The sequence below is a fragment of the Bacillus rossius genome, chromosome 2 (assembly GCF_032445375.1).
Source record: "Bacillus rossius redtenbacheri isolate Brsri chromosome 2, Brsri_v3, whole genome shotgun sequence".
Classification (NCBI taxonomy): domain Eukaryota; kingdom Metazoa; phylum Arthropoda; class Insecta; order Phasmatodea; family Bacillidae; genus Bacillus; species Bacillus rossius.
In genome coordinates this window covers 107,472,051-107,612,887 of record NC_086331.1, presented here as the reverse complement: position 1 = coordinate 107,612,887, position 140,837 = coordinate 107,472,051, and the positions used below count along the sequence as shown (strand labels likewise).

Below are 140,837 nucleotides of genomic sequence, written 5' to 3'. Positions count from 1 at the left end.
GTGGGGAGCCATCATCTTTGCCTCGCTGATTCGTAACTATGGGAACTATAATTCATCAACCTAAACCTTTTCTCTAATTAACTCCCCATGCATCCCCAGGTCATTTTGCGGTGCTGGGCCTATCCCGCCCACCTTAAGCTTAACCTCACCACGTGACTGTGCCACAGGGTCAACCTTGTGGGGACTAGCTGACTCCAGGGAATAGTTTTCGTTAAATAAGCTGTGCATGTGTCTGCTGGCTTCACAGATTTTTTTTAAAATGAAACTTCTTTGCTGAGGGGGCTACAATTTTCACGAGGGGAACAGTTAGATACATGGTGGCGGAACCGGTAAAGGAGGAGACGGCAGGGGAGAGGTAGAAATGATGCAGCATACTTGCACAATATCATACTCACACAGTAACATACTCATATACTTTACACTTGCCTACTTGCATACTTTACACTTGCACACGTGCATATATTTTTTGATTTGTGACCACAGCCAAAGAGAATTGTGTTTACCTAATATAATAAGCAAGATTATTATGACTCAGGTAGCAACATTTTGAGTCTCAGTTACACAAGGAAACTTTGGGACTGGACGCATCCAATCACAACAACTCACTTTCTTAGAAAGACTGCCACTAGGATCAACAATGTTACATTTTATCTAGCGTAAAGTGCCAAGAGTTTGAGTGAAATAGTATTTTGCCAGCACAAGTCATATAACTGTAGCTAACATCACGTGTGATTAAAACCACATCTTTTCTAAATGTTAAATTTTTTTAATAGTTTGCAATATAACATAAAAACCGGTAATCACTATGCTGTGTATGTAATGTACACCTAGTTTTGTAGCTAGCTTCTTTCACTCAGCCACATTCAACAGCCTAAAGGCCTAGTAAAGTACGCTGGGCCGATGGCCCACGCAACAGCATTCGGTTAGTTCCAAGCTAGCCTGGCGCCCTCCTGGATAGAATCAACAATCCAGCATCAGGAATACCTCTAGGCCCACTCCGAGTTTCAGCCACGAAACCATGGGTGATGGTAATGTACATTTATTTTTAATAGACTACCCCTATTCTGGGATTGAAATGCACTTAAAACAACTCCAGATAGGTACGGGTAAATTTCGCTCGATTACAATTAAATTTGAAAATAAAGGTAATCCTTTTTCCCCCCTCTCTATCTTACAAACCTATAGTACTATCTTCCTGCAATGAAAGTAACGTGTGTGGATATCAATATTTAAATGAAAATGGCACACTAATAGGGACCAGTTTTATGATCTGTTAAACCTAGGGACAATTTAACTTCCAGATAGCTGTTATTTTTGTTTACAAACTTCGGTTAACGCTTGACTCCGAGGTATTCTTCTGGTTAAAGTTTATCGCGGATGAGCTGGTGGCTAGATGCTTAACCAGAAGCTAATGAACACCCGAAAAGAAAATGGTGAGTTTAGTTTTGACAGTGATAGTGAGAGTAGTATAGGATAGCCGGTCCTGAAACTGGTGCCGAACCGCCATCTTTGATTCTGACATCATGGTGGCCATCTTGAATGGGTGTGACCTTGACCACAGCGGCCAATTTGGATCCGCCATTTTGGATGATGTCATTTTGTTTTCTCGAACATTTTGGCATTTTGTGTTCCGCCATTTTGAATTATAACGTCACCGTTGCAATTTCCGTTATGGACGCTCTTTAAAATCTTTATTTATTATCAGATTTAATGAAAAAAAATTGAAACTTATAAAAACATTTAATTAATAAAATTTAAAAAAAACATACTTTTACGACATGGAGCTCTGAGTCCTCGGTTCGAACCCAGCGAGGGTAAAAAAATTAAAATGGCGACCGATACTGCCCTCACACTGCTCGCAGAATGATCCCCACCACTTTTTTCATAGCATATTACATCAGATAGTATGACATCATGTCCGCCATCTTGAAAATCCGTAATTTTAATGCGAGAAAATCGGGAATTATTTTAAAAATCGTTAAAAAAATTAATCAATCGAATTGAATAATAAAAACTTAATAAAATATTACTTAAAAACCACTGTTGAACTCATAATTATGGCCGCCATCTTGGTTGAGTACGATGTCATCGTTACACTTTACGTTACGACCACCAAATTGGATCCTATTAATGTTACATGTTTCGTTATGGCCACCATCTTGAAAATCCGTAATTTCAATGCTAGAAATTCAGGAAAAATTCCAAAAAAATATTTTAAAAATTGCCTACTTCAAATGTTTAGTTATTTAAACGATTTCGGTCCTCGGTTCGATTCCCGGCGAGATTAAACCAGTAATTTATTAATATATTTAAGAAATTCTCAATAAAAGTAATAATAATGTCTTACGCCACATCCGACATTTTGAATTATGTCACCAATGTATAAATTATTGTTACGGATGCCATCTTGAAAATCTTTATTAATTAACAAATTTTAATGAAAAAGTTCAAAATTCACCAAAAAATTAACTTAATAGAATACTGATTGATTAGATCGATTCCCATCCTTGGTTCGAAACCGTTAAGAGCAAAAAATAAAAAAAGACAGATCCTTCCTCCACAGAAGCTACATACCTTTGATCTTGAACTTTGACCTTGAACTTTGACCTTGACGTCCATCATGGATCCGACATTTTGTGTTCAGTACATGCTACCAGGAGCTACCACCTGCTACAGGACATTGCCACCATCTTGTTTTCGTCTGCTGGAGAACACCATCTTGTGTGTGTACTCGTCTTATAGAGTACATTACCATCATGCTATTTTTATTCTAACCCGCTAGTGTGCAGTAATAATTTGTTATTACTGAGGTGCCCGGCATCTTGAAATTAGGACACCATATTGAAATCTTGTAATTATTTAGCTAGAGATTCGGGAAAAATTCCAATAGTCACCGAAAAAATCACTTATTAATTTACATATTGAATCAATGGATTCCTCTCCTTGGTTCGATTCGTGACAGGTGTAACTAAATATTAAACATATTTAATATTTTGTTTTCCATTACCTTTCGTGGAATTTATATATCATTCCCACTACGAAAAACAACTCAAGTCAATATACATGATCAACTAAATAAATACAGTGCAGCTATGCCTTACACGAAAGTCTAGTTTTTGATAGGTACTTAGAAAAACCTTTAAAATGTTCATGTACAAAACCATCTATATATATACACCAAGCATCTTCAGCCCGCGATACCGGGTCATGAACAATGTCAGACATATACACCATGAACACAGTACACACAGGAAACGGAATTTACACAGGAAAACGGAACGTACACACAGTACACACAGGAAATGGAACAAACACACAGGAAACAGAACGTACACACAGGAAACGGAAAGTACACACAGGAAAACGGAATGTACACACAGTACAAACAGGAAAACGGAATGTACACACAGTACAAACAGGAAAACGGAATGTACACACAGGAAACGAAATGAAGACAGTACACACAGTAAACAGAACGAACACACAGGAAACGGAATGAACACACATACAGTAGCGGAAACACAGGCTTAGTTGGAAATCAGAATACAATAAATAAAACATTAAATTTTTAAAATTTAAATTATTTATTTTATTTCTCCACATTATACAAATGCAGGTAAAACAAGTCATTATTGTATGTAGCCAGCCTCCTTCAGTTCTTTAAGTATGAAGGATATTTATTTGATGCTCGAATAGTTTCCTGCACAAAGCGAACCATGTAGAAGTCTTAGATGGTCAACCAATATGTTTGGATCTTTCCATGATGTGTAATCAATCTCTTCTGCCACCATCTACCTTGCACGTTTATAATAAATATTATGATCTCTGGTGTCTTCCGTTTTAACACCAACCACAAGGTCACTTTCATCATCGAGCCAGGGATCATCACAAGCTTGATCATATTTATTTAATATAACACGATGTTTCCATCGTTTTGATCTCAGGACACCATCACAGTCTTCGATCTGGCCTGCTTTAGGTGCTTCAGCACAGTCTTCGATCACGTCGCCAGCTGCAGAGTCACTGTAGCAATCACCATAGAATGCATCGTGTTCGCCCAGATTACCGTAAGAATTCGATATAGTTGATGTCGAAGTGTCTTCACCGTCTTCATGGTACCTTTTTAGGAATCCATCATTTTTACAAAGTATGGAGGATATACTGAATATGGGCTTGAATGTATTCTCACTTTTCACTGTGTTGATACTTCCATTAGTTTCAGTCTTCCCGAAGCCATCAGCATCCTTCAATTTATGTTCTTCGTCACGATCGGGTGAGCTAATACCATCACGCTCAGGACAAGGAAAATTATTGTCATAATGCAGATCACTCTTCTTTAGTCTAGTAGAGTCATCGATGTCCTCTATGCCGTAAGTAGGCTTGGCTTTACATGTTCTACCATGTCTTTTTAAGCTGTCAATTCGTGTTAATAACCTGCTGCACCAATTACAGCTTAACATTTTGCGTAGTGCGTTTATAATACAATCATTCTTCTCATGACGTCCAGCATTCCTTCTCATGACAAAAGACTTGCTACAGTATCTACAGCGGCTGCCTTCCGATTTAGCCGTAGATAACAAACCATGATCCATGATAGCTTCTGTGACTAATGTTAGATGCAATACTTGACTTGTCCCGGGCTTCTACGGGGGGACCCTGGAGTGGTTCAGGTGGGGGTAAAAAACCCCGATGAGTGACGCGATCAGGCGTCTGGGCCGAAGAGCTCTTGCAGCCGTGCAGCAAGTCTGGCCGAGATGGGCTGCGGCCGCGGGTCCCGAGGGCTGTCACCGGCCGTATAGGGCTTCGGGGGGCGGCGGTCGGGGAGAGGAGGAACTTCAATGGGGATGAGGGGAGGAACGGGAGAGCCGGTGGGTGAGACTGGGGTAGGGGAACGAGGGAACAGAAATTGAGTAGAGGGCGAGTGCCCTGGGGAGTAGGGAACAGGGGAGTAGGGCTGGGTTCCGCCGGCCCAGTGAAGTAGCCCAGCTGGTACGGCTTCAGCAGCTCCTCCGATGTCTCCTTCCAGGGTCGTCCCTGCTGGCGAGAGTGCTTGCAGCCGGTCCTTTTTGGCATGGAGGGGCAGAGGGGAGGAGCGGAGCAGTCCCCGAGCAGGGGTCGCTGCCCAAGAGCAGGGAGAGGTCGCTGCCTACCGGAGGAGGTAGGGGTAGGAACAGTCCCCCAGAGAGGTCGTTGCCTACCAGAGGAGGTAGGAGTAGGAGCGGTCCTCCAGGGAGGTCGCTACCTAAATAATACTGTTCAAGTTTTTTTTTTTTTGTTTTTTTTTTTCCTCAAAGGGGACTCCCACTGAAGGGAGTCACCCACCAAAAAATCCATCATTTAATAAAAAAGGGCACAAGGTACAATAAAAGATTGGTACATGGGCACAAGGCCTGCAAGGTGACAATAGTCTTTATTCAACAAAGCAGAGCTTCCCCGACGAGGTCGTCCTTGATGCTCAGCTACTTATTGATGGGCGAGTTCTTCACGGCTGCTGGGGGGTCCTCAGGGCTCGGATGGTGCCGCGCCGTTGATGGGCCGGCGCGGAACAGCAGAGAGAAGATCATCATGGCGGCGCCGAGGAGGATGGGGTTCCCACAGTGCTACCAGTCGGCGTGGAGGCCCCAGGGTCATCTGTCTGGTCCACCGGCCGCGCCTACGTCGTCCGGCTGTCCTTCGTCAAGTAAGTGATCGTAACTGAAAAGCGGACTGCGTGGGTGCGGTGCGTCGGGCGGCGGCTCCGCCAGCTGCCGAATGTACGGATTGTCGCTACGTCGGCAACGACGGAGGAAAGTGTCGGTCGTCTGACAGAGCAGGTGGTGGAGGTGCGGAAGTCCCGTCCTGTCCAACAGTGTCTGGCGGAGCGTGGCGCGAGGGAGGCCAAGGAGAAGGCGGGCACCAAGAAAATATGAGCACATGACAGGGCGAAGGTTGGAACGAGATGAGTGAACCCAGACCGGGCAGGCGTAGATGAAATGTGAGATGACATATGAGCGATATGCGGTGAGGCGAACTGGGAGCGGAACGGCAGAGGACGGCCTGAGTACGGTGGCCAGCTGGGCCAAGATGGCGCGGGACTTGGTGCGGACGGATTCCAGGTGCGGAAGAAAAGTGAACGAACGATCGAGGGTGACCCCGAGATAGCGGAGGGTGGGCGACCAGGGGACGACTACGGTGGAGATGCGGGGGGGGGGGGCGGTCCTGGTGAGGATGAAGACGGGAGAAAATGATAGAGCGTGATTTGGAGTGATTCAAGCTGATGCCGTGCGCAAGGAACTGGGCATTGAGTGAGGTGAGTCCGCGGGCAAGGCGGTCGCCGAGCAGCCGCTCGGAGACGGAGGAGGCGAGGAGACAGGTATCGTCGGCGTACTGCACCAGGTAGGTCCCAGGCGGGGGCTGCAAGTCGGAATTGTGGAGGGCGAACAGGAGAGGCGAGAGAATGGCGCCCTGGGGGACGCCGGCGAGAATGGGCGGGGGTGCGGAAAGCGTCCCCTCTACTCGAACCCGGAAGGAGCGACCCCCCAGGAACGAGCAGAGGAGACGGACCAGGTGCGGCGGAAGACCGATGGCGGAGAGGTGAGAGATGAGTTGGGAATGCGGAACGGAGTCGAATGCACGGGCCAGGTCCAAGAGCACCATGCCCGTGTGTTGCCGCCTGGCGAACCCCTGCACCACCAGGAGTTCCACATGAGCAATGGCATGGGTGGTGGAATGACGGGGGCGGAAACCGAACTGGTGATGGGGGAGCAGGTGAAGGGTGTTGACTTGAAGAAGGCGCCGGTGGATGACTCTCTCTGCGATCTTGGAGAGGATGGGGAGAAGAGAGATAGGACGGTAGGAGGAAGGTAAGGATGAAGGCTTGCCGGGCTTGGGGATGGGCGAGACGATGGCGAGTTTCCAAGGAGACGGAAAATGGCAGAGGATGAACATGGTGTTAATGATGCGAGTGAGAAAAACAGTGGCTTTACGGGGAAGATGGCGTAGAACTGGGGTGGGAATGGAGTCGGAGCCGGGGGCCGAACGAAACTTGAGACGGGAGAGCAGAGAGGTGACTTCAGAAGGCGTGGCAAGCGGGAAGGGCAGGGCATCAGGGAGGAGGGGGAGAGTGACGTGACGGGACAAGGGGGAAGGAGCATCATCATCGTCCGAGGACTCCGACGACAAGGTGGGGTGGAGGGCGGAGGCGAAGGTGGTGGCGAGGTAGGCGGCGACCGCCTCGGTCCGCTCCGAAGCCGTCTCCGCCACCCCGACAGGAAGAGTGAGGGGAAGGATGGAGGTAGGGACGGAACGAAGGCGACGGACGTAAGACCACAGAGAGCCAGAGGTAGCGGTGAGGGAGCCGAGGCGCCGCGCTTCCAGTCGGGCCCTCCACCCCGCGATCAACCGGCGGCACCACCCCCGGAGCACCAGGTAAACTCGGCGATGCAGCGGGGAGCGGCTCGCCTGCCAGCGACCACGGAAGCGGTTGCGCAAGGACACGGCATCACGGAGATACAGCGGGAAGGGGACGATGAGAGGGCGCGGAGGCGCGAGCGGAATGTGAGAAGAAGCGGCCGTAGAGATGGCGTCGGAAAAGTAGAGGACTCGGTCGTCGAGTTGAGAAGGAGTGGCGAAGGGAAGCGTGAGGTCCAGAGCATCGGAGAGTGAATCCTGGAAGCCATACCAGTCGGCGTGGATGAAGTCGTACCGGGGGAGGTGAGGGTTGGTGTGAGGAAAGAAGTGGAGCGAGCCGAGGACAGGCAAGTGGTCGGAAGTACCGGCGGTGATGGTGCGAAGGTGAGAAATGACGGGAAGGGGTGATGAGAGAGCGAGGTCGATGACACTGGGGCGGCGATGGCGCTGGGCCGGATAGAAGGTCGGTGTGGGTGGTGCGTGAAGAGAAAGGTGAGTACGCCGGAGGAATTGACGGAGGGAGCTGCCCCGCCGGTTTGCGGCAGCGCAGCCCCAAAAAGGATGGGTCGCATTGTAGTCCCCGGCCAGCACGACGTGGGCGTCGAGCCGCCTGAGGGCCACAATGTCGTCGGTAGGGAAGGGGAATTGGGGCGGGAGATAGAGGGAGACCAAAGTCAGGGAGTACGGAAAACCGTGCAAACGCACGGCGACAGCCTCGGCCGCGGGGGAAGACGGAACGAGACGACGATAATGGGACAAGGTAGCGCGGACGAGTAACGCCACCCCTCCGACCCGACCATCACGATCGGCGCGGTGAACGGCGTACCCCGGAATATGGAGGGGTGTGGGGGGGTCGAGCCAGGTTTCTGCGAGGAACACGACATCGGGAGAATGCACCCGGAGAAGGTGGAGAAGATCGTGGAGTTTGGGAGGAAGGAAGAAGGTGTTCCAGATAAGGATACTAAGGGGTGGAAGGTGATTCATCAAAGAAACTGAGGAGGGCTTGGAGGAGCACCTCAAATTTCTCCGATGGGGTCTGGGCACGGGAAAGCGCCGTCAGGACCTGGCGGATGAGTGGCAGGTAGTGGCGGATGAGCGTGATGAGTTCCCTCAACATGGATGTCAGCGAAGTGTGGTCTGAGTCGGCATCGGCAGGGCAATTGGAAGTGGATGACGTGGCGGGTGGCCTCTGTGAAGAGGATGAGGGGAGGTGAGCATGAGGTGGTGCCCGGGAAGAGGAGGAAGGCGGGTCGTGGCCCTGCCAAGCAGGAGTCCGCAGGGCCGGGAAAGTCCGAACGTCAGAAGGGAGCGGAGCAGACGGGCGCGGAGCGTCGGTCGTCATCGTCGGGTCAGCAGGTCGCGGCGGGTGTCGTCGGATGTATGCCTGTATAACACGGCAGTCCGTCAAGGTAGCAAAGTGCGGCCTGTCGCAATTGACACACTTTTTAGTCGTAGAGGTGCAGTCTCGCGACCAGTGGTGCCCAGCGCATTTGAAACACCTGGGGTACCGCTCGCAGCGTGTCGATGGATGTCCGGTGGACTGGCACCGATAGCACTGGGGTACCCTCCCAGAGCCCCGGTAGCGCTCTACGGTCACCACCCAGCAGCCTAGCGTCTTCAGTTTGAGGAACTGCGTCGCCTCCCCTAGTCCGTTGGTGCAGACGAGGAAGGGCCGGGTTGTTGAGTCGGCGGAGGTGCGGAGCGGCAAGACGGTGCCCACCGGGAGGCCGAGGTCCAGGAGAGCCTCCTTGACCTCGTCCGCGGTGGTGGAGGAGGGCAGGCGCTTGACCACAACACGGTCGGTGCGCTCGTCGGGACGCAGGTGGGTACTTAGAAAAACCTTTAAAATGTTCATGTACAAAACCATCTATATATATACACCAAGCATCTTCAGCCCGCGATACCGGGTCATGAACAATGTCAGACATATACACCATGAACACAGTACACACAGGAAACGGAATTTACACAGGAAAACGGAACGTACACACAGTACACACAGGAAATGGAACAAACACACAGGAAACAGAACGTACACACAGGAAACGGAAAGTACACACAGGAAAACGGAATGTACACACAGTACAAACAGGAAAACGGAATGTACACACAGTACAAACAGGAAAACGGAATGTACACACAGGAAACGAAATGAAGACAGTACACACAGTAAACAGAACGAACACACAGGAAACGGAATGAACACACATACAGTAGCGGAAACACAGGCTTAGTTGGAAATCAGAATACAATAAATAAAACATTAAATTTTTAAAATTTAAATTATTTATTTTATTTCTCCACATTATACAAATGCAGGTAAAACAAGTCATTATTGTATGTAGCCAGCCTCCTTCAGTTCTTTAAGTATGAAGGATATTTATTTGATGCTCGAATAGTTTCCTGCACAAAGCGAACCATGTAGAAGTCTTAGATGGTCAACCAATATGTTTGGATCTTTCCATGATGTGTAATCAATCTCTTCTGCCACCATCTACCTTGCACGTTTATAATAAATATTATGATCTCTGGTGTCTTCCGTTTTAACACCAACCACAAGGTCACTTTCATCATCGAGCCAGGGATCATCACAAGCTTGATCATATTTATTTAATATAACACGATGTTTCCATCGTTTTGATCTCAGGACACCATCACAGTCTTCGATCTGGCCTGCTTTAGGTGCTTCAGCACAGTCTTCGATCACGTCGCCAGCTGCAGAGTCACTGTAGCAATCACCATAGAATGCATCGTGTTCGCCCAGATTACCGTAAGAATTCGATATAGTTGATGTCGAAGTGTCTTCACCGTCTTCATGGTACCTTTTTAGGAATCCATCATTTTTACAAAGTATGGAGGATATACTGAATATGGGCTTGAATGTATTCTCACTTTTCACTGTGTTGATACTTCCATTAGTTTCAGTCTTCCCGAAGCCATCAGCATCCTTCAATTTATGTTCTTCGTCACGATCGGGTGAGCTAATACCATCACGCTCAGGACAAGGAAAATTATTGTCATAATGCAGATCACTCTTCTTTAGTCTAGTAGAGTCATCGATGTCCTCTATGCCGTAAGTAGGCTTGGCTTTACATGTTCTACCATGTCTTTTTAAGCTGTCAATTCGTGTTAATAACCTGCTGCACCAATTACAGCTTAACATTTTGCGTAGTGCGTTTATAATACAATCATTCTTCTCATGACGTCCAGCATTCCTTCTCATGACAAAAGACTTGCTACAGTATCTACAGCGGCTGCCTTCCGATTTAGCCGTAGATAACAAACCATGATCCATGATAGCTTCTGTGACTAATGTTAGATGCAATACTTGACTTGTCCCGGGCTTCTACGGGGGGACCCTGGAGTGGTTCAGGTGGGGGTAAAAAACCCCGATGAGTGACGCGATCAGGCGTCTGGGCCGAAGAGCTCTTGCAGCCGTGCAGCAAGTCTGGCCGAGATGGGCTGCGGCCGCGGGTCCCGAGGGCTGTCACCGGCCGTATAGGGCTTCGGGGGGCGGCGGTCGGGGAGAGGAGGAACTTCAATGGGGATGAGGGGAGGAACGGGAGAGCCGGTGGGTGAGACTGGGGTAGGGGAACGAGGGAACAGAAATTGAGTAGAGGGCGAGTGCCCTGGGGAGTAGGGAACAGGGGAGTAGGGCTGGGTTCCGCCGGCCCAGTGAAGTAGCCCAGCTGGTACGGCTTCAGCAGCTCCTCCGATGTATCCTTCCAGGGTCGTCCCTGCTGGCGAGAGTGCTTGCAGCCGGTCCTTTTTGGCATGGAGGGGCAGAGGGGAGGAGCGGAGCAGTCCCCGAGCAGGGGTCGCTGCCCAAGAGCAGGGAGAGGTCGCTGCCTACCGGAGGAGGTAGGGGTAGGAACAGTCCCCCAGAGAGGTCGTTGCCTACCAGAGGAGGTAGGAGTAGGAGCGGTCCTCCAGGGAGGTCGCTACCTAAATAATACTGTTCAAGTTTTTTTTTTTTTTGTTTTTTTTTTCCTCAAAGGGGACTCCCACTGAAGGGAGTCACCCACCAAAAAATCCATCATTTAATAAAAAAGGGCACAAGGTACAATAAAAGATTGGTACATGGGCACAAGGCCTGCAAGGTGACAATAGTCTTTATTCAACAAAGCAGAGCTTCCCCGACGAGGTCGTCCTTGATGCTCAGCTACTTATTGATGGGCGAGTTCTTCACGGCTGCTGGGGGGTCCTCAGGGCTCGGATGGTGCCGCGCCGTTGATGGGCCGGCGCGGAACAGCAGAGAGAAGATCATCATGGCGGCGCCGAGGAGGATGGGGTTCCCACAGTGCTACCAGTCGGCGTGGAGGCCCCAGGGTCATCTGTCTGGTCCACCGGCCGCGCCTACGTCGTCCGGCTGTCCTTCGTCAAGTAAGTGATCGTAACTGAAAAGCGGACTGCGTGGGTGCGGTGCGTCGGGCGGCGGCTCCGCCAGCTGCCGAATGTACGGATTGTCGCTACGTCGGCAACGACGGAGGAAAGTGTCGGTCGTCTGACAGAGCAGGTGGTGGAGGTGCGGAAGTCCCGTCCTGTCCAACAGTGTCTGGCGGAGCGTGGCGCGAGGGAGGCCAAGGAGAAGGCGGGCACCAAGAAAATATGAGCACATGACAGGGCGAAGGTTGGAACGAGATGAGTGAACCCAGACCGGGCAGGCGTAGATGAAATGTGAGATGACATATGAGCGATATGCGGTGAGGCGAACTGGGAGCGGAACGGCAGAGGACGGCCTGAGTACGGTGGCCAGCTGGGCCAAGATGGCGCGGGACTTGGTGCGGACGGATTCCAGGTGCGGAAGAAAAGTGAACGAACGATCGAGGGTGACCCCGAGATAGCGGAGGGTGGGCGACCAGGGGACGACTACGGTGGAGATGCGGGGGGGGGGGGGGCGGTCCTGGTGAGGATGAAGACGGGAGAAAATGATAGAGCGTGATTTGGAGTGATTCAAGCTGATGCCGTGCGCAAGGAACTGGGCGTTGAGTGAGGTGAGTCCGCGGGCAAGGCGGTCGCCGAGCAGCCGCTCGGAGACGGAGGAGGCGAGGAGACAGGTATCGTCGGCGTACTGCACCAGGTAGGTCCCAGGCGGGGGCTGCAAGTCGGAATTGTGGAGGGCGAACAGGAGAGGCGAGAGAATGGCGCCCTGGGGGACGCCGGCGAGAATGGGCGGGGGTGCGGAAAGCGTCCCCTCTACTCGAACCCGGAAGGAGCGACCCCCCAGGAACGAGCAGAGGAGACGGACCAGGTGCGGCGGAAGACCGATGGCGGAGAGGTGAGAGATGAGTTGGGAATGCGGAACGGAGTCGAATGCACGGGCCAGGTCCAAGAGCACCATGCCCGTGTGTTGCCGCCTGGCGAACCCCTGCACCACCAGGAGTTCCACATGAGCAATGGCATGGGTGGTGGAATGACGGGGGCGGAAACCGAACTGGTGATGGGGGAGCAGGTGAAGGGTGTTGACTTGAAGAAGGCGCCGGTGGATGACTCTCTCTGCGATCTTGGAGAGGATGGGGAGAAGAGAGATAGGACGGTAGGAGGAAGGTAAGGATGAAGGCTTGCCGGGCTTGGGGATGGGCGAGACGATGGCGAGTTTCCAAGGAGACGGAAAATGGCAGAGGATGAACATGGTGTTAGTGATGCGAGTGAGAAAAACAGTGGCTTTACGGGGAAGATGGCGTAGAACTGGGGTGGGAATGGAGTCGGAGCCGGGGGCCGAACGAAACTTGAGACGGGAGAGCAGAGAGGTGACTTCAGAAGGCGTGGCAAGCGGGAAGGGCAGGGCATCAGGGAGGAGGGGGAGAGTGACGTGACGGGACAAGGGGGAAGGAGCATCATCATCGTCCGAGGACTCCGACGACAAGGTGGGGTGGAGGGCGGAGGCGAAGGTGGTGGCGAGGTAGGCGGCGACCGCCTCGGTCCGCTCCGAAGCCGTCTCCGCCACCCCGACAGGAAGAGTGAGGGGAAGGATGGAGGTAGGGACGGAACGAAGGCGACGGACGTAAGACCACAGAGAGCCAGAGGTAGCGGTGAGGGAGCCGAGGCGCCGCGCTACCAGTCGGGCCCTCCACCCCGCGATCAACCGGCGGCACCACCCCCGGAGCACCAGGTAAACTCGGCGATGCAGCGGGGAGCGGCTCGCCTGCCAGCGACCACGGAAGCGGTTGCGCAAGGACACGGCATCACGGAGATACAGCGGGAAGGGGACGATGAGAGGGCGCGGAGGCGCGAGCGGAATGTGAGAAGAAGCGGCCGTAGAGATGGCGTCGGAAAAGTAGAGGACTCGGTCGTCGAGTTGAGCAGGAGTGGCGAAGGGAAGCGTGAGGTCCAGAGCATCGGAGAGTGAATCCTGGAAGCCATACCAGTCGGCGTGGATGAAGTCGTACCGGGGGAGGTGAGGGTTGGTGTGAGGAAAGAAGTGGAGCGAGCCGAGGACAGGCAAGTGGTCGGAAGTACCGGCGGTGATGGTGCGAAGGTGAGAAATGACGGGAAGGGGTGATGAGAGAGCGAGGTCGATGACACTGGGGCGGCGATGGCGCTGGGCCGGATAGAAGGTCGGTGTGGGTGGTGCGTGAAGAGAAAGGTGAGTACGCCGGAGGAATTGACGGAGGGAGCTGCCCCGCCGGTTTGCGGCAGCGCAGCCCCAAAAAGGATGGGTCGCATTGTAGTCCCCGGCCAGCACGACGTGGGCGTCGAGCCGCCTGAGGGCCACAATGTCGTCGGTAGGGAAGGGGAATTGGGGCGGGAGATAGAGGGAGACCAAAGTCAGGGAGTACGGAAAACCGTGCAAACGCACGGCGACAGCCTCGGCCGCGGGGGAAGACGGAACGAGACGACGATAATGGGACAAGGTAGCGCGGACGAGTAACGCCACCCCTCCGCCCCGACCATCACGATCGGCGCGGTGAACGGCGTACCCCGGAATATGGAGGGGTGTGGGGGGGTCGAGCCAGGTTTCTGCGAGGAACACGACATCGGGAGAATGCACCCGGAGAAGGTGGAGAAGATCGTGGAGTTTGGGAGGAAGGAAGAAGGTGTTCCAGATAAGGATACTAAGGGGTGGGGGGTGATTCATCAAAGAAACTGAGGAGGGCTTGGAGGAGCACCTCAAATTTCTCCGATGGGGTCTGGGCACGGGAAAGCGCCGTCAGAACCTGGCGGATGAGTGGCAGGTAGTGGCGGATGAGCGTGATGAGTTCCCTCAACATGGATGTCAGCGAAGTGTGGTCTGAGTCGGCATCGGCAGGGCAATTGGAAGTGGATGACGTGGCGGGTGGCCTCTGTGAAGAGGATGAGGGGAGGTGAGCATGAGGTGGTGCCCGGGAAGAGGAGGAAGGCGGGTCGTGGCCCTGCCAAGCAGGAGTCCGCAGGGCCGGGAAAGTCCGAACGTCAGAAGGGAGCGGAGCAGACGGGCGCGGAGCGTCGGTCGTCATCGTCGGGTCAGCAGGTCGCGGCGGGTGTCGTCGGATGTATGCCTGTATAACACGGCAGTCCGTCAAGGTAGCAAAGTGCGGCCTGTCGCAATTGACACACTTTTTAGTCGTAGAGGTGCAGTCTCGCGACCAGTGGTGCCCAGCGCATTTGAAACACCTGGGGTACCGCTCGCAGCGTGTCGATGGATGTCCGGTGGACTGGCACCGATAGCACTGGGGTACCCTCCCAGAGCCCCGGTAGCGCTCTACGGTCACCACCCAGCAGCCTAGCGTCTTCAGTTTGAGGAACTGCGTCGCCTCCCCTAGTCCGTTGGTGCAGACGAGGAAGGGCCGGGTTGTTGAGTCGGCGGAGGTGCGGAGCGGCAAGACGGTGCCCACCGGGAGGCCGAGGTCCAGGAGAGCCTCCTTGACCTCGTCCGCGGTGGTGGAGGAGGGCAGGCGCTTGACCACAACACGGTCGGTGCGCTCGTCGGGACGCAGGTGGGTGTAGGGCTGGTAGCCATGTCTCTTGAGGTGGTCGAAGAGGAACTGATGGTCGTGAGGATTAGCAGTGTAGAAAGACGTACGGTCGTTAATGGAGGTGGCGGTGAGTGGACCGGTGAGCAAGGACTGCAGGTGTTTGATGTGGAGGAAGGGTTGAGCGGTCGGCGAGGAGCGAATGCCAATGGGTGGCATGCGAGGCGGCTTAGGTGCAGACGGAGCAGAGGTGGCCGGCCGCTGAGACGTGGATGGCTGAGGTTGCGGAGGGGAGACAGATGTAGAAGGTTGAGGCTGGGGCGGCGCGGCAACAGTCTTATGTCTCTTCGGGTGCTGGGTACGACGAGGCTTGGCGGTGAGAGGAGGAGCAGATGAGGCGGCGTCGTCGATGTCAGATTCAGGCAAGGAGGATAAGGATCCGTAGCGGTTGTCCACTGGGACGGTGTCATCCAAAGAGAGCACGTCGCGGAGAGGCCGCTTGGTGGTCTTCCGAGGCTTCACGAACCCAAAGTCGTCGTCTGAAGTAGCTGGAGCGGCGGTGTCCATGGGGTCCACAGGCACGTCAACGACGAGAACGGGTAAGGAGGGAGCGGCAGTCACGATGGGCGAGGTGATAGAGGCAGTGGTGGTGGTAGTGGTGTAGACGGACAGAGTAGGAGACGAGGTAGCAGTCGGAATAGTGGACAGGTCGATGCCGGCGAGGTGTTTCGAGTCGCTGACCTTGATGTTGGCGCTCTGGGGGCGGACCCCCGCCGGTGCGGAGGGCGAAGGCAGAGCCCCCCCCCCCCCCCCCCCGACGCGGAAGAGGCCGCCACACCAGACGCGGTCAGCTTCGTCGTCGATGGTTGCGAAGATGCAGTTGCTTTCGCCGGTCGTCCATAAGGTTTCGTCGGCGTTGGTCGGTCGGTCAACATGGTGGCTTCGGCCGAAGGCCTCGGACCGAGATCGCCTCCGCCCAGGTTCGGCGTCGTCGGGTGGGGATCCCCCCCCCCTCGTCCACCCCGATAGGCTACGATTCGGTAGCGCACAGCACTCACAAGAAGAGGATCTAGGTGCTAAGAGCTAGATATACAACAAGAGCACTCCTGGTGGTCGACTCAGGAACTTGCAGCAGCAGGTCTCGGCGGCTCGCTAAAATCGCTGAAAGGAAATCAGTTAGTATAAGGCCGAAAGTGCACTGATTTGCTTCAAATAGCTTGCAAAAATTCCCCTGAACAATTCTATGCCTTTGAAGGGAAACCAGAGCACTCCATCTACCCAGAAATTACTGGGAAGAGCTTTCTCTCTGGCTTAGCTCAGCCAGAGTAAATATACAATGCATATACATATTCATCAGGGTGGGCACACCTGTACCATTCCTGTGCATACATAGTAGAATTACAATAATATTTACATTCGCTTGTATAATTTAAAGGCTTCTTGTTACAACACTAGGTATTTACATATTTGTCCTGAATTATGCTGGGCAGGTTGACAAAGTTTCCTTAATTTACATTATCCTTTGTCTGCCATCTAGGGGCGGGTGGCGAACTAACTTTCTTCCCCATAGATTATGTAGGATGGGTGGCGCACTTGGGGCTTGCACTATCATAACAGCCGAGGCCAAACTGGTGGACATGACAATTCGCCCCCCTCCCTCTGTGGCCTTGGCTGGGATCATTGCACATGCCAGGAGTCAGCACACTGGGCTTCAGTCCCAGGGCTGGCTCCTCTACACTGGCAACTACACTTCGCTTTATGACAACCTGTACCGTGCCGGTTTGGTGAGGCGGTCCCGTGGTCGTAACCTCTGGCATGGACTGGAGTGTCTTCTGGGAGTGGTGTTTTCTTTTTTCTGAGTGTCCTGGGGTCCTGATGACGCTGTCCATAATGATGGGGATTTGGGGAGGTTATCTGGGCCCGGGTTAGGTTTTACGGTGGGATCCCTTAGTGGGGATTTTCGTAGGTCCTTTTGGTGGACCTTGATGGTCTTCTCAGGATTCATTTCTAGGTCGAGAACTTGCCCGCGTCTCCCTACGATTGGGTAGGGTCCCTGCCACCTAGGGGAGAGGCTGGCGCAGAAGTTATCCTCCTGTGAGGACATTGGGTGTGTCCGCCAGTAGGCCCAGTCCCCTACTTGGAGTGTTGATTCTTGTACTCCTTCAGGAGGAGCAGGTTGAACCCTTTGGTGGTATTGAGACTGATGTTCTCCGGCGGCTTGTTGTTGGGCTTCGGCTTCGGCTCCGGTGTGCGGAATTTGCTCCTGTGCTTCTTCGGCTTGTTGGGGTTGGGTAGTGGGTAACTCCCATTCTCCAGGTCGGGGAAGTTCGTTTCCCAGCAGCAACTGGCTGGGGCTGCAGCCGAGCGCTTCATTGTATCTGTTCCGAAGGGAGAATAATATCGATGGGATATGCGAGTCCCATTGGCGGTGGTCTTCCCCAAGCTGAATCCGTATTCCCTTTTTAATTTCTTGATTCCTTCGCTCTGTGGGGTTCCCCCTGGGATGGTACAGTGCGGTGGTCTATCGGTACACTCGCCATCGCTTGCAGGCTTTGTCCCATTGTTCTCCAGTGAATTGCTTCCCATTGTCTGTAAGGATCTGTTTGGGATATCCCCAGTGTGAGAAGACTTCATTCTCCAAGGTTTGTATTAACTTTGGTGCTTTAGAGGTTCTCAAGTGAAATGCCTCCACCCATCGGGAGAAAAGGTCGGTAACTACTAATAGGAATCGATTTCCCCGGGCACTCTTGGGGTATGGCCCCATGAGGTCGGCTGCTACTGTTTCCCAGAGTTTCTCTGGGCGGCGAGGATGAAGGTGGTCGGGCCCCGCAGGTCGGTGTGCTTTGGCCGTGTTGCACCGATAGCATTGCCCTACATACTCTTCCACATCCCTCTTTATCCCGTCCCAGGTATATCCCTTTTGGATTGCCCTCCGGGTTTCCGCCATGCCGGGGTGGCCAGCGAGATCCGCATCATGGTATTCCCTTACTACCTTTTTCCTTAAGACTCGGGGAACTAATAGTTGTGGGTTGGCCCCCTTGTCAGGCCATCTCACTAGGCCAGCGGGGTGGAGGCGGTGGGTGCGAGCAAACTGTTGATCAGCGGGCGATTGCTCAGAAGGTGGAGTATTATGTATGCGCTGCAAGCGCTGCACCATCATACAAATGCCTGGATCTGCTTTTTGGCCCTGTGTTACGGCTTGGCAGAGACTTTCCCCTGGGATTTCTGTTTGCTGTAGGCTCATCCCTTCCTTTGCTGTTGGAGGGAGTGGGTTTGGGTCTGCGACCATCCTGTCGTAATCTTGGAAGTCATCTTCCAGTGGTGGCCCTGTGGGTGCTCGGGACAAGGCATCTGCGAACTCATTGTCCTTCCCGGCACAATGTTCAATGGTGAAATCGAACTCCTGTAGCATCAATGCCCAGCGGGCAAGTTTCGCCTTACTGTCCTTCATGGATCCCAGCCACGTAAGTGCCCTGTTGTCAGTGCGCAACGTGAAATGCTGGTCTTCCAGGTATGGCCGAAATCGCTTGATGGCCCACATGATGGCCAAGCACTCCAGCTCATTGCTGTGGTATTTTTGTTCTGCCGGTGATAGCTTGGTGCTGGCATAGGAGATGATCCTTCAGTTTCCTGGAGTCGGTTCCTGGTATAGTACCGCTCCTAGTCTATTTTGGCTGGCATCTGTTTGAGAGTGAATGGCTGGGTTGGGTCAGGTCGGCCTAGCCTCTTGATCTGGGAGAATGTCTTGCGGAGGTCTGCCAGGGCTTGTGCTTGTTCGGCCCCCCAGCGAAAGCGCACTTGGGGGCTCAGCAGATCGGTAATGGGTTGGCAGATGCTAGAGAAATGTGGTACAAATTCCCTGACCCAATTGCAGAGACCCAATAGCTTCCGGACTTGACGTACCGATCTGGGCGCTTCAGCTTCCATGATGGCCTGTATTTTCTCTGGATTAGCTTTGTTTCCATCTGCTGATACGATGTGTCCCAGGTACTCCAATCGGCTCTTTCCAAAGTGGCATTTTTTTAGATGACAAGTTAGATGGTGTAACTGACACCGTTCCAGTACTTATGCTAGATGGGTTAGGTGCTCCTCCCAAGAGTTGGAAAAAATAATAATGTCATCAAGGTAGGCAAAGCAGCATTGCCCAATGAGGTCCGGTAATACATCCTGTGACATCATTTGCTGGAATGTACTAGGAGCGTTCTTCAAGCCAAAGGGCATGACTTTGAACTGATAATGCTCCCCTGTCGGAGTGGTGAAGGCAGTCAAATGCTTGTAGTCTGGGTGCATGGGGATCTGCCAGTACCCTGATTTAAGATCCAGGGTGGAAAATACCCGTGCTGTCCCAATGGCTTTAAGCGTTTCGTGGATATTTACTGCCAGGGGTGCTGCACTGACTGTCGCCTCATTCTGTGGCTGGAAGTTAATGCAAAAGTGTGGTGTCTTGTACTTTTTTGTCACTATGACAATTTTCGAGTTGTATGGAGACCGGCTGGGCTCTATGATATCCGCCTCCCGCATTTCAGCCACCTGTTCTGCAATCAACTTCCGCTTGTGGTGTGGGGGATCCCCTGGCCTACAGTAGATGGGATGGTTGTCTTTCAGCGTGATTTGGTGACATGCACTTGAAGTCCGTGGCAGGTTTCCATTGGGCATGAAGACAACTCTATAGGGCTGGAGCATATCAACCAATTCTTGTTGAAGAGACTCAGGGAAGGCTTGTTGCAGGTCTGCCAATGATAGTTCCGGTAGTGATGTCTCAGTTACTCGCCGGGCTACCCAGTAAGGGTTTGGCGTGGAGCTCTTCCAAAACATATCCTCTCTGCTTCGAAATCCATAACAGCCTTTTGTTCAATAAGCCAGTCTTGCCCCAGTATCATGTCTTCATGGAGGTCCTCGGCTACCCAGCAGGAAACTGGCACTTCCCTGTCTCCAATGTGGCATTTCAAGGAGGTCCTGCCTTGGAGCATAATATGGGTGTTTCGTTGTGCCATTTGGGCATACTGTACTTGTGGGGTCATGGCGGCTCCAGTCTGCTGAACCAACTCGGCTTTTACGTAACTGGTAGTGGCTGCAGAATCCAGTAATGCATAGGTTTGGTGATGGCCCAGCTGTACGGAAAGGCGGGGTAGGACCCGAGGGTGGTCCTGCTGGATGCTCATCACTTGCCCAGCTCCCTCTGGTTCTCTTGATATGGCAAGTGGGTTCTTGTATTCCTCCATTCCCTTGGGGAAGGTTCCGGAGGTAGGTTTCCTTCCCCTTAGGCGTTTCCTTGCAAGGGCTTCTTGTCCTGGGTGTCCCGCTGTTGGTGTCAGACCGGGCATTCTGCCTTTAAGTGCCTCTCAGGGCAGTACCAGCATTTTGGTACCTCCTGGCGGCTGACAGGTTTCTCCTCCCGAGTGGGGAAAGCGTTCACTTTTCCCGTGGGAGTGCTCCGGGTCTCTTGACAGTCCCGTTGTACTGCGGTTGCTCGGAGATGTAGTTCTGCCCAATCCTTGGGAGGTGGGTGTCTGAGGAATGGCCGTAGGTTGGGTCTGACCAATTCCAGTGCCGCAGGAAGAAATTCCTTCACATTTATATCAGGGTAGAGGCGTTCATATAGTTTCTTCTTGCGGGCGAGGAAACTCTCTATTTCCTCGCTGTCCTTCTGCTTGCAGCTGAACAACTGGGCAGTAAGTTCCGCGATTCGTGGCAGGCTGCTGAACTGGTTGGCGAAACTTGAGGCGAAATCTTCCCAGGTGTCGTAAAGTCCTTCATGACTCTTCCACCATCCAGTAGCTTCTCCCATTAGTAGTCCTCCGATATGGTCAATCCATTCGCCCTGGGGAATCCCCTGGGTCTGTAGGGCCTGCTCCCAGTGCTAGAGCTGTTTGACAGGATCCTCATGGTCTTGTCCTTGGAAGGGCCTCTGTGTCATATTCTTTTCGGCGCCACTAGGAATTTCTGGGGTGTTCCTACATATCCCGCACTTGAAAGAGAGTTCCGCGAGGTTCAGTGGGGTGTCATCCCAGCCTAGCCAGGATAGATGGTACTCCCGATTGCAGCTCTTGCAGGTGGTAAGCACTAGGGCAGTCCATGGGCAGTCTCGGGCGAAGCATCGGCGTGGTACAACTGCGTTGGCTTCTGGTCCCGCAATTTTTATCGGCAGGTTTGGCATATGTGGATGAAGTCTTGGGGATCTATGTCTCGATTATTGCGTCCCAGACACTGCAAGTGGAATAATGTCCTGCATCACACGCAGGGGGTTTGGGGTCCATCCTGGGTACGGCAATCTGGGGCGGCACACGGTGAAGACTCCATTGCGGTATTTCTGTTGGGCGCCACCAGGTGTTGTCTTCACTCCTGGAAGTGGATCTTTGCTGCGGCTGTGCTGATAGCTCTCGTAGAGGCAGGGCGTGGTCCTCATCTTATCCAAGCTGACTGGCCCCACGTTGGGCGCCAAATTGACTTGTCCCGGGATTCTGCGGGGGGACCCTGGAGTGGTTCAGGTGGGGGTAAAAAACCCCGATGAGTGACGCGATCAGGCATCTGGGCCGAAGAGCTCTTGCAGCCGTGCAGCAAGTCTGGCCGAGATGGGCTGCGGCCGCGGGTCCCGAGGGCTGTCACCGGCCGTATAGGGCTTCGGGGGGCGGCGGTCGGGGAGAGGAGGAACTTCGATGGGGATGAGGGGAGGAGCGGGAGAGCCGGTGGGTGAGACTGGGGTAGGGGAATGAGGGAACAGGAATTGAGCAGAGGGCGAGTGCCCTGGGGAGTAGGGAACAGGGGAGTATTGTCCAAGGGATTCGGGATGGTAGGTAGGGCTGGGTTCCGCCGGCCCAGTGAAGTAGCCCAGCTGGTACGGCTTCAGCAGCTCCTCCGATGTCTCCTTCCGGGGTCGTCCCTGATGGCGAGAACGCTTGCGGCCGGCCCTTTTAGGCATGGAGGGGCAGAGGGGAGGAGCGGGAACGATCTCCGAGCAGGGGTCGCTGCCCAAGAGCAGGGAGAGGTAGGTGCGGTCCTCCAGCGAGGTCGCTGCCTACCAGAGGAGGTAGGGGTAGGAGCAGTCCCCCAGAGAGGTCGTTGCCAATATTTGTATCAGGTGGAATTTAAAAAATATATAATTACTCAAGTAGTGTGTAATAGTTCTTCCTGCGCCTGGCGCTGGCGTGTGGTGCTTGGTGCCGACCGCCATTTTGGATTGTGACATCACGGCGGCTATATTGGGTGGGTGTGACATTGACCTTTGACCTTGACCTTCGAAATTTGTCAAAATTAGCCTAAATTTTCAAAATTGTGCCCAAAATTACTCAAAATTAGCCAAAATTTCCATTTTTTATTTTGGAAAAAAATTTCGCCAAAAAATCTCAAAAAATTCCACAATTCAAAAAATTAGGATTTCGAAAAACCTCAAAAGTCGTTTTGCCTTAGAAAGAACTCAAAATCCTAAGAGCTAGCCGCTATAAGCTGCCGAGGTCATGACCTTGAAAATTAGGATGCCATGGCAGCCATTTTGAATCATGATGTCACCGTTGCAACTTCTGTTATGACTGCCATCTTGAAAATCTTTATTTATTATCCTATTTAAATGAAAAAATTTAAAATTTATAAAAAATTTAATGAATAAAATTTAAATAAAAAATATTTAAAAAAACATTTTTTTTTTCGAAATTGAGCTCGGAGTCCTCGGTTTGAACCCGTTGAGGGCAAAAAAATAAAAATGGCGTTCAATCCCTCCCTCATGGAGGCTGCAGACAGACAGACTGACCCCCACCACTTATGTCAAAGTATATATATCGTCACCTAGTATGACGTCATATCTGCCATATTGAAAATCCGTAAATTTCATGTTAGAAAATCGGGAAAAAATTTAAAAATCATTCAAAAAATTAATTAATAAAATTAAACAATAAAAATCTTTAAAACCACCCTTGCACTTTTCGTTACGACCACCATCTTGAAAATCTGTAATTTCAATGCTAGAAATTCGGAAAAAATCCCAAAATTCAAAAAAAAATTATTTTATTAGAATACTGATTAATTATATCGATTCCCGTCCTTGGTTCGAAACCATAAAGAGCAAAAAAATAAAAAAAATGTCGATCGATCCTTCCTCCGTGGAAGCTACCTAGACTGACCTCACACCATCAATAACAATCAGCTGGTATGACGCCATGTCCGCCATCTTGTCTTCGTCCGCTGGAGACCGCCATCTTGTTTTAGGCTCCTAGAGTATGCTGACATTATGTTAGTGTAATTTTTACCCGCCAGAGTGCAGTAATAATTTATTATTACTGTGACACCCGCCATCTTATCATTTGGGTGTCCTCTTGGTATTTTATAATTATTTAGCTAGAAATTCGGGAAAAATTACAAAATTTATCAAAATAAAACATTAATGTACATATTGAATCGATACTTGGTTTGATCTATGGACGAAGCTAAAAATAAATTTTAATGCCAGAAAAGTGTCAGGTTCAAGGAATAAAACACCGCAAGTTCTTTTACAAACATAATATTTATTACATAATTTCAGATTCTACTACAGAATCACTTGTGAAAGCCAGCAATCTTATAAACATTTAGCCCTGCATAGGGGTAAAACGACTAATTCTTAGCTCCAACTGCTCCAACAGCTCAAACAGCTCCAAAGGCTCCAAATGCTTCAAATGCTCCAACAGCTCCAAATGCTCCAAATGCTCCAACAGCTCCTACAGCTCCAAATGCTCCAAAGGCTAAATATGCTCCAACAGCTCCAACAGCTTCAACTGCTACAAATGCTCCAAATGCTCCAACAGTTCAACAGCTCCAAATGCTCCAAAAGCTTCAATGCTCCAACAGCTGCAAATGCTCTAAATGCTCCAAAGCTCCAACAGCTCCAACTGCTCAACAGCTCCATCTGCTCCATATTCTCCAACAGCTCCAACTGCTCCAAATGCTCCAAAAGCTTCAAATGCTCCAACTGAGTTCAATTACATTTTTTATCAAACTTGTCATGATTACTTGCATAACATTATTAGTATACATTTTGGCTGTCAGTGGTGACTTTATTACACCTGTACCTAAGTTATAAGTTTTATTTAGAAATAAGATTCCGAGAAATAATAAAATCCATTTATAAAAATAATATTAATTTTTCTTCAAGTTTATACACATGCCATGGTATGATGCCATTATTGTCTGTAGCCAGCTTTCCTCAGTTATTTGAGTCTGAAGGATATTTCTTTGATGCCTGAATAGTTTCCTGCACAAAGCGAACCATGTAGAAGTCTTAGCCTGTCAACCAATATGTTAGGATCTTCCCATGAGGTATAATCAATCTCTTCTGCTACTTTGATCTTCTTTGTATGTTTATAATAAATATTATCCCTGGTGTCTTCCGTTTTAACACCAACCACAAGGTCACTTTCGTCATCGAGCCAGTGATTATCACAAGCTTTATCAGGATAATTTATTTTATTACGACGTGTCCACCGATTTGGTCTCAGGCCGCCATCACAGTCTTCGATCTTGACTGCTTTAGGTGCTTCAGCACTGTACTCAATCATCTCAGCCTTAGATGTGTCAGCACAGTCACCGATCATGTCAGCCTCAGATGTTTATCACAATCTTCAATCATGTCAGCTTCAGATGATTCATCACAGTTTAAGGTCTTGTCAGCTTCAGCGGGTTCTCCATCTTTCACATTTTCATGGAGACGACTAGATATTGGTGTAAATATCTTTTCATTTCTAATGAGGTTGCTACTTTCTCCGTTTGTTTTAAATTTTAAATTATTGTCTTGGTCTATATCAGAATTTTAAGCATTAGCTTTTTTACATTCTTCGTAATCATTATTGTCGTCTAATATTCCGCCTTCGTTATCTTTATTCATCTTAGTTGTACAGTTCTTGCAATGTCTATCCAAGTAATATCTTCTACCAAAGGATTTCTGACACTGACTGCAATTAAATGGCTTTTGACAAGGACCCAAATTACACTCGCTTCTCTCATGTCGTTTAGCATTCTTTCTCTAGGTAAACACCTTGCTGCAAAATTTACAGTGATGTCGTTTTGATACAGCTACAGGCAACTAACCAGGGTACATGTTAGATTCTCCGACTAATGCCAGATGCAAACTCAGAGTTTTAAATTAAAACCATTAATTAAATAGAATTTTTTAAAGATTTCGCCAGCGAGAGTTAAGTTATCTCATACAAAGGTACTTGTTTTAAATAGTTCTGCTTTTCAGCAACAGATGACGCCACGTGTTGCTTGCAGGTAAATATTTATTTATTTTATGCGGGATGCGGGATGCTCACTAACGATCGCATTAGAAGGATTGCTTCGCTAGACTCCAAGGAGAAGGAAGTTTGTTCTTCCAGTTAGTGTTTCTCAGATTTCCCAGAGTATTTTATTATTTGACTGAGTAATTATATTTTTTAAATTCCACCTGATAAAAATATTGCAATTGTTGATTTAGTAGCAGAAATTCACTAATTAAATGTAAACTTGAATAAAATGACATGTCTCATTAAGAGTAAAACTCTTTCATGGACAGATCGGTTTCTCAGAAATAACCAGAAGCACTTGGAGAAACCACAGGAATGATCGTAAGCACACGGAAAAAACCATCAAAATATTGACAAGAATAATCAGGAGCACACGGAAAAAATCGTCATTATATTGACAAGAATAATCAGGAGCACAGGGAGAAAATCATAATAATTTTGACAAGAATAATCAGGAGCACACGGAGAAAATCATTATAATATTGACATTTAAGCAGTTGCTCCGTTTTTCGGCACTGTACAGCATCCCTTCCCCTCCTTTCCCCTCCCCCCACCACCTTTCACCACCCTCTCCAACTTCCCCTTCCTACCCCCCTCTTGCTCTCTTCCCCGCCGCCTCACAAGCGCTCTCTGTCGGAGTGTTTACACGGCCTATATATTGCCCGGCCCCTAGCGTACTCTTTGCAGTCGTTCGGTCTCTGGACTCGAAGGCTGTCACTGCGGCGGTGGCTCTGCGTTCCGGTATGTACTCGGCTGTGAAACTTAATGTCTGTATTTAGGTATTGTTCTTGCTTGCGCATTGTGGCCGCGCCTTCATTTTTTTATTGCTGCCCCGTTAAATGTAATCGCCACCAATGTTTGGACCCTTCAGGTCATTTGTTTTGGGTTTGCCTTGCTCACGCCGAGTACTGCCCATAGCATTTTGTCACATTTCTGTGGTTGTATATGGGCATGCCACGATGGCATTGGACACTTTTGTCAAGCCGCGTTATAAGTTCTCTCTTGATTTTGCCTTCAGTTTTTCGCCTAGCGGCCCATATTACTTGTTCTGCTTCAGCGCTTTGCCACCATGTCCGCTTTACTCTTGCTTACTTTGTTTTATTTGTGCGAATGATTGTATGCATTTCGCGTTCCGCGGGAGCGCTTTCGATTTTGCCCCAATGAGAATCATAAGCTGTTTTATAAACTGTAACCTTTATTAACTGTTACAATTTATAATCTTGCATGAATAAATTTCTATTTTTGGTATTTTTATATCTTTGCTTTACACTAGCTTCCCACTGTCGTTGGAATTTAATGTAAAAAAAAAACCCTGCCTTTTGTCTATGTTAGTGGTAGTCGATTTGACTTGTCTCCAATCGGCTTCAACTTCTGCGCTACTCTGCTTCGGCAGTGGTTTTGCTGTGGCTTTTGTTTGTATTTTTCATGACCATGAGTGGCTCGGGAGTCAGTTGGATTTACCGGCCTCACCGCGATGACTTGATTTGTTATCTTGAGGAGAACCAGCTTCCTGCCGCGGCGAGCGACACCGTGGCCGACATGCGCGCCCGGCTCGTTCAGTTCATACGCGAGGTCAGTGACGTCTCGTCTGGTGTTACGTCGACGCAGGCCACACTGGAAGTAAGTACGGCTCCTGATAATTCATTTTCCCAAAAATTGTTTTTCTCTGTTCTTAAATCCCTTCCTGTGTTAAGTGGTGGTGAGCCCAGGCCTATTTTAGATTTTTTTATGGGCTGAGCGCCTCGCTAAATTGAATCTGGTGTGAGCTGGCGCCTTTATGAAGGCTCTGCTTAGTAAGTGTACTGGCGTGTATGTGTATAGGTTAAAAGAGGCTATTGTACAGAAGGCAGATTTCCATACCTTTAAGATGTCGGTACTTCGTTCTGTGTGTCCGCCGCGTGTCATGGACGCGTGTAAGCGTCTTTTGATTTTCAGGTTTCAGCATCCTAATGAGTCAGTTACTCATTATATTGATGAGGTTGTCACCTATGCCGATGTTTTGGAGATTGACATCGCTGAGCCTGAGTTAGTACAGCTTATTTTAGGCAACTTTGCGCCTCATGTGCTTACCCACTGTGGTATGTTAGCTCCACCTACCACCTTTGATGCCTTGCGTGCTTGGGGTAGTGAGGTAGAGGCCCGGTTATTAGCGGTGTCTAAATACGAGGCTGAGTTCTCGCCTCCCCCCAGGTCTGCATCCGTGTCGCGTGTTTGTGACAGGGGATTTCACAGCTTAGAGGTTACCTCAGACTTTCGTGGTGGTGATGCACACGATGCTGACTCTAGTGTTTTACGCACGTATGGAGATAATAGTCTTCAGCATTTTTCTTTTTCGCCACGCTTTCATGACAGCTCACGCGCGCGGCGTTCGCCACCATGTAGGTTCGACAACGGCTCGCGTCCGCGCTTCCCCGCGGGCGGCGCGGCTAGTGTAATTCCTCCCGGTGGCCGTCAGTCCGCCCCGCCTCCTAAGACTACGCAGCAGCGTGGGCGTTTGACTGGGGGCGCTGTTGTCAGTTCCGCGCAGCAATTACAGGGTGTTCCAACATACACTCGCGCTCGTTGCGCAAATTGTTGTGTGTTTGGACATGTGACTGAGGATTGTGATCAGGCACGCATTGATGTTAATGCTCGTAGATGTTTTTCTTGTAAGGGATTGGGTCATTACCGAAGTAATTGTCCGGAAAACGGCCATTAACAGGATGGAAAAGAGGTATTTTCTGTCGGTTCTATAGAAAAGCCTCTAGCTGTTTTTCTGAATTTTTTGCCCGTGTGTATTCACGAGCGTTCCTTTTCGGTCTTAGTTGATACCGGTGCTACGTGCTCGGCTATTAGTGAGACATTTCTTCAGAATTTAATTGAAACTTTTCCTAAGTTTTCTTTTCGTCTATTTTCTGAAAACCAGATTAATATTTGTGTGGCGAATGGCGAGTTCTTCGCGCAAATAAGTTCTTGGTCATTCATTTCAAGATTAAGCATTTTTCCTGGAATTGGAAGTTTATTGTCATTCCTGGTCTTTCACCTAATTTTATTTTGGGTTTAGATTTTTTGAGCAAGACATGCTGTGTTCTGGATGTGGGTCAGCATGAGCTCCGGTTTGACTTTGCTCCTTCTGTGAAAATTCCCTTAAGATCGCAGCCTAGTAATTCCATTATTTTTGAGTGTCGGGATGGCGATAGCATTGCTCAAAGGCACACTATTGCCGACCTAGTTCACGCTTTTTCTGATGTCATCACTTCTAAATTAGGAAATTTGTGACATTTTACCCTATAAGTTCTACTTAAAGGATGAAGTTCCCGTCCGCACTAAATATCTCAAGGTTTCTCCCCCTAAACTTCAGGCCATGCGTGACATCGTGGATAAGCTTTTAGCCGCTGGTGTAATTTCTCCTTCTACATCTGATTTTTGCACTCCTACCTTTTTAGTGCATAAAAAAGATGGTGCGAGCTGGCGTATGGTACATAACTACATTCCTTTGAACCATAAAATTGCTAAGGACGATGTTTTTCCGCTCCCCACTGTTGAGTGTGCCCTTCAACGTCTAGGTAAGGCCAGATATTTTTTGGTTATTGACTTAAATCAAAGTTTTCACCAGTGCCTTTTAGATCCTAGTTGCCACAAATATACCGCATTTTCAACTCCTTTTGGCCATTTTGAATTTAATCGTGTGCCTATGGGTGTTAGTTTTGGCAGTCAGGCTATGAGCCGAATCCTCGATCATGTCTTATCCGATCTCAAGTATGATTATGTGTTTAATTATATCGATGATATCACTGTTTATAGCAACACCTTTGAGGATCACATTATTCACCTGACTGAAGTTATTTCTCGTTTACGAGGGGCTAATCTCACTGTTAACCCCAAGAAGGTTACATTAGGAAAAACATCTGTTAAATTCATGGGTTATGTTATTTCACAGGGTACCATCCTTATGGATCCTGACAAGATTGCCCCTATCATCCAGTTTCCTAGACCTGTAAATTTAAAGGGAGTACAGCGTTTTTTAGGTGTGTTAGGTTATTTCTCCAGGTTCATTAATAATTTTGCCTCTATCTGCGCCCTTAAATGTTTTACGTAAGAAGGATTCAGTTTTTGAGTGGGGTCCCGAACAAGAGAAATCTTTTCAGGCGCTGAAGTTTTGTATGGCTTCACCCCCAGTTTTCATTCTACCCGATTTTAGTAAACGGTTTGCCGTTCAGGTTGATGCCTCGCACATTGCGCTTGGAGCCATCCTAGGACACTTAGAGGAAGGCCAGATTAGGCCCATTGCCTATGCTAGTCGCTCGCTATCAGAGTCTGAGCAGCGATTAGGTGTCTACGAGAAGGAGGCCTTGGCTTGCCTATTCGGCCTAGAAAAATTCGAAAGTTATCTCGATGCTCGGGAGTTTGACTTATTTACCGATAACCGAGCCCTTAGTTGGCTCTTTAATCATCCTCATCAGCTGTGTAAGCTGGGTCATTGGATTTTGAGGTTATCACGATTTCAGTTTGTCATTCATCATATTCCAGGTAAAGAAAATGTTATTGCTGACTCTCTTTCGCGCATGTTTTGCAACGATGAATTTGAGCCCTTGGAACCCCGCTCATCTGATGCTACTAAATTTATTACTGCTTTTAAATTTTTTCCTGAATCATACTTTAATATCAAGGAATGTCAGACTCAGGATCCCCTCTGCCAGCAGGTACTTAGAGATCTTCATGATAAGAAGGCTGTTCCCTATGTTGAAGAGAGTGGTATGTTGTATTTTACAGGAACTTCTGGCAGAGCCCGAAAGGCTGTTGTTCCAGCTGTCTTGAGGCCTATGGTGTTAACCTATTTTCATGCATCTCTCTTAGGTGGTCATCTAGGAATAGATAAAACTTTTCGCAGAATTTCAGCGCACCTGTTTTGGCCCGAGCTTTGTGCTGATGTTCGGAGGTTTGTTCGATCTTGTCTCGATTGCCAGATTTCTAAGCCGCCTCATAATTCTAAGGTGGGTCTGTATGCTGCTGATCCTCCTGTAGCCCCCTGGCATGTCTTACATATTGATATTTTTGGTCCTCTTACACGTTCTAAGAAGGGTAATGTATGTTTGCTTGTTTTGGATATTTTTACAAAATTTGTCAATTTATTACCTCTTAGAAACATGAAGGCTGCTACTATCGTTAAGGTGCTTAAGGAACAGGTTTTCAAGTTGTTTGGTCCTCCATGTATGATTGTCTCTGACAATGCTCCGTATTTTCAGTCTACTATCTATAAGAATTTTCTCTTTGAATGGGCCGCTAAGCCTATCTATAGTTCAGCTTAGTTTCCGCAGGGCAACATGGTAGAGCGGCAAAATAAGGTTCTCAAAAGCATTTTGATTTCTTTCTATCGGTCTGATCAGACTCTTTGGGATTCCGACATTGAGTATATCAATGTCGGACTTAATTCTGCTTTTCATTCTGCTACCGGTTTTCCACCCTCGATCCCGTTCCTAGGCCGTGAGCTTCCTGTTCCTTTACTGAACCAGTGGGGATTGCCGTCCCTCGACACCAGCCTGGACGCCCAGGCATTGGAACGTGTACTCGACACGGTTTCCTGTAATATTCATAAGGCCCGTAAGGCCGTTTCTGACAATTATAATAAAGCTAGAGCTCCTCATGGTTTTAAGATTGGGGATTTAGTCCTATGCAGGGGCGTTTAAATTGCCTAAGTTGGCTGATCAGTTAAATGTGAAATTACTTCCTCCTTACTTGGGACCTTATTGTGTCGACAAGTTATTGGGTGTCAACACCCTTTTGTTAAGGTGCTGTAGGCGCAAGTTTAAATTCCGAAAGGCTCACGTAACCCAGGTGAAACCTTTCGTTAAATAGATTTTTATGGGTTATTGTAAGGTTTTTTTGCAGTATATCTTTGTTATTTTACCTTTCATATGAGATTAGCCTATTGGCCTGTTGTTAAGAGTTTGTGTTCCTAGGAACTTGTGTTTGAAACTTGTGTTTGAAGCTTGTGTTTTGTTGGGTTTGTGCGCGGTGTTGTGGCTCCTTTTCTTTTTTTTAGCTTGGCGCGCCATCCTTTTTCCCTGTTACCCTTGCTGGCTGTACCCGACTTCCGCCAGCGATCTTCAGCTTCAACTCGCCGAGAGACGTCTCTGTGGGGCTTTCCTTTCGTCGCCTCCTCCCTACTGGTGGTACCTGCCTATGAGAGCCCATCGTGCTACCATGAGCTTGCCTGGCGGCTTTCTGCTTGCGTGGAGGCTCGATGCTGTTTCGCCGCATCTGGGCCTTGAAGAGCGGCCGTGTTGACTCTGGCTGAGTGCCTCTCGCACCGCCGTGAGTCCATGGCTGCCCCTAGCCCTTGCATGGCGGGTCTTGGACATCGTAGCTGACCCCTTCGTCAGCCTGCTAAGGCACTGCGACTTGGTGCTCCTTGCTGGAGTCCCCTCCCATGCCTGGGTGGTTGCGACTCGCGGGGCCGCCTTGCTCAGAGCCCTTGTTCTGGGCTGATCACCGACTTCATCTCTGGACCTCTTCCTCCGCATCAGCCGCTGGCTGTCGTCTGCCGCTGTTCTGAAGACTTGTTCTTCAGCGTCGTTCGACCTGCGTAGCGTCTGACTACGTTCGAAGCCATCTTTTTGATCGCCGCGGCGATCCTGAAGCTTGCTTTTCGATGTTGTCACCAGTCTCCGATTTCAACGTTATGAACTTTATACATTGTGTGGATCTTCTGGCTCTCAGGGCAGGGACACTTTAGGGAGGGGGGTTGAAGCAGTTGCTCCGTTTTTCGGCACTTTACAGCATTCCTTCCCCTCCTTTCCCCTCCCCCTTCACCTTTCCCCTCCCTCTCCAACTACCCCTTCCTACCCCCCTCTTGCTCTCTTCCCCGCCGCCTCACAAGCGCTCTCTGTCGGAGTGTTTACACAGCCTATATATTGCCCGTTGCAGTCGTTCGGTCTCTGGACTCGAAGGCTGTCACTGCGGTGGTGGCTCTGCGTTCCGGTATGTACTCGGCTGTGAAACTTAATGTCTGTATTTAGGTATTGTTCTTGCTTGCGCGTTGTGGCCGCGCCTTCATTTTTTATTGCTGCCCTGTTAAATGTAATCGCCACCAATGTTTGGACCCTTCAGGTCATTTGTTTTGGGTTTGCCTTGCTCACGCCGAGTACTGCCCGTAGCATTTTGTCACATTTCTGTGGTTGTATATGGGCATGCCACGATGGCATTGGACACTTCTTGTCAAGCCGCGTTATAAGTTCTCTCTTGATTTTGCCTTCAGTTTTTCGCCTAGCGGCCCATATTACTTGTTCTGCTTCAGCGCTTTGCCACCATGTCCGCTTTACTCTTGCTTACTTTGTTTTATTTGTGCGAATGATTGTATGCATTTCGCGTTCCGCGGGAGCGCTTTCGATTTTGCCCCAATGAGAATCATAAGCTGTTTTATAAACTGTAACCTTTATTAACTGTTATAATTTATAATCTTGCATGAATAAATTTATATTTTTGGTATTTTTATATCTTTGCTTTGCACCAGCTTCCCACTGTCGTTGGGTTATAATGTAACCCCCCCCCCCCTGTCTTTTGTCTATGTCAGTTGTAGTCGATTGGACTTGTTTCCAATATTGACATGGATAATCGGGAGCACACGGAGAAAACCACCACACATTTTCTTTGATAACATAAAATTACAAAAAAATTTAAAATTAAAAAAATTACAACACAAATATACAAAAACTGATTCTGCTAGCTTGTGAACTTCTCATTGTTGAGCAAAAATAGAGTTCTAGTCCAAGCCAGAATTTTTTGTATTTTTTGTAATTTTTTATTTTTAATTTTTTTTGTAGTTTTATGTTATCAAAAAAAATGTGTGGTGGTATTTCCGTGTGCTCCCGATTACCCATTTCAATATTATGATGGTTTTATCATTGTGCTCCTGATTATTCTTGTCAATATTATGATGGTTTTCTCCGTGTGCGCCTGATCAGGTATTCTTGTCAATATTTTGATGGTTTTTTTCTGTGTGCTTGCGATCATTCCTATGGTTTCTCCAAGTGCTTCTGGTCATTTCTGAGAAACCGTTCTGTCCATGAAGGAGTTTACTCTTAATGAGACATGCCATTTTATTCAAATTTACATTTAATTAGTGAATTTCTGCTACTAAATCAACACTTGCAATATTTTTATAAGGTGGTATTTAAAAAATTCATTACTCAGTCAAATAACAATATGCTCTGAGAAATCTGAGAAACACTAACTGGAAGAACAAACTTCCTTCTCCTTGGAGTCTAGCGAAGCGATCCTTCTAATGCGATCGTTAGTGAGCATCCCGCATCCTGCATAAAAGAAATAAATAATATTTAGCTACAAGCAACACGTGGCGTCATCTGTTGTTGATAAGCAGAACTACTTACAACAAGTTCTTTTGTATGATATATCTTAACTCTCGCTGGCGAAATCTTTAAAAAATTCTATTTAATTAATGGTTTTAATCTAAAACTCTGAGTTTGCATCTGGCATTAGTCGCAGAAGCTAACATATACCCTCGTTCGTTGCCTGTAGCTGTATCAAAACGACATCACTGTATATACTGCAGCAAGGTGTTTACCTTGAGAAAAAATGCTAAACGACATGAGAGAAGCGAGTGTAATTTGGGTCCTTGTCAAAAACCATTTGGTAGAAGATATTACTTGGATAGACATTGCAAGAACTGAACAGCTAAGATGAATAAAGATAACGAAGGCGGAATATTAGACGACAATGATGATTACGAAGAATGTAAAAAAGCTAATGCTTAAAATTCTGATATAGATCAAGACAATAATTTAAAATTTAAAACAAACGAAGAAAGTAGCAACCTCATTAGAAATGAAAAGATATTTACACCAATATCTAGTCGTCTCCATGAAAATGTGAAAGATGGAGAACCCGCTGAAGCTGACAAGACCTTAGACTGTGATGAATCATCTGAAGCTGACATGATTGAAGATTGTGGTAAACATCTGAGGCTGACATGATCGGTGACTGTGCTGACACATCTAAGGCTGAGATGATTGAGTACTGTGCTGAAGCACCTAAAGCGGTCAAGATCGAAGACTGTGATGGCGGCCTGAGACCAAATCGGTGGAAACTTCGTAATAAAATAAATTATCCTGATCAAGCTTGTGATGCTGACATGATTGAGTACTGTGCTGAAGCACCTAAATCATGCAATAACGAAGACTGTGATGGTGCTTGAGATCAAAACGATGGAAACGACTTAATAAAATAAATTATCCTGATCAAGCTTGTGATGCTGACATGATTGAGTACTGTGCTGAAGCACCTAAATCATGCAAGAGCGAAGACTGTAATGGTGGCTTGAGATCAAAACGATGGAAACGACGTAATAAATTAAATTATCCTGATCAAGCATATCAAACATATTTATATAATTAAAAAAAGATACAGGTCCATATAAGGTCCAAAAACACTAGCTCGATGACGAAAGTGACCTTGGGGTTGGTGTTAAAACGGAAGACACCAGGGATAATAATATTTATTATAAACATACAAGGAAGATCAAAGTAGCAAAAGAGATTGATTATATCTCATGGGAAGATCCTAACATATTGGTTGACAGGCTAAGACTTCTACATGGTTCGCTTAGTGCAGGAAACTATTCGAGCATCAAAGAAATATCCTTCATACTCAAAGAACTAAGGGATGCTGGCTACATACAATAATGGCATAGATTAAATGCATGTGTATAAACTTGAAGAAAAATTAATATAATTTTTATAAATAGATTTTATCATTTCTCGAAATCTCATTTCTAAATAAAACTTATAACTTATAGGTGCAAAAAAGTCACCACTGACAGCCAAAATGTATACTAATAAAGTCATGCATGTAATCATGTCAAGTTCGATAAAAAAAAGTAATTGAACTTAGTTAAAGCATTTGGAGCTTTTGGAGCATTTGGAGCAGTTGGAGGTTGTGGAGCATTTGGAGCATTTGGAGCTGTTGGAGCTTTGGAGCTGTTAGAGCATTTGGAGCCTTTGGAGCAGTTGGAGCTGTTGGAGCTTTGGAGCATTTAGAGCATTTGCAGCTGTTGGAGCATTGAAGCTTTTGGAGCATTTGGAGCTGTTGAACTGTTGGAGCATTTGGAGCATTTGTAGCAGTTGAAGCTGTTGGAGCTGTTGGAGCATATTTAGCCTTTGGAGCATTTGGAGCTGTAGGAGCTGTTGGAGCATTTGGAGCATTTGGAGCTGTTGGAGCATTTGAAGCATTTGGAGCCTTTGGAGCTGTTTGAGCTGTTGGAGCAGTTGGAGCTAAGAATTAGTCGTTTTACCCCTATGCAGGGCTAAATGTTTATAAGATTGCTGGCTTTCACAAGTGATTCTGTAGTAGAATCTGAAATTATGTAATAAATATTATGTTTGTAAAAGAACTTGCGGTGTTTTATTCCTTGAACCTGACACTTTTCTGGCATTAAAATTTATTTTTAGCTTCGTCCATAGATCAAACCAAGTATCGATTCAATATGTACATTAATGTTTTATTTTGATAAATTTTGTAATTTTTCCCGAATTTCTAGCTAAATAATTATAAAATACCAAGATGACACCCAAATGATAAGATGGCGGGTGTCACAGTAATAATAAATTATTACTGCACTCTGGCGGGTAAAAATTACACTAACATGTTGTCAGCATACTCTAGGAGCCTAAAACAAGATGGCGGTCTCCAGCGGACGAAGACAAGATGGTGGAAATGGCGTCATACCAGTTGACGATATATATCTTGTTATTGGTGATGTGAGGTCAGTCTAGGCAGCTTCCACAGAGGAAGGATCTATCGACTTTTTTTTCTTTTTTTGCTTTTTACGGTTTCGAACCAAGGACGGGAATCGATCTAATCAATCAGTATTCTATTAAGTTAATTTTTTGGTGAATTTTTAATTTTTTTCATTAAAATTGCTTAGTTAATAAAGATTTCAAGATGGCGTCCAAACGATCATTCATACTTTGGTGACATAATTCAAAATGTCGGGTGTGGCATAAGACATTTTTATTACTTTTATTGAGAAAATATTTTAAATATATTAATAGATTACTGGTTTACTCTCGCCGGGAATCGAACCGAAGACCGAAATCGTTTAAATAACTAAACATTTGAAGTAGGCAATTTTTAAAATATTTTTTGGAATTTTTTCTGAATTTATAGCATTGAAACTACGGATTTTCAAGATGGTGGCCGTAACGAAACATGTAACATTAATAGGATCCAATTTGGCGGTCGTAACGTAAAGTGTAACGATGACATCGTACTCAACCAAGATAGCGGGCATAACGAAACAGGCAACATTTATATAATTCAAGTTGGCGGCCATAATGATAAGTGCAACATTGGTTTTTAAGTAATATTTGATTAAGTTTTTATTATTCAATTCGATTGATTAATTTTTTTAATGATTTTAAAAAAAATTCCCGATTTTCTCGCATTACAACTACGGATTTTCAAGATGGCGGACATGATGTCATACTACCTGATGTAATATGCTATGAAAAAAGTGGTGGGGGTCACTCTGCCAGCAGCCACTGTGAGGGAAGTATCGGTCGCCATTTTTATTTTTTTACCCTCACTGGGTTCGAACCGAGGACTCGAGCTCCATGTCGTAAAAGTATGTTTTTTTTTAATATTTTTTATTAAAATTTTATTTATTTTTTTATAATTTTTAATTTTTTTTCCATTAAATTCTGATAATAAATAAAGATTTTAAAGATGGTGTCCATAAAGGAAATTGCAACCGTGACGTCATAATTCAAAATGGCGGAACACAAAATGCCGGAATGTTCTAGAAAACAAAATGACGTCATCAAAAATGGCGGATCCAAAATAGCAACCATGGTCAAGGTCAAAGGTCAAGGTCATTCACATCCAAGATAGCCGCCTTGATGTCAGAATTAAAGATGGCGGTTCGGCACTCGGCACCAGCGCCTGGAGCCTGTTTCGTGACCGGCTATCCTATACTACTAGTAAGGATGACTATTTGGTAATTCCAATGTAGTTTAATGTAGGATTCGATGAACTATTTTAATAATGCACTGAAGAATGGCCACATTCTTCTAGTCCGTTCTTATTCCTCCTCCCTACCTTCCCCTCCCTTCACTCGCCCTCCCCTCCTTTCCTTCCTCTCCCCTTCCCCTCCCTCCTTCCTCCTCCTCCAACGACCTTCCAGATTCTTCCGGCCTTCTAAACCTTCCTTGCCTCCCCTCCCCCCCCTCCTCCCTTCCCCTCGTCAAGCCCACTTGTTTACCGTGAGTAAGCAGGCCGCTTCACTCGTTCGTCGGCCGGCAGCGGTCCTGGTTCTCGTCGCCCCTGTGTCTGGTAAGGCGTATTTGCTCGTCATGCCCATTTGTTTTGCGCCTTTCGCCCTGCGGCCGAATGTGCGTTGATTAATTTTGATTCTTGGCCACTTGTTTGGCAGCATGATTCAGGCCTTCTGCCCTTTTTGATTCATCATCTCGTGTTTTTATTGGATTGTTACCACGCCTTACCAGGTACACAGGGGCGACTCGTAATTATAATTTGTCTTTTATTTTTTTTAAATGTTAAATTATTATTGACTTTACAATCTGTTATACTTGCTTGTTTTAAGGTTATTTAAAGCACTCTTTTCTTATAGGAATGTGCCATTTCAGTATTAATAATGTATTCAGTATTTTTCAGTATTAACGAATGTACTAATTAATGATGTTGTTCAGATTATACAAAGGGATTTCTGCTATATTTATTTATTTATTTATCTCCTTTGTCTTGTATTAATTGTGTCTTGTGACGTCTGAGGCAGTCAGGTGGGTGACTCTTGCCCCACCTGGTTCAGCACATAGAATACTTCTTTCCATTAATAGAGGTTTGGTTAAAAATTAAGATATGTGATAATGTAGTGACATCGTACCTCCTATGGCAGTAAAGGCTGGTCCCCACCCCGCCAGTACTATTCCCCACCGGCGGAACGCACCCTGCAAACAGCACACACGAGTCCAAAACAATACATAGCATTCCTTAGAAATTAAATTTTGCGAACGCTCGTGATTGGAGCAGTAGTCTTAGGTATACCCGAGAGGAAGAGTAGTACATAATATCCTAAATCGTTTTATATCCATAATTTTGTCTTTTTGCTCACTATTTAAAATTAATCAATAATATAATTATAGTAGTATATAATAGCCGGTACTAGATCAGGCGCCAGGCGGTGGAGCCGAGAGCCGGCTCCGCCATCTTGGATTGTGACGTCACGGCGGCCATCTTGGATGGTTGTGACCTAGACCTTTGACCTTGACCTTGAATTTGATCCTCAAAAATCGCCAAAATCCGCCAAAATCGGGCAAAATTTGCCCAAAATTCCTCAAAATTTCCATTTCTGTGGAAAAAAGTTCCGCCAAAAAATCTCAAAAAATTCCACAAATTAAAAATTTCTCTTTTCGAGGGAAAAATTTCCCGTTTCAAAGGAAAAATTCCCGTTTTTAGTCCTTAAAAATCCCAGCGGCTGAAAATTCCTAAAACTGGCTTAAGCATCCTTAACTCAAGCCTCAGTTAAGCCATTTCTAGGAATAAGGATACCATGACCGCCAGCTTGGATTATGTCGTCACCGTTGCAATTTTCGTTACGGTCGCCATCTTTAACTTTTTTATTTATTATCCGATTTTAATAAAAAAATTAAAATTTATAAAAAAATTAAATTAATAAAATTTTAATAAAAATATTTAAAAAGCATACTTTTTCGACACGGAGTTCGGAGTCCTCGGTTCGAACCCGACGAGTGCAAAAAAATGACGACCGATCCTTCCCCTGTGGCGGGGTGCTGGCAGACTGACCCCCACCAATTATGTCAATGCACATATACCATCAGGTAGTATGACGTCATGTCCGCCATCTTGAAATTTGGACGCCATCTTGAAAATCTTTATTTATTATCCGATTTTAATGAAAAAAATTCCAAAATTCATCAAAAAATTAACGTATTTAAATTCTGTTTGATTATATCGATGTACGTCCTTGGTTCGATTCCCGACGAGAGTAAACAGTCGATCCTTCCTCCATGAAAGCTACCTAGACTGATCTATCACCACCAATACCAAGGTATATATCGTCAACTGGTATGACATCATGTCCGCCATCTTGTCTTCATCCACTGGAGACCACCATCTTGTTTTCGTCTGCTAGAGTGTGCCGATATCATGTTAGTATAATTATCTGGTCACCACACCTTTGACCTTGACCTTGAAATTTGTCCTTGACCTTGAACTTTGACCTTGACCTGGAAATTTGACCTTGACCTTGAAATTTGACCTTGACCTTTAAATTTGACTTCGACCTTGAAATTTTACTTTGTCCTTGAAATTTGACTTTGTCCTAGTCGAACATCATGGATCCGACATTTTATGTTCAGTACATGCTACCAGGAGCGACCACCTGCTGGAGTACACCATCTTGTGCGTGTACTCGTATTATAGAGTACATTTCCATCTGGTTAATTTTATTCTAACCCGCTACATTGCAGTAATCATTTATTACCGAGGTGCCCCCGCCATCTTGAAATTCGGACGCCATCTTGAAATCATGTAATTATTTAGCTAGAAATGCGGGAAAATTTCCAATAGTCTCCGAAAAAAAAATCAATTAATTTACAAATTGAATCGATGGATCCCTGTCCACGGTTCGATTCTTGACCAGAGACACTTGTAACTAATTATTAAATAAATGTTAGGTTCTGTTTTCCATTACCTTTCGCGGAGTTTATTAATCATTCACTCTACGAAAATCAACTCAAGTCATTATACCGGAACCAACGAATTAAATCAGTGCCGATTAGCCTATTATGAAAGTCTAATTTTTCAATAATCTGAATAACATATAAGCCGTTCATGTACAAAGCCACACATATAGATCAATTGCCTTTAGTCCATGAGACCGAGTCATGTCATTATCAGACGTATAGGCTAGTCATTTAAGGACCACATGACCTTCGTAATCCATCGTGACATTTTTATACATTCTAAAGGACCAAGTAACATTGTAAAATATTTTAGTAACACCAAGAGGTGATAAACTAGTAAATATTCAATCACTACATTTTGTACTACGCGCAATCAACAAAAAAGGACGCACCAACAACGAAAAGACAGCACCACCAACGAAAAGACAGCTCATTTTGAAGCACCGACAACGAAAAGGCAGCACCGCCAACATAAATACAGCACATTTGGAAGCACCGACAACGAAAAGACAACAGTGACAACGAAAAGACAGAACATTTGGAAGCACCGACAACGAAAAGGCACCACATTTGGAAGCACCAACATCTAAAAGACAACACCGCCATCGAAAAGGCAGCACATTTTGGAAGCACCGACAACGAAAAGGCAGCACCGTCATCGTAAAGGCACGGACCGCAAGACCGGGTCATGTCAATATCAGACATATAGACCATGAACTCAGTACACACAGGAAAACGGAATTTACACTCAGGAAAACGGAACATTCACGCAGGAAAACGGAATGTACACGCAGGAAAACGGAATTTACACGCAGGAAAGCGGAACGTACACGCAGGAAAAACGGAACGTACACGCAGGAAAAACGGAACGTACACGCAGGAAAACGGAAGGTACACGCAGGAAAATGGAACGTACACGCAGGAAAACGGAACGTACACGCAGGAAAACGGAATGTACACGCAGGAAAACGGAACGTACACGCAGGAAAACGGAACGTACACGCAGGAAAACGGAACGTACATGCAGGAAAAGGGAATGTACACGCAGGAAAACGGAATTTACACGCAGGAAAACGGAATTTACACGCAGGAAAACGGAATGTAAACGCAGGAAAAACGGAACGTACACGCAGGAAAAACGGAACGTACATGCAGGAAAACGGAAGGTACACGCAGGAAAACGGAACGTACACGCAGGAAAACGGAATGTACACGCAGGAAAACGGAACGTACACGCAGGAAAACGGAACGTACACGCAGGAAAACGGAACGTACACGCAGGAAAACGGAACGTACACGCAGGAAAACAGAATTTACACACAGTAAAACAGAAAGTACACGCAGGAAAACGGAACGTACACGCAGGAAAACGGAACGTACACGCAGGAAAAACGGAACGTACACACAGGAAAACGGAAGGTACACGCAGGAAAACGGAACGTACACGAAGAAAAACGGAATGTACACACAGGAAAACAGAAAGTACACGCAGGAAAACGGAACGTACACGCAGGAAAACGGAACGTACACGCAGGAAAAACGGAACGTACACACAGGAAAACGGAAGGTACACGCAGGAAAACGGAACGTACACGCAGGAAAAACGGAACGTACACGCAGGAAAACGGAACGTACACGCAGGAAAACGGAATTTACACACAGGAAAACAGAAAGTACACGCAGGAAAACGGAACGTACACGCAGGAAAACGGAACGTACACGCAGGAAAAACGAAACGTACACACAGGAAACGGAACGTACACGCAGGAAACGGAATGATCACAGGCACCAAAATTCATTGGCTCCAATATTCATTTACTCCAATATACATTGACTCCAATATTCATTGGCTTCAATATTCATTGGCTCCATCTGTCATTGTCACCAACAGTCTTTTGGTTCCAAAAGTCTTTTGGCTCTAAATATATTTGGCTAGAATTCTTCGAGTCTAAGAGACTATGAGGCCACATGGCTACGAGTCTAAAATGATCTAGATATTTACGAGTTATACACGGCTTGCGAGGCTAGAGCTACGAAGCTTCTAGTTCACAAGTTTACGTGACTGCGAGGATACAGGACTACTAGTCTACATGAGTACTTGACTACGAAGCTACTCGTCTACAAGGCTCCAATTGCAGCATCTGTCTTCGTCAGAATTTTCTCTCTTGCTCCAACTGCACCACCACCATTATGTTATAAGATTACATGGATACTTGCTTACGTAGCTTCAAGTCTACGTGGCTCCAATGTATCATGACTACGCGACTTCAAGCAATGAGGTTACGAGACTACGTGAATACAAATCTTCAAGTTTACGAGACTGCGAGGCTACAGAGCTACGAAGCCTCTAGAAAAAGAGTTTACGTGACTGCGAGGATAGAGGTCATCAAGTCTACATGAGTACTTGACTACGAAGCTACTCATCTACAAGGCTCCAGTTGCCGTATCTGTCTTCGACGGAATTTTCTCTTTTGTTCCATCTGCACCACCAGCATTATGTTATAAGATTACAAAGCTACTTGCCTACGTAGCTTCAAGTCTACGAGGCTCCATTACATCATGTCTACGCGACTACGAGCCATTAAAAAATACATAAACTGATTCTGCTAGCTTGTAAACTTATCATTGTTGAGCAAAGATAGAGTTTTAGTACAAGCCTGAATTTTATGTATTTTTTAATTTTTTTAATTTTTTTATTAATTTATTTTTATTTTTAAATTTTTTCCCCTGTAATTTTATGATATCAAAGAAAACATGTGTCGTTTTTCTCCGTGTGCTTCTGATTATTATTATCAATATTGTGATGGTTTTCTCCGTGTGCTCCTGATTATTCTTAACAATATTTTGATGATTAATCCGAGTGCTTGCGATCATTCCTGCGGTTTCGGTCAAAGGTCAAGGTCACACCCATCAAAGATGGTCGCCGTAACGTCGCAATCCAAGATGGTGGACCGTGAGAAATCTGAGAAGCACTAGCAGGAAGGACGAACTTCCTTCTCCTTGGAGACTAACGAAACCATCCTTCTTATGCGATCGATAGTGAGCATCCCGCATATAAGAAATAAATATTATTTACCTGCAAGCAACACGTAACGTCATCTGATGTTGAAAAGCGGAACTACTTGCAGCAAGTACCTTTGCATGAGATAAATTAACTCTCACCACTGAATAGTGCTATTGTAGTCAGTTAGAGGCATGAAGTTTCGTAGCCGCGCCGCCAATTAGTCATGCAGTCTCGTAACCATACGTTCTGGAAGCTTGGTAGTCCTATAGCCTCGGGGTCACGTAACCTTGAAGACTTGCAATCGCATAGTCTCGTAACCTCATGGCACGTAGTCTCGTAGTCATGATGCATTGGAGCCTCGTAGACTTGAAGCTACGTAAGCAAGTAGCCTTGTAATCTTATAACATAATGGTGATGGAGCAGATGTAGTAAAAGAGAAAATTCCGTCGAAGACAAATGTAGTAATTGTAGCCTTGTAGACTTGTATTCCTGTATCCATGCAGACACGTAAACTCGTTTTCTAGAGGCTTCGTAGATCTGTAGCCTCGCAGTCTCGTCAACTTGAAGATTCGTAGTCACGTAGTCTCGTAACCTCATGGCTCGTAGTCGCGTAGACATGATGTAATGGAGCCTCGTAGACTTGAAGCTACGTAGGCAAGTAGCTTTGTAATCTTATAACATAATGCTGGTGGTGCAGATGGAACAAAAGAGAAAATTCCGTCGAAGACAGATACGGCAACTGGAGCCTTGTAGATGAGTAGCTTCGTAGTCAAGTACTCATGTAGACTTGATGACCTCTATCCTCGCAGTCACGTAAACTCTTTTTCTAGAGGCTTCGTAGCTCTGTAGCCTCGCAGTCTCGTAAACTTGAAGATTTGTATTCACGTAGTCTCGTAACCTCATTGCTTGAAGTCGCGTAGTCATGATACATTGGAGCCACGTAGACTTGAAGCTACGTAAGCAAGTATCCATGTAATCTTATAACATAATGGTGGTGGTGCAGTTGGAGCAAGAGAGAAAATTCTGACGAAGACAGATGCTGCAATTGGAGCCTTGTAGACGAGTAGCTTCGTAGTCGAGTACTCATGTAGACTAGTAGTCCTGTATCCTCGCAGTCACGTAAACTTGTGAACTAGAAGCTTCGTAGCTCTAGCCTCGCAAGCCGTGTATAACTCGTAAATATCTAGATCATTTTAGACTCGTAGCCATGTGGCCTCATAGTCTCTTAGACTCGAAGAATTCTAGCCAAATATATTTAGAGCCAAAAGACTTTTGGAACCAAAAGACTGTTGGTGACAATGACAGATGGAGCCAATGAATATTGAAGCCAATGAATATTGGAGTCAATGTATATTGGAGTAAATGAATATTGGAGCCAATGAATTTTGGAGCCTGTGATCATTCCGTTTCCTGCGTGTACTTTCCGTTTCCTGTGTGTACGTTTCGTTTTTCCTGCGTGTACGTTCCGTTTTCCTGCGTGTACGTTCCGTTTTCCTGCGTGTACTTTCTGTTTTCCTGTGTGTAAATTCCGTTTTCCTGCGTGTACGTTCCGTTTTCCTGCGTGTACGTTCCGTTTTTCCTGCGTGTACGTTCCGTTTTCCTGCGTGTACATTCCGTTTTCCTGCGTGTACGTTCCGTTTTCCTGCGTGTACGTTCCGTTTTCCTGCGTGTACCTTCCGTTTTCCTGTGTGTACGTTCCGTTTTTCCTGCGTGTACGTTCCGTTTTCCTGCGTGTACGTTCGATTTTCCTGCGTGTACTTTCTGTTTTCCTGTGTGTACGTTCCGTTTTTCATCGTGTACGTTCCGTTTTCCTGCGTGTACCTTCCGTTTTCCTGTGTGTACGTTCCGTTTTTCCTGCGTGTACGTTCCGTTTTCCTGCGTGTACGTTCCGTTTTCCTGCGTGTACTTTCTGTTTTACTGTGTGTAAATTCCGTTTTCCTGCATGTACGTTCCGTTTTCCTGCGTGTACGTTCCGTTTTCTTGCGTGTACGTTCCGTTTTCCTGCGTGTACATTCCGTTTTCCTGCGTGTACGTTCCGTTTTCCTGCGTGTACCTTCCGTTTTCCTGCGTGTACGTTCCGTTTTTCCTGCGTGTACGTTCCGTTTTTCCTGCGTTTACGTTCCGTTTTCCTGCGTGTAAATTCCGTTTTCCTGCGTGTAAATTCCGTTTTCCTGCGTGTACATTCCTTTTTCCTGCGTGTACGTTCCGTTTTCCTGCGTGTACGTTCCGTTTTCCTGCGTGTACGTTCCGTTTTCCTGCGTGTACGTTCCGTTTTCCTGCGTGTACGTTCCGTTTTTCCTGCGTGTACGTTCCGTTTTTCCTGCGTGTACGTTCCGCTTTCCTGCGTGTAAATTCCGTTTTCCTGCGTGTACATTCCGTTTTCCTGCGTGAACATTCCGTTTTCCTGAGTGTAAATTCCGTTTTCCTGTGTGTACTGAGTACATGGTCTATATGTCTGATATTGACATGACCCGGTCTTGCGGTCCGTGCCTTTACGATGACGGTGCTGCCTTTTCGTTGTCGGTGCTTCCAAAATGTGCTGCCTTTTCGATGGCGGTGTTGTCTTTTAGATGTTGGTGCTTCCAAATGTGGTGCCTTTTCGTTGTCGGTGCTTCCAAATGTTCTGTCTTTTCGTTGTCACTGCTGTCTTTTCGTTGTCGGTGCTTCCAAATGTGCTGTATTTATGTTGGCGGTGCTGCCTTTTCGTTGTCGGTGCTTCAAAATGAGCTGTCTTTTCGTTGGTGGTGCTGTCTTTTCGTTGTTGGTGCGTCCTTTTTTGTTGATTGCGCGTAGTACAAAATGTAGTGATTGAATATTTACTAGTTTATCACCTCTTGGTGTTACTAAAATATTTTACAAGGTTACTTGGTCCTTTAGAATGTATAAAAATGTCACGATGGATTACGAAGGTCATGTGGTCCTTAAATGACTAGCCTATACGTCTGATAATGACATGACTCGGTCTCATGGACTGAAGGCAATTGATCTATATGTGTGGCTTTGTACATGAACGGCTTATATGTTATTCAGATTATTGAAAAATTAGACTTTCATAATAGGCTAATCGGCACTGATTTAATTCGTTGGTTCCGGTATAATGAATTGAGTTGATTTTCGTAGAGTGAATGATTAATAAACTCCGCGAAAGGTAATGGAAAACAGAACCTAACATTTATTTAATAATTAGTTACAAGTGTCTCTGGTCAAGAATCGAACCGTGGACAGGGATCCATCGATTCAATTTGTAAATTAATTGATTTTTTTTTCGGAGACTATTGGAATTTTTCCCGCATTTCTAGCTAAATAATTACATGATTTCAAGATGGCGTCCGAATTTCAAGATGGCGGGGGCACCTCGGTAATAAATGATTACTGCAATGTAGCGGGTTAGAATAAAATTAACCAGATGGAAATGTACTCTATAATACGAGTACACGCACAAGATGGTGTACTCCAGCAGGTGGTCGCTCCTGGTAGCATGTACTGAACATAAAATGTCGGATCCATGATGTTCGACTAGGACAAAGTCAAATTTCAAGGACAAAGTAAAATTTCAAGGTCGAAGTCAAATTTAAAGGTCAAGGTCAAATTTCAAGGTCAAGGTCAAATTTCCAGGTCAAGGTCAAAGTTCAAGGTCAAGGACAAATTTCAAGGTCAAGGTCAAAGGTGTGGTGACCAGATAATTATACTAACATGATATCGGCACACTCTAGCAGACGAAAACAAGATGGTGGTCTCCAGTGGATGAAGACAAGATGGCGGACATGATGTCATACCAGTTGACGATATATACCTTGGTATTGGTGGTGATAGATCAGTCTAGGTAGCTTTCATGGAGGAAGGATCGACTGTTTACTCTCGTCGGGAATCGAACCAAGGACGTACATCGATATAATCAAACAGAATTCAAATACGTTAATTTTTTGATGAATTTTGGAATTTTTTTCATTAAAATCGGATAATAAATAAAGATTTTCAAGATGGCGTCCAAATTTCAAGATGGCGGACATGACGTCATACTACCTGATGGTATATGTGCATTGAAATAAGTGGTGGGGGTCAGTCTGCCAGCACCCCGCCACAGGGGAAGGATCGGTCGTCAATTTTTTGCACTCGTCGGGTTCGAACCGAGGACTCCGAACTCCGTGTCGAAAAAGTATGCTTTTTAAATATTTTTATTAAAATTTTATTAATTTAATTTTTTTATAAATTTTAATTTTTTTATTAAAATCGGATAATAAATAAAAAAGTTAAAGATGGCGACCGTAACGAAAATTGCAACGGTGACGACATAATCCAAGCTGGTGGTCATGGTATCCTTATTCCTAGAAATGGCTTAACTGAGGCTTGAGTTAAGGATGCTTAAGCCAGTTTTAGGAATTTTCAGCCGCTGGGATTTTTAAGGACTAAAAACGGGAATTTTTCCCTCGAAACGGGAAATTTTTCCCTCGAAAAGAGAAATTTTTAATTTGTGGAATTTTTTGAGATTTTTTGGCGGAACTTTTTTCCACAGAAATGGAAATTTTGAGGAATTTTGGGCAAATTTTGAGGAATTTTGAGGAATTTTTGCCGCCGTGACGTCACAAATCCAAGATGGCGGAGTCGGCTCTCGGCTCCACACCCTGAACCCTGCGCTCGGACCGTCATTCCTATACTACTAATTATCGTTACTTTTTTATAAAACGTTTTATAAATTGAATGGGTTTTAGAAACTTAAAGGCCAAGTTTATCTCAAACTTTGCATGAACTTAAAGCAGGCCGCTACTAAGGGATAACGGGAGGGGGGGGGGGGGCAAGCGGGGCATACGCCCCGGGCGCAAAGCTGTGGGGGGCGCCGAAATCGCTTGTATTGTAATTCCTACTACAACTGGTAACTGGTAAAACATTTTTGCATGGAAGTTACAGTAGCACAGAAACTGTTACATGTAGGTATGGAAAATGCTTAAATAGCACCATTTTTCCGTGGGAGGGCCCCTGGACATCCGCTTTATTGGTGTGGTATGTGCAAAAAAAAAAAAGGGGGGGGGGGGGCATGTTCCATTCATGCCCCGGTTGCCAGAGACTCTAGTTGCGGCCCTGACTGAAAGCATGTAATCGTATTGAATACGCACAGTTGTAAATTCATCGTTTGTGTATAAACTTTGTCGTGCATTACATACTTATTTTTTTATATATAATTCATAAATCAATAAAAGATTGTTTTTCAACACAATCCTACAAACCTAAAATTTTTATGGCTTTGGAGAATCCAAATTTTTATTGATTTATGTATGATATACAAAACATTAAGTAGGTAATACATTTCAAAGGTTACAAACAAGCGATTACTTTAAAACTGTATACAATACGCTTACATGCTCTTAGTTCATGCTAGGGTTGACATAACAATTAGCTTTTAAGTTTCTAAAAATATTAAATAAATACGTATTAAATCTATTTAACACTTTATAAACATTTATTGGTTGTTATATTATGAATTTATTAAAAATAATAAGCAAAAACACGAAAGTACGGAAGCAAAATAATTAAGGGTACTTCCCCCTTAAACAACGTTTTTCAATTCGGTAATTCAAATCAGATTCGCAATTTGTAACTGCTGGTCTATCGAATATTTTTTTTCGCTGCAGACATCGCAAATAGTTGTGATCGATACGCGGGGCCGCGCCGTCAGCTGAGCGGCTGGGTAGTGCCGGAGCTCGCCGTGGTGCAGCGTTGCAGTCGATGGCAATCCGCGCGCGCAGGTGCTTGCTACAATCGCTGGAAAACACCGTTTAATTGAGCGGTTTGATATTGCTGAAGTCTTAAGTAAACATGGTTTAGGCCCTTGACAGGTAAACAGTTTTCGGGATATTTTTTTCTCAGCACGCGTTCGAGCTGATGCCGTAATTAATCAATTACTCGCTGAATCCGGATTTATGACAAAATGCACACCGTGTTTAGGCTAGATTTGGTGGTTTGGAAAACATTCACGTAATATGAATCAAACCAACTTTCTTAATTAGTGAAGTGAAATCTTGGGATTTTCAGTACTATAAGGTAAGCTTCGAATATTGGCACATTATTATTAAAAACGTTATATTCCTCAGTAACTTGAAATACCGTACCATAAATGTCAATAACTGATATTCTGTAGAAATACCGGAAAACATCGAGATCAGCGCTATCAGCGGGACTTATTTGTTTGCACATTATTATTATTATTTTTTTGGGCTTTTGGCCAAGCCTTTTTGTTTACACGGCAAAACGTTAAATAATTAACATTAAAATTGTTTAAAGGATTTAAAAAAAGGGACCACACATGCCATTTATGAGGCAAAATATATTTTATTATATAATTTTCAACAACTTAAATATGTAAACGTACAAATAAGTAATATTAAGCATTGAAATTGTATGTGTAGAACTTGTAAGCATGCGTCTTATTTCTGTCTCGTAGTAACTATTAGATTTTTTTCCCTCGAAAAAACATCAACAATGAAATGAGGGCTCTTTGCACGAAAAGTAGAAACAATGTAACATTTTGAAAATGTTATTCGTAATTATTATTCATTCCAGAAGCAGATTCAAATAGTAGGCAGGTAACGTGATTATGATTATAAATATATATTATTAAAAAACCTTTTGTATTTTGAAATACCAAAATTCATGTACGAAGTTCTTGAATGCAAATAGTAAAAAAAAATTAGGCTTTGATTTCAATTATATTTTGATCCTATGTATAAATTGTGAAGATATACAGGACTGTGAGTATACTTTAAAAAAATAATTTTAAAAATTCTCAATAACCAAAATTCATCACAATTAATTTTAGTTGAGAATCCAAAAGAAAATAATGAACTGCGTAGGTACTTGATTTTATTTGATTATGTAGAAGAGTTTACGTTTAGGTTTTAATTACTCAAATCCTCGATGTTTTATTAATTAATTTTGTACTTTATAGAAACCAAATTAGAATTTTTTTTCAAGTGAAACTTCTTTACTGCGGGGGCTACAATTTTCAAGCATTACGAAAATTCCGATCGCACTACGGGAATAGTTAAGTACGTGGTGGGGGAACCGGTAAAGGAGGAGAGTGTGTCAGTGGAAACGCCACTCCAACGCATGCACTAGCGGTAGAAGGGGTCGCTGCTTTGGGGGGGGGGGGGGGGGGGGGGGGGAGAGAGAGATAGGTACGTAGCGTAGCATGCTATATGCTAATTTGCTAATTGTAACGGACGGATAGGGAGACGTCAGGGAAGAGAAGTGACGCATCAGTGATGCTATGGAATTCTCGTAACGCGGTTTGTGTTTGTCTACTCCTCAGTTTTCGTAACGGCTAACGATTAATGTTATCATATTTCTTTTATTTAATTTAAAGTATCTACAATTATTTATTCGTGTGGAAAACAGTTATTTATTTGTGCAACAAACTTTATAAGTATCATACAATTTTTATGGGAATAGTGTGATTGAATATGTAAAAAAAAAACATATACCTAGATTTAATAGGTGTTAGCTTTATAAATGTAATTTTTTTTATATGTGAACACTGTGATTTGAAATGTCAAAAGGACTTAAGGACTTGTGAGATAGACTTTGATTGGAGTGCTTTTTTGTTATGTAATTTAATTCAGCTGGAGATCATGATTTAACATCATGCCCAAAACTAATTAAAAAACAGAAGCAGATAATAGGTGTTATCAAAGGCAACGTGGGAATAAACCGCCAAAAGAGGCGCCAAAAAGTGCCAGTGAACGGATACGAGAGTAGGCTACAGGGCGCGAAAAAAATCATTTTTTCATTAGAGATCATACCCGCATCTTACTATTCTCAATTATTCTCTCTTGTTCAATAAAAAATACTAATAATTTATCTCTATCTATACATAATAAGCAAGAAGTTTCACTTCTGTCAAGTGTGGACTCCACGCACATATTTTTGTTAATTAATTTTTTGACAATAGTGGTTTTGGAGTTATTGGAAAATTCTTATTTCAGGCATTAGTCGAACCAGATACAGTTTTCGACGGTTGAACTCCGATTATTCGCAGTTGGGAGACAAAGTGGCGATGACTTTCCATAAAACCTCATATTTTCAGTGATCTGCTATTATATCATCACCTTTATAGTTTTTAATGAACAGGATGCTCATGAGACGTTAAGCTATAAGTGATTAATTCATTCATTAAAAAAGTATATTTAGTTTTTTAATTTCCAGACAAATATTTGAGGCTGCCCTTGTGTAGGATATAAATAGAAAATAACTCGTGGAATAAATTTCTTCAATGCGTATGATATTATATTTTTTCGTACTATATTAAAATTAATAAATAAATAGGTTTAAAATAACAAATGTAAATGGGGGGAATATAAAATTTGACTACAAAATTTTGTCTAAATTTTAATTTTTTATAAAAAAATTATAAAATGTCTAAACAATGCAATTTTTTAAAAGTACTTAGATATAACATTTGTTCAGAATTGGGGGGGGGGGGGGGGAAATGATTCAAAACCTTAATTTTCTATTTAGAGTGTTAACAATTAAAAAATTACTACTAATCGTGTATTTTTTTGCTGCGATAAGAATTTTGAAAGTATTAAAGACAGTATAATTTAAAGGCAACTTAAGTAAGTATCTACTAATAAGGTACCGTTAGTTAATTATTACTAAAATTCACTTTTAATTTAGAACAAATTTAGAAATGACTAAATATCAAATTTTATTTAACTTGGTTATGCGTATGTAGGTATTCGAAAGCAATATTTACTGAAAACTATGGAAAACAGTTCAAAATTTGTAAATATTTTCTAAGTTATTTGTGTAGAGAATTGAAATCAAATACTTTTTGTTGAACCAAAACATAGTTTTTGGTTTTTTTTCTCCATTTTATTTCTTTATTTCTTTGTCAACCAATTTTGACAAGTTGTGGGTACTTAAGTGGAAACGAGGGTCTAAAAAAAATTTCAATAATAAATATCATCCTAATTTGTCAGGCAAGAACAAAGTTGAGACACATTTACACACTAAGTGGAACGCAGGCAGGAAGGTGAAAGGTATTATTATTCCTTAGGGAAAAAATGTAATATATATATATATATATATGTATATATTATATTGGTTATCTCCATAGCTTGGTTCCTCCACATAAAGGTTTCAGGGTTTCTTTGTTATGTCACGGCCACCATTTTGGATAGTGTCATAACTGGCATCTTAGATTACTTTGACATCTGACCTTAACTCCGGCCACTATAATGTATTACAGAAAAAAATATGGAGATAAAACATTATGAGTTCAAACATTTTGAATCAACGACCTATCTTTAGACCGCCATCTTGGATGCCATTTTATTATTATTCATAATTCATTAAAACCAATAAAATATTATATATTGGAAATTAATAAATATTTATGTAAAAATTAAAAGTATTATTTAAAATACGTTTTTATGTTATGAACTTCGGAGGTTCTGGGTTCTATTCCCGAAGGGTGCTCAAAAACAAAATGGCATAACTTTCTTCCTCACGATGTCCACCAGCAGACGGAACCCTACCACCTGTACAAAAACATATATACACATTCGCACCTTCACAATTATCGTGATCTCACAGCAGTCATTTAGCTGACACATGTAGTATGTAGAACCATTCTAGCCATGAAAGTCGATGATCAAGATTCCTTTGTTTCTTTAAAGCTGCCACCATCAATCATTAAAATCCATAAGTAACAACCAGAAATTTCTGAAAAAGAAATAAAAACAAACAAAATATTTATAACATATGTTATGTATTACGTTTTGTCTTTGGTTTGATCTATCGCCAATGAAATAAAAAGTAATTTCAGCTTTATGGTATTATATTAAAATTTAGTAATGAAATATTTTTCGCTTAGTAAAATTGGACATATAAACCATTGAAGCCGATGTCCTACGTTCAACTTTAGGTAAGCTTGTCGCTACCCCAGCAGCTCCGGTCTCCAAGGAAACGGGATAAGAGGCAGGGTATAAACGTGACGGAAAGAAACACAATAAGTTCGTTAACGTTAGATTTAATATTATATCTCAGCAAATGCAACAAAATATCAATAGTATCAGTGGTCATCAAAGGATTTACATACATCAAGCCAATTTGCAAACATAAACTTAAATGCGAGGGAGTATTTACGGACTCGCATTAAAGTAGAGACAGGAAAATGCGCCAAACGCACTCACTCATGTTAATGCCGCTCTAGCTCACTCTCAACACACCTTATGAGCTTATAATATTAAGGCTCAACCTCAGCATAGAGGGCACACATATTTACCAGTAATACTTCCAAACAGGATCCAGCACTGGCCCAGATTTTAAATATGTCAACACTCCCAAACACAATAAATATAAAAAAATTTTTTTTGGCTTTTTATAGCATACAACGATACAACCATTGCTTCCCAAAGTTAAGAACACACTATAAAATATGCATATGATTACCTAACTAATGTATACCATAAAATATGCAGGTGAAACTACATTCGTTTGTATTTCTCTTCGGCATAAAAAATTATCCAATAATATGTGCAGTTTAACATGGACAGAAAATCATTGAACAGTTGCAAGAACATTTACTCCACTAACTGCTCAGACTTATAAAAGGTATTAAAATAAAATACTAAAAGGTTATAAGTAAAACCTCTGTAGTAGATGTATTTGGTTCATTCTGGGGCAGGGGCTGGGGGCTGGGGATCGGGGATCCGATCATGCCACCTTACGGCTTCGCTACATCACCCATGTTGGATTACGTCACTTCCGCCAGCCATACACGCACGAAAAAGTGTCCCGTTACGTTCATCAGCAATGTACGCACGAAAAAATGTCCCGTTACAGTAGTTGGAAATAGGGGGTTCAAGCACAGGCGCAGGAGCCAGGAGCCCGCCATCTTGGATGACGTCATCGGCGGCCATTTTGGATGACGTCATCATGACCTTTGACCTTGACCTTTGACCTTGACCTTTGACCTTGACCTTTGACCTTGCTAATCTATGCCAATCTATGCTAATCCATATGCTAATCTATGCCAATTCGTATGCCAATCTATGCTAATCCATATGTTAATCCATGCTAATCCATATGCTAATCCATGCTAATCCATCCGCCATTTTATATTTCTAGAAATTTCCACCAACTTCGAATCGTGACGTCACCGTTGCACTTTTCGTCACGGCCGCCATCTTGGATTAGAATTTTTTTTTCGAACTTTTGAAATTCGATGTAATCATCAGCCGCCATCTTGTTTCGTCTGCTGGTGGCCGCCATCTTGTTTTCGTCTGCTGGTGGCCGCCATCTTGTTTTCGTCTGCTGGAGGCAGCCATCTTGCGACGTCATATAGTTCTGTTGGTCGCCACCAGATAGCAGCAGGGATTATTTTATTTTTTTTCTTTAACTAAAATAATTTCAGTGCCGAGGCTGGGATTCGATCCATGGGACGTGAAAACGTCCAGGATGTCGTGGTTACGAGGCGGACACCTTAACCACTAGACCACGAGACCAATTGGGAAAATGGGTGGAATAAATTATCTATATATGCCACGTACTGACGTCAAGTTTTATGATAAAAGGGGGGAGGGTGTCTTTGCCTTCCCAAATGCATGAAATTCAAATTATTATTATACCATCGCCATCTTTAATTCCAGCACAGACTACCAGATGGCGCCAAATTCAAAAATTAGTTGCCAGAGGCGCCGCCATCTTGGTTCTCAAGTTGGCTGGTAGATGGCGCCACCGTCGCCATATTTTAGTTCATACAATCGATACCAGAGTGTGCCACCGTCGCCATCTTTAATTCTTAAAGTTACCGCCGGAGCGCGCCACCATCGCCATCTTTAATTCATAAAAGCACCACCGGCATTAAAGTCTCTCCTGCTGACGGTATCAAATATTAATAAATGAATGCAGTATGTAGGTATTATCATATTTATTTAAATAACCTCGAACGCTACAAAAACAAATTCTGGATTAAAGAAAAATACATACACATCAAACGAATCTATACAACAAAAAATGAAACCATATAGCAAAAATGGAAACTATACAACGAAAATGGAAACTATAAAACAAAAAATGGAAACTATTAAAACAAAAAAAACAGAAACTATAAAACAAAAAAACGGAAACTATACAACAGAAATGGAAACTATACAACAAAATGAAAACTATAAAAAAATTGAAACTATACGACGAATGGAAACAACAACCAAACTGCCAAACTATTTACAACAAAAACTATTTACAGAAAAAAAATTATTCATCGCCTCCGATATAGCCGTGGGGGACCGTGCGGATACCGTCTTCACAGATTAAACGTTTGTCGTCCTCCCACGTTATGGCTAGCTTATTGCTGTATTCGCTGTACAGCACATGCTCTCTCGACCGTATGGCTCTAACACCTGTCCTCCTTGTGTGGTGGTCTTGCAGGGCATCCAGGTAATCACCGAATGTGATGCGGTTTTTGACCACACAATGCTGGATGCCCTTAGCCTTCTTCTCGACCTTGCCACCGCACCTGTATGCATAGAGTTTGGCCCGCAGACTGACAAACTCGCTCATTACTTCCCCCCCACATTCATCTTTGAATTTGCCAACAACTTTCTTGTTGATGGGGGAGAAGCATGGGTGGTCAGGAGGGTAGCAGCTGGTGTCGAATTCAGACATGAACTTAGGGTCCGCTCTTAGATCATGGTAGAAGTCCTGTGTCTGAATCTCATACACAAAGCTGTCTGTATCCATATATGCCAGATGAATATTTTCCTGATATTTCGGTTTCATAGTATTATAGTGGAAGTCGTACATGAGTGTTTTTGATAGATCAAGTACTGCGAGTCCGGCATAGATCGGCTTGTCGAAAATGATGGTCTCATGGTTCAGGTGGACAAGACTCAAGTTTGGCTCATACATTGTGCGGTCCTTGAAGGACGGACGACACACCAACTTCTTAAATCTCTTCTCAGAGCACACCAACTCCATTTTGAGCCTCCGTCTCTTGTTCTCCATTAGTTTGCCAAATGTCGAGTTCACAGCGAGCTTGAAGAACTCCTTCTCGAACTCGTTGGCTGCTGCTTTGCGCTTGTTGGTGTTCAGCCGAATATAGGGCTCCAACCATGCCGACTGCTCAAACTGAAGAACTTTATGTATACTTATGATTTTTAGACCATGCGATACTGCTTGCTGTAGGTTTTTGTAGTGAATGATGTAGTGCTCTTTATTTTCCAGCGTTGTCATCAGCTTTGATTGCTTTGAGCCGGGCGGACACTGATTTACGGGAAGAAATGGCAGGTCTTTGTGACTTTCGTGGAGTTCGAGAGGGTACTCCACATCACACTCGATAATGTAGCCTGTGGGTGAATTTTCCGGAATAGACATGACATCAATTGATGTGTCTGTCCATTGGAAATGACGAATGGGGAGCGGCAGAGACATCGCCCACCCGTACAAGTTGTTTGCATCAATGTACTCCAGGAATGTGGATGGCTTGGAAGCATCATGTGTTTCTGGTACGTAGGCATTATTGGCTACGCAATGACGTTTAATGCTTTGCGCTACACCACCGCGAATACCAGCCTCCACAAACATATACATGTCATAATCTGTGAGTAGCTCTAGCTGTACACCTGTGGTTCGAAGCATCGCGTCGAAAGCGAACCCAGGACAAGAAATGTAGTGAGACGGATCTAAACTATATGTTTCCAAGCAAAGACTGCGGAAATTCTCGAATACGTCCGCCAAAATCAGAACATCCGTCTTTAGGTACAAGTCAGCGTACTCCCCTAAGGTAGCACACTGAAACTTGTCCCAGACATTTTGTGCATGAGCGTAATCCGTCTCTGAAATCCCAGTATCGGTCAGAATATTAAAGAACTCATCGATGGATGGAAGACTAGTATCGTCTAGTCGAGCAAAAGAATCAACGAAGTCGTAGGGGAAGACTCCCTTGCGGGTAACCAACTCCAACTCATCAGGAGCGAAAAACTCAGCAGTACTTATAAACTTGTCTGCAGGCAAGAACTCGGCGAGCGAAGCGAGACCCCGACTCATAAAACGGAACGTATCGACAAACTGAATGCTGAACTTATCATGTAACTTCTTGGAAAAAGTTATCAGCTTCTCCTCTGAATTCGGAATGATGAAGATGTCTTTACTATCATACCCCAACTTCCTGATAATGAAGTTCTGATCGTATGCCAGGTTGTGGAAGAACACAATCATCTTTTTTGGTCTGCGTCTGAGAAGGTTGCAGTCATTACATGCAGGCCCAATAAATTCACCGGTGAAGTGATTGTGGTCACGAACTTTCTTTACAGCCCCTCCAAACTTTCCCCCACAGTAGCAACAACACCTTGCTTGCAGAAAAGCAGTGTTTTGTGCATGTGTGAGCGGAGTCATAGTAACATATGTAGAAAATATTTTCTGTACATCATGACCAATCTCCACAATGCGGGATATGAATTTATCTTCTGCGTCACACCCCCTGTATATTTCAGGCTGTGAAGGAAGTGAAGAAGTTAGGTGTGCAGGAATGACGGAGTTATCTGCTTTCACATAAATGCAGTAGCTGTATGCTTTATGGTTTTGGTACTGCAGTGTGTATGGCTCATCAGGATTCGGGTGACATGTATGGATTTTCTCCAGAATAGCTTCAAAGTCGCAATACACCACGATGGGCATCTTATCACTGTGATGGAAGTTTTTGAACTTCAGAACAGGTGGCTGGTCGTTTTCATCAAGCTGTGGCATCTGCATCATAACAGCAGCATGTTGTTTGCAGAGCTCACTGTGTTTTACCAAACACTGAAGACCAGTGAGCCCGCTAACCCTATCCCGATCATCGTAATGCTTGAAGCATCTTTTGCAAACATGAATAGCATCATGATGTGTAGTGATTTGGGACCGAACCAGGGCAGAAAAATTTTTAATGAATGTGAAATGGGACGAATTGTCATTGACCAAGAGCAGCAGATCGAAATGATGTTCTTTCTCTTCAGGAGCGACTCGTGCAGGAACAACATTCAGATTTTCGTCGATACTGTAAATGTTGATGGAGACTCCAAGGTTCTGTTTTTCAAACAGCGGTATTTGCTTGATTGGAGTAGGGAAGTCAATGTTGTTGAAGTTGAACTTCCCCTCCAAGTCATGGTAGCGCTGGTTGACACGTTCAGGATTCCATCCTTCCACATACTTGACAAGAATTGACCACTTAAAGCACATGTGGTCTTTGAGGTTCTGTGGATTGATCACCGCATGTTTTGTTTCGATGCATGCAGGTAGCTCGATGTAGGAGCTGGCACAGAGCGGATCGAGCTTGTTTATTCGGAGTTGAAGTCGCTTAACAGCCGACAAAGTCCATCCGGACCCCTTCCCCATGTAGTCTTCCTCCTCCTTGCAGATCTTAGAGATGGACTCGGTAACTACCTCCTCCACCTCATGAACTCCGTAGAGGGAGGCATTCATGGTTTTGAAGGCCCTCTTGTCTTCACTGGTATCTACTGGTTTTTCGTAGTCGCACTCGAGCACGATATTAAACTTCAGCGGTCCGTTCTCTTCAATCTCCTCCACAAGTTGGTTTATTATTTTGTCCTTGATGGAGTTCAGGTACGTACAAATGTCCTTGGTAGAACTTGACGTATTTACAGAAACGTAAGTCTTCAAGTTGCCCTTGAATCCCACTTCGGCCGTGATGAAGCCGTGGGTATTGGCCAAGCCCATGCCGGTCACCACCTTTGTTCGGCTGGTCGACGGTTTAGGTGTAACTGCAGGCTTAATTGCTACCATCCTCTGCTTTTTGGTGGGAGGTGGAGCAGGTCCCTTGCATACCTTGATGTGGGCTTTTAACTTATCTACCCTGGAAAACTCCTTAGCACAGTTTTCACATGAATGTGCTTTGCGGTTAGGGTTTAGTCCGCAAGCCGACTTCTCATGGCGTCTGGCATCATTAGCATAGGTGAAGGTCTTGTAGCAGAAGCTACACCGGGTGCCTGATGTCGTGGCGACAGCTCCAGTGCATGATACAAGGTGCTGCTGCATCTTGTCGCTGCGTGCAACCATCTTCCCACACAGGTGGCACTGCTGGAAGTTACGAAGCTGATTCTCAGCACACTGACGCTCGTGCCGGTAGCGGTTGTTGCCTGCCGTGAAGGTAGCAGGACAGAAACGGCATTTCTGCACGGTAGACGTCATCATAGCAATCGGTAGTCCGGTCTCAACGTACGGAACAGGCGAAGGAAGCTCAACGTACGGAGAACTATAACAAACGAATAAAGAAAACAATGTAGCTAGATGTTACACAAAAAAGTTGCAAACATAACCTCAAAACTCTAACCCTCAATCTTATTAACCCAAACTGTTAGCAATGTTACTAAATAAAAAATTTGCAAACATAACCTCAAAACTCTAGCCCTCAAGCTTACTAACCTAAACTGTTAGCAATGTTACTAAATAAAAAAGTTGCAAACATAACCTCATAGCTGCTCCTTCATGTACAATCCAAAAAATGGTATAATATTTAAAGTACTGGTAAAAGTTAAAGCTGAAAAAGTATTCAATGTTAACTAAAAATGATTGATTACATAACCTCAAAACTACTCTAATGCACATCCCAAATATGCTAGAATATTTAAAGTACTGTTAAAAGTTTAAGCTAAACAATTCCTGTTTACCCACACATAAGTGTACAGAGAAAAAACTAGCTATCTTATAACCTACAAAAAAGCTGAGAAACATAAAAATATTAACGAAACATGTAGCATACCTCAAAAAACGATGAAGTGGAGCTGCAGAAGATGATGTAGCGTTGACGGTAGGAATCGTGGTAGCAGCGAAACTCACACACGAACTAACTTACTCAAACTCTAAGAACACACTGAAGCTCCGACAGCTAATCCAGGCCTTTTATAAGCAGTTCTGCTTTTCAACAACAGATGACACCAGGTGTTGTGTTGAGTCATAATTTATTTAGTTCTTTTATGTGGTATGCGGGATGCTCACTAACGTTCGCAAAACAAGGATGGCTTCGCTAGACATCAAGGAGAAGGAAGTTTGTCTTTCATGTTAATGCTTCTCAGCTGTCTCAAAGCATATTATTTGTCTGAGTAAAGTTATTATTTTTTTAAATCCACCTGATAAAAATATTGTATGTTCTGATTTATTGACAGAATTTCACTGATTAAATGTAACTCTGAATAAAAATGACATGACTCAGTAAGTAAAAAATTCTTCATGCAGAGATAGATCTCTAACAAATAACCAGGAGCACTCGGTGAAAACCATCAGATGTCTAGCCAGGAATAATCAGAAACACTTGGAGAAAGCCATCAATATAATATCAAGATTAATCAGAAGCACTCGGAGAAATTCATCAGATGTCTAGTTAGGTATAATCAGAAGCACACGGAGTAAACCGCCATAATATTGTCAAGAATAATCGCAAGCTCACGGAGTAAACCGCCATAATATTGTCAAGAATAATCAGGAGCACACGGAGAAAACCACCATAATATTAACAATAATAATCGGAAGCACACGGAGAAAATCATCATAATATTGACAAGAATAATCGGAAGCACATGGAGAAAACCATCACAAGTTTTCTTTGATATCATAAAAATACAGAAAAAATATTTAATAAATAACAAAAAAAATTAATAAAAAATTTTAAATGACAAAATAAAATACAAAAATACATAAACAGATTCTGCTAGGTTGTGAACTTCTCATTGTTGAGCAAAGCTATAGTTCTAGTACAAGCCAGAATCTGTTTATGTATTTTTGTATTTTATTTTGTCATTTAAAATTTTTTATTAATTTTTTTTGTTATTTATTAAATATTTTTTCTGTATTTTTATGATATTAAAGAAAACTTGTGATGGTTTTCTCCATGTGCTTCCGATTATTCTTGTCAATATTATGATGATTTTCTCCGTGTGCTTCCGATTATTATTGTTAATATTATGGTGGTTTTCTCCGTGTGCTCCTGATTATTCTTGACAATATTATGGCGGTTTACTCCGTGAGCTTGCGATTATTCTTGACAATATTATGGCGGTTTACTCCGTGTGCTTCTGATTATACCTAACTAGACATCTGATGAATTTCTCCGAGTGCTTCTGATTAATCTTGATATTATATTGATGGCTTTCTCCAAGTGTTTCTGATTATTCCTGGCTAGACATCTGATGGTTTTCACCGAGTGCTCCTGGTTATTTGTTAGAGATCTATCTCTGCATGAAGAATTTTTTACTTACTGAGTCATGTCATTTTTATTCAGAGTTACATTTAATCAGTGAAATTCTGTCAATAAATCAGAACATACAATATTTTTATCAGGTGGATTTAAAAAAATAATAACTTTACTCAGACAAATAATATGCTTTGAGACAGCTGAGAAGCATTAACATGAAAGACAAACTTCCTTCTCCTTGATGTCTAGCGAAGCCATCCTTGTTTTGCGAACGTTAGTGAGCATCCCGCATACCACATAAAAGAACTAAATAAATTATGACTCAACACAACACCTGGTGTCATCTGTTGTTGAAAAGCAGAACTGCTTATAAAAGGCCTGGATTAGCTGTCGGAGCTTCAGTGTGTTCTTAGAGTTTGAGTAAGTTAGTTCGTGTGTGAGTTTCGCTGCTACCACGATTCCTACCGTCAACGCTACATCATCTTCTGCAGCTCCACTTCATCGTTTTTTGAGGTATGCTACATGTTTCGTTAATATTTTTATGTTTCTCAGCTTTTTTGTAGGTTATAAGATAGCTAGTTTTTTCTCTGTACACTTATGTGTGGGTAAACAGGAATTGTTTAGCTTAAACTTTTAACAGTACTTTAAATATTCTAGCATATTTGGGATGTGCATTAGAGTAGTTTTGAGGTTATGTAATCAATCATTTTTAGTTAACATTGAATACTTTTTCAGCTTTAACTTTTACCAGTACTTTAAATATTATACCATTTTTTGGATTGTACATGAAGGAGCAGCTATGAGGTTATGTTTGCAACTTTTTTATTTAGTAACATTGCTAACAGTTTAGGTTAGTAAGCTTGAGGGCTAGAGTTTTGAGGTTATGTTTGCAAATTTTTTATTTAGTAACATTGCTAACAGTTTGTGTTAATAAGATTGAGGGTTAGAGTTTTGAGGTTATTTTTGCAACTTTTTCGTGTAACATCTAGCTACATTGTTTTCTTTATTCGTTTGTTATAGTTCTCCGTACGTTGAGCTTCCTTCGCCTGTTCCGTACGTTGAGACCGGACTACCGATTGCTATGATGACGTCTACCGTGCAGAAATGCCGTTTCTGTCCTGCTACCTTCACGGCAGGCAACAACCGCTACCGGCACGAGCGTCAGTGTGCTGAGAATCAGCTTCGTAACTTCCAGCAGTGCCACCTGTGTGGGAAGATGGTTGCACGCAGCGACAAGATGCAGCAGCACCTTGTATCATGCACTGGAGCTGTCGCCACGACATCAGGCACCCGGTGTAGCTTCTGCTACAAGACCTTCACCTATGCTAATGATGCCAGACGCCATGAGAAGTCGGCTTGCGGACTAAACCCTAACCGCAAAGCACATTCATGTGAAAACTGTGCTAAGGAGTTTTCCAGGGTAGATAAGTTAAAAGCCCACATCAAGGTATGCAAGGGACCTGCTCCACCTCCCACCAAAAAGCAGAGGATGGTAGCAATTAAGCCTGCAGTTACACCTAAACCGTCGACCAGCCGAACAAAGGTGGTGACCGGCATGGGCTTGGCCAATACCCACGGCTTCATCACGGCCGAAGTGGGATTCAAGGGCAACTTGAAGACTTACGTTTCTGTAAATACGTCAAGTTCTACCAAGGACATTTGTACGTACCTGAACTCCATCAAGGACAAAATAATAAACCAACTTGTGGAGGAGATTGAAGAGAACGGACCGCTGAAGTTTAATATCGTGCTCGAGTGCGACTACGAAAAACCAGTAGATACCAGTGAAGACAAGAGGGCCTTCAAAACCATGAATGCCTCCCTCTACGGAGTTCATGAGGTGGAGGAGGTAGTTACCGAGTCCATCTCTAAGATCTGCAAGGAGGAGGAAGACTACATGGGGAAGGGGTCCGGATGGACTTTGTCGGCTGTTAAGCGACTTCAACTCCGAATAAACAAGCTCGATCCGCTCTGTGCCAGCTCCTACATCGAGCTACCTGCATGCATCGAAACAAAACATGCGGTGATCAATCCACAGAACCTCAAAGACCACATGTGCTTTAAGTGGTCAATTCTTGTCAAGTATGTGGAAGGATGGAATCCTGAACGTGTCAACCAGCGCTACCATGACTTGGAGGGGAAGTTCAACTTCAACAACATTGACTTCCCTACTCCAATCAAGCAAATACCGCTGTTTGAAAAACAGAACCTTGGAGTCTCCATCAACATTTACAGTATCGACGAAAATCTGAATGTTGTTCCTGCACGAGTCGCTCCTGAAGAGAAAGAACATCATTTCGATCTGCTGCTCTTGGTCAATGACAATTCGTCCCATTTCACATTCATTAAAAATTTTTCTGCCCTGGTTCGGTCCCAAATCACTACACATCATGATGCTATTCATGTTTGCAAAAGATGCTTCAAGCATTACGATGATCGGGATAGGGTTAGCGGGCTCACTGGTCTTCAGTGTTTGGTAAAACACAGTGAGCTCTGCAAACAACATGCTGCTGTTATGATGCAGATGCCACAGCTTGATGAAAACGACCAGCCACCTGTTCTGAAGTTCAAAAACTTCCATCACAGTGATAAGATGCCCATCGTGGTGTATTGCGACTTTGAAGCTATTCTGGAGAAAATCCATACATGTCACCCGAATCCTGATGAGCCATACACACTGCAGTACCAAAACCATAAAGCATACAGCTACTGCATTTATGTGAAAGCAGATAACTCCGTCATTCCTGCACACCTAACTTCTTCACTTCCTTCACAGCCTGAAATATACAGGGGGTGTGACGCAGAAGATAAATTCATATCCCGCATTGTGGAGATTGGTCATGATGTACAGAAAATATTTTCTACATATGTTACTATGACTCCGCTCACACATGCACAAAACACTGCTTTTCTGCAAGCAAGGTGTTGTTGCTACTGTGGGGGAAAGTTTGGAGGGGCTGTAAAGAAAGTTCGTGACCACAATCACTTCACCGGTGAATTTATTGGGCCTGCATGTAATGACTGCAACCTTCTCAGACGCAGACCAAAAAAGATGATTGTGTTCTTCCACAACCTGGCATACGATCAGAACTTCATTATCAGGAAGTTGGGGTATGATAGTAAAGACATCTTCATCATTCCGAATTCAGAGGAGAAGCTGATAACTTTTTCCAAGAAGTTACATGATAAGTTCAGCATTCAGTTTGTCGATACGTTCCGTTTTATGAGTCGGGGTCTCGCTTCGCTCGCCGAGTTCTTGCCTGCAGACAAGTTTATAAGTACTGCTGAGTTTTTCGCTCCTGATGAGTTGGAGTTGGTTACCCGCAAGGGAGTCTTCCCCTACGACTTCGTTGATTCTTTTGCTCGACTAGACGATACTAGTCTTCCATCCATCGATGAGTTCTTTAATATTCTGACCGATACTGGGATTTCAGAGACGGATTACGCTCATGCACAAAATGTCTGGGACAAGTTTCAGTGTGCTACCTTAGGGGAGTACGCTGACTTGTACCTAAAGACGGATGTTCTGATTTTGGCGGACGTATTCGAGAATTTCCGCAGTCTTTGCTTGGAAACATATAGTTTAGATCCGTCTCACTACATTTCTTGTCCTGGGTTCGCTTTCGACGCGATGCTTCGAACCACAGGTGTACAGCTAGAGCTACTCACAGATTATGACATGTATATGTTTGTGGAGGCTGGTATTCGCGGTGGTGTAGCGCAAAGCATTAAACGTCATTGCGTAGCCAATAATGCCTACGTACCAGAAACACATGATGCTTCCAAGCCATCCACATTCCTGGAGTACATTGATGCAAACAACTTGTACGGGTGGGCGATGTCTCTGCCGCTCCCCATTCGTCATTTCCAATGGACAGACACATCAATTGATGTCATGTCTATTCCGGAAAATTCACCCACAGGCTACATTATCGAGTGTGATGTGGAGTACCCTCTCGAACTCCACGAAAGTCACAAAGACCTGCCATTTCTTCCCGTAAATCAGTGTCCGCCCGGCTCAAAGCAATCAAAGCTGATGACAACGCTGGAAAATAAAGAGCACTACATCATTCACTACAAAAACCTACAGCAAGCAGTATCGCATGGTCTAAAAATCATAAGTATACATAAAGTTCTTCAGTTTGAGCAGTCGGCATGGTTGGAGCCCTATATTCGGCTGAACACCAACAAGCGCAAAGCAGCAGCCAACGAGTTCGAGAAGGAGTTCTTCAAGCTCGCTGTGAACTCGACATTTGGCAAACTAATGGAGAACAAGAGACGGAGGCTCAAAATGGAGTTGGTGTGCTCTGAGAAGAGATTTAAGAAGTTGGTGTGTCGTCCGTCCTTCAAGGACCGCACAATGTATGAGCCAAACTTGAGTCTTGTCCACCTGAACCATGAGACCATCATTTTCGACAAGCCGATCTATGCCGGACTCGCAGTACTTGATCTATCAAAAACACTCATGTACGACTTCCACTATAATACTATGAAACCGAAATATCAGGAAAATATTCATCTGGCATATATGGATACAGACAGCTTTGTGTATGAGATTCAGACACAGGATTTCTACCATGATCTAAGAGCGGACCCTAAGTTCATGTCTGAATTCGACACCAGCTGCTACCCTCCTGACCACCCATGCTTCTCCCCCATCAACAAGAAAGTTGTTGGCAAATTCAAAGATGAATGTGGGGGGGAAGTAATGAGCGAGTTTGTCAGTCTGCGGGCCAAACTCTATGCATACAGGTGCGGTGGCAAGGTCGAGAAGAAGGCTAAGGGCATCCAGCGTTGTGTGGTCAAAAACCGCATCACATTCGGTGATTACCTGGATGCCCTGCAAGACCACCACACAAGGAGGACAGGTGTTAGAGCCATACGGTCGAGAGAGCATGTGCTGTACAGCGAATACAGCAATAAGCTAGCCATAACGTGGGAGGACGACAAACGTTTAATCTGTGAAGACGGTATCCGCACGGTCCCCCACGGCTATATCGGAGGCGATGAATAATTTTTTTTTCTGTAAATAGTTTTTGTTGTAAATAGTTTGGCAGTTTGGTTGTTGTTTCCATTCGTCGTATAGTTTCAATTTTTTTATAGTTTTCATTTTGTTGTATAGTTTCCATTTCTGTTGTATAGTTTCCGTTTTTTTGTTTTATAGTTTCTGTTTTTTTGTTTTAATAGTTTCCATTTTTTGTTTTATAGTTTCCATTTTCGTTGTATAGTTTCCATTTTTGCTATATGGTTTCATTTTTTGTTGTATAGATTCGTTTGATGTGTATGTATTTTTCTTTAATCCAGAATTTGTTTTTGTAGCGTTCGAGGTTATTTAAATAAATATGATAATACCTACATACTGCATTCATTTATTAATATTTGATACCGTCAGCAGGAGAGACTTTAATGCCGGTGGTGCTTTTATGAATTAAAGATGGCGATGGTGGCGCGCTCCGGCGGTAACTTTAAGAATTAAAGATGGCGACGGTGGCACACTCTGGTATCGATTGTATGAACTAAAATATGGCGACGGTGGCGCCATCTACCAGCCAACTTGAGAACCAAGATGGCGGCGCCTCTGGCAACTAATTTTTGAATTTGGCGCCATCTGGTAGTCTGTGCTGGAATTAAAGATGGCGATGGTATAATAATAATTTGAATTTCATGCATTTGGGAAGGCAAAGACACCCTCCCCCCTTTTATCATAAAACTTGACGTCAGTACGTGGCATATATAGATAATTTATTCCACCCATTTTCCCAATTGGTCTCGTGGTCTAGTGGTTAAGGTGTCCGCCTCGTAACCACGACATCCTGGACGTTTTCACGTCCCATGGATCGAATCCCAGCCTCGGCACTGAAATTATTTTAGTTAAAGAAAAAAAATAAAATAATCCCTGCTGCTATCTGGTGGCGACCAACAGAACTATATGACGTCGCAAGATGGCTGCCTCCAGCAGACGAAAACAAGATGGCTGCCACCAGCAGACGAAAACAAGATGGCGGCCACCAGCAGACGAAACAAGATGGCGGCTGATGATTACATCGAATTTCAAAAGTTCGAAAAAAAAAATTCTAATCCAAGATGGCGGCCGTGACGAAAAGTGCAACGGTGACGTCACGATTCGAAGTTGGTGGAAATTTCTAGAAATACAAAATGGCGGATGGATTAGCATGGATTAGCATATGGATTAGCATGGATTAACATATGGATTAGTATGGATTAGCATACAGATTAGCATAGATTAGCATATGGATTAGCATAGATTGGCATAGATTGGCATAGATTAGCATAGATTGGCATAGATTGGCATATGGATTAGCATAGATTAGCAAGGTCAAAGGTCAAGGTCAAAGGTCAAGGTCAAAGGTCATGATGACGTCATCCAAAATGGCCGCCGATGACGTCATCCAAGATGGCCGCCGATGACGTCATCCAAGATGGCGGGCTCCTGGCTCCTGCGCCTGTGCTTGAACCCCCTATTTCCAACTACTGTAACGGGACATTTTTTCGTGCGTACATTGCTGATGAACGTAACGGGACACTTTTTCGTGCGTGTATGGCTGGCGGAAGTGACGTAATCCAACATGGGTGATGTAGCGAAGCCGTAAGGTGGCATGATCGGATCCCCGATCCCCAGCCCCCAGCCCCTGCCCCAGAATGAACCAAATACATCTACTCTCTGTATCTTCTGCTAGCTTAATCATCCTTTCATCTTGTTCATGAAATCTCAGAAAAGAACATTAAACTAGGTACTATCATGAGCCACAAATTCTATAATCATAAACTATCCTCAGCCTTTCTCATAAAGCCACAGATAAATCAGATACTGAAATCATAACAAGAAAGCTCCAGCTTGCGAATTAAACTCACTTTCAAATAATCACCAAAAATGAGAGGCATGACTTGCAAACATTTCCCTATAGTCAAGCCACTTGCTAACTTAACCAAAGCTATGGCATAAAAATTTAAAAAATCAGTTACTATGTCAAACCAGGTATGCCAGTTTACTTAATACTACAAACAACTTAAAACTTATATATGGTTAAAATCATACTATATATTTATAATAGGTACATACTTTACAATTATACAAATATAAATGGTTAAACACACCAGCACATCTCTATAAATAAATAGGTATAAAATATGAGTATGTTTTACAGACATTCAGTACTAAAACCATACTATATTATATTCAAAGTTTATTCTAATTTGACCACTTTTATTCTGTCTCAAAAATCAGCAAGATCTCATGAAAATATTTGTTGTACACAAAAATATTATAACTCATATATTACTAGCTTGTACTGTTTGGCAGAAACTATCACCTACTTATAGGTGTTTCACACATTACCAAACCATGTAAAGTATATTACTCATTTAATTGACCCAAAATTAACTACAGCTGGCTGTTGTTTAAATCACGAAATATCACTCGATGCCAGCCTCGTAGGATTACATGTGAAAACTAATCATAAATCATACTATATTTGTATAATAGGTACTTTACAATTATACAAATACAAATGGTTAAACATACCAGCACATCTCTATAAATAAATAGGTATAAAATATGAGTGTGTTTTACAGACATTCAGTACTAAAACCATACTATGTTATATTCAAAGTGTATTCTAATTGACAACTTTTATTCTGTCTCAAAAATCAGCAAGATCTCATGAAAAATATTTGTTGTACACAAAAATATTATAACTCATATATTACTAGCTTGTACTGTTTGGCAGAAACTATCACCTACTTGTATAGGTGTTTCACACATTACCAAGCCATGTAAAGTATATTACTCATTTAATTGACCCAAAATTAACTACAGCTGGCTGTTGTCTAAATCACCAAATATCACTCGATGCCAGCCTCGTAGGATTACAGGTGAAAATAAATTCTACAGAAAAAATATGTCTTCCCTGCCTTACACCAAAAGGCAGTTTAAAAACTCAGTCATTATCATAAAAAAATTACTGATGAAACTGCAACTTCACTTGCCAGCACAACTAAAAACATAATTAATTCTGGCTACAGTACCTTGTGTAGGCCGTTACACCCATCATGACTACAGAAAGGGAGGGATTACTTACAGTGGATAAAGTAGCCCAAGGTCGAGCATAGCCTATCCATACAACCTCTTATCTCGCTCTAGCTATGTCGAAAAACATAGCTGACAGCCACGCCCCATGTAGCTCAAATCATGCGCTTGGATTCCACGAATTCAACTCTTCATGCTCGCATCCCTCGATCAGTTTGCCACAAAGCTCGATTATTCCCGTGGTTTCTCCAAGTGCTTTCATTTAATTAGTGAATTTCTGCTATTAAATCAGCACTTGCAATATTTTTACCCGGTGGAATTAAAAAAATAAACGTTCATTACTCAGTCAAAATAATAAGCTCTGAGACATCTGAGAAACACTGACAGGAATGACGAACTTCCTTCTCCTGTGTCATCTGTTGACAAGAAATGGAACTACTTACAACAAGATTGTTTGCATGAAATAAATTAACTCTCGCAGCTGAATGGATTCCAAGACGGTTAGAGCCAAGTAGTCTCGTAGCCACGTAGCCTTGTATCCTGGAAGCTTCGTAGTCCTGTAGTCTCGCAGTATCGTAACCTTGTAGACTCGTAGTCGCGTAGTCTCGTAACCTCATGGTTAGTCACGTAGTCATGATGCCTTGGAGCCGTGTATACTTGCAGCTACATAACCAAGTGACGTCGTCCCGACCATGGCCTCTAAGCCCGTGCTCCGAACCGCTAGTACCAGATCCCATTTTCGGAGCGCACCCCTAGCCGAGCGGGAATGAGTCAGGCGAGCGCCTCGGGCGTGACCCCAATAGACTCAAACTTAAGGGCACGGAACCCCGGGGGCTCGAACCCATAAAACAATTAAGGGACAAGACAATTATTAATTCACAGGCATTAAACAAGTGCGTCGTAGCCACTCCGTGCGAGCACCGCACGCACGGAGCAGACAACGAACCTCATTAACATTCACCGCGGCCACTGGCCTTAATTAAAGTGGCCGTGATAATGATCAAGTCGGATTAGGAGAAATCCCACTAATACAGTTCACAGGAAGACAATATGTTAATAAATTTACAGTCGCCAACTTGATGCCACAATTCAAATAATTAAATACTCTAAAACAATTGTTAAGCCTTAAGCACCCAATTACCAGGTGCTAACTTTTAATTGGGCATTTGGAACGTGTTTTTAGCTTATAATAGAGCAAATTAAGTTAATGTAAGTTTATGGCGCCGACTCACAAAGGAGGTGAAAGTTTCCCTCCCTTGCGAGACGGCCATGTTCGGCAGTCTCCAACCACTCCGCGCCGGGTCAAGACGTGTGTCCGTGAGCAGCCTTCCACTTTGTTCCACCGATCGTTTATTCTGTAGTTACTTTAATATCTTTTTTTTTTACTTCATTGCTATTCACGTCGATTCGGCGTGTATTTTGCGGACCCGGGCTTATCTTGACCGTTTTCCTTAGTGGTTCCGCACCGCGTCGTGGACCACGCCATTTACGGCACTGGCCGACTCCAGCCAACACGCTTTCGCTAAGACCGCCGCGCATACGCCTGCCGGCTGCAACCTCAAGTAAGGGTAAAGTGTAATTTAGGATCACGTTCACCAGAGCCTCCCTAAGACAGTTAACTTTCGGTACTGGCCGTCTCCAGAACACTAGTAACCGCGCCCCGCGAGACTGCCGCGGCAAATTCACAGTGTTATGTTAGTGTCGTGTTTTGTTCTGTAATCAGCGTGTGTTAATGTAACTGTACAACGGCTCAAACGCCGCATAGCGCATTCGCATAGTTTTTGTAGCGGTTCTGCCACCGCGTAGAGTACGCATAGGGAGTACCGAGTACCCATGCGTACCACCGGAGAAGTCCGTTAATTAAACGCAAATCAACATAACCGGTGTCGCTTACGATTATTTCGCACTACCCCGTCCCCCACACGGCCGAGCGGCCTCACAACCAAGTAGGGAAGTTCAGGTTAGATTTCAAGCCACGTACCTGGCGGGGCACGCGGGGGCAGAGTACCCACGATCCATCACCAACGGCCTAGTGTTCCACTAGCCTGCCCCCCCCCCCTCCGGACGACAGCAGCACCGCGACGCCCATAGCACACGTCAGGTACTTTCCGGGCCGTCCACAGTGGCCGGGTGATGGCACAAGTAGCCTTGTAATCTTATAACATAATGCTGCTGGAGCAGTTGGAGCCAAAGAGAATATTCCGCCGAAGACAGATGCAGCAATTGGAGTCATTTAGACTTGTAGCTTCGTAGTCAAGTACTAATGTAGACATGTAGTCCTGTAGTCTCGTATCTTCGTAGCCTCCTAGTCTTGTAGTCAAATAGAGCTAGGCCTAAGACTATTTGGAGTCAAATACTTGTGTTGACATTGATTGTTGGAGTCAAAGACAGTTGGAGCAAATGACTGTTGGAGGCATTGTATCCAAACGTAAAATTAACGAACGCAACCTACTGAGTTGTATGTTCGTGAAAATGTGTGTCCTTTTCTTTAGATGTGCTTCCGATTGTGGTTGTGCTTCCAAATGTGCTTCCTTTTCGATGACTGTGCTTCCGATTGTGCTTCCTTTTCGGTGATTGTGCTTCCGATTGCACGTCCTTTTCTATATTTGTACTTCCGATTGTGCGTCCTTTTCTATGATTGTGCTTCCTTTTCATTAAATGCTTGAACTGCGTGAACTTTGTGTGGTCATTGCTTACATTGCGTGTACAATGCGTGTATTGCGCGTCAATTGCGTGAACATTGCGTGTTCGTTCCGTTTACTGTGTGTACTGTGTGCACTGTGCGTTCATTCCGTGTATATTGCATAAACATTTCGTGTTGGAGCAAATGGAGCTGATGGAGCTCTTGGAGCACTTGACGCTGATGGGCAATTGGAACATTGAAACCAAATGTGTATGGACCTGATGGCGCGAATTGGAGCTTTTGGAGCACTTGGAACAATTAGAACTTTGGAGCTATTGTAGAAATTTTAGCTTTGGAGCCAAATGGCTGTTGGAGTCATAGACTGATGGAGACAATGACTATTGGAACTTTGGAGCATTGGAGCTTTGGAGCTGTTGGATCTTTGGAGCCATTGGAGCTTTGGAGCTTTGGAGCCAAAAGACTGTTGGAGTCATAGACTGATGGAGACAATGACTATTGGAGCTGTTGGAGCTTTGGAGCTGTTGGAGCATTATATCTGTTGGAGATTTGGAGCTGTTGGAGCTTCGGAGCGGTTGGTGCTTTGGAGCTGTTGGAGCTTTGGAGCTTTATAGCTGTTGGAGCTTTGGAGCTGTTGGAGCATTTGAAGCCAAAGAAATTTTTATTTTCCTTGGCGGTATCAGGCAGAATATTATAAATCATCTTACTGATGATGTAGCAACAAATGTTTTTTTAAAATATAACTTGTAGTTGGACTGTATGTATAGAAAGCCATATCTGTTCGATGACAAAGTGAAGAAGTGTGCATTCAAGACATCATCGGCTACAGTAATTTACAGTTCTGACAACGTGAAGCAGACTGTTAAACACGGTATCCAGAAACTCTGTCAAGAAGAGGAGGACTATGTCAGTAAAGGTTCTGGCTGGTCTCTGTCTAGTATAAACCGATTTGAGATAATAATTAGTCATTTCACGGCTATTTAGACCTAAATGTTTATATGATTGCTAACCTTCGCAGGGTGATCCTATAGTAGAATAGAAATTAAGTAATACATATTATGTTTGAAAAAAAAATTGCAGTGTTTTATTTCTCGAACCTGTCACTTTTATGCTAAATTGGTGTTATATTGAATTAATTTTATATCGTCCAGGGATCGAACCAAGTTTCGAATCAATAATTACGTTAATGAGTGATTTTTTGATGAATTTGGGATTTTTTCCCGAATCTCTAGCTAAAAAATTACACGATTCCAAAATGGCGCCCAAATTTCAAGTTGGCGGGAACCTCAGTAATAATAAATGATTACTGCACTCTAGCGGGTTAGAATAAAACTAGCATGATGGTAATGCACTCTATAAGACGAGTACACACACAAGATGGTGTCCTCAGCAGACGAAAACAAGATGGTGGCAATGTCCTCTAGCAGGTGGTAGCTCGTGGTAGCGTTTACTGAACACAAAATGTCGGATTCATGATGGTCGTCAAGGTCAAAGTCAAATTTCAATTTCAAGGTCAATGTTCAAGATAAAAATCAAATTTCAAGATTAAAGGTCAAAGTCAAATTTTGAGGTCAAGGTCAAAGTTCAATGTCAAAGTTAAATGTCAACTGTCGAGGTCAAAGGTACGGTGAACAGAAAATTACACTAACATGGCATCAGCACACTTTAGCAGACGAAAACTAGATGGTGGCCTCCAGTGGACAAATACAAGATGGCGGACATGACGTCATACCAGCGGACGATATTTACCTTGTTATTGGTGGTGGTAGGTCAGTCTGCAGGTGGCTTCCGTAGAGGAAGAATCTGTCGTTTTTTTATTTTTTGCTCTTACCGGTTTCGAACCAAGGACGGTAATCGGTATAATCAATCAGTAAATTAATAAGTTATTTTTTTGGTTAATTTTGAACTTTTTTCATTAAAATCGGATAGTAAAAAATTTTTTTCAAGATGGCACCTGTAACGATAATTGATCCAGTGGTGACATAATTCAAAATGCCGGGTGTGTTGTAAGACGTTTTTATTACTTTTTATTGAGAATTTTAAAAATATATTAATAAAGTACTGGTTTACTCTCGCCGGGAATCTAACCGAGGAGAAAATCGTTTAAGTAACTAAACATTTAAAGTAGGCAAATTTAATAAAAAAATTTTTTTTAGAATTTTTTCGGAATTTCTAGCATTAAAATTGTGGATTTTCAAGATGGCGGCCGCAACGAAACATGCAACATTAATATAATCCAATAATGCTGTCGTAACGAAAAGTGTAATGATGGCAACATACTCAACCAAGATGGTGGGCACTACAAAACATGCAACATTTATATAATCCAATATGGCGACCATAACGATATGTGCAACAGTGGTTTTTAAGAAATATTTTATTAAATTTTAATTAATATATTTTTTTTATAATTTTTAAAGTTTTCCCTGGTTTTCTAACATAAAAATTACGGATTTTTAAGATGGCGGACATGACGTCGGCGGCTTAGGGAGGCGTGTCGATCGAGAATTGAAGCCGTTTTTAGGAATTTGAGTTCTTTTATAGGCAAAAGCTTTTTGAGGCATTCCGAATTTCGAATTTGTTTAATTTTTAGGGGAGAAATGGGAAATTTTCTTTAAAAAAAGACATTTTCCTCTCGAAATTGGGAAATGTTTAGGAATTTAAAAGAATTGAAAGGAATTTTTATGGATTTTGAAGGTCAAGGTCATCTAAGATGTCACCGTGACTTCACAATCCAAGATGGCGGAGGGATACTCGCTACTCACTCCTACTCCTGTGCCAGTATCCTCCAATCTTTACTACTGATAGCCTTTCCAACCAAATGGTCGTGCGTGTCTGGCCAACCGACTGATGTGCATGGTCACCGACTGGGCGTACCTTGCCACCAACCTGAAGTGTTAGTCTGACCAACCGACTGGATGTACCTAGCCACCGACTGGATATACCTTGCCACCAACTTGATGTGTTAAGACTGACCAACCGACTGGACGTGTGTGCCTGACCACTGAATAGACGTGCCTGGACACCGACTGGATGTGGCTGGTTAATCGACTTTCATGTGGAGATGTCCTGAAAACCTATGTCAATGCATGCAAAGGACTCGCTTCGCCTTCTAAGAAGACTGTAGACATTGAGAAACGCTTGTAATTTGCTTGTTTGTTTTTTTGTACTTGTAAAATTTTCGTAATAATTTTTTTATTTTTAACTTTGTTGTTTTTTCTCGAACATTTTTTTTGGTAAATAATTTTTGGAATTTTTCCCAAATATCTAGCTTAACATTTACAGAATTTCAATATGGCGGCCAACATGGCTGATACGATGGCGGATACCGTGACAATTAACTGTCTGTTAATAAATACTGCTTCACTTTATCGGACAAAAATTAAACTAATATGGCGACAGTGCCCTTTAGCAGATGGCATGTATACACTAGTACTCCGTGTATCGATTACTGAAAACAAGATGGCGGTGACGCCCTCTATCAGGTGATGTGTGTTAACTATCACACCTATGATCGTGTATTGAAAATAAACATGGCGACCATGACGTCATACTGGCTGGCGTAATATCTGCCATGGCATTAGTGTTGGGAGGCCAGTCTGCCAGTGGCTTCCGTGGAGGAAGTATCTGTCTCCGTTTTTAAATGTATGACCTCATTGAGTTCGAACCGAGGACTACATGACGTGAGTGCGTTTTTAATTAAAATTGTTTTAATTAATTTTTTATACATTTAAATTTTTTTTCCGATTTTATAGTATAAAGATTACGGAATTTCAAGATGGAGGCCGTAACGAAAAGTTAAATTGTACTATAATCCAATATGTCGGTGTTACGTAAACAATTTTTTATTATAATTTTATTTAAATTATAATTAGGAATATTTAAAAAATTTATAAATAATTTACATGTTTTCTCTCGCCGGGAATCGAACCAAGGACTGGGATAGTGAGTAATTAACATTTGAAGTAAACTTTTTTTTATATATTTTTGGGGAGTTTTTCGGATATATTTGGTCAAAAATTAAGGAATTTCAAGTTTACGGTCAAGGTCAAGGCCACTACATCGGCGGCTTAGGGCTCCTTGCTTTTAGGAGTCTTAACAGGTTTTTAAGGAATTTTGGTTGTTAAAAAGGCAAACGTATTTTGAGGCATTTCGAATTTGGAATATTTGAATTTTTGTGAAATAAAACGGGAAATTTTCCTTAAAATGGGAATTTTTTCCTCGAAATAAGGAAATTTCTAGGAATTTTGAAGGATTTAAAATCTTTTTTTTTCCCAGGATTTTGAGTAATTTTGAGTACAAGATGGTCGACCCCATCCACAATCCACAACCAGCACCACGTGCCCGGAGGAACTTTTAAATACTACTGACATACAGTATAAACCAGTGATGGTGTATTCCCATAAAATTGTTTTAAATTTTAAATAATTGTTTGGAGCCCGCGATAATTTTGGATGTTCGTAACTTTAAGAGTGTTTTATAGGATGTAAGGTTGAGCAGGATGGCCACATTTTGGAAGGTCAGGGGAAATCAGGGAGAAGTCAGGGAATATGGAATTGTCAGGGAAAGTCGGGGAATTTACTTGACATCCCAGACAAAAAAATGATTAGAATTATTCAGCGATAGTAATTTAACGGGTGAATGTCATGATTAAGTCTGCCATTACCCAGACTGCGAAATGTGAAAACATTTTTGTGTTTTAGTCCATAGTCATACATACTATAAATAGCATATGCAATATTCTGTCTTAAACAAGCCAGCCATGGGGATAGTGGAAGCTGGATTTTCTGTATTTCTTAATATATATATAAATAAATTATTAAAACAATTCGTCGGGCAAACTTGTAATTCTGGTTATGGAAAGTCAGGGAAAATTCAAGGAGATTTTATTACAGACTTGTGTGGACATACCGTTCATATGGTTTGACATGATTGCGAAACGTTCAAAATATAACTCCTTGCCTGGGCGGAGTCTCACGCGAAATTACCAATATTTTTTTCTTAACGGAACGAAATTCACTGCAGTGACCATGCGCACCCGTGTTGACAAGGTTTGGTTCAGAAAACTGTGGTCTAAATTGCTATGGTTTTATTTTCAAATAGTAATTTACCAGCGAAGAAAAAATCGTGTGCAAAGCTGGATGTTTTCGTTAGCATTTTTTTAATACATGAAATCACTGTAATAAAACCGAATTCATAGTAAGAGAATGCCTTGTTTCGACTTGGAAAAAAAATCTTCACCATATCTGCAAAAGTACATATTCAAGTTAGTGTATAAAAAAGACCATGGTGTTTTTCTCACTCTATCTGGCACTATAGGAAACTCATACGCTTTTGTGTATAACCGTGCAACGCAGAACTCTATATTTTATATTTAACGAGTAGATCTTTAATTTTACAATTTCGTTTCTTAAAATATTTTTCAGGTAATTAATTGTAAGAAATGTTGAAAGTATTTACTGTTAAATTATCACATTGTCATTTAGAAACTGTAATATCACGCCAAATACAAATTATGATAACAGAATGTTATAAGTACTAATTTTGAATGGCGATAAAATGTAATTTAAAATGTATTGTAATGTTCTTGTTTGTTTCAGAATACCTTCGAGGCATTCACAAAGAGGACCGTAGCACAGTGTCTTCATTTAAGACCATGCCACCTTGGGATACCAACGCGCACTACTAATGAAAATCATAACAATATTCTTTGTAGTTTCTTGTCATGAAACATTCCCAAAAAGAAGGAAAGGAAACTTACTTATTCATCATATTCGAACATCATAATTCACGATGACATTTCAGCACACTGTTCCGTTAGAAGCAACTGCAAAATCGTATCTTATCACAACATCGGTGGAAGATTACTGGAGCACCTCATATGCAATATCTTCACAATCTACTTCACTCAATGTTGTGGCAGAAAACACAACATATGAGGTTCCTAAACAAGAAGTAAAATTCTGTGAAGAATGGGAAGCGGCTCAACACAACTTGTTTCAGACGGCTAATATTTTTTTCGCAGCAGCGTTTCTTGTCCCTAGAAACTTTAGGCAGAGCTTGCTGCTTCTCAGGTACGAATAATCTTTATATATATAATTCTTCTATGCGTGTGTATGTCACTGAACTCCTCCTAAACGGCTGAACCGATTTTAATGAAATCTTTTGTGTGTCTTCAGGTGGATTCGAGAATGGTTTAGATTCACAATTCAGTGCACTGGAAAATGTTTAATTCATTAGTTTTTTATTTATAAATTGTTGTGGATCTTTGGATAGTTTAAGTTGACAGTATGCATATGTGTGTGTGTTGTGTATTTATTTATGTGTAGTTGTTAATCTTTGGATGGATTCTATGAGTTGTTGTTATTACAGTAAAATTAAAATAGAATTGTTTATTGAGAATATTATATTATTATTTATTGAAATAACATTTTAATGGGTAATTAAAAATATACATTGTGCAAATTTGTGAGGTTAAGTATTGAAGTGAGTATTTAAAACATTATTTTTCGTGATTTTAATTATGGATACACGTGCATTCAATACCAATCAACTTAACCTGCAAATTTAAATTGTCAGTTCTCTTTTTATTCTAAGTTTTAAAGTGTAATAAAAAATATACATTGTGCAAAATAAGTAAGGTGCAGTATTGTAGTGAGTATTTTACACCATTTTTCATTACTTTTAATTATGTATAGACGTGCATTTAATAACAATCAACTTAACTTACAATTTTAAATTGTTAGTTATCATTTGATTCTATGCAACTAATGACGCATTGAACGCCTCTTTGAAAATAAAAATATAAGTTTGTAAAATAAATTATAACATTTATTAAATAAAGATTACTTAAAGTAATTAAAGTTTACAGTATACTTAAATTTAAAATTTTATATTTTTAATTGATAGTTTATTTAAAAAATAATAACAATTTTTGGATTTATAACGTTTCAACAGGACGTCTGTTGGGTCCACTTTAAAGTTTGTGTTCAGGTGAATTCAAGAATGGTTTGGATTCACAATTCAATCCGATAAATAATATTTTTTAATTAATTTATTTAAGTAATGTTGTTATTGAACTTTGGATGTTTTACATTGGATCCGGTAGGAAGCGCTGTGATCGCGTTATCGAATATTCAAAAATATTTTATTTTTATTTCAGTTCGACCCGGCAGATGGTGTTGCGATAAGATTCAGGGAAATTTCCTGTAAATTTTCGAATTTAAAACGTTTGAACAGAACAACGTCTGTTGGGTCCGCTAGTTCATTTATAATTCTACAGACAATATTAACTAATTATTTTAATAGAACAAATCCCGAATACGTATCTAAATATTTTTATTATTTGTAAACATTAAGTCTAAGCATTATAGAAAATAACCTACTATTTAACCAAATATGCCATCGGAATTTTGCACTGTTGGTCATGGAAAAATTTTAAGATATGCATTACAAACAGGGGGAAACTGCAATGGCGAATGTCAAAATAATTGTACGTTTTTTATCTTTTAAATTTTAAGGCAATTTTCAACATATGGTGGCCAAGATTTCAGACTACATGGTAGTCGGTAAGGTACCTCACAATCTTGTAATTGTCACTAGTGCGTTCTAGCAGGTAAAAAGCGAAGCAGTTTGGCAATCAACACTTACGTTCTCTAGCAGACGAAAAGAGAATCCAATATGGCAACCAATATGGTTGCTGTGACCTTGCATTGACGAGAATAATATGTGTCTTGTAGGTAGTAGTGACATGGCTAGTCGGCTGGTGGACATGGTGTGGAGAAAGGTTACTCTGTAAAGTTTTTGTAATTTCAACCACTGGCTTTGGTTCAAGTTGTCCGAAGTCGATAATGGAAGTGCGTTTGTTTAAAAAAAAACTATTTTAAAACAATATTTTTAATATTTAATATTTTTTGTTTAAAAAATTTGTTTTGCACTCGTCGAGTTCAACTAAGAGACTTTCTAATTAGATTATGTTCGTTATTTGTTAACAAATATACAATTTACATTTTAAATTTTATAATATATATTAATTTTATTTATATAAAATTGACATTTAAAAATTATTAGCTTAAATCTGATATGATTGGCCTAGTATGGTGGCTTTGAATATATATACTCAAAGGTAACGCCGATGCGGGCGTGACGTCATGCAAGGTCGCGGCCGGAATATGCTCCATGACCGTAAACGATTTCCAGAAACGCCATTTATTAACTACTGCTGACGAATAAGTTTATGTTCTACATGTTTTGAACGATTCACACTGGGCCCAACAGATAGTCGTGAGTCCTGTTGTGGTGTATGTTATCGTGCTCCACTTGCTGCGAGCGCATGAACTACAGGAACTGTAGCAAATTTTCGCTGATTTTCGCTCATGGCAAAATATTTCCCACTGGCTTATCGACAAAACACTGCCGTTACATTTCTGTCCACTTATCTGCCCCGAACATCAAGACGTATAAAATAAATAGCCTCCACATCTCTGACGCGTGGGCAATGAGTAAATCCAGCTAATAAAGGTGATTTGTTTCATATTTTGGACTAGTATTCTAGGGAACCACCTTCTCACAGCGCTACATTACTCCACAGTGGCTTAGTGGGGCTTTTTTTTTTGTTTACTGAGACACGCTGTGCCAGTATTCACTGGGAGGTGTTATTTATGGTATAAAAATGCCTAGGATTAATGAATTTGGTATACTGACCTCTTCAGGGTTTGTCCATAGGATTGCATTTATTATACACGTATATATTACAAATAAAACTACCATTACAAGCAGAAACCACAGCCTTTTGTTTCGAGGAAAATCATTTGGAATGTACCTTACTAAAATACTCTTGTTAATTATATGCGTAATTTCCGCTACAGCTATAAAAAAAATTGGGTGTTTACAAGAATATTTTGGCGACTTTCAATAATAAAAGCTCAATTATTGCGTGGGCAGTATTTTCACAATCGGAGTTTAGGATTAAGTCTGGAAGTGGTTTTTATGCAGCATGACTTAAATCCTGTGGTTTTCTAGGATGATTATGAATTCAAACAACCACTTCGCTAATACGCAGCCGCAAGGCATGCTCTCTGCCGTGGGGGTGATCACTAACTGATGTCAGTTCATCACTTTGAAGCGCAGGAAAGAAGGGTAGCTCATAAGGGAAACACAGAGAACCTTACTAAGTAAGATGTCTGTTTTGCCTGGACGCGTGGTGTTCCAGCAACCCGCTAGGCATCTTCCCCAGATTGTTGCGGTCTTCCAGGGATGCGAACACCATTAGTGGAGGAACATCAAAAAGAGACATGTGATTCTTCATGTGAACTTACTTTTCACGTCTTCACACTTAGTAATTTAATATAAAACTGGAGAGATGATTCATATTCTTAGTTTCAAGGTAATTCAAAAATAACACAAAACACCATTTTTACGAACATGCATATCTATTAAAAACTTACGAAGAGATCCAAACCAAATAACATCCTTGCTATAAACTATTGTTAGCTATGAGACCTCAATATAATGAGGTATTATTCCCGTAAGTAATAATGTCTTCCAAGGATGGAATTTATTGTATCAGTCGACTGAAATCATATTGTAGAATTGTGATGTTTAATACAAATAGCAAGAACCTAATAAAAGTGATCAAATATGTTAAACGTGTTAATTTTGTTTCGTTAATTGTACGTCGTCACTAACGTCCTGGCTTGTGGTTTTACAGGTCACTGCTCAGCGTCGGCTTCGTCTTGTCTACGCTTTGGGCAGGCATCCACGTTTGCGCGCCTGATGCTTTCGCTTGGAATGTGGTGCTGGTGTTTCTGAACACTGCTCACACGTTGATCCTCACGTGCAGAATACTGCCGCCGCCACTTTCCATAGAGCTGACCGAGCTCTACTTGAAGGTGTTCAGGCCCCTGCGAGTGAGCAAGAAGCACTTCAAGGAACTGTCGAAAGAGGGCGTGATGATGAACCTGGAGTCAGGCGGCACTTACGCTTTGCAAGACGTCACTCCAGCAGACGAGAAACTGTCAATTCTTCTGAAGGGCAAGTAAGTTACTTTATAAATAAATTAAAGTAAATTGTATCGGTTTTCAGATACGACAGCTATGGTATAACTGTGTTACAGTTTTATTCAGATTTTTTACTTTTTGTATGAAAAAGTTTAATAATTTAGAACATATCTTTTTTAAAATACCCGGGAAACAAATTTTATTTTAGCTAGTGTTAAGAGCTTCGTGGGAGCTCTAACTAGTTCCACTCTGTAGAAGTGCCAACGGCATTTGTGTCAGTGCGACTAGTGGCGGGATCCGAACACTTCAGCGGAATGGCACAAAGTGCACACAAATGCACTCAGAGTGGCTATCACAGCTGGGGCCAGCAAACCGCGTCTTCATTTCAGCAGACGGCATGGACCACACTAACAAGATTCGCTTTCTAAATAAAAATAGAAGCAGTACCTTCAGCATCGCTGGAGTTGGCAGGTATTTTGTACTATAAATAATGCCTTTACCAGTTTTACAAAATTGCAATATATAAAAAAATTCACAAAATCAAAACATGCGGGTTTTTGTTCCGCTAAAATGATTCTATATATCGTAATAACCAAAAATGGCTTAAATTAATATCGTTGTCTTTAATGATACATGTACTTTTAAGAACTTTATTACGCCATAAAGAAAAACAACTTGTATCTTATGAAATTGCCACGTGAATATTGGGCACCTTGTTGCGACTCAAGCGGCGGGCCGCGAGGTGACGTCCGAGCGACCTCGCAGTGCCGCGAGGTGACGTCCGAGCGACCTCGCAGTGCCGCGAGGTGACGTCCGAGCGACCTCGCAGTGCCGCGAGGTGGCGTCCGAGCGACCTCGCAGTGTCGCGAGGTGATGTCCGAGCGTCCTCGCAGTGTCGCGAGGTGACGTCAGAGCGACCTCGCAGTGTCGCGAGGTGATGTCCGAGCGACCTCGCAGTGTCGCGAGGTGATGTCCGAGCGACCTCGCAGTGTCGCGAGGTGACGTCCGAGCGACCTCGCAGTGTCGCGAGGACCTCGACAATACAGCCACGCTCGTAGAGGGTGGTCGCCCCGAAGACCTCTCGCCTCGAAGAGAGGCCTGCCGCGGCCGCGAACAAGAAGCACAGCGAAGGGGAGGGACACGCTCGACTGTATGCGAGTGCATGGACCTGTCAGTAAAGTTAATGTTGAACCTTTCCCGGTCCCTTGATTCCTCACGAGATTGCCATTGTTAGAAGGGCGTGATAATGGCTGGAAGCCAATGTATCAAGCATAACACAGTATTAGATAACCATTTACGAGCCTTAAATTAAATAAAAATCTTTAAGATTGTGTAAAAAAAAATTGTATCGTGAATCTTAACGTTAATAACATATTTATTCAATTATAATGGTTACATTTTCTCGTAAAATGATATCTATCACATATACGCGTTTATTTTTTTCAACGCTGGAATAAAAAAAAACCTAACCAGGCATGATGCACTGTACTCAGATGCTTTAAAGTAATTTTTCTACTCAATAACCTTTCAGACACATATTATGTTAGTGCGATAACATTTACGGACATCACATAAGCTTTATTTGGTTCAGACAGCTTTATGTTTCCACCAAGGAAATTAGTACTTAGAGCAGGTTTTCTTATTTGATGTTTTTTGGTTGATTTTATTCAGTAAATATGTCACATAAATGAATTTCTTGATTTTTTAAATATATAGGCCTATTATAAATATAATTGCTTGAATATATTGAGTCATTATAATAGAAATAATTTTCTTGATTAAATTTATATAGACATTATATAAATTATTTTATTGATTGCACTGAGAAAATATCAGAAAAATACAATTGTTTCAGAAATCCAATTTCTGTAGGTTAATACGTTATCACCCGCACGCAGTTTGAACTAAATTTGCGCTGCACAGGGTACAGTAGATATTTTAAATTCCAGGCATACAATTTATAACTGTCTCGAGTTATCACCAATCTAGTTAATTTGTAAATTGCTGTCAAGTTGTGTTTTAAGACGTAAAAGCAAAATTCGTTGATAGGTACACCGACATTTTATAATTCTTGCCCATAAAACTTGCGTGAAAGTTATCGAAGTTCTAGCGGAGCCGATGTCATTAAAGCAAGTGGCACTGCTGAACTGACCGGCGGGGAGTGTCGGGAAGTTGCGCTGTTCTAGTCGACGCACCGGCTATCCTGGCGCCTACCGCCGAGCAGCGGCCCGGGAAGCGCCGCGAACACGGCCAGCTCCACTGCCTGCCACCTCGGACCTTGCGGCAAGCACTCGTGCCAAACACTGCGCGCGTAGAGACAAGTCTCCAAAACACTTTTAATGAAAACAAATACTAAAGGTTTAAAAAAAACTGCCGTCAGCCGCGGTCTCGTGTTCGAGGTCGGGCGCAGGTCCTAGCGGGGTGGCTGGCTTTCTTAGCGTTTTCTGCTCCGGGAGGGCGCCAGGCTAGCTCGGTGTCTAACCGTGTGATGGTCGTGGGTTCGTTGCCCTAGCGTGGTCCGCTAGAACCGTCGGCGGTGGTGAAATTTGTTTCCTGATTGGGTTGGGTTGTTTAAGTTAATTTACATACACTGTTTTGGTTGTTCTACGGGTCGCACGTCGCGCACGGGGGGGTGCGGGGTGGACTTTTTATTGTTCACGATTGACACTGGTTCATTACATTGGGCGCGAGGTTTACTCGGCGGTACATGACTGCCAATGAGGCGTCGGAACACGTAGAAGTTTTGATTACACTATGATTACAATTACACTTGATAAACCGGCACTCTGTGGTGCTTTTAAGTACACGACTACACTGCACACATTATCTGAGAGGGGCACCTGCGTGCCTCTACGTGCGTTTACTTAAGTCCTCACGCCAGTTGCAGTCGAGGGAGAGTGTTCAATTAGCATCGGCTAATTTCGTAATCTGTAATTGGCGACGCGCGGGCCCACCTGTGCGGACCGCGGCTCGCTACTAAATTAAAACACGTTTAATCTTGAAGGTAGCCTGTGCCTGTGCACTAGGCGATTAAATAAAGTTCTGGGGTGGCGGGAGACGGCCCGTACCGTATACTGCACGGCCCCACGTAATGCTTTTTGTGTGGGGCGTGTTAAATTGACGCGGCTGGGTTAGGCCCTACACCGGAAAAGGACCGTGCGCACACGGGGAGTATTTAAAAAAAGGTTTTGGTTGTGACTATAATTACCAGATGGACGCTCGGTGAAACAAAGAAATGCTGGCTCCCCGTGGGACGTGCGTCCGTCCCGGTCCGCGAGTCGCGCTGTACTGGCGTTTGGCCCTGGCGCGAGGGGAGGGGTGAGCTCCCTGTCGCGCCAGAGTTTCTAAAGTTCCGTTATTCGTAAAAATCTATATAATTAACTAAATTTAAGTGGCTCTAAATTCACATAATAAAACATAATGATTAATTTAATATCTATATATGTTATAGAAATGACATTTAATAAGTTTGTCTAAAATAAGTTTGAATATTAGAGTCAAGCTGGAGACTGTCTGTTTCTTGAAAACTACTCCAGTGGCGAACGATAATGCTAATTTAGGGTGGTTTGAATTATGTCACACGTTTCCCTACTGAAATTAGGCTGAAGGCCGCAAGGGTTGCACTCACAGCTGTTTTAGCGGAAAACTACACGTGAGTGAGCTGGGCACTCCTACGTCGCACTTTATTAATTAGGGGCTTTTGTTTGTTTTTGATTACGTTATTATTGCGTGGGGAATTTTGTAGGCACGGTGAGTGCATTGCATGCGTAATTAGAAATGGTTCGCTATTCTCTACCTTGGGGCTGCGGTCCGCTCACTTGACTTGGGTGGGCCATGGCTAGGGGTGCTTTCCGATAGCGGAGCCGAGTACTGGCGGGTGCAGGTCGGGCTTTGGGGTGGCCTTCGGCCGTACGATGTCAAAACATTCTGGGGAAAAAATTACACTCGTTATCATAAATACAGCAAAGTAATACAATAAAAAAATTTTTAAATGAAATAAAATAAAGTTTAAAAGACAGACCAATTGCCAACTTACTACCAAAGCTCCTAAGATAAATGTTGCTTTGAAAACTTTCTTTCATTTTTGATGCTTGAACATCTTAGCTCTGGGTATACGGCATTTGGTAGGAGTAATTTCGTGAATGGAACGGAAGTCTCATGGAACGGAAATGTGACACAAAGATAACGGACCCACCAGTAGCAAAAGAAACCCTTACATAGTCACTTTCGTATACATTAGGGTACATACCAAATGTATTGGTGTGCCAAATGAAACTATGATAGTGAAACTATGATAGTGAAACTATCCCGGAATATATTTGGTAAATTAAAATAGCCATAGAAAAAGTAATCTCATGTTTTAAAATACCTAAGAAAACTGACATTACAATGATTACAATACATTTTATCCTTTCAGTGTGCCAACGGGTTTGGCATCTCAGCTGTAGAGCGCACGCTTGATAAGGTTTTTTAAATACCGTCACTGGAAATTATTTTTACTTTTTTAAAACATTATTATATAATAATAATGTTAAATCAGCTCAATAATGTTAAGGTTTGTTTGTAATAATTATTTAGAGACTGATTTTAATAGTTTAAGCAAATATATATACATACATATGCTTAGTGTTATAATATGTGTTTTAAAATGTTTCAGGTATCTATTTAAGTAATTCAATAGAAGTATAACTTCTAACGTGTGCGTAAACTTTATAGTATTAACTGTTTAATGAATTTTAACAAGATGGAGAGTATTTTAATCAAATTCCTTGTCTAAAATCAGGTCCAAAGCCGGGGTTACGGATTTTTTCAAGTCTTTTTCGCTTTTATTGGAGCCGTTTATAATAGTTAAAATTTTCCGGTTGTTTCATGCTGCCATCTGCAGGTGATGGTGGCAAGCAAGGTTTACGATTCAGGCAGCGAATTCTAGCGGTGGGCTAGAATTCGCTGCCTGTGATTTGCATCTAGAAATTTTGGTTTGTACTTGAAACGCGAAAATTTTATTGATCAGTATGTTTATCACGTTCGGCGTTAATTAAAAGAATTATACTTTAAATTTCTTGTCCCACTTTAGTATTATAAGTTTATTTGCAACATGTACAACATGAGAACTCACGAATTTGCTCGTTACCGAGGTTAGATGTTTGCACATCACCGGCGAGTACTGAAATACTCGCTGGCTTGTTTTATTTTATTTTATATTTGTAAACCAATTGAAACCCATTAATTCGTAGCAAAGCACAATGTTACTTGACGATAGGGCAGGTGTGGTGGTATCGGTAGACAACGCAACGGTTCACAATATAAGAGCTAGTGATCTGCCTGAGAGACTAAACAAATCGTGCTATGGTTAGGTGGTGTTGCATCAGTGAGTTTATGGCCACTGACATTTTCAGTTTATTACCTCATAGGCACTTTATATACGTGCATAAGATACTTCAATGCACATGTAATAGAGAGATAAATACCTAGTATATATTAATGCTATAATTTGTCTATGCTTGGACACAATTTTTTAGGTTGTACCAGGTCGTTGTTAGCCTGAGATGTATTATCGTCTGGAGGGGCATACCACATTTTATTTTATTTTTTTTCGTTGTTCACTCTTTCTAAAACAGACAGGGTAGTGTTTAGTAAATTGCCTCGGAAGTTATTGAAGTAATGGTGTGCGAAGAAATATTAGATATTTCACATTTGGTTGTATTTTGTAAATAGCTACAATAATGTATGTCATATCTGATGTAGTGATAAATCAACTAGGAAAATATACATATTTATATTTATTTACTCTTAAGTGAGAGATCTGTCAGTAGTGTACAAACAGGTCTTCAAGGGAAGGCTGCAATTTGGGGAGCGGGTCCCGTAGCACCAGGGTTGTGGTCTAACTAGACTGGTCACGAACAGTGATGGTTACCTTGACATGCCCAGTCTTGAGCATACAACTCCCCTTGGTGGCCAGCTGGATGCCTTCCTCCCCGGGCTCCAGGTACACCTCTGGCCGCAGGTGCGCTACGATGTAAGTGTGGCATGTTGCGGATGCGGTGTCTACCAGGGAGTGGACTGGCCACATGTTCGGCTGGACTGTCACCCAGATCAAGGCCCCTAAATTGTCCCCCACTTGTCCAAGTTGGGGTGACCTGTTGACAGGGCCTGCAGGTGCTGCAGGGGTCGTTAGTAACATGACCTGGACAGTGGTGCTCGGTGAAGACCTGGGTCCAGGCCCATCGTGGTGGTGTATGCCGGTCCCACGGACATCAGGTGGATGAGGGCAGCAGGTCACTGGATGTGGCTGGGTGTAAAATTAGGGGGCAGTGTCTAGCTGCATCACTGTTCCCTATTGGGTGTTTCCCGATTGCTCCTGATCTCCATTGCTTTTCCCCCATCTGGCAGCTCTGGTGGAACTAACATTGTGCCAATGGTATTCTTCAGAATAGCAGTACTGACAGCACAGTGGCCGTTTCTCCCGAGCCACCTGTCCCCCGCAGCGATCCTCTCAGAGGGGCTGATGCCAGCCCTGCCTTGGCAAACCAGATTATGCAGTGTCCAATCTCCGCATGTCCATCGTCGGATCTGACTTTTCCCTGTGGCAGTGGCAGAGTGTTATGTGCAGTACTACTGAATTAACATCCTCTGGTGGTATGACTGTTGGCGCTGGGCTGGCGTCATTGCATCGTGGTTCTGTGTGTTGGATGAAAGCTCTGTATGTATTGTTTCACCTCCTTCCATGCCTATCCCCAATGCACCGCTTATGAATGAGCATAATTCCGGAAGAAAGAGTTTTACAGTTATGGGAAGAATCTTGGCAATGTGACCTCCCGTCGTCAGGCATCGGTGAAGCTGTAGCTTGTCATGAAATAATCCTTCCACCCTCTCTCCGGTGGTTCGTGGCTGGCAGAACTGCTTGTGTTGATAGTTGGTGCATGCTCAGGCATCGTCGAACCATAATTCTAACTGTGTCGCGAAATCATCCCAGGGCATCTGATATTCGCCTGCCGTGGACCACCATGCCTGAGCACTTCCTTGTAGCTGCTCGCTGACCCTCTCTGTGAACTTCTCGAGTGGCATGTTATTACATCGCGAGCCGATCCTGGCATGTTCGAATGAATGCACGCGGGTTTAATGTGCCTGCCCCTCGAACTCGGCCAGCGCACTGTCGGGGCCTGGTTCGGTTTTTGCTCTGTTTGTACACATGCACATTAACGCAGCGCCCCTCTCCAGCATGCTGCTGGTCGTGCGCGGCCTACCGCAGTCCCTGCATAGTCCTTCCATATCGATAGCAATGGGCGCGGAGCTTTGCATGTACCTTCGCGGCTGGCTGACCCGAGCAGTGGTTCAGGAAGTCGGTGGTAGGGCGCGGATAGGTAGGGAGAACCGCCCCCTCTCCACCCAAATGGGAGGTTCTGTATGCACACACTCCGGCTCGTGGAAGCACAGTGTTGATGACTGGGTTGACTAGGCTTTGTTCAGTTCTGTTCGGCTTGGTTCGGCTCTCGCCTGGTAGAAGTTGCGTTCGGATACACTCTCGCGCGTCTGGCCCGAAGAGCAGGTGGATGGGGAAGCGCCGTTACCGCTGCAGAATGCTGATGGTTGATATGTGTGCGATGCCTCGTAATTCGTTTAGCTCTTATCTCGCGGCGATGTGATCTCGCGCCGTTTCCGGCCACCGACTTCCGCTCCCGCACTGCACCTGTCGCTATGCGAGCCCCTGCTGCGTATTAGAGGTTTTTGACAATTGTCTTCGTGGGTAACTACGAAGGACGGATGTTTGCAGCTTAACACATCAGCTAGCAGTTGAGTTTAGTTTTGTTCAACGGAGACGATGTTTCACAAGAGAGGAACAGTCCCTAGAGTTAAGTATGGGTGGAGGGCCCTCGCAAGAATGTTTCCCACATGGACGAACATGGCCTATGTATAGTTGGTTATTGAATGTTGACATGTTTTGTCTAGAGACAGCCCAGCACAGGTGAATTTGGAAAAGTTCATGAGTAGTACATCCTACTCAAGGATGGGTCGCGAACACGGCCCGTCAACTGCGAAGGTAGAAAACATACAACTCGAAAACGCGTTACTCGGAACAAAAGAATTAAGTTATGTGGTGGGTTCCTTACAAACGCACTGAAAATGGGGTCGGCCACAGGGCCGATGAAAAAGGATTTAAAAATTTACACTAAGGAGGTTACAATCGGAGATGGCAAGACATTGAAGACCCCGTGGTACTCGCGCGTCCGACCCCTGCACCGAGCGAGCGGCAACTGACTTGGCACCGGCAGACCTGAGCTACGCAGGGCCATGTTTCCTGTGCAAAGTACACAGAGTGCGGGAATGACTCGGGCTGAGATTTGCTGCATAATCGCACAGTGAACAATATTCTTTTAATTAATAATGGCAATTGATGAGATTAATTAAAATTAGTGATTTACTAAATCAATAACAAAGTTTGGGATCTGTGTCTGGCAGATGAATACATATACTCAGAGGCAGACGAACACATGAACACTCCTCGATAGCCTTCGCTGCACTAACTCACATTACCGATGTGCTCGTTGTATGCACATGCTACAGGGGGGTGGGCGTCGATGTGGAAGAACATACTGTGCGACAGTAGGCCACCGACTATTGGTGTCAAGATATCATGAGATTTGACAAGCCAAAATGGAGATATTTGATTTCAAAATCAAGTAAATGTGGGAATACCAGATGGATTATGTGCACATTTTCAGGAGTCATGTTGCCCCATTTCAAGCGCCTTTCTTCTCCACATGTCCTGCAGCCCACTGAATAATTCAACTTTTGGTAAAACTAATGGCTTATGTTTAAAAGAATAAAAATAGAAGTAGTTCTATTGTAGGCCAAATCTTATACAATATACAGTCTATGTACCAGCAAATCTGTTCAAATATTGTTGAATTTAATGTGTGGTACTGTATCTATACAGGCTGAAGGTGACGTGCGACAGTATGTTGTTGCACTACATCTATCCGCACCAGTTCATAGACTCTCCAGAGTGGGAAGCAAACTTCGAAAACAGCCATAATGTATTCCAGGTAGGTACTTCAATTGTGAAATTATTTTAACAGTTAACCTCTTCAGACCTAGGCGACTGGCCAACTTTAATGTAACAAAGACCTAAGAACTTTTTGGAAGTTATACTTTAGGCACATTATGAAAAATATATGGGAGTGAAATTTTTGTGGTGCACGCACAACTTGCAACGAAATTTTCACAGGGTCACTAAGAGGAAACATGAAATAAATATTGGTAATAATGTTCTTTTAAATCATACTTATACTTTAGTTATTTATGTTGAATACTGGTCTTTATAATTAAAAGCATTTATTTATTGTGATTATTGGTTATAAAAATTGTGGTCATAAACTTTTCCAAGTGTATTTTCAATTGTATTTATGTAAGTGAGGTTAGGTTATACTTCTTTAGAAGTATTATGGAAAAATGATTAGAATGAATTTTGATAATGCGCGCACATAAGCCAAAAAATTGACGGGATGAAAAAGGGTTACATGCAAATAAAAAAATATATATGATTTTAAATTATATACTGCAGTTATTTATATTTAATACTGGTCCATATAATAAAAAACTTATATTATTATTAATATTAGTGATAGAATTTGTGTATTATAAACTTTTTAAAGTGTATATACATCAGTTAAGTTATGTTCCTGTATGTATAACGATGTCAGGTTGTTTGTAAGCTTCCATTGTCACTGGCAGGGAGTGTGCGTGGAAGGTTTCCGCCGACCGCCGATCCATCATACTGCCATCCGGGGCATTTAGTGTGTGCGAGACCAGAAACCGAAGTTTCTATAACTCGCTTGGTGCATTGTAATTCATGTGCACCCCACACTTTTGTTAGAATCACTTGGATCAACGGGCGGGTTGCGTGTCTTGTGGGATAGGTTTGGCACACGGGCCTGTGTGTGCGCTGGTAGTGTGATGCTGGAGAAGTTACGTGTACCTGTCGTCCGTAAGGGGAGAGAAGCTCCCCACCAGTTAGATCGGCTAACTGGCGTGATGCGGTTTTGTGATGGTGAGCTTTAGAGGCTTGTAAGTGTGCTGAAATGTCAAGTGACCTAGTTAAACTCGGGTGTGGCGTGTAGTGTAAAGCTGCGCGAGCCGCTCCAACGAGACCCCTGAAACACAGGACATGCATGGGTAGTTAGCCCACATGTACATGCCACGGGTGACTCAGGCCGACACTCGCACAGGCGTATCATTGTGTGGTCGTGTTGGTGAATGGTTAATAAATTAACATGGGTTAGTACACTGCTGGCTGGACCGAACTGTTTCATTCCAAAACAGTTTCGGTCAAAAGTAGGCTAAGCCAGTTGCTGCGTAGAGAGCCCAGAGGGCTGTTGTCACCTTATTCCTAAAACAAAAGGAGCCATGTTATTGGTTATCCTTGTACAGGTCGCAAATTGTAATTAAGACAGAAAGCCTTCGTCCGCTTTTTTATTTTTTATTTATTTAATTAATTTTTTAATTTAATTTTTTTTAAATTTTTTATTACTATTTCCTTAACCTAACTGTACACCCCCAGAGCCTTGCCCTGTCAGACATGCATACCTCTCGGCCTGGAACCCCAGTGGGAGTTTGGGGCGGAACCCCCTACCAGTTTTCCTGCATGGCCCTGCCCTGACAGGGTGCGAAACGTGTGTGTTTGGGAAAGGAGGTTTTAAGCTCCACACGCATGTCAGCGCATTCGGAGCTGTCTGGTGACTGCCAACGCGCAGGACTGCCAACAAGTTTTGTTATGCCGCCGAGGTGTGGGGTTATGCAGCCAGCCGCACCATCCAACAACTCCAGGTCGCACAAAACCAAGCCCTACATCTCATCACTGTTGATGAAGTGTTTGCGGCCCCGGGGAAGGGAATATTTAGATTTTTAAAAATTTTGTGGCTTTACTGAAATTTAAGAAGTTTAGGCTTATAATTCAAAATCACATGCCTCTCCGAAACGATACCGACGCTGGAGGTGAAGCCTGCAAGACGGGTCCCGCCCTTTTGACATAGGGAGGCAACCCTAGCACAAACAGGCAGATAACCCGAAGGGGCCTATCATAAACCTGCGTGCTTCGGACCATTTTAAATTAAATAATTTGAATCTTTAAGTTTACTAAGTGGATATTGTATTTAGTTGAATCATATATTGCTATAACTATAAGTTTTATTTAATTTAATTTTAGATTATTTGGAGTAGACTGTAAGTTTTGCCGTCCGCCGCGGTCTCGTGTTCGAGGTCAGGCGCAGGTCCTAGTGGGGTGGCTGGCTTTCTTAGAGATTTCTGTTCCGGGAGGTCGCCAGGCTAGCTTGGTGTCTAACCGTGTGATGGTCGTGGGTTCGTTGCCCCAGCGTGGCCCACTAGACCTTTGTTTCCTGATTAGGTTTTGTTGTTTAGGTTAATTTACATACACTGTTCTGGTTGTTCTACGGGTCGCACGTCGCGCACGGGAGGTGCGGGGTGGACATTTTATTGTTCACGATTTACACTGGTTCATTACATTGGGCGCGAGGTCTACTCGGCGGTACATGACTGCCAATGAGGCGTCGGAACACGTAGAAGTTTTGATTACACTATTATTACAATTACACTTGACAAAACGGCACTCTGTGGTGCTTTTACGTACTGGATTACACTGCACACGTTATCTGAGATGGACACATGCATGCCTCTACGTGTGTTTACTTATTAAGTCCTCACGCCAGTCGCAGTTGAGGGAGAGCGTTCGATTAGCATCGGCTAATCTCGTAATCGGTAAATTGCGACGCGCGGGCCCACCTGTGTGGACCGCGGTTCGCTACTAAATTAAAAACACGTTTAAGTTTGGATGTAGCCTGTGCCTGTGCACTAGGCGATTAACTAAAGTTATGGGGTGGCGGGAGACGGCCCGTACCGTATACTGCACGGCCCCACGTAATGCTTTGTGTGGGGCGTGTTAAATTGACGCGGCTGGGTTAGGCCCTACACCGGAAAAGGACCGTGCGCACACGGGGAAAAATTAAAGAAAGGTTTTGGTTGTGACTATAATTACCAGATGGACGCTCGGTGAAACAAAGAAATGCTGGCTCCCCGTGGGACGTGCGTCCGTCCCGGTCCGCGAGTCGCGCTGTACTGGCGTCTGGCCCTGGCGCGAGGGGAGGGGTGAGCTCCATGTCGCGCCAGAGTTTCTAAAGTTCCGTTATTCGTAAAAATCTATATAATTAACTAAATTTAAGTGGCTCTAAATTCACATAATAAAACATAATGATTAATTTAATATCTATATATGTTTTATAATTGACATTTAATAAGTTTGTCTAAAATAAGTTTGCATATTAGAGTCAAGCTGGAGACTGTCTGTTTCTTGGTAACTACTCCAGTGGCGAATGATAATGCTAATTTGGGGCGGTTTGCGTTACGTCACACGTTTCACTACCGAATATAGGCTGAAGGCCGCAAGGGTTGCACTCACAGCTGTTTTAGTAGGAAGCTACACGTGAGTGACCTGGGCACTCCTACGTCGCACTCTATTAATTAGGGGCTTTTTTTGTTTTTGCTTACTTTATTATTGTGTGAGGAATTTTGTAGGCACGGGGAGTGCGTTGCATGCGTAATTAAAATGGTTAGCTATTCTCTACCTTGGGCTACGGTCCGCTCACTTGACTCAGGTGGGCCGTGGCTAGGGGTGCTTTCCGTTAGCGGAGCCGTGTCCTGGCGGGTGCAGGTCGGGCTTTGAGGTGGCCTTCGGCCGTACGATGTCAAACGCCACCCCCCCCCCCCGAGAAGCCCGACCTTGCGCCGCGAGTGGCTCCGCCACGTGAGGGCGCCCCTAGCTTCGGCTGCAGTACCGCTTCAGCGGTGTCCGTGATGGCTGCAGCTGGTAGGCTCTGCGTCCTGGGCCCAGGTCGTCCCACGTCGATTGTCCGGGTGCTGGCCTGTTGATGTCGTCCCTCGGCGGCTGCAGTGGCAGGCTGGCCGAGGGGCGGCGTCGTGGTGCCTGTGGAGCGCAGAGTGCGCGCCTCCCTGGCGTGGCAGTAGCAGGATGGCTAGGGGGAGGCGTCAGCGATGGAGACGTGAGTGTTGCCGCATTATGGGTGACAGCACGTCCGAGCTGGCGGGGGCTGTCGCGGCCGCAGCCGGTAGATTCTGTCCCTCGCGGGTGGGTCGTCTCGGGTTGGCGACTCGGAGTTGTGAGTGGGGAGGTTTCTCCTTGGGGGCCTCCCGAGGTCGTATTCGGCTAAGTATTCTGGGCATCGCCGGTCTCTCTGGGGCCTCCCCGTCCGTGGTGGCGGTGTGGGCGTTGTTCCGGGCGGTGAGTGGGTCCATGAGACTGCCGGCCTGTTTGGTTTGTTGTGCCTCAGTCGTTGGTCCATGGCATCGGCCGCTTGTGGTCTGCTTGCGTAGGGCTGTCTCCTGCGCTCCGGGATACCTGGAGCTTCGCTGGCCTCCGTGTCGTTGGGGTCGAACAGTTGGCGTGGCTCCGGTCCTATGCGCGGCGCAGATGTTCCCTCATCGGGTTCTTCTACAAACATACTGAATGTGGCATCCGCGAGAGAGGCCGAGTGTCCCCATGCTCCGCGTGTTTGGCTTACCCAGTGGGTAGCGTCTGAGTCCTCTGGATCCTCCATGATTGCCGTCACGTCGTCCGGTTGGGGTGTCAAGTCCCCTGTCGCCATTTCTGTGATTGTTGCATGCTCGTACTCTGTCGTTCGCCCTTGTTGGTGTGGCGTCATTGCCTCGTGCGGGTTTTCTGGCGCGGGTGGTGGTCGGTCTCTTGAATTTTGCGCGCTTGTCTCTAATGTTGGTGGTGCATCATCGTGGTTATCACTCGCGGGTGTTGAACTGGGACCCTCCTCCGGGTTGTCGAGTTCCGGGGGTTCGTCATGGTCTTGGTCTTCTGGTGGAGGTTCCCCGGGGTTGGAGGCGAGGCGTAAGTCGTCGCGGTGGATTTTTCGCACTCGTCTGCCTCCGAGTCGAACCAGGTACCACGTCCTCCCTAGAGGTCTCTGCACGGTGTAGGGCCCCCCCAGCGGGGTGCTAGCCCAGCGCAGTAATTGCGCGGTGTTGTGGACAGTGGGTGGACGCGGGCGTATACGTGATCACCTGCTCGTACTGCGGGGGGCTCCCGCGCGGTCTTGGGGGTGATTTGTAGCGTATAATTCGCCTGGCGCTGCCTGGCGGTCTCGTGCATTGCGGTCAGGCGCCGTGCACACTCCCTCTCTCCTTCTCCCGCGTGTGGGATGCCGTGGGTAGACCACTCGCCTGGCAGTGGCAGGTTGTTCCCCTGCACCATCTCCGCCGGAGTTCGACCGGTCGCGGTCGCGCAAAACAATGTGTCGGCGACATGCTGGTCCCACTGGGTGTGGTCGTCGCCCAGCCTGAGGCGGAGTTGGACCTTCAAGTCCTGGTTCCTGCGCTCAGTGGGGTTGGCCCTGGTGTGGTAGGCTGGGGTGGTGTGGTGCTGGATGCTCATCCGGTTGCACCAATCTTGCCACTGCTTGCCCAGAAATTGGCTGCCGTTATCTGTCAGCGCTGATTGCGGGTAGCCCCACCGAGGCAGGAACTCGCGAGCCATGATGTTGATGATGGTGGTGGCCCTCGCATTGCTACAAGCGTATGCTTCCGTCCATCGCGTAAACATGTCAGTTACCACGAGCAAAAATCGTTTGCCCCTGGGTGACCGGGGGTAGGGCCCCATCACGTCCAGTGCGATGGTCTGGAATGCTTGTGTCGGTTGGCGGGGTTGTTGTTGTTGCTCGCCGTCCCGCCGGCGCGCTTTACGTACTTGACACACCTCGCATTCCCGAACGTATTCCCTGACGTCCCTTGCCATCCCGGGCCAGTGATGGTGCTGTGAGGCCGCTCTCTGTGTTTGGTCTGTGCCTGGGTGGCCTGCAAAGTCATGGTCGTGGAAAAAGCGGAGTACCGCCTCGCGCGCTTCAGGTGGCACGTACGTCTTCCAGTCCCCCGCGGCCCCTGGGGCGCGATTTAGGATTCGGTTCGCTTCGACTTTCCAATTGGCGTGGGGTTCCTCTCCTAAACGACACCGATGTCGGTTGGCCTCGGGAGACTGTTGTTGGGCTGCCAGTACCCTGCGGTCCAGGTCAGCGGCGGTGTTAGGTGGTGTGTTGGCCCCTTCCTCATATGTGATTATGCGTGTGCACGTGGCAGGAAGGTGGTGCCAGCCGTCCCTCGGGGAGGGGGGTAGCATCTCCTCCCACCCCTCGGCATCTGTCACTTCGTGCTGGTCGCTCGGGTGCCTGGATAGCATGTCTGGCAGTTGGTTTTCCTCTCCTGGTACGTGTTCGACCACGAAATCGAACGACTGGAATAGGAGAGCCCAACGTATCAGTTTCCCCTTACGCCCTTGAATGTTCTGGAACCAGGTGAGGCAGCGGTTGTCCGTGCGGAGGGTGAATGTCCGCCCTTCGAGGTGGGGACGGTACCTTTTGACGGCCCATAGCACGGCTAGGCATTCCTGCTTGTTGCTATGATATTTTCGCTCGGCGGACCTAAATTTCGCGCTGGCGTACTCAATGACCTGTTTGTTTTCCTGGTCATCCTCCTGAAAAAGTACCGCCCCTACCCCTAGTGCGCTGGCATCGGTCTGGAGTATTAAGGGGCGTTCGGGGTCAATGCGTTCTAGCGTATGACACCTGGTGAACGCGACCTTTACCTGTTCAAACTCCTGTTGGGCCCAGGTGTTCCAGCGGTAACGTGTATGGGGGGACAGCACATCCGTGAGGGTTGAGATTATGTGAGAAAAATTTGGTATGTAGTTTCTTAACCAGTTGACCAGGCCTATAAATCGTTGCAGTTGTTTCTGCGTACGCGGAGCCTCTGCCGCTGCGATTTTTTGCAGGTGGGATGGTTGCGGGTGGCTCCCTTCCGCATTGACTAGGTGTCCCAGGAATTCTACTTCTCGCGTGCCCAGATGACTTTTCGCCGGGTTGGCCATTAGGTGGTGGGTGGCGAGCCGCTCGAGGACTAGGGCAAGGTGGTGACAGTGGTCCTCCCACGTCTCCGAGAAGACGATGACGTCATCTAAGTACGCGAGAGCGAATTGGCCGAGGTATCCCTCCAGCACACGGGTCATCATGGCTTGTAAGGTAGCCAGCGCGCACTTTAGACCAAAGGGCATGGCCCGGAACTGGAAACGTCGGCCGTCGGGGATCGTGAATGCTGTTTTCTCTCGGTCCTGCTGCCGTATTGGCACTTGCCAATAGCCTGATTTAAGGTCTAGTGTGCTGAATACCTGGGCCCTACTGAGACTGGCGACGGCGGTCTCGACGCTGATCTGTGGGGGTGGCGAACTGACTGTCACGGCATTTAGTGCGCGGAAGTCTGCGCAAAAACGTAAGGTGCTGTCCTTCTTGGCTTCCAGTACTATGCATGCGTTATATGGGCTGTTGGAGGGCTTTATTACCCCGCCGTGCAGCATTTCCATCACCTGTTCGCGTATTATTCGCTGTTCGCGAAACCCGTATTCGTGGGGTGACTCGTAGATGGGTTGGTCGGTGGTGGTGGGGATGGAATGTTCGGCTACTGTTGTGCGCCGTAGGGGCTCAGTGGTTGTGAACACGTCCCGTTGTTCACGCAAGATTTTGTTCACCGCGTCTTCGAACTCAGGTGGGACGTTATGACGTAAGTCAGTGAGGGTCACGCCTCCATCTGCCGGTGTAGGGGCCCGCCCTATGGCGTAGACTACGAACCTTTCGGACCGTCCGACGTTTACTTTGGCGGGGCCTAGTTCCAGTACAGCGTCATGCTCGGTCAACCAAGGTTGCCCTAGCACGAGCTCCTCACTTAAGTCGCTCACAACAATGGCAGTCGCGTTAGTAAACAGCTCCCTTAGGCTTATCTGGACGTCTGCGTACCCCACAATCTGGCCAGCGTGCGTGGTGGTGGCCAGGCACAGCTCGCCCCGGTGTGGGCGAAGGGTGCCGGGGGGTACCAGTGAGGGGTGGATGAACACGTGGCTCGCTCCCGTGTCCACGAGTGCAATGGCTGGCTGGTTGTTGATTTCCACTGGTATGCGAAGCAGGTTGTCCGGTGGTTGGGTCAGTTGTCCCAGTCTGGGTGGGGGGTGCCCCCCAGGGGCCGTGTTGGTCGTCGCGTTTGGTTGGTCGTTGTTGTGGTTTGTTGACATTGCGTTCGCATGGGCGGTGGTTCACTCGACTGTTGTTGTCGCTGGGGGGTGGTAGGAGGTCATTTGGTGGGTTGGGGGAATCTGTTTCAGTTCCCCCTTGGTCCGTTTCCCGCTGGTTGTGTCTCGCGCGGCGGTTGTTGACATGTGTTCCTCTGCGCGTTCCACCTCTGTGGGCACTCATTGTGCCAGTGGAAGGTGCCCCTTGGGCATCCCAGTTGGCAGTGTGGTGGTAGGGGGCCGCGTTAGCGTCCGCTTGAGGTGACTGGTGCATAGGGAGGGTGTCGGCCGTCGAGGGGTGGGGCCCTGCGTTGTTGGGGTGGTGGTGCCCCTTGGATGGCTAGTAGGCGCCTGTCATTCGGCAGGGGGTGGTCCTCCCGGTTTGCCCTGCGAGGGTTCCTCCACCAGGCCCTCTGGAAGTTTTGTTCTGTGGCCACTGCCAGTTGGACGTAGTCTTCGACGGAAGTGGCGCGGCTTATGCGTAGGAAAAGCTGGAGTTCGTCTCTGAGTAGTAGTGTGATCGTGGGTAGTGCCCTGATCGGTTCTACGAGTGGCGATATCTGGCGGAATAGCTGTATCTTGTGGGCTATTAAATCTTCAACAGGTTCCCCTTCTCGCTGCGTGCTACTGTAAAATTGTGAGGTGCATTGTACCAGTGTAGACCCGGCGTTGAAACGGTGGTTGAGGGCCTCGGTGAACTCTGACCATTCCATGTCGGCCTGTCCCCATCGTTGCCACCATTCGTGGGCTGGTCCCCACAACCGTTCGCTGGTCCTCTCAGGCCACTCGTCGATGGTTATCCCACTGCGCGCCAGGCGCACTTCGCATTGATGTGTGTATGCTAGGGGGTCTTCGTGTGGTGCTCCGCTAAACTCCGGTAATTTTGACATGTAGTTCGCTGTCCGTGCCGTGCATGCCCGTGTGGCGTCGGGTCGGGTGATTATCCCGCCCTCGGCCGCGGTGGTGGTGCGGGTTGCGTGTCCACACTCCTGGCACGGTTGCGGTTTCGTATCGGTTGCCGTGGTTGTTGGCATAGGTTGTAGTGGCATGGCTAATCCCGTCTCTATTTTTCCTTTCCATATCTGATCCCAATTTACTTCCCATGGTTCGTGTTTCATGTCGGTCCCCGGTGGTGTTTTGTCCAGTGGTGGGCATTGGCAGGTGCTCCGCCAAGGTAATGGGCCTGTCAGTAGATCCATTTCTCTAGGCCGTTGGCATTGTGTGCATGTCGCGTGAGCTACGTATGGCAGCATAGCGCGTGGTTAGGCGCGGTGTTGTTGACAGCTGAGCTCTGTTGACGGGGTGGGCGCACGTAGTCGCGCGCGCGCCACGCAGGTGTAGTTGTGAAGTGATGAGGGAGGAGGGGAGGGTTAAATGCCCGGACCGCCGCACAAAACAGAGGCCGAGAATGGCCGCGGCGCGGGCGGGGGTGCGGATGGGCGTGCGAGGCGATGGCCGCGAGCGCCCGGACAGCCGCACAAAGCGGAGGTCGAAACTGTCCGCGGCGGAGGAGGGAGTGCGGATGGGCGTGTGAGGCGATGGCCGAAAGCGCCCGGACAGCCGCACAAAGCGGACGGGTGGAGGATTGAAGGAGGGGGAAGCTGTTCGGATGGCCGCGCGAAGCGGAGAGTTGCTAGGGGATGAAGAGGTGGGGAGGTGGGGGGAAGGGTGTTCGGCCCGTCGCGCGAAAGAGAAAGCGGGATGGTGCGGAAGTGAAGAGGGGTTGGTGGTGGCCGCTGGGCTGTGACATCGCTCGCCTGCATCGCGCGTTCTGCTGGAATGTCGTGCGCTGGGGGAGGGGGAGAGGTATCCTTTGTCCGCTGCTCCTGGTGCGTCAGCCTGTCTAACCCTCGCGCGTCCAAAATGGCCGTTTTCTTGCAGTTTGTTTGGTTTTCACGTATTTTGTTCAAAATTTAGCCACACGCAGGGGGCGCCATTTGCCGTCCGCCGCGGTCTCGTGTTCGAGGTCGGGCGCAGGTCCTAGAGGGGTGGCCGGCTTTCTTAGAGATTTCTGTTCCGAGAGGGCGCCAGGCTAGCTCGGTGTCTAACCGTGTGATGGTCGTGGGTTCGTTGCCCCAGCGTGGCCCGCTAGAACCGTCGGCGGTGATGGAATTTGTTTTCTGATTAGGTTGGGTTGTTTAGGTTAATTTACATACACTGTTCTGGTTGTTCTACGGGTCGCACGTCGCGCATGGGAGGTGCGGGGTGGACGTTTTGTTGTTTACGATTTACATTGGTTCATTACATTGAGCGCGAGGTCTACTCGGCGGTACATGACTGCCAATGAGGCGTCGGAACACGTAGAAGTTTTGATTACACTATTATTACAATTACACTTGACAAAACGGCACTCTGTGGTGCTTTTACGTACTGGATTACACTGCACACGTTATCTGAGAGGGACACCTGCGTGCCTCTACGTGTGTTTACTTATTAAGTCCTCACGCCAGTCGCAGTTGAGGGAGAGCGTTCGATTAGCATCGGCTAATCTCGTAATCGGTAAATTGCGACGCGCGGGCCCACCTGTGTGGACCGCGGTTCGCTACTAAATTAAAAACACGTTTAAGTTTGGATGTACCCTGTGCCTGTGCACTGGGCGATTAACTAAAGTTCTGGGGTGGCGGGAGACGGCCCGTACCGTATACTGCACGGCCCCACGTAATGCTTTTTGTGTGGGGCGTGTTAAATTGACGCGGCTGGGTTAGGCCCTACACCGGAAAAGGACTGTGCGCACACGGGGAGTATTTAAAAAAAGGTTTTGGTTGTGACTATAATTACCAGATGGACGCTCGGTGAAACAAAGAAATGCTGGCTCCCCGTGGGACGTGCGTCCGTCCCGGTCCGCGAGTCGCGCTGTACTGGCGTTTGGCCCTGGCGGGAGGGGAGGGGTGAGCTCCCTGTCGCGCCAGAGTTTCTAAAGTTCCATTATTCGTAAAAATCTATATAATTAACTAAATTTAAGTGGCTCTAAATTCACATAATAAAACATAATGATTAATTTAATATCTATATATGTTTTAGAATTGACATTTAATAAGTTTGTCTAAAATAAGTTTGCATATTAGAGTCAAGCTGGAGACTGTCTGTTTCTTGGTAACTACTCCAGTGGCGAATGATAATGCTAATTTGGGGCGGTGTGCGTTACGTCACACGTTTCACTACCGAATTTAGGCTGAAGGCCGCAAGGGTTGCACTCACAACTGTTTTAGTAGGAAGCTACACGTGAGTGACCTGGGCACTCCTACGTCGCACTCTATTAATTAGGGGCTTTTTTTGTTTTTGATTACTTTATTATTGTGTGGGGAATTTTGTAGGCACGGGGAGTGCGTTGCATGCGTTATTAAAATGGTTAGCTATTCTCTACCTTGGGCTACGGTCCACTCACTTGACTCAGGTGGGCCATGGCTAGGGATGCTTTCCGTTAGCGGAGCCGAGTCCTGGCGGGTGCAGGTCGGGCTTTGGGGTGGCCTTCGGCCGTACGATGTCAGTTTATATGTAATTAAAATTCCCATGGCTTTCCGAAACACAACCGGCGCTGGAGGTGAAGCCTATCAGGCGGGCCGTGTCCTTCAGACAGAAGGAGGCAGTCCTAACACAACAGGCAGATAACCCGAGGGGGCCTATCGATCATACACCTGCGTGTTTCGGACCATTTTGAATTCCTTAAACAGGGTGGTAGAGTTGATGGAAAATTTTTAAAGCAGAGATCCATGTCACTTCCGTTTTAAGTTTTAATTTAATCCAGGTTTTTGTGTTTTCGTTGCTCGGACGGGTCGTAAATCGCTATTGAATTTATTAAGCTGTTTTCATGTTGCGTAAATCAAGGTAAAATTTGTTATTATTCTTTGTGATTATTTCTTTAATGTACGGAATTTTGAGTGAATTGTGTATGGCTTCATTGCTGGGGTGTCAGGTGCAGTTTAAGATAGCTCTTAAGAAGTTATTTTGCATTACCTGGAGTCGTTTGATATAAGACTGGGCAGCATAGCCCCACACCTCACATCCATAGAGAAGCTGCGGGCTTACGATTTGGGTGTAAAGTTGGAGCTTTTTCCGGCGAGGTAAATTTAGAGCTTTAAGCATTTGGTATAGATTCCTTAAGCATCCTGTTGCTATATTGGTTGATTTTTTAATTTGTTTATTCCAGAGCAAAGATCTGTAAGTATGAGGCCCAGGTATTTGGCCTCAGTGAAATTGCGAATAGTCTGCTGAAAGATTTGCAGTTCCCTGTCGGCTCTGCCTCTGCGTTTTGTTATTATTAGTGTTGATGATTTAGTTGCGTTTATTTTGATTCGCCAGCGAGTGTAGTAGTGTTCTAGAGCTGTTAACTGTCGCTGAACACACATCATGGCATATTTTAAATTACCAGATTGCTTAATAATTGCTGTGTCGTCCGCGTACATTTACACATAGGCGTTTTCGTGCGGGATGTCAGCTGTGTATATATATTATAAAAGAAGGGGGAGAGTGGAGAGCCCTGAGGTACCCCAGCAGTTAGGTCTCGTGTGGTCGATATAGCCCCATTCAGAGAAACATAGAATTTGCAGAAGGTTCTTTAGTAGTCTCCTGGCCGTTTAATGGGAGTGTTTGTGAGGTTATGTTCCCATTTGAATAATGCATTTTCATTATAAATTATTACATTAATATTTAATAAATAACTATAATTAATAAGTTAGAATAAACATTCAGAATATTTAATCATGTTGATTATTAATTAAACTTATGTCGATTACTTCCATAAATCCAATAAATAATTTTATACACATGTTTATATATTATAATAAACACTGAGTATTTATTTTATTTTTTTCAATTTAATTGAATTTATACTTTACCGACAGGATTAATAATATCACTCCAATCCTTTTGTTATTTTAATTTTATTAATTATTTGCATTGAAAATTAAAGTTGTTTTTTTACTATACCAAGTAAGTATAACTTTTAATGGGCATTCATAAGTACACGATCCTATTTTTTTTTTTTCATATTTCAGAATGAATTTTTATTTAAACATGAAAAATTTGTAAAGTAACAAAATAATGGTACTTATTTTTTAAATTATTTATTTCCTTATAGTACTGCCATCACAATAATCAATTGAGCTTTCTGATGATAAATACAATGAAAAGAATACCAGTTTTACATACCTAAAATACTGCTACGAATATACTAGAGGCGGAGGTGGCGGGGCGGGTAGGTGGCCTGGCTGAACAGCCAGCTGGCCCGTTAGCCCGCAGGTGGTGCCTGGTCCATTACTGCTGTGGGCCTAATTGGATTAGTAACGACACCTTGCTACAACCCCCCGCCCCCCCTTTTTCCTTTCCAAGGTATATCTGGATAACATTATTGTGGTGAGAAATACAGTAAAGGAGCATATAAAATCTCCAGGAAGGTTTTAACAGGCTTCACCATGCACAACTCAAATGAAGCCCTAAGAAGTGCATCTTGTTCCAACATGAGGTTACATATCTTGGTTATTTCGTATTACAAGATGGAGTATATCATAAGGAGTGGCCTTGACCTAAAGATAAACGTGAGGTAAGGAGTTTCCTAGGACCTTTTACGTAATGTAGGTGCTTCGTGCCTAGGTTTGCAGCTATTGCCAGACCACTGAATCAATTTACAGAGAAGAAGATAAAGTTTTTGTGGACTTCTGGGTGTTACGCTGCCTTTTAGAACCTTAAGGTGGCTAGCCCCATACTTGCCTACCTACATCAGCATATTCTCGACACAGATGCAAGCGGAGATGAACTGGGCAATGTATTTCCCAGGTTCAGGATGGAAGAGAACGAGTCATTGGGTATTACAGCAAAGCTTTATCTAAGTCCAATGAAAGTACTGCATCACCAAAAGAGAACTTCTAGCTGTAAGTCCCTGCATTTTCACAAGTATTTATATGGGAGAAAATTACTTGTACACACTGACCATGTTGCACTTTAGTGGCTTTTGAAGTTCAAGATTCCAGAGGGACAACTCGCTAGGTGGATTGAGAAAATACAGCAGTATGATTGCCGAATCGAACATAGGAAAAACTGAACTCATGCAACGAAATGTAGACTGCGACCATTGCAAAAGGGCAGAGAATAATAAAGGAATATAAAATATCCGATGTACGACTATCATTAACAGTGAAGATAAATAGACCATGCCAGCCTAAAAGTTACACAGTGACAAGATCCTGACCTAAGGCACATTATAGGCTAGTTAGAGAGGGCTATCGTGGTATGAGATATCCAGTGAATGAAGGGCTGTAAAAGCATATTGGGCACAATGGAATTCCTTAAGGATAGTAGATGGGTTATTGAAGAGGTCTTGGGAGAGTCCAAATGGGAAAGTAGTTACCATGCAGATACTCCTCTCGATAAGCATAGTGCCAGAAGTGCTGAAAGAAATACACGATGGAACCTCGGGTGCTATCTTTGAGTAAATAAAACTGTAGCGAAGATTCGTCAGCACTACTCCTGGTCAGTATGTAGAGGTTTGGTGTAAAAAGTGTAATTTATGTTCAGCCCAAAGAGCCACAGTACTGTAGTCGCGGAAAAATAAGGCCCTACAATGTTGGAGCCCCATTCGAGAGGGTAGCCATTGATATTGCTGAGCAAATTTTAAGACTAAAGATGGTAACCGGTATCAAGGTGGCCATTTATTATTTCAAAAAGTGGCCAGAAGATTATGCTCTTCCTAACCAGGAAGCCACAGCCATTGCGGATGCACTAGTCAACAACCTCATCTGCATATTAGTGGTGCCGATGGTGCTGCACTCAGACAAAAGCCGCAATTTTGATTTGACTATATTCCAGGAGGTGTGTCGATTACTGAGGATATAGAAAACCATGATCACAGCCTAATATCATAAGTTCATTTGCATTGTGAAAAGGTTCATCATGATACTAGAGGAGGACCTTGCAAATGTTGCGGCTGACCATCAACCAGATTAGGATCTACACATCCAATTATTCCTGATGGCTTATAGGGCTGACATTCATGACTCAACTGCACAGACTCCAGCGAGTATTGTGTTTGGACAGGAGCTGAGGCTACCCTGTGATGTCAAGTTCGGCCATCCTCGCCAAGAGCCAACCAGCACCTACTAACTATGTAAATAATCTGGAGGAGTGTATGGCATTTCTACAAAAAACCTTCGATTAATTATGAACCAGATGAAAACAAGGTACGGCCGAAAGGCTAACATGACCAGATTTCGGGAAGGCGATTTGATGTGGCTGTACAACAAACAACGAAAGAAAGGCACGTGCCCTAAGCTTCAAGCAGCATGGGAAGGCCCATATTAAGTGTTCATGTGGTTTACTGCTTCCAGAGAGGAAAGAGGGGTTGAATGAAAGCGGTACATTGGACCGATTGAGGGAATACATCGGAAGAGATGTGTTACCTTTTCGGGATGAAAATATGGGGCTTGGTATATTTATTCAGTGTGCCTAATCGGATTTGTAATGGTGCTTCGCTACCCCCCCCCCCCTACTTCACTCTCCTTCAGTAATTTCTCTGCGGCCATGGAGTGTTCGGCACATTCCCAGAGTCCCGCCTGCATGAAGTGGCATAACTAGGATGCCATTGTTCTTGGGAGCTTCGGGTGTTTAGTCGACCCTGATGATGCGAAACTTCAAAGGGTTGCGAGAATATTCGAGGAGGGGGCTGAGGGGGATTAAAATGGTGGTGCCAGTCTCCGAGAAAGTGAAGTGAAGAGGGCGAGTGACCCTTTGGTGGGCGAGTGCGGACAACGCGCAACGAGCTTTGTGTGTGGAATCTCATGCATCGGAATTTTGTTGTGTATGATGGACGAGTGAGTAGTGCGAGGCAGTGTGTTGGGACAGAGGTGCAAGGTAAGAGATGAGCATAGGGGAGGGCCACTGTCGATTCTATTCGATTAGGGAAAGTAAACTGTGGACTAATCGAAAGAGTGATTAATTTGTAGACAGACATTTTAAGTTTTGTAATTAAATTTAATTAATAGTGTAAATAATAGTCGATAATCAAAACCATATGTAATTAATTAAGCTATACTTTTCGAACATATTTCCTCAGTCGTAACTATATGTTATAACATAGGCAATTTAAATGAAGTATTAATAACTTTTGACTCAGATAAGATATTTGTGTATCATAATTTTTTTTTCCGCATAAGATTGCAGTTAGATATAGTTATATAACTAAATAAGTTTCTAGAAAATTAAAATTTGGAAACCTATACAATGAGATTGTTATGCTTTTAATTATAAACATGAAACATCTTCAAACAGTTCTTGTCTTTGGTCACACACAAGTATGCTTGGCATTTCTCACAATTTAGTTCGGCTTTTTAGAAATTAACACTTTTCTGGAAAATTCGCGCGGAAGAGAGTTTTCCAATCACCAGTCAGTGATCAAAACCATATTTACTTTTGTCCACGCATGGCATAGGTCCTCTCCAGTTCTGTGGTTTTGTCTTCATTGATGGAGTATATTACTAATTTATATCTTCTGTGTACCATCTTTTGGTTGGAGTGGATGTCAGTGCTTCGGAAATATCCATTCTAAAGTGTATCAAATCCATTATTTTGTTGCTAGCAATTAGTTTCTACACTCCTCGCGATATTCCATCCAAGCATTCACAACCTTTGGTGTTCATTTCTTCGTTCTGATCCAAATTATGTACTATGTCACCATTTTATTCATCAAATCCGTCTCTCCCAAATGTTGGTTGTAGATGTAAACAATAGCTAGACACTGGATTTGTATTAACTTTTTTATTTCTTAATCCATCTTTTGACAAACGCAGTTGGGTTACTTCCAGTGGCATATGATACGGGTGTTACGCATTTTGAATGGTTCCATTTAACTACCGTACCGTAATAGAATTATCATCAGTTGTTCGGTTTACATAAACTTTTTTCACTCCAATATCCTGTGGGAATGCATCATTTCTCAAGTCATTCACCATAATTGCACCTATTGAATTCAAACAGTCTTCTCGACAAAGGCACAGTATACCCATACAGCACAAAATGTTACAGATATGTTTCAGAAATATAACTTTTGAAACATTGTAACATGTTTGAAACATTTCGCAACCTACCTGAAACATCTCGGATATATTTCAGAAACGTCCAAATGTCCGCCCTGTGAAATATTTCAATGAAACCTCCCTGCAACATCAAATGGTAATGTTTCTGAAATGTTTCAATGAAACCTCCCTGCAACATCAAATGGTAATGTTTCTGAAATGTTTCCACTAATGTCCCATCAATATTTCTGAAACATTTAACCGAAATATTTCCATAAATGTTCTGAAATACATATAAAATGTATCATGTGACCCAAAATACCTCTGGAAATTAGGATGACTGAGGGTATATTTATAATTTAAAAGAGTATTGCACTTTAACAGATACCATAATGTTACAGCTGCATTGGTCAGCTAGTTGCAGTGAAGTGCAGTGACTGTGTTCCAATTCATCACAGCATTCCCTCGTACACTTCCTCTTGATCACTTTTTGCATAATGCCCCTTGACACACCCTTAGAAAGTGTTAATCGGTGGATTGATATGATCTTGTTCGTATCTTCTTGTTATCGTCAAGTTTTGCTTGTCCATAGTAATGTGTAATTTTTTGATTATATAAAAAAATAGATATTGTAATATTATTTTGTTTGAAATTATTTTAAAGATGTGCTCTGGTAGGGCATAGAATGTAAATTTTTGTCGTTTTTAATGTAATGATAATTGATTATATTACTTAATAATTTGGCTTGTACAATAATTAAAAATTTACTTATAATTTCTAATGTAAGATTAAAAATGCCTGCCGACAAAATCCAACAATTCAGGTAAATTAATGAAACCATATTCTCCACCCTACTGAGCTTAATTTATATATATATATATATATATGAACCAAGTTAAAGAAATAATTTAATTAATAAAGACATCAGATGTTTTCCCAGGTCAGCGTACCAGACTTGCCTAACATTAATTTTACAAACTATTTTATTCTAAAAACAAATTATGGTTATAAAAGTAAAATTTAAATAAGTCTTCAGTATGCTTGCAAAGTGAATGAAACTTACATGAATGTAATAGGTAGCCCAGCATTGGTGTCCATGGTTCCTGTCCATTGCATTTTATTTTAATGGGGAATTTGAATGTGATATAGTGGCAGGCAGGCATGCATCTACATCAGTACATGGGGAAAAAGGGACAAGCTAATGCACAAAGGTTCCATTATTAAATACAATGACAATGTCATCTTGTAATGAATAAATTAAATTGAGGCTGCCCAAGCTATCTGGATGTGATCTCCTTATGCTCAGCACAGAAAGTATGCTAATATTTACTTAATCCATAACAACCAAACCCCACTTGCATAGGAGACATGATTACTGAGAATTTTAAAATATAATTTTCACAACCCAATGTGTTATGGCCACTTCAAGTTTGTTTTTGAGTATCATAAATGAGCACTTCTCCATCGATGTCTTTATCTGTATTTGAACAATGTCTTGAGAATTTGGGTATGGTTTTCTATTGCATTCCAGATGTTGACATTCTCAAAAATCACGACACTGTTATTGTGTACGGTATCAGTGGTCTAGATAATCATGTGGTATTACATTAACTTAAAATACTTGATACACACAAGAAAAAAAATCGCATTCAACCTCAAACAAATGTTATAGAAATAAAAAAATAATATACCTATATACAATACACTAACATATTATAATAGAAAATTCCTACTTGTATGTTGCACAGGAAACCTGTATTAACATAATGAACAGCCATGAGACTTGACCTGTGCTCGTATTGTGATGTACTTTTCTCCTTATTTAATGCTACGTATAGTAAGTATATATGGCTGGTGCTTGTTTTTTGGACATTTTCAAGAAAAAAATGTGCGCTTGAAAACCCTCAAAAGACATGTAACAATTTTATGTTATAATTAATGTCTTTTTCTTCTTAAACACACATATACTAATTTACAGAGGGTCTAAATATGAAACAATGCAGTCTTAATACAATTTCATCATATAGCTTTATAATCGACATATTGTTTTCCATTTCACACAAGCTCAACATAAATGAGACTGGACTAGAATCGGCTGTCCTCACTAAACAAAAAACTTGTCTGACCAGCCTAAATGAAGTGAGATGGTGGTGTAGTAGTGGAATATAAATGGGAATGAAACAAATGTGCAATGAGAAATACTCTTTAACATTGCAATGTCACTTTCCCTAATTGAAAGACTTATTGTATCAGACAAGAGCTCAAATTGATCCAGCTTCCCTAACATTGAGTGGCCAGTGACTTGCTGAAGATAAATAGTGGCAGTCCATAAAAAATCTGGTTTCCTTAATTTTTTCTATAGATATCATGTTAATCTACCTAAAGTTCGTGGATTAAGCTAGGTTTTATATTTGTATTTTAATACTACCAAATTGACTAAATAGCCTAAGGATAAAACAACAAATACAATATGGCAATAGTATATAGGGTCTCTAAAATCCAAATTTTCAAAGTAAATACACAAAATAATATTAACACAACAGTACTTCCACACAAACTATATTCAAATGAGATCACAAATTTATTGTAAACAAATAATATAAATAATTTTATAATATGCAGTACAAAATTTTAAAATAATATGAATGGCAAGTTATACTTTGTACAAAATAGAAGGTAGCTAGTTTGGCCTAACTCGTCAACAATGAAGTCATTAATAGAGATAGAGAAACTTATTCAAACAGACAATGGGGTTTTGGATTGTAACTTCTATGATCTATGTTATGAAACCAGCCAAGAATGCACCTGAAGTAAGTTAAGAACCATGTATAACCATAATCAGAAAGCCACACCAGGTCAAACCAGGTTCTTTCCATTTGAATACTTAACAATAGAGGCAAAGATGCAAAGGGGTATTTTCAATAACAAATAACAACGTAGTCTGAGAAGTAGACTTTAATAAAAAATATATATATATATATATATATATATATATATATATAAATAAATAATATATACAATACATGAAACTTTTAACTGACTCTCTATGCAGATGTTCTTGGAGATTTTTGCTGGAAAAAAAAGAAGAAAAAACAATTATTTTTAACTTGTTTCAGGTCAATTATGACATGTATGTGAGATTTTTAAACATGTAGACACTAAGTTGTTACATTATTTATTTTTAAATTACCATGCAAACAGAAAAAAAAAGTTTCTGATGCCAATGATAAATTTCAAAACTGAAAGCATCTTAAAATTGACAAATTGGTATTGCAACCTATGCATTTTTTTTTCAAACTTATTAAGCAGGAATACTTCTTCACTGGGAATTTCTTAACATGCTATTTACATTCCTAATAATCAATTTAATGGTGTCTGGTTTAATGCAAAGAGGCCCATGACATTGTATAATAACACATTTTAAGCAAAGTTTTAAAAGAAAACTTAAATTTAAATCCTAATGATTTCCTAATAAGTGTCTGTGTGAACAGTGCCTGTGATGTTACATCATTACAATTCAGCCCATGTTTTTGTGCAATAATACTCTAAAATTTCTAGTAATTTTTTGAGCAGATTCTCAATATTATCCTTTGTAGTGCACATTTAATGTTTATTTTCATTATTTAAATTGCTACCACTACATAACTATACACATGTAATCTAATAAATCATCATTTAATGTGTTTCCTTTATTGTCATATAATGGATGGAATTAGGTTTTGTCAAACTCTCCAAATCAAACATAATTTGTTACTACTATAATTTAGCATAAGAAAAACTAATTTAAATAGAAATACCAATGATGCTTATGCTTAGTACAACACAACTCGAAGACTTGTACCTTCTCTGCGGGAAAGGATAAAATTTATTTCAATTATTTTGCGCTGTAATCCCAGCCCACCAATAACATGAAGGCCAGATTGCAGAAATAACTTTGTTAAAACGAAATGGCAATTAATGAAACCGCTGTCTAATTATATGTGTAGGCCTAGTGCATTCACTTACAATAAATTACATTTATGACAAGCCAGATATAATAGAAGGCTTTATTAAATTTCCATTAATAGTAATACGTACGCCTACAACATACAATAAGTACTACTACATAGTGCAGAAAATAATAAAAAAAATTACTTAACCAGCAGAATTGTAAATTATTTAAAATGAAACACTTCAATATTTATATTAAAATAAACACAACATAATTAATTTATGTGTTGTGCACAGTAAATAAACATTAATTACCCTTAACTACATATTATAGGTTATGAAATATATTTACTTAAGTATATTATAAAAGCCCGAAGGTGATAACTGAATAAAATAAATTGGTTTAATCAAATGCTATTAAAACCAAAATATTTAGGAACCTATAAGCCTATATTTGTGTGATTTTTAACTAAAGATAATAAATAACCCATACATTAGCATTCGTGTTCTACAGTCAACGACCATATATAGCTACAGTAAGTAGAAAACTTGTTAGATGCTTTCGCAATTTTATTAAATCGCGAATATCCTGTTAATGCATCACATAAATTAAAAAATCAGACTGAAAACAGCGCACATATAAATATGGCACGGGAATGTTAAGCATACCGACAAAAAAAGACATTCCTTAACCTACAGCTTTACACATTTCGAAGACGCATAAAAGAATGTTTCTATACCGGTACTTGCTTAAGTGCGAAAGTAAAAACAAAAAAAAAGTAAACTAACATGAAATAAATAATGTTAAAACTTACAATTTATTCACCACATATAAAAATCCAAGTACCAAAATACTGCGCCAAAACAAGAAATAATACACAAAGACAAAGATTTCTAAACTTCAGTGCCAACAAGCATGATGGGAAGTTTCAATATAATGTCTCAGATACATTTCAGAATCAACCACAATGTAATATTGCCAAACGAATCTTGCTGAAATGTATCTGAAACTTCATTTATAGACATGAGTACTATGTTTCCAATGAAATGTTTATGAAATATTCCAGAAACATGACAGATGAAATGTAATCTATTCGAAACATAGTAATGTTACTGCAATATCACAGACATGTTACTGAAACATTGTGTGCTGTATGGGTAGTGAAGTACCTATCAAAGTACAAACCACTTCCATTAGGTACATTTTCCAGCAAACGAAGAATGACTGCAGGCCTCAAACCAAGTGTTCTGTCTAGTCGTGGTGTATCCTGTCCTTGACACAATACAAAGTCTAACATAAGTCCATTCGCCGTAGTAAAAATAAAGTTTTTCGGTAACAATTGGCGAGGTTCGTTTGAAGTGTAATTTTGCATGCTTCATCTCCCAGTAAATGCTATAATATGTTCATCTATGGAATAATTACTCATAGTTCGTTCAATCCTAAAGGCAATTATTTATAATTGCATCTAACATAAGCTGAACTTTCGGACTTTTGTGGTCGTATATTCTGTGTGTCAACTAAGTGAAGGCAGATTCTTATTTCTATGAACTTGTCTCGCGCTCTTGGCTTAGTTATCGTGTCAAGCGACATACTTGACTGTGAATACATTTGTAGTCTTACGCATGAAATTATGACTAGAATTAAATTAATTCCAAATACTTTTTTTAGTTCACTACTAAATAGCTGTATTATTTCTTTGCTTTTTTTTTTTTTTAAAGAAAATACATTGAAGTGTACATGGCCGTATTTAGAAAAATACATGTTCAGAAAAATATCTTGAAAAGTACTCAAGAGGCATAAGAGTACAGAGACGCTCACTCAATTATATGTAATCTATTGCAGAATGATTATTATTCCTAGTAAATGTTTTCTTACACAACATTACGGGGAGCTTACTAGTGCTAATACTTTCCAGTGATGCAACTGGTTGAAAAATTGTCTCGTCAATACTGTTCACTGATTTTTTGCTTACACTGTCCTTTGGTTAAAATTGTTGATTATGTTGTGTCAGTATTTAAGTTGGATGTAAATTTAGATTAAATGGTAAACTATTCAAACTGATTGCAACATTATTTTTTACTATGTCAACTGTTTTAAATTCAAAAATTTGGCACCGAAACATTTTCTACTGTGCCCACTCGTTCAGCTGGCTGCAAAGTTATGACTTCAGTATTCAGAACTGGAACACCGCCTACTCTTTCCACAGCTGCTTTCAAAGGTTCAGAAGATTTACATAGAGAAAAATAACCTGTAATTGTTTCTGTAGCAACTTGATCAAAAGGTCGTAACTTACAATATTCAGTTGCAGATTCCGACGATCTCTCATATACAATGTGATATTTCTTCGCTAAGTTCGTTCAGTTCAGAATCCTCCGCAAAAAGCATACTGTAAATCTCGTTTGCATCTTAGTTTATGTTGTAAAGTTCTGCAATCAGAATAAAATTTCACTTTATAATATCAATAACCCTTCAATTAGTGTCTTTCCCACACAATTGTGTAAATACTAATTTAGTTTCTATATAATCAATTTTATTTTATTTTCTAATGCAGTTAATTGCAAAAACAGTTATTACAACTTTGAACAAGTTACACATGCTATGCTCTCTAAAATATAGGTTAAATATGTTTAAAACAACAACCTACTTTTACTTTTCCGTGGTCGCTGGGCCATATTTGAACAAAATGAAGAGGGCAATAAATTGTTCCAACCCCATTCCTGCCACATAATAAATTCCTGTAGGTAGACAACTACCCACACAATCAATTTGACTAGGTTTAAAGAAGTCATTCCATTCGAATTTGCAAGAAAAAAATCGTAAACATGAGCTGCACAATGTTGGGTCCCGTATGTATTCACAAAAGGTTTTTTAATCCTTATGTTTGAAACTGCACTGACAATATTGTGAAATATCGTGTTGCTTTTCTTTCACATTTAACTGCATTTTTAAAATTAATTTATCTATCAATTCCTTAGATAAATTAAGGTTTTATAAAAACTTTTGAACTGAACATTCTATAAATTATAAAATTCTCGAATTGTCTTAATTTTTTTAACCAATCGAATAAGAGAAAAAAAATATTTGTGAAATTGCTTCTTCTCTTTTCTTTAAAACTATAAAATACGTATACGAAGTATTATTAATAGATAGTTTAGGTATGGGCAGAGGATTATTTGTTTGGATATATAATTAACGCTTTAATGTGACTGACGTTTACTGGATAAATAAATCGATAGTTTTCTGACCTCGCATGGTAATAGTTCATTGGTCCCTGAATAGATGTTGCCTGCGATGTGACATGAGTACACTAATATTGTTTCTATATATTATATTACTAAAAATGTTTTTCAATGATTTGTCCGTAATGTGACAGCTGAAAATAAAAAAAAAATTATTACTTTCTGCTAAATACTTTTAAAAACACTTGTGCGCGTATTTACGTAATGTGTACGTAATGTATAGGTACGCCATTTGTTGTTAGATACAAATAGATTGTTAGCAGTCAATCAGTATCTAACTATGCGAACCCTTGTAGCAATATTAAAGCCACAAAGAAGTTGGGGAATCTCTTTACCTGCTAAAACAGGAAGCTACCAGCACGCAGCACTTAACTGTCCTAAGAATAATTTTATGAATGTCCACCTTTAATTAGTGACAAATTTTAATATAATTTTTATTCGAGTAGTTACTGTAAAATTGTAATTTTTTTTATAAAAAGGAGATATGTAATAGCTGTGTACACTATTTGCAGGTGACAATTACTGCCGAAGAAGACTGTCTCTATATCTGCTGGTCAAGAGCAAAGTTGGAACGTGTATTTAGACACAGACATCTCCTCAAGGTTGTTTTTTCCAATATTATAGGTAAGAATAATAAAAATATGTCAGTTTTGTTTGCCTTGTGAAGGAGGTAACAAATAAATAATTTTGAAGCTGCCTGAAAAGCGAACAACGTAATGCAAATAATAATGTTAAGTATCTTGGTTCTTAGTTCAACACCCCTTTTCATTTTGTAGACGATATTATGTAAATTATTTTTATACTAGCTAATAACCCGCGGCTTCGCTAGCACAATCTCAGAGTATTGCTGATATTTTTCCATTGTAAGAAAAGTGTGTTTGATCCCAAAAAATTTTACTAAAGAAATAAACCACCGTAACAGGTTAATGAAATATTCGAGAATGTTCCAGAATATTCTGGACTTCTGTTTCTGATTTCTAGAACATTCCTGAACATTCTCGAACGTTCCGAAATAGAAAGTAACATCGATGGTACAAAACCTTCAGGAACATTCTAGAATATTCTCGAATGTCCTGAAACATTCTCTAAAATTCTTTAACATTATGGAACATTCTAGAACATTCAAGAACATTCTGTCTAGTCTCGGCCACTTCGGCACTCGATTCCCAGCTACTTCACAGACTTCACATAAAAGTCTATTGGTGCGCTGCCCTCTTTTGACACCCATATCTTTGAACCCAACCCCTGCAGTTCCAAACCGAAACCTTCTTCATGAATGGGGGATGGAGGACTACTATACCATATAACCCCCATGGGAAAACGGAGATGGGTTGCGAGCGGAACGCATGGACGATCCACACTTATTTTTATATGTATATAATATATACATATATTATTTTTACATAAAAATACATATATCTGTAGTATATAAACATATAGCTACTCCGGAACCTGGTTCATGGTTGTGGATTGTGGATGGGGTCAGAGACCAAACATCTGAATTCACAGCGGCCATTTTGAATTCGAAGACCTTTGACTTTGACCTTTAAAAGTTGCCAAAAATTTTGACAAATATGCCCAATATGCCCAAAATGCCAAAATGACACAAAATTTCGGTTTTTAGAGAAAATGTTTTGCCAAAAATAAAATAAAATTCTGTAAAATAAAGTAAATTCTCTAACTCAGAGAAAACTTCCTGTTCAAGGGGAAAATTTCCAATCAAAAATTAATAAATATGCAATTCTTAATGCCTCAATGTGTTTTTGTTTTAAAAGTACAAAATGTCCTAAAAATGGCTTAAAATCCTTATTGCCAAGCCGTCCAAAGCCGCTGAAGGGTTTTGATCTCGACCATTAATATGTCACTGCCTTCATTTTGTATTACGCCATCTTGGCCGCCATTTTAACTAACACCATCTTAAATTATATAACTTTCCACCATTTTGAATTCCGTTATTTTATTTTCTATAACATTACACCATTTCAAATTATGAAATCACGACCGCTATATTGAAAATTCATAATTATTATTACAAAAAGGTAATAAATTAAAATTCATTAAAAATTTTTTCATGTAGTATAGTTAGGGGGCTCCTGGCACTGGCTACTAGCTGTGGTGGTGGTGCCGATGTCCGCCATCTTGGATTGTGACGTCATGGTGGCCAACTTGGATTACCTTGACCATGACCTTTGACCCGGCATCTTGAAATTAAACACCCCACTCACTAATGCTGCATTTTTCTTTACGCTCGCCATCTTGGACATATATGACATTACCGTTACACTTTTTGTTATGGCCACCGTATTGTATTAAGATGTAACTGTTGCAATTTTCGTTACGGCCATCATCTTTAAAATCTGTAATTTTCAACCTATAAAATCGAGAAAAATTTTAAAATTTAGAAAAAATTTTAGTTAATAAAATTTTAATAAAAATATTTTCAAACACTGTTGGACATTTCGTTACGGTCGCTCTCTTGGGTTCTAGAAATGTTGCAAATTTCGTTATGCCTGCCATCTTGGATGTGTATATCATAATAGTGGGACGTTTCGTTATGGACACCATCTTGGATTCTATATCATTGTAATTATCGTTACGGCCGCCATAATGAAAATCCATATTTTTTATGCCAGAAATTTGGGAAAAAATTCAAAATTAATAAAAAAATTTAATTAATCAAATTTTGATAAAATATTATATAAAAAGCGCACTTACATCCTTGGTTCGAACCCGGTGAGGTCAAAAATAAAAAATAACGATAATCCTTCCTCCACGAAATCCGCCAGCAGACTGACCTCCCAATCAAGGTATATATATCGACAGCTAGTATGACATCATGTCCGCCATCTTGTTTTCGTCTGTTGGAGGCCACCATCTTATTTTCGTTTGCTAGAGTGCACTACTACCATGTTAGTTTAATTTTTACCCGGCAGAGTACAGTATTCATTTATTATTACTGAGGTGCCCGCCATCTTGACATTTGGACGCCATCTTGAAAAGTATTCCATTGATATACATTACACTTGCCAAATTCCAGTTTATTCGTATGACATTCATGGGCAATATGTTTACTGCATTCGTAGATTCTTACATTTTTCCTGCATCGTAAATCTTTGGCTAGAATCCGAGCATTTTACCTATATTCCCTGGTTTCGTGAAGTCGTCATTTTCCCTGCATGTATGAATGCTTTTTGGGTGTTTGAGTTTCCACGCAGTACTTTTGAAAATCGGCGAGTCCGATACACCATTCATCTTCCAAATCCAGAGATTGTAAATGAACCTCCCGCAGCCCCGAAGGGTAACCTGTTAATGTAAGTGTTTTCGACATGACTGTCTTATTTTCATGAATGATCATCCTTTATATTATTTTAGTTAAAAAGCGAAGGCACAAGTGATTACAGTTAATTTGGTTAGGTAACTGTTCATTTCGTAAATGTATCACAATGCTTTGTCCCATGCAAAAACTGACATAGTTCTGGCGGAGGTCTCCAATCATCGCAACTGCCATAGTACTCGGCATATTTCCAGACTTTATGTATGCTACCCAGTATGGAGTCCTGCGTCATTATTTTATCCACGGCAATGGCTTCCATGCTTGCATTGTGTCTTCGTGCTTCCTCTAACTGCTTGCACTATACAACTCGTAGCACCAATGTGGCCGCCAAGGACGCCCAATGTGGGTAAAAGTAAGGGAAGAAAATTGCCAGTAATCTTTTTGTCTAGAGTCTGTATTTTTCTTGCCTTTTTGCGTGCCTGCACCATTTTTGCGCTTGGTCTTGCTGGGCCTCTGTCGGCTAGTACCCATTCCTAATTTAATCTTGGCCGTCATGATTTTGGATATGCTCCTCACTGCGATTATTTCTCCAAGTCCTGCGTCTGGGGATTTACTTATCGTTTTCGACTTCCTTTGCCAGTATCTTTTCAAGCCTAAGCCTATATTTTAGGTCATTGCTGAGGGAATAGGCTATATCATGATGATTGCACTTCTCGTCAAGAGAATTATACCCACATCGCCTCAAGCTAGTCTTTTGGCTAGTTTCGTTCCTGGGTCACAGAATCTGTAGCCTAGAATGTGTAACTCGAAAGGCAAATTATTTATCAGTGAATTTACGAGTCCTGCGCCAATGTGAGTTTTTATTACCTCTTCGAGGAATTATGCACAAATAAGCGAAAAGTATAAATGTGTTTGTTTTTACAGAATTTTGTTAGTACAATGCGAGTCGACAAGCAGGAAGTTGTTGGCCTGTGCACGATACTCAGGACGACGAAGACAGAATGCGTGAATCGTGGCAATGTCATAACTTAGACTATTTCTATTGGGTCGACCCAAACTAATTTATCGACAGGACTTTTTCTGGCTTCGATTAGTGCTGGAAACTATTCGCACATCAACGAGATAGTCTCCATACTCGAAGAACTGAGGGAAGCAAGACGAAAATCCCTTCAGTGTAAAGTCATAGAGTGTGTACTTGATTATTTATTCGAGGTGGACCTTGTTGAGATGATACCATATTCCCGAATGTATAAAAGTTTCAAGTACATGTTGACGGTCATCGATGTGTATAGCAAGTTCTCTTGTGCCAGACCTGTGAAGTCGAAGAATGCAATCTAGGTAACCAAGTCCATTGCAGACATTTTATATTATACATGTACCGTCGCACCTGCAAGCGGAACACAGCTAAGAATTCTAAAATAAAAACTTCAAAGCTTGGAGAGAAAGTACGACATCAAACACTACTCTACATTTAGTAATGTCAAAGCCTCTGTTGTCGAAATGTTTAACAGATCTTTGCGCACCAAGTTGTAGTGAGAGTTCACTGCTTACAGAAATTACAAGTGGTTGGATATCTTGACGAAACGAATAAAAAAATACAATTCTACGGTGCATTTTATCACGAAAATGAAGCCTAAAGGCGTGACGGATTATCAAATGCTTCGAACAGTGTTATCCAACATAAAGTAGATTAATTCACGAAAGCCTAAATCTAACTTCGGTGACAGTGTGAATCTCCAAGAAGAAAGGCGTCTTAGAGAAATGTTTCAAGTCAAATTGGAGTCTTGGAGTCCATAACTTAACCATGTGACCCATGTTCGCGAACCGCAGCCAATTTTAATTTTTTCCGAATTTGAAAAATAATAAATATGGAATTAAAGATGGCAGACATAATGAAAAGGGCAACAATGATATCATACACATATTAGATGGCAGTCGTAACGAAAAGTACAATGATAGAGAGTGGAGTCGATTCCAAGTTGGCAGAAGGTTCTATAATCCAAGATGGCGGGAAAACAAAATCGCGGATCCAAAATGGCTGTCTGTGTCAAGGTAAAAGGTCAAGGTCATTCAAGATGGCTACTGTGACATCACAATCCAATATGGCAGACGGCTCCAATCTCCACAACCTGAAACCTGTGCTGGGAGGAACATTTACATACTACTGTTTTGTATTGAATGTAAGTTAGCGATTTTTATTAACATTGTAAACAAATATTTTTTGTATAAGTGAAACCATCTGGTTTAATATATGCAACTATGTGTAAAATAATTGCATTATATTATAAATAATATTTATATTAAAATAAACGAATAAAAGAAAATAATAGGTTGATCAAAAAACTAATTGACGTCCCCAGGGCCCTTAGCCCCTTTCCGGTCCCTGATTTATGTCTGAAATGTGGATTATTAATGATTTGCCCGACTAACACATCGAGAGAGTTGGGGTTCGGGCCTACTGTGGCCGGGACCGGTAGATGGGGAAATGGGATTCGGACGGACTGGAAGGAGATGGATGCCGGGTCGAAAATTAGGAAACATCAGCTAATTGTTCGCATGCTGATTTATTTGGCGGCTAGTCCGCCTTAGCCCTGACCGCACCTGTCCCGTAGCAACGGAATCACACACTTCCCGCGGCACCGCGAAATGAATCTTCCTCAGATACTCCTTTTCGTCGAAGAAGATAGAGAAGTACCAAAAGATTGACGAAAACTGTGAGACGGACACGTGAGCACGTGCGTGGTTGCGGACTTCGCAACCACGTGAGCGCGTGCGTGGTTGCGGACTTCGCAACACGCGGAGCGCGGAGTCGCAGGTCCGTACTGCTCGACATCCAAGCGGCGACTGACTCCCCTCCCACCGTGCTCGCGCCATGCGCTGCGCGAGGGGAGAGAGGAGGAGGGGGAAATTCGGTGCAGAGAGACAGCGTGTTCGCTGCGAGCCAGGTGCGGCCCCTACATAACTACACATAAACCCTATTTAACATATAATTATTATTTAAGAAATATTTACAATTTATACAGGAAATGTCCGTCTTTGAGCGGTCCTTAGAAGAGACGTAACGCGCACGTGGGTGCGTCCCTAGTACGTAGCACTGCACTGCACTGCACTGGGGGGGGGGAAAGGGCGTGTCCCCTCAGGTACCCAGCGATGGGCAGAAACGGCCTCTAAGCCTAGGAGGGCACGACGACTGTCGTCATATGCCCCCTCTCCCCGAGACCGTTCGGCCCACCGACGTCGGCTTAGACCGGCAGACGCGGTCGTGTCCGTTCGTTGGGTTGGTCCGGCAGGCTCCCGTCCTTCGTCAGAGGCCGGGCGAACCGCGGTAGCAGCTGCATGACGCTGCAGCACAGTCCACCTGTGTCCGTCCATCGTAGGTCGCGGTACTTCTATCGCCCCTCCCACTCATAATCCTGGAGGTAGCAAGGGGCTGTCATGTGGCGTGTGTACCGGCATATATCAGGCCCATCCCCCATGTGCATCACCATCTTCGTCCTCTTGGAGGGCATGTCCAGGACCACGGGCTGTGCCCGGTCCACGTCGCTCTCCTCGCTGAGGAGCTTCACCGTCACTCCGTTGGTCGTCGCGTTGTTCCAAGTCGCCGGCGCGTCCCCCACCCATCATTCCCACGGGCATATAGGCCCCCGACGGTGCCTCACACTGTGCGTGGTCCGGAAAAGTCACCGTTGGGTCGCTCAGGTCTACCAGGTCCCTGAGGACGGTGTCGCCGGCGGACACATCCTCAATGGTGATGTCTGTCTCATGCTGTCCGTCATCGTCGGGGAGAATCGTGTCCACGAGGTGCTCCAGCTCATTCAGACTCGCACCCCATGGTCTCCTTCCATCAGACGCATCAGATGTCATCGCTTCCCCTGAGTAATTTGAGTGTAGCGGCTGTTCACCACCTGGACCCCCGGAGTCGTCTTATCCTGCCCGGCCTGATCAGGCCCCTCCACAGGGTCATCAGTGGCCACAGGACTCTGTAGAACGTCGTCGTCAGTCGAGTCCGTCAGATAAAGGTCGTCCCTGTGCACCTTCGTCATGTGTCCGTCAGCATGACGGACGAGGTACGTAGCACTACCCAGACGGGCGACCACCTCCTGCGGGCCCGCCCACTTGGGGACCAGGCCGGCGCACAAAACCCTGTCCCCTGACGACAGGTGGTGGCACCGAACGTATACCCACTCTCCTGGCTTGAGCAGGCCAGGAGGCCGGGTCGTCTGGGGCATTCGTCGTGCCAGGAACAGCTCCTGGCGCTGTCGGGCATCGTCACGTAACTCGTCAGCGGTCGTCGTGTCAGTGTCGGCGAGTGCTTGCGCCTACCCGAGCAGGGCGAGATTGCGGCCCTGTACCAGTACGGCGGGAGAGTGGCCCGTGACCACGTTCATCCGGCGGTGCAGGAAGTACAGCATCAATGGCAGGTGCAGGTCCCACTTGGTGTGGTCCTCATCCAACCGGATCCGAAGCTGAGTTTTTATGTCCTGGTTCCGCCTCTAGGTCGGATTTGCGCGCGAGTGGTAGGTGGGCGTGGTGTAATGCTCCACCCCCCACCGTGCACAGGACATTCGCCAGTGTCTCCACGTGAACTGCGCCCTGTTGTCCGTCAGGAGGACCGCGGGGTACCCGTATCGCGGGAATAACTCACGCTCAAGCAGGGCAATCTCGGTGCCAGCCTTTACGTTCGGCACAGCGAACGCCTCTGCCCAACGGGTTAAGACGTCTGTGACCACCACAATAAAATTCCGGCCATGGGATGTGCCAGGATACAGCCCCATGATGTCCACTGCCACTGTGTGGAAGGGATCCCGGGGCCGTCGCGGGACCTGTTGCTCCTCGCTGTCGGGTCTCTGGGACTTGCGCTCCTGGCAACGCTGGCAGGCTCTGACGTAATGTTACACCTCCACCGCGTCACCTGGCCAGTGGAATGTCCGCCGGATCTCCCGAAGCATCTGCTCTGTGCCGGGGTGTCCAGCCAGGGGGTGATCGTGCAGGTACCCCAGCACCCATTGCCTGGCCCATGGCAGCACGTAGGTCCGCCACCTGCTCGACCTGTGCGGCCTCCTGGTCTGGAGCACACCGTCAAGGTTCTGGTGGCCCGGTACCTCCTTCTCCCCGCACTTGGTCAGCCAGGACTGGGTGTCTGTGTCTCGGAGCTGCTCCACACGCACCCACGAAAGCAGGTCTGCTAGCATCTCCGGCAGTGTGTCTGGTTCAAGGACAGCGGGCCTTGCAGCACATACAACTCGCACGGTCGCGGCCCCGGGTTCTCGACGACAGGTTCATGCATCGGGGGAAGCACCTCCTCCCAGCCCTGGTCATCGCGGAATACACTCGTAGGATCCGGATTCCAGGACAGCTCGTCGGCCAGCTGATTTTCCCGTCCTGGGACATGTTCTACTGAGAAAGAGAACCCCTGAATCAGCATGGCCCAGCGAGTGAACTTGGACTTCCGGCCCTGAGCGGAGTCCAACCAGCGAAGGCACTAACTGTCGGTCTTCAATGTGAACGAGCGGCCCTCGAGATGGTTCCGGTAGCGCTGCAGAGCCCAGACCACCGTAACGCACTCCTGCTCGTTCATGTGATACCTCCCATCAGTCAGGCCAAACTTCACGCTGGCGTACTCAATCACACGCCTAACACTGTCACCGTCCACCTGGTACAGGACCGCGCCCATCCCCTCCTGACTCGCATCCATCTGGACGAAGATGGGTCGGTCGGGTGTCAGCCGCGACAGCGTGTGACAGTTCCGGAAAATGTCTTTGACCTGACGTAGGGCCTCGTCCGCGGCGGGCGTCCACTAGAACTTAGCCTTCGGTGACAACAGGTCAGTCATCGAGGCCGTGATCGTCGTGAAGTCAGGCACGTAAGACCACAGCCAGTTCAACAGTCCGATAAGCTTTTGGAGCTGCTTTCTGGTCTTTGGCGCCTGCTTCATCTCGATGAGTTCCAGCTGGTCGGGACGTGGATGGCATCCCTCCGCCGTCACCAGGTGACCCAGGAATACGATCTCCTCAGCCCCGATGTGACACTTATTCGGTGCGTACATCAGTCAGTGTCTGGACAGCCTTTCTAGGACCAGCGCCAGGTGGTGTGAATGGTCCTCCCATGTTCAGAATATATGATGATGTCATTCAGATAGGCACTGGCGAAAACGCCGTGTACCCGACTAGGACGCTCACCATCATAGACTGGAAAGTGGTTCGGGGTGTCCATGAGGCCGAAAGGCCTGGCGCAGAACTGGTACTGCCGTCCGTCTGGTGCCGTGAACGCTGTTTATTGATGGTCGGCGGGGCATACTGGCACCTGCCAGTAGCTCGATTTCATGTCCAGGGTCAAGAAGATTTTGACATCCCCTATTCCGGCTTATGCGTCAGTGATGTTGATCTGCGGGGGGGGGGGGGGGAAGCGGGAATCGTCAGTCGGTTGATGGCCTTGAATTTAACGCAAAAGCATAAACTTCCGTCCTTTTTGGTAGCCAACACCACCCTCGAGTTGAATGGGGAGGTGCTGGGTTCGACAACCTCGTCGCACAGCATCTTGTCCACCTCGTGCTCCCGGGGCTCAAACCCGTGCACCCTCTCGAACGAGGGCCGGTGTGGCACCATTGGTATTCTGTGCTCTGTCATCATCATGCATCTTAACCGGTCTGCTGCCGCAAATACCTGAGGTTGGGACTCCAGGGCCCGGCTGATGGCATCGACATGTTCCGCCGGGACATTGTGCCGGAGGTCCTCCAGGCGGGTGACCGACTGAGGAGGGCTAGGGGGCTCTGATGTACGCCATACACCGTCCAGCGCCAAGGGCGCCGAAGTGCATCAGCCCGGCTCGCACCTCCACAGCGGCGTCGAACTCGTGCAGCCAAGGTGCCCCAGGATCAGCTCCTCTCGCAGGTTGGGGACCGCCCAGGCCTCGATGTGACTAACATGCCCAACGATGTTCAGCGTTACCTGGATGGTGCCCCTTGCTGTCGTGTTGGCATCCCGGGTGGCCAGCTGTACCTGCTCCGGGCGCGGTACCATCGCCTCCTCGATGACCAGGCGAGCCGCGACATAGGATTGGCTGGTGGCCGTGTCCACCAGGGCCAGCATCGCCTGGCCGTCGGCACGTACTGGTACCCGCAGCATCTCTGGCTCCGCAGGTCCGACTCGTCCCAAGTAGACCAGCACCTGGCCCCCTTCGTCCCCAGGCTCCAAGTCGCCTGGACGCGGGTATCCCCTGAGGGCCTCTGCTGTCAGTGCCGGCACCAGCGTGTCGTTATCTTGGGTGTCTCCACTGGCGTCAGGCCGACAGAGTGGTGGTTCCAGCCCCCGGTATACCATTGACGAGGCCACGGGAGTGGCAACAGTGCTCCTCCATTCTGACAGCGACCGATTCTGCTCCGCTGGCCGTGTCTGGGTCCCTGGAGCATTTCCTGGTAGGTGAATCAGTTCGGACGCTGGTTCTGATGGTTGATGGGCCGGGAACAGCACCTAGCTGTCTGACCGCCCCCGGCTCCGCGTTTCCCGCCGACAGTGTGCTTGACTCGTGCACTTTCTCAAGTGTGGCCCTCGTGGGGCACACGCGGTGCCAGTGGTAAGCCTCTGGACATAAATGGCAATGCGGTGGACGTTCGTCCCTGTCCTCACTCATCCTGCTGTCCCCTGCCCGGGACTGTCATGGCCGGCCACCGGCTCCTCCCTGAAAGGGCACCTGCCGGTAGCCTGAGTTGTCGCGGTACCTCACCACCGCTCGGTCGCCGTCCGGTACTTCGGTTAGGGTCGAACCACTTGTCCCCAGCTGGGCCTGGAGCCCATGTGTGGTCCTTGGCTTTGCTCTCCACTGTAGCAGGTCCTGTTCGATTTCGCGGGCGAGGGCCACAAACTCTTCCGTACTCTGCCCCTCCGCCGCCCTCATGAAGGGCCGAAACTCCGGTAGCATTAATTCGACGACTGTAGGTAACGCTGCGCACGGGTCCCTTCCTTCTGCCATCCGCCAGTGAAGGCGCAGCTTCTCGTAAACGAATCGTTCCGCCCCCTCCAACGTCTTTTGTGGCCGGCAGTAGAAAGCCCTCTGGCATCTCGTGCGCACCTGGTCGTTGTCATAACGGGCCTCGATCTTATGTACAAAATCACTCCATCCTGTGCTAAAACTCCCCGCCATGGACCACCAGTCCCGCGCGTCCTCACGGAGCTGCCCCCTGCTGCCCGCCTGCCCGCGAAGCCCATTTGGCCGACTGCACCTTGTATAGTTCTAGGAGATGTTCGCACTCCTGCACAAACTCCCTTGGGTCCTCATTATCGTGACCCTAAAATGTCGGCAACGTGAGTGGCGCACTCATGTACTGAATCACTGTCACCTCGCCGTCGATGTGCCTGTCACCGCGGCCACACTCATGGCAGTGTCCCGTCGGGGCCCCCACGTGATCGCGTCCTGAAGAGCCAGCCGCTTCCTTCCACGTGTTTTCCACATCACTGTTCTCCGTGCCATCACCGTTGCTTATTTGGCGGCTTGTCCACCTTAGCCCTGACCGCACCTGTCCCGTAGCAATGGAATCACACACTTCCCGCCGCACCGCGAAATGAATCTTCCTCCGATACTCCTGTTCGTCGACGAAGATGGACGAGTACCAAAAGATTGACGAAAACTATGAGACAGACACGTGAGCGTGTGCGTGGTTGCGGACTTCACAACTCGCGGAGCGTGAAGTCGCAGGTCTGTACTGCTCGACAGCCAAGCGGCGACTGACTCCCCTCCCGCCTAGCGCGCGCCCTGCGATGCGCGAGGGTAGAGAGGAGGAGGGGACAAGTTGGTGCGGAGAGACAGCGTGTTCGCTGCGAGCCAGGTGCGGCCCCTACATAACTACACATAAACTCTATTGAACATATAATTATTATTTAAGAAATATTTGCAATATATACAGGAAATGTCCGTCTTTGAGCGGTCCTTATAAAATTACGTTATGGCGCACGCGGGTGCGTCCCTAGTACTGGGGGGAAAAAGAACATGCCCCCTCAGGTACCTGGTGATGGGCAGAAACGGCCTCTAAGCCTAGGAGGGCACGACGACTGTCGTCATAATATAACTCTATAATCTTTCTGTCGCAACCGCGCAACATATTGACTTACCCATTTAAGCTTATTAATATTCTTTATATTGGTCTTCTACATTTAAAAAACAATAATTGCATTTGTTTGCAGGTTAATGAATAACAACTCATCTCATTTGTTTAATTTGTGTGTGTCCTCTGTGCTTTGGCTGATTTGCACAGTATAAATTATTTATATAGAATAGACAAAGTGAGTTCAGTTTCCAGTGTAGGGAACTTCACATTTTTCACAAGTGGGAAACTTGATGGAAGTTGTAAGTCGATGGGTTTTCTAGGCGTACTTCTCTCAATAATCTATTTTCATGTTATCCCCACTCTTCATATCTATGTACCCCGATGAAGAAGATATGTTAATCCTTAATTAATTAGTTCAATTTAGTTGTGGGAGCAGAAAGATAGTTAACGTATGATAGATAAGAGAACGAAGTGTCTTCTCGAATGGATGAAGCAGAACTTTAAAGAGTTCTAGGATTTTAATTGTGGCACGCTATATTTCTGCCATGAATTTATTTAATAACGGATTATTTAAGATGTATGTTTATGCCCATCGCTAGTCCCCAACTTGAGTTATACACAGCGATACAATGTAGTATTTAGATTCTGGCACGTTTTTGTGTATGTGTATATGTATATATATTATTTTAAAGGAAAGGACATCACGTACAAGTTGTACTCTTTAAATGAACAAGTGCATGCCGATGGGCTGGAGACAAACACACGTAATTGTGACCACTGGAAGGCTATGAACCGCAGTTTGAGCTTGGACGAGGTGCACACAGGACCTCGAGGACATGTCCACTCCATAGAGTGGAGGGATCAACAACAGAAGAGGACTTCGGCAGCACTTGCCAGTGGTATGGAAACAACACTTCATTTTACACTATGTAGATATAATTACACAGTCGTGTCCTGCAACAGGTGGACCTGATGTCGTTAAATGGGGATAACAGTGATGAAACAGGAGCTGGTGTTTTTGGCCAACTATAAGAATCACTGATGTGAACATTTATCGATAGTAGTACAGGTTGGTAGGTCCGAGAGCTAGTTAATGGTTCAGAAGCCTAGGAGATGGTCCTCCATCTTTGATTGTAAAGTTACTGTGGCCATCTTGACCTCTGCCCTTGAATTGAAACTTTGGGCTAGACCTTGATATCTTAATCATGTCCACTTTCTTGAATTCCATCACCTTGAAATCGAGTGCCCACTCCCCGAGCATTGCACAATTCGTTATGGTTAAAACTTCCACCATATTGAATTCTGACATTGTCTGCCATCATGAATCTGATATCATAGTCACATTTTAGATTCTGGCGACACAGCCACTATCTTGTTAGTCTACTGGTGGTCACCACATTGAAAGTTATCACATCCTTTTTTTTGTTCTGAGGGAAGTCACCATTTTGGATACCGCAATCATTGTTTCTGCTTTTTGTTACTACAGAGCTCCAGCATCACTCTGTCTCAAGCACATAAGGTCTGTGTTCCATTACTTATCATTGATGTTATGGTCCTTAACAACATATTTAATTTAATTTTTTTTACAAAATACATTAGAAGCAAGGTGATTCGAACCATGACAGCTCATACATCTGATTTAGAAAACATGCTTTTGACCACATGGCGAACTTTTTTTAATTTTTAAATATGTTTTGGCTGGCTCGTGATTTTTCATCACCAACCAGTCAACAATCCTCTCTTTATGTTCTTATAGTTTGTTAGTTTAGTTTGGCAGTTTTAATGACGTCAACAATTTAGCGACGAGTTTAAAAAATTACAAATTTACACCCATGCTTTACCTGGGACTCGAGCCCAAAACCCCTCGCACCGTAAGCATCCGAATATGCTACCATCGAGACATTCACCAGAACAAGAATTAAACAAGGTATAAACACATATTCGGACTTGTGATTGTGTTTAATTTAAAGGAATAATAGCCGCAACTTGAGAGGATGTTGCCGGCATTTTAATTTCAATACTTGCTACTAGGAGCACTAGTAAACACATTGTATGCTAGAGAGCACTGTCGTCTTCTTGTTTTCAATACTCGATACAAGGAGCGCTAGTGTCACATATCACACACATCATCTGAAACAGGGTATTGCTGCCAAATTAGTAAATTTTTAACCAGATAAAATGCAGTAGTATTTATTACCATGAAATCCGCCATCTTGTCGGCCAACTGGGCTGCCATTTTGAAATTCTGTAATTATCAACTTAAAAATTTGGGGAAGATTCCAAAAATCATCATAAATCACCTATTATTACACTGATTAATTCGATCGATTTAATTACTTAGTTTGATTCTTGCACGACTAAAAATTTAAGTTTAGGTTAAAAATGCTTATAAAATTTAATGTTCTTTCAAACTAACTGACGTCGTCCGGCCGAAGGCCACCCTAAAACCCGACCTGCAACCGCCAGTATCCGACCCCGCTAACGGAACGCGCCCCTAGCCATGGCCCACCCGAGTCAGGCGAGCGCCGCGGAACCTAGGTATTTAAACGCCCTTCATTAATTGGCAAGACAAACCAAGGCATGTACACAGTAAATTCACTAAACTTTAATGAACCCGCCACTTTGAATTAATAACCCTGTGCAACACAAGTGCGACGTAGGAGTGCCCGGATCACTCACGTGTAGTTTTCTACTAAAACAGCTGTGAGTGCAACCCTTGCGGCCTTCAGCCTAAATTCAATAGTGTAATATGTGACGTAACTCAAACCGCCCAAATTAGCATTTATCATTCGCCACTGGAGTAGTTATCAAGCAACAAACAGTCTCCAGTGTAACTCTAATAATTCAAACTTATTTTATACAAATTTATTAAATGTCATTTCTAAAACATATATATATATATATTAAGTTAATAATTAAGTTTTATTGTATGAATTTAGAGCCACTTAAATTTAGTTATTAATATAAATTTTTACGAATAACGGAACTTTAGAAACTCTGGCGCGACAGGGAGCTCACACCTCCCCTTGCGCCAGGGTCAGACGCGAGTACAGCGCGACTCGCGGACCGGGACGGACGCACGTCCCACGGGGAGCCATCATCTCTTTGTCACCATCGAACTTCAATCTGGTAATTAAAGTCAGACCCCGGAACCTTTTTTAAATACTCCCCGTGTGCGCCCGGTCCTTTTCCGGTGTAGGGCCTAACCCAGCCGCGTCAACTTAACACGCCCCACACAACGCATTACGTGGGGCCGTGCAATATACGGAACGGGCCGACTTCCGCCACCACAGACTTTTAATTAATCGCCAAGTGCACAGGCACTGGCTACATCAAATCGTAGACGTGTTCTTAATTTAATAGCGAACCGCGGTCCACACAGGTGGGCCCGCGCATCGCCGTTTACCAATTACGGGATTAGCCGACTCTAATCAAACACTCTCCCTCAACTGCAACTGGCGTGAGGGCATAACGTCAGAGCACCTCGTGTGTAATTGACAATGTACTAATGTTAGGGAATTCGTGTGATTGTAAGTGAAGTGTAATTTGTCGAGCTCGCGGCAGGCCAGGCGGCGGATCTACAAACTAAACACCAGCACTGAAATAACATATGATTAATTATAAAAATGCAAATACAATTATGAATTACAAAATAAAATACATAAATTACACAAAATACGTGGCCATCCGTGAGCGGTCCTTATTCATACGTAGGGCGCACGCGGGTGCGTCCCAGATCTAAACACTACACCACACTGCACTGTACTGCACCAGTAATACAAGAGAGGGCGCTGACGAGGCATAACGGCCTGAAGGAGCTGGGGAGACACTTGGGTCGACGTCAATACATGTACTGGATTATTTTTACATATTACCGTGATGGTCGGTGCATCATGAGCCTCAAGCGAGCGGCTGGACAGTCACCCGATGCTTCTGCAAGCTTGCAAATCTCTCCCAGCACACGACACGCAGCAACAGACGGACCTCACTCGGCTTATTCCAGCCTCGTGAATATTTTTAAAAACTTTGTGGTTAACATGTTTAAATTTATGTGCTTTGACTAGTCGTATGTGAATACTTTTAACTTCACATGTATTGTAAGTTATTTTTCTTCACAAGGCAAGGAAAAAATAGAAAATTGATGGGTGGGTATCGAAGTGATTGGCACTTGGTGTGTGCTAACTCCCCTGTCCTGCTGTTTCATTTGAAAATGATGTTTTTTAGTTACTGTATCCCAGACCTTAGATGGTTTGATAGAATTAATAAATGTAATTAACTCTATACTGCCTGGCATCAATCCGCGGACGAAAATCCATCGGATAATTCATTACATTATTAGGTGATATTATTGATATTTTTTTGAATTTTTTCGAATTTATAGGTTAATAATTATAAATTTCCAATTAGCATTATGACATCATCGACTTACTGGAGGTTGGTTGGTAGATCAGGAAGTTAACCCACTTTTAGGGTTTTGAACATGATTTATTAAAAACGCATTTTTTATTACCCAGAACAAATATTTCTATATTGATCAGGGATCGAACCATTCACTGTGTGCGATTGAATCAATCATTATTTTAAAAAGTGATTTTTTTTTTTATGATTTTTGGAATTTTTCCCGAATTTCTAGCTAAAAAATTGTGGATTTTCAAGTTGATAGCCATAACGAAAATTTCAGAGAGGGTGGTCGAGGTCGAGGTCGAGGTCAAGGTCAAGGTCAAGGTCAAGGTCAAGGTCCAAGCTCCCTACCAGAGACTTATTGGAGGGTGACGATCGGAATTTAAGCCTCAATGTGGAATTTACATTTTATTTAGGGCAAAAATATTTTGTTTAATTTCAAATTTATGTTTTTTTGGCGTGACAACGTCTAATAAATCAATGAACTCCGGTTGCACGCACGAAAAAGTGTCCCATAACGCACATTGTCCCGTTGCGCTGAGTCCCGTTACGCTCATTGTACGCTTGCGCTGCATCTATCTCTCTTCCACTCGATTGGAACAACCATCGATTTGACTTTTTCGAGGCACATTAAACTTGAAACACTCCCATTCGTTTCCTACTTTTCCTATCATCGTCCTATCCTTAACAGAATAACACAGGTTGGAAGAAGTTAAATAGCAAACATGTATAAAAGTTATAGTTAAAATAATCTCTTCGTTAAAGTAATAAACATATTTGAATTAATGAGTGCAAATAAAAGTAAATTTATCAATTAAATTACAGATATCATTTCACTCCTCCTTTGTATCCATACAAAATAGTGATAATTCAATAAAAATCATTCAATTTTATTCATAAAAGTATGCAATCATTTCATCAATGTTTTGTTATGACGTTGTCACGTTTAACTATCGTCCGTCAACCGACTTTACAGACAACCAATTTTTTTTGTTTGTGATTTTTTCTTGAAAATTGAATTTTGGAAGTTTAGATTTTTTAGGTTTTTTGGTGGAATTTGTTTCCTAAAAACTGGAAATTCTGGCTAATTTTGAAAAAAAAATTGCGAATTTTGAGTCATTTTAAGGCATATTTGGCAAGTTTGAAAGTCAAGGTCAACGGACTAAGATGGCCACCGTGATGTGACAAACCAATATGGTGGTGGAAAATCAACAATCTAGATCCTGGATCCTGTGCCAGAAAATACATTTGTATACATACTAGTACTTTGATTCTTTTGAACTGTAACAATGGTTTCCAGAATTCGTCTTTAAAGAACTGATAAATCTGTATATCAGTTTAACATAACACAACGACTATGTAGACGTATTTTTTTTCCTTTAATGCACGCTAACATTTTGCAGAAAAATTTTTAAAATAGAGAGTCATTAGCACTGCTTGTTTTTTCATGTGTTTTGGAGAATTTAAAGTTACATATACGAGTTTTTTCTGAATAGTTTCCGACCTGAACATGAATATGGCAACACTAAACAAAAAAAAATTGGGGAATGTGTTTGGGCATACTTTGGAATATACTCTCTGCAATTTCAGCCATTTTTGACGTGAAGTTTTTTTTTTTTACAATCGTTTGCGTGATTCTCTAAAAAAAAAAAAAAAAAAAAAAGTTGCTTTTCGAAGGAGATGGCCTCCTCATTCGACAAAAATCTCTGTCCTCCGAGCGCAAATTTTAGTCTAGGGAACAAAAAAAATCAATTGAGTCTAAATCTGGTGAATAATGAGTGTGGTCAAGCAGTTCAAACCGCAATTCGTAGATTTTCGCCATGAAATCGCTGTCTTGGTGAAACAATTTTTTGTTTCTGCAAATATGGTCTTTTTCTGCGCTTTTGGCCTACAGCTTGTCAAGTAATGATGCGTAATATACTTCAGTATTGTCTTTACTTATTCAATATAACTGAATAAGAACTCCATGAATATCTTATAAAACAGTCACCATCACTTTCCCTGCCAAATGAACATTACCTTTTCTGGAGCTGATTTCCTCTTCGCAGATTTTGGTGTCGCAAACGTTCATCGTCACCCAAGCTGGCACGGCCACATTTAAATTCAGCTGCCCAAAATATCACTGCGGTAAATGATAGTGCAGAGTCCCAGAAAACAGCATCCAACTATCCTTAATTTGCATAACTATATAACCTTTCAAAAACAAATATTTAATGACAGCTCGATACTCAATTTTCCATTTTCACAAAAATAATGTTCATCGACTAACGCAAACGAACGTTAAAAAACAAATGCATGTCCCAAATGGCTGAAATTTCAGAAAGTACATTCCAGAGCTTGAGCAAACACATTCCCCAAATTTTATTGACGAGTGCAGCCATCTTTTGTTGATGTCGGAGGTTTTTCAGACAACCCTCGTAAATCTAAAACTGCATCATAGTATGTAAGAGGAAAAATTTTTGCATACCGATTTGTTTGTTTGAATTTTTTCAGGATTGTCCCCAAGTTTTAATAAGCAGTCATTTTGGGTGCCTATGGTTGCGAAACAGTTTCCTGCAACCTCGCCTTTCTCTTCATATACTCGCACAACAAACACTGGAGCGTTTGTACCGACCACTCCACAACTTCAGCCGCCATCTTCATTGGTTCCTGTCACCGCTTTGCCTCTTGGAGTGCCTAGTTTCACAGCGCCTGTTTCGCCATCGAGAAACAATTCCAACCCCCGCACGGAGGCTGCTTTCCGTTCATCAGACACGAAAGAGATTAAGTTCGAGACGCCTGTCTGACATCGGGCTTATTTCAACAATTCGCTACAGATGCCACAATAGCATCTGATCATAGTGAAGTTTTTATAGCTTTAATAATGATGGTGAAGTTGGCAGTTTTGAGTGTTAAGTGTCTACGATAAAAAAGTTTGACAAATTCTGTAAGACATGTTTGGCAGAAAAGATACACTTTTATAAATTGACTGTAAAAAATGTGGAACACATTATTTGAAAACATTAATTCAAATTTTATGCAGTAGGGACAATGACTTTTCTGCTGGTACAAAAATTTCTCTCATAAAATTATTTTTTGTATTAAGGTAATAAAATTTGTAAAAAATTTCTAAACAACTTTAAAATTCTAGTCAATTATCTTGAAATTAATCGAAGAGTGTAAATGAATCCATAACTTATATTTAACGAACTATGCTAAGATTTTTTATGTGTATTAAATAAATAAGCATCTACAAGTTTCAGATGTTTGTGCATTTAACTACCTGTCTAGTCGTTCGTTAATCTGTCTATGCTACTAATTGTAGTTAAAAGTTAGTTATTCATCAGTAGCATCTCCTAAACCAATTCACAAGGCATCCTGTTTTTACTAGTGGAAATGATTTTAAGAATACATGGTTTAATTTAGGCCAATATGTGTAATCACCTGGGAAAACATTAACACAGCCTAAAGAAAAAAGATAGAAAGTTGGCTAAATATTCACAACACTAATGTCTTTAGGGATTTGCAGCAAACAGGTGCTATTTCCCAGATATTCCTAACTATATTTTTTTATTTAAATCATTCCATCACATTTTCCAGCATATTAAAAGTATTCACAAATGAAAGTATTAAAATTGTTAAATAATAAATACTTATACCAATCTGTGCTAAGTTCTACAAAAAATAAAAAGTTTCAACTTCCGGGAACAGTGTAGTGCAGTTAGCTGCGCCTCCTTGCAATGCCTCACCCATTCCTTACCCAGGTTCAGGCTTTGTAGTCCTCCCATGTTTGGAATTTATAAATTTCATTATAAGTTATAATGATTCTCAGATATGTAACTAGAGTCTTAAAAATTTATTTTTCCAGTCCTAAATATCAGTTGCATTTTATGATTATCTGGAACCTTGGTTCATAACCCATAAGCCCTTGTGATTTACGATTAAAGATGGTGTCGGAGTCGTGACACATCACACCCCTTGTTTCTTTGGGAAAATGGCTTCTGTCGAGCAGTTCATTCAGTTGTTTACAATTTATGTATTCGCAATTATTTTCGGCCTAATTTCATGGATATTTCCAACTATTGCGCTGTCGCCTATTGCAGCACTCGGCGATACTATTGCGTCCCAGGGCGACAAGGTGACACATGTTTTTTGCGTTTCGGTAAGGGAAGAAACTGCTTCGAGCCGATAAACTTTTTATCCAGTCTACAATCTTACGCCATTTATCTCCTGCAGCTACGGCATAGGCCATCAGTGGTCATTTTATTTGTATTAAATATCTCCATTATATGAAACGAACATTTCTGTGTAGGTATATTATCTTTTGGTAAGATGATAATTTTATTAATGAAAATTCATTACAAAATTGTTTCTGCTACTGCATGATTTTTAAGTTTCTCTTGGGCAAACCAGAGTTATGTATCTTTAACATGCCCTTTACAGCATCCCCATCATGCATACAAAAGTGCAACATACGACAATATTTACTCTGCATGGTTGATGCACACACCTAACCAGACTAACATAAACTAAAACAAGATCATAATGAGGTGAAACACACTGAAGTGAAGGGAGACAAGAGTCAAACCTATTAGCGTGGAAGAAGGGGAAGAGATTCATCACAGTACACATAAAAAATCATGCTGTAAGGCCCTATTGATAAGAGGAGGGGGTAGGAAAGGGAATGGTGGGCTTTCGACGTCTTCGCACTGAAAAAATCCGCTGCAGCATTACTAAAATATTAACTTGAAACATTTTAAAACACATACTATAACACTAAGTGTATGTTTGTGTATTTGTTTTCACTTGAACTACTGAAATCAGCCTGTAATACTTCCTACAAACAAACCGTTATCTTATCGAGCTTATCAACATTGTTGTATAATACTTTGGCATTAAAATGTTATTTAAAAAGTAAAAACGTTTTTCTAGTGATGAGGTTTGAACCATGTCAAAAATTACCACTTGAGCTTCTCTACTGCAAGCTGTTCTGCTACACTACCGAGATAATTATAATTTTGATAGACCATCTATTATCATCAGTGTAGTTCCAGTTTTCTTATGTATTTTTTCAATTTTGAATAATTTTACTATGTCTATTTTAGTTTACAAAATATATTCAGAGTAGTTAAACTATAATGAAGGTTCATTTCGTACACCAATAAATTTGGTATATCCCCTAATGTTTACGAAAGTGACTTTATATGGGTTTATGTTACTGCACATTGGTCTGCCACTTAACGACTTTGACACTGTGGTCACACATCCCCATTCTTTCGACTTCCATTCCATTCGCGAAATTACTCCTGGCAAATGTTGTTTTCCGAGAGCTAAAATGTTTACAAATAAATAAACAATTACCCAACCACTTACTCCAAAGACACCAAAAGTTGGGAATGGAGCACAAAAACATTTTCGTAGAACATAGTTACAGCATGTAGGCACTGTAACCTTATACCTACCTCCGCACTTGGACAGCCTATCAACTTATTCAGCAACACCTCCCCTGAGCCCAAGTAGAAGGCAGGGTACATAAAGGAAAAACATAGAGTAAGGTCTTAGGAGTGACTATAATTCTCAATAAAAGGATATACAACATTACAAAGAAAAGCGCACCATCCAAAAGACATTAAGATAAAAAGGCATCTCACTGACTTTCGCCAAAACTATAATGAAACAAAAAACCGGGCTAATATAATTAAAGATAAGGCTTTGGGGGGCCAGTGGTTTGGTTGGTTACAGACAAGCCACACTCCTTGACTTTTGGCTTTCGTCGGATGATTTCATCATCATCAGTAGTCCTCAGGCGCGTAGGAAGCAAATATTTAATTGGGGGGGGGGGGGGGGCAAAGGAGAGTATCATTATAAGTGGTGGATTTAACAAAGGGGGTGTCCGGGGGCTCTCCCCCGGTAGAAAAAAAATTGTATTCTAAGGAGCAAAATGGTGCTATTTAAGCATCTTTCGTACATAAAAATAGAATGTACTACTAACAGAAATTTTAACTTTTTTTATAACAAATTTACTTAAGGCTCGGCATCACAAAACAGTGTTCACTTTTCAGTTTTCGCCTCGTAGAATTCATTTTAAAGACAAGTTGGATAGGTCTATACATCAATCAAATCTCAATTAAGTCTCCAAATTTTTGAAAATATACTATTCAGTATTCATTATATTTTTTATTGAAGGGAGTACTAGAAAGTATTTAGATTGTATTCAAAAAGTTCAATATATATATATATATATATATATATATATATATATATATATATATATATATATATATATATTAGCATTTAAAATTTGAAAGTTAAAAAATAATAATAATTTTCGAAAAAACCAGTTCAACTTAAAAAAATTAAAAAAATATAGATGGAAAAAAAACTTTTTGCAATAATAATGATATAATTTTATTCAGGAAAGTCTTAAGTTTATTTTGACATTAAAAATGAACAAAAAACTTTTTATTTTTTTTATTTTTACTGTCAGAATTAATAAATCAAGGTCAATACAGGAAAGGTCTATACATCAACTAAATCTGAATTAAGGCTCCAAAGTTTTGAAAATTTACTATTCGTTATATTTTTTATTGAAAGGAGTAGATACTAGAAAGTATTTACATTGTATGTATTCAGAAAGGTCAAAATAATTTTTTTAGCATTTAAAATTTAAAAAGTCACAAAAATTAAATTTTCGAAAAATACAGTTCATCTTCAAAAAAAATTAAAAATTAAAAATGGAAAAAAGTTTTTCGTAATAACACTCATATCATTTTATTCAGGAAAGTCGAAATTTTATTTTGGTATTAAAAATTTAAAAAGTCAATATTTTAATTTTTTTACTGTCAGACTCCCCTTAAGAATAAGTTTAAAATGCGAACCACACAGAATAGGCGAGTGAAGATGCTTAAATATAACTGCAAATCTGCTTGATAAATTCTTGTTCAATGATTTGTAGATTCAAAGAAAAAATTTTATTACTCGATGGAATAATCACGAGCGACGAGCGGAAAAATATAATGTACCGACATACTAAACTTTAATGTTAAATAGGTATATTACATATGGTTTCCGGGATCATGTAAAAATTCGTCTCAGTCTAAACTGCTCAAAAGTAATACCTGAGTTAAAGGAATCCAACTCTTCTTTAGGATCTTTGTCTTCACAGGCATTACAGCCTTTTAGGCGGTGGTTGTGATGAACTGCAGGACTGTGCAGAACTGTTGTTGAAGAAATAGTTGATGCTTTTCTGAGTCATTGTACACCGCAAAAATTAAAATACTGTTATAAATTTTCTCCTTAAACCCTAAATGTTTTTCATCACTGCCATTCCACACTACTCACTCACGATACTATAGATAAATAATTTTATTTTAAACAGTTCTGTAGTACGGCTCACAAAGTTTCTTAGACTTAAAAGCAAGACGTACAGCTGTTGAATGATGAGTGATGTGGAAAGCGCTCTGCACGTCAGGTCGTTACCGTTAGGTAGAAACGAGGCGGGGTGAATGCAAGGGTCTGAAGGTCAGGTAGACAAGGGTTGACAAAGCTACTGCAACGAGCGGAATCATTTACGGGTCTTATATCCCACAATAATATTTCCGCTATCAGCACTGTGAAACGTGACTATTTAGAAGATAACAAGAACAGTTGCCGTATTTATTGTGCCTGTACACTTATCGAAAAGTCTTAATTTATTTTAAGAATAAGGTAACACACATACAAGAAATTCCCACAAAACCACTTAGCATTGCAACAAATACAATGCATCTTGTTCATCTGATGCAATGGCCGGGCAAAACCATCATTTTGCCCGGCCATGAAATGTTATGGCCGGGAAGTCGCCTGGGTCGCCCCCCCCCCCCCCCCCGGGTTCCTACGCGCCTGGTAGTCCTTTGGACCTTATAAAATAGATCGCAAAAATTTTGATCCCAACCACCCCGAGAGCTCTCGGTGCCCAAGCAGCAATCACTTGACTCCCCAACAAATACAATAAAAACTTACAATAATATAAAATACAAAGAAACAAGTGCAAAAAAAAACAGATATACGAAAAACTAGGCAGGAAATCTCACACTGAACTGGTTTAACACCTTAATTTGTACATATTCTAATCTATGAGCTTAAACCGCCTAATTGATTAAATAGTAGGTAATGAAACTTTAACCAACCTTTTAAAAGGAAAATCACAGTAGTATCTATCTTAATCCAAATTCACTCATCAATGGAAAATTATTATGAACCGCACCTACTGGTGGCACAATTAACACCAAGCCAACCTTTCTAAAAAAAAAATTAACATTTACAAGTCCCCTCCAAGAAAAATAATAGATTACAGGGATTTTAATTATAACTTATCATGCTAAAATCTCTAACGTTCAAGAATCTGTTACAGTTCATGACACGCACACCAGAGCTGCATCCGAATAGTGGCCTAATGGATCCCTTAGCTAATGGATCCATAGATAGTGCATCGTAATGGACGCGGCCATCTTTGAGTTGTATCCGAATTCTCACAATAGTGCGTTCTGTTAGTCTTTTGATAGTTCATATTCGGATACCAGCATGACATTTTGACAGGACTATCTTGGGCATAGTCTTATTTAAAAACAATCGAGACACAACTCGCTTATCCCCCCAGAGGGGAAAGAGTGGTGAAAATGTCAATGAAAAAAGAGTTTTTTTTATAATTGATCAAAAATAGTACTTTTT

At 43.3% G+C, this 140,837-nt stretch overlaps 2 protein-coding genes across 10 annotated transcripts; one reads left to right on the top strand and one right to left on the bottom strand.

The window, feature by feature from the left end:
- Positions 1-21,801: 21,801 nt before the first annotated feature.
- On the bottom strand, positions 21,802-31,768 carry LOC134528949 (uncharacterized). Its single transcript, XM_063362617.1, has 2 exons — positions 31,685-31,768; positions 21,802-22,296 (listed from the first exon to the last, which is right to left on the bottom strand). Exons 1-2 carry the CDS (start codon positions 31,766-31,768, stop codon positions 21,802-21,804), a joined length of 579 nt encoding a protein of 192 aa, XP_063218687.1.
- Positions 26,185-135,405, top strand: LOC134529584 (popeye domain-containing protein 3-like). Of its 9 annotated transcripts, XM_063363825.1 has the most exons (8): positions 26,230-26,269; positions 27,026-27,148; positions 77,722-78,195; positions 81,831-82,157; positions 91,055-91,163; positions 115,947-116,058; positions 128,441-128,647; positions 134,643-135,405. In XM_063363825.1, the coding sequence occupies exons 3-8, from the start codon at positions 77,915-77,917 to the stop codon at positions 134,933-134,935; spliced, it is 1,329 nt and encodes a 442-aa protein (XP_063219895.1). In that variant the 5' UTR covers positions 26,230-26,269; positions 27,026-27,148; positions 77,722-77,914; the 3' UTR covers positions 134,936-135,405. The 9 variants fall into 9 exon arrangements, with proteins under 9 accessions (XP_063219896.1, XP_063219895.1, XP_063219900.1 ...); XM_063363826.1 differs by lacking the exon at positions 27,026-27,148 and having other exon boundaries at positions 26,185-26,269; positions 134,643-135,187; XM_063363830.1 differs by lacking the exon at positions 128,441-128,647 and having other exon boundaries at positions 134,643-135,387.
- Positions 135,406-140,837: the final 5,432 nt, after the last annotated feature.

Bases quoted from the DNA above. Each gene is read 5' to 3' on its own strand.
- LOC134529584 (XM_063363825.1), top strand. From the start codon at position 77,915: ATGACATTTCAGCACACTGTTCCGTTAGAAGCAACTGCAAAATCGTAT. The intron at 78,196-81,830 runs GTACGAATAATC...GTGGTTTTACAG, and splicing joins CAGAGCTTGCTGCTTCTCAG to GTCACTGCTCAGCGTCGGCT. The intron at 91,164-115,946 runs GTAGGTACTTCA...CACTATTTGCAG, and splicing joins ACAGCCATAATGTATTCCAG to GTGACAATTACTGCCGAAGA.
- LOC134528949 (XM_063362617.1), bottom strand. From the start codon at position 31,768: ATGCGGCGAAACAGCATCGAGCCTCCACGCAAGCAGAAAGCCGCCAGG. The intron at 22,297-31,684 runs GTACCACCAGTA...CTCCTCTGGTAG, and splicing joins CGATGGGCTCTCATAGGCAG to GCAGCGACCTCGCTGGAGGA.